This window comes from Pezoporus wallicus, unplaced genomic scaffold, assembly GCF_028554395.1.
Source record: "Pezoporus wallicus isolate ANWC-B61680 ecotype Strahan unplaced genomic scaffold, APGP_CSIRO_Pwel_v1 scaffold_7383, whole genome shotgun sequence".
NCBI lineage: Eukaryota > Metazoa > Chordata > Aves > Psittaciformes > Psittacidae > Pezoporus > Pezoporus wallicus.
This window is the reverse complement of record NW_026636323.1, coordinates 1,349,214-1,478,243: the sequence shown is the minus strand read 5'-3', so window position 1 is coordinate 1,478,243 and position 129,030 is coordinate 1,349,214. Positions and strand designations below refer to the sequence as shown.

The 129,030-nt window shown below is 40.8% G+C and overlaps 3 protein-coding genes and 1 long non-coding RNA gene across 8 annotated transcripts; 2 read left to right on the top strand and 2 right to left on the bottom strand.

Annotated features, from left to right (window-relative positions):
- Nucleotides 1-58,529: 58,529 nt before the first annotated feature.
- LOC130594231 (uncharacterized) lies at nucleotides 58,530-80,340 on the bottom strand. The gene is made up of 3 exons (XR_008971024.1): nucleotides 79,685-80,340; nucleotides 79,273-79,339; nucleotides 58,530-60,228 (listed from the first exon to the last, which is right to left on the bottom strand). It is a non-coding gene; the product is annotated as an uncharacterized LOC130594231 (long non-coding RNA).
- Nucleotides 80,341-83,639: 3,299 nt separating this feature from the next.
- Nucleotides 83,640-91,056, bottom strand: NHLRC3 (NHL repeat containing 3). The gene is made up of 8 exons (XM_057400017.1): nucleotides 91,041-91,056; nucleotides 90,614-90,849; nucleotides 89,337-89,489; nucleotides 88,350-88,497; nucleotides 87,682-87,882; nucleotides 86,394-86,485; nucleotides 84,762-84,874; nucleotides 83,640-84,277 (listed from the first exon to the last, which is right to left on the bottom strand). Exons 1-8 carry the CDS (start codon nucleotides 91,054-91,056, stop codon nucleotides 84,049-84,051), a joined length of 1,188 nt encoding a protein of 395 aa, XP_057256000.1. The 3' UTR covers nucleotides 83,640-84,048.
- On the top strand, nucleotides 90,999-111,335 carry PROSER1 (proline and serine rich 1). 5 transcript variants are annotated; one of them, XM_057399993.1, is made up of 13 exons: nucleotides 90,999-91,118; nucleotides 94,172-94,237; nucleotides 95,004-95,072; nucleotides 95,562-95,656; nucleotides 97,521-97,614; nucleotides 98,120-98,230; nucleotides 98,933-99,016; nucleotides 99,945-100,023; nucleotides 102,093-102,188; nucleotides 102,311-102,355; nucleotides 104,623-106,381; nucleotides 107,043-107,190; nucleotides 111,166-111,335. In XM_057399993.1, the coding sequence occupies exons 1-13, from the start codon at nucleotides 91,074-91,076 to the stop codon at nucleotides 111,205-111,207; spliced, it is 2,733 nt and encodes a 910-aa protein (XP_057255976.1). In that variant the 5' UTR covers nucleotides 90,999-91,073; the 3' UTR covers nucleotides 111,208-111,335. The 5 variants fall into 5 exon arrangements, 4 of the variants coding, with proteins under 4 accessions (XP_057255976.1, XP_057255977.1, XP_057255975.1 ...); XM_057399994.1 differs by having other exon boundaries at nucleotides 111,139-111,281; XM_057399992.1 differs by lacking the exon at nucleotides 111,166-111,335 and adding an exon at nucleotides 108,530-110,216.
- Nucleotides 111,336-114,382: 3,047 nt separating this feature from the next.
- STOML3 (stomatin like 3) lies at nucleotides 114,383-128,614 on the top strand. Its single transcript, XM_057399991.1, has 7 exons — nucleotides 114,383-114,732; nucleotides 123,947-124,050; nucleotides 124,848-124,920; nucleotides 126,032-126,114; nucleotides 126,877-127,080; nucleotides 128,061-128,195; nucleotides 128,344-128,614. Exons 1-7 carry the CDS (start codon nucleotides 114,681-114,683, stop codon nucleotides 128,542-128,544), a joined length of 852 nt encoding a protein of 283 aa, XP_057255974.1. The 5' UTR covers nucleotides 114,383-114,680; the 3' UTR covers nucleotides 128,545-128,614.
- The last annotated feature ends 416 nt before the right edge of the window (nucleotides 128,615-129,030 follow it).

Sequence of the window (129,030 nt, the reverse complement as noted above, 5' to 3'; positions counted from 1 at the left end):
GTCATGAAAAGTAAGAGCATTTTTTTCTTTTGTTTTGTTGTATTCCTAGTCATAGAATCATAGAATCATAGAATAGTTAGGGTTGGAAAGGACCTTAAGATCATCTACTTCCCATGTTCTAAAGGACTTTAACACAAACTTTTACATTTCAGCCAGTTATGACCATTTTCAATAGTTTTCAAGGTAGTGCACGCAATTAACTGCTTGCAGAAAGTCTGTACAATAAGTCTATTTCAAATAAGTGTTTTACACTTGTATATTTTCAGAGAATACTGCTTCGTGCTGTCTTATCTGTGCCAGAAGACCACATAAAAAGCTGTATCATGATCCATTCCTTATTGATTCTGTCCTCTGAGATTATTCCAGATATGAGGCTTGAGTTTCTGCTAACTCAAGATAGGCTGAAAATGTGTGCCTTTTGAAGTTGATGCCAAAGCTCCTGTTGATGTCAGAAGGGACAAGATTTCACCCAAAAGAAATTTGGCATCAGCTTCACTGGGGAAGCATCAACATGGACTGCTCCAATAACATTCTTACTTTGCCAGTGCCAAAACATCCACCCACTCTATATCCAAACAGCAGAAAAGTCCAGACGGTGTCATATCACACTGACATCCAGATCCATTTCAAAAGAGTTTTAGAGCCAAATCTGATCAATATATTTAAAATGTTTGAATACATTTTCTGTAATGCTCCAGTAGGTAGTTCCTAGGATAGATGCCACAGTTAACAGGATATGAATAACAATTATCCTCAGCTGAAGGACCTGGCCAAGTGTTCACTAGGATCCCTCCCTCTATATTTGAGTGACAGTCATCACAAATAAACAGAATTGGAGAGACTAGCATTTGTATCTCAAAAAGAAGGTCTTCCCCTTTTCATTTCATCACATTGCACTATTCAAGTGCATATCCTGTAAGTGTCTGGTTTTCTGAACAAGACAAAGTCTTCTCCTAAAGAAGCTAGGGCCTGGCTGAGCGCCTCCCTGGGCAGAAGCAGAAAGAACTTAAGGAAGTCACTGGCTATCAATAAGCAGCTTTGCATCCTTTGTCTTCTTCAAACAAGGGTTAAAAGTGGACCAAGGGGATTTTAATCAGAATCTAAAGGCTGGAAAATTCTAGACACTGGTTTGGCTTTTCCCCACTGTCCTTGTCTTTGGAGGAAAATGGATATTGACCTGAGTGGAAGGATAAGTCTGGAGAGATTTTAAACCAGTGTTGGTTTTGCTTTGTTGGTTGATGAAATCTAGAAGAAGATTACAATTAAATTAAAATTGATTGGAGTTGAATGTGTGATTCTAAAACATACAAATGAATAGCCTTTCTCTTAAAATCTGTAGTCCTTAATGTAAATCTAGCTGTATCTTTTTTCAATGTTATATAACTTTATAATAAAATAGAAGAAAATGCAAAGATTTTCCTGGAGCTTCCTTTTAACTTGTATAACTGACCATAATGAACTTCATAGACCAGATCTTGCTTTAACTGAGGCAAATCCAGAGCAATTCCATTTACTCTGATAAATTTCTTTCTAGGAAGAGCAGCACCTGACCTTCCAGCACCAGTGTTTAAACTGTGTGCTGTTGAAGCAAATTCAAACTTCATTGAAAATTACAATGTTATTGGAAATTTTCAATATCTTTTATTGTCTATGTGCAAAATAGATCACTGCACTCCCAACAGTTAACAATCTTTGTTTAGTAAGAATGATCTGCACATAGTTAAAGACTTCAATTGCTTTCTGAAAGTAAACTGTAATATTTACTGTTAAGATGTGATGTGTGCTATGGATGTTCATGTTTATACATTAAATCTATTACAGCCGTGTTGCTTTTAATATTTTTTGAACCATCCTCGGCATCTTTTTGTAGCATTCATGCCCAGGGGAGGTTGAGAGTCCCCTGTTGGCTAAAGCAATGCATCTTCCATCCTTGGATCCTGGCCAGAGGTTACGTAGCCTTGTGATTAATATGTTAGCTGCATATTTAGAAGGTAGAAAATTCCCCTTCTGCTGATCCCCTTCTGCTAACTTTTTTCCATCACTTGCTGCTGATTATGGTTTTACATTTTTTCTGTAACAAAAAGGCTCAGACATATCACTACATATTTAATAGAGTCAAACTATTGTAAATAGAAAGATAGGGCTGACATTTTATCACATTATGGAAACAGAGGAGCACTGTTATACACAGAAGAGGCATTTCACTTACAGTTTTGAAGTAAGATTTGCAGAAACAAGCAACAATTTTTTCATGTTTTATCTCTCAGGTTTTTGCTAATGAGCAAAAACTCATTAAAATTCCCACTCCTGTAAAAGCAAACATTGGACACTAAAGAAGAGAGAGTGACAAAATTGTTATTATAGATACTGGCCTAAGAGTTAGGCTTGTTCAGCCTGGAGAAGAGAAAGTTCCAGGGAGACCTTATTGCGATCTTCCAGTACCTAAGGGGGGAGAGGGACTTTTTACAAGGGCATGCAGTGACAAGACAAAGAGGAATGGCTTTAAACTGACCGACTGAGATCAGACATTAGGAAGAACTTCTTCACTATGAGGGTGGTGAGGCACTGGCACTGGTTGCCCAGAGAAGCTGTGGCTGGTCCATCCCTGGCAGTGTTCAAGGCCAGGTTGGGCCTGGCTTGGAGCAGCCTGGTCTAGTGGAAGGAGTTCCTACCTGTGGCAGTGGTGTGGAACTACATGATCTCTAAGGTCCCTTCTAAACCAGACCTTTCTACAATTCTGTGATGATACACTCAGATCTGTAGCTGAGCATGTAGTATACTATTTAATTTTTACCAGTAGCCCCAGTTACCACCAGACCCTGACTTGATCTTGCATTGCAGCTATCTGCAGGTACTCCATTGACTATGAAGGGAACACTGAAGGACTAGAACAAAGATGGACATCTACATTATACTTCTGCAGTCTAGTGAGATAGCTCTAGTATGACCTCTTCACTTTTACACTTGTAGGTCTTTTGCACAGACACTTTTTACTGAATAACAATGCAGACATCAGTGTCGAGCTCTGGCCTTGATTATGAATTCAATATTAGGTTTAAAAGGTCAGGAATGTCTGCACAAGAATATCTGTGCTGTTAATGGATACCACACTCCTTCACCCATCTTCAGCCCTACCAACTCACCCTCCCAAGCAGTGTTGAGTCACATCTCAGGAAACAGTACATAGCAAGGATTGTTCCCAACAGGTGGAGTGGATAGAACTTTCTGTTTTGGAAGAGGAAGAGATTGTAATATGAATGTCAAGGGTGTAATCCCTTTCGTCCCATGACCGTATCTTCCTGCTCTGTTTTATTTGCTAGCATAGATGTAGCCCAGGTGTCCCATCCTGTAAATATAAATGTAGTTGTTTGGTTCAATAACAATTCTTTTCTAGTACAGTGTTTTATTCATTACATTTCATCTGGTTAAATACTTCTTTTCCTAACTTGGATTTTTGTTTTCATATGTAAAATGTTTTGGATTAGGTATAAATTTGCTGACATCTCTGTAGGAGGTGGTAAATTGATGATGTTAAATATCAAGACAATTATTTTTGCTTATGGAACATTGTCTAATGTCTGTTGCAGAAAAGCAGCAACATTTTTCTGTAGGATTATTGTCACTTCTGATAAGCACCGTAATGGTTTATTTTTCAGTATGTCATCTGACTCATTTCTTTCTTCCATTGAGTTTATATAACATGCACAAGAATGATTAATCTATATTCAATTTTTTGAGGGAAAACAGGTGTTTGACTATTCCTTTTCTTACTTGTTTTTTACCTCTATCTTTCTGAAAATTTACTCATTCATAGACTGGAGGTCTTTAGCATCTCGCTTTTTACTGGTTACTATTTATAGGTTTTTTTTTTCCATGTCTTCCAAAAAAATTCAGGATCAGAAAAGCAGATTGAAAGTAAGTAGATTTTCTGTCTATCAGCATCTTAAACCCTAGATCTGGACCACTGTATAATTTTTCCAGAAATCTCAGAAGCTCCTTCCAGGGCCTTGAAGATGAACTGAAAATCTTAAATCCTTGAAATGAATGACAGAGGGTCAGAGAAATACTGAGCTGAAGCCAAATCCTTGTCAAACCATGTGGGTCTGTGCTAAATCTGGGCCACATTAACAATGCTTGATAATTTAGACATGCTCTGAATAGTAAATTTCCCAGCTATTTTAGTCCATCAAACCAGTCCCTGTCTTGAGCAAAAAATCCAGTGTTAGTACTCCACATTTGATACCTCAACTCCCATAAGGATAGTCTCAAGCTCTCACTAATGTGTCTCAGTACAAAACCTGTGCTGTAACTGCAGGGTCTCATTTCTTGGTACACATCTTGACCTGCAGGATAGCTGGGTATCCTCCACATTTCTTTCTCTGACTGTTAGAACAGTTTAATAAAATGCTGCAAGCACTACCTGGAAATAGAATTTAAGTAGGTCAACTTCTCTGAAAAAGCTGTGGAGTTCTGTAGTGCTTGGAAGCAATAATCACTATTCATGAGCCTTGCAGTATCACTCAAAGGCCTTGTTTAGATCAGAGACATCTATTGTGCTAGCTACTCTACAAAGACATAAAAAGCACCTCTCCAAAAGACTTTGCAACCAAAATTTAGAGTAGGCAAAGTAATGGAAGTAGCAGGGGAAAGAGAGAAAAAGCAATAGGGAGCAGCTTGAGACACCACTTAGTAGAATATTTTAAATGTATTGCCTTTATTCACTTTTTGTGATGTAATGTGTGAAACCAAATTGTGCTGATACAATGCACCTTTCATGGAGTGCAGTACCTGGAAAACAAGTATTATTATCTGTGATTTCTTGATCTGGGTGGGTATTGGTCTTTCCTGATGGTGGTTTGTGACTCCCTACCCTTTAAGCATAGCAGCTAATCTCCTTCCCAGGTGAGGCAGGGATCCAAGGCTCTTTCCCTCATGAGGAAAAGGCAGCAGGTAAGGGGAAATGTATCAGTGACTCATTTCTTCCTATGATGTGCCTGACTTGTTGGAACAGGAAGATGAGAAAGACCTATGGACGGGCATCCTTGTTCCTCCTAATGCTTCTGTGCAGTTCATAATAACCTAGATGCACAAAGTCTCCGAACTACTATAATTTGTGACCATCTCCTTAATAGTTAGTACTGTCTTCAGTCAACACAGTGAGGATGGACGTGATGACAATGAATGTGAAACGTTGCTTGAGTTGTGAAAAATGCTTCTCAGAAACAGCCATATAGGCAGCTTATACATTAAAGAAGCTGTGAAAACTTGGAAACAATGCAGAGAATAGTGATAACTTTTGAGGAATAGGGAAATGTCTTATAATGAAAGAAGCAAGGGCATCCCTTTGCTCATTGCATACAACGCCAAGAGGCAACCTACATACTAATATGACAAGAAAATGTTCCAGTTATTATTTTTCTTAACCTGTCAGAGAAAAACATAATAAAAAAACAATGTGAGTCAGTTAATGCCAATCAAATTCAAGTTAGGAGTAAAACCTGGATTTTCAGCAGTAAAATTATTAACTGCTAGGACAAACTAACATGGGAACATCTGCCTTAGACTTCTTAAAAGGCTGTTTTGTTCTAAAGCAAGTCTCAGTAAGACTGTGTGGTAGACTTCACATGGGAGGGGAAGTAGGGGACAATCGTACCTTAATCAGAAAGTTTAGCTGCATCATCTCCTAGATTCCCTCCAACCTCACAGTCTAAGACTCTGGCAAGGTTTTCTGCCACAGGGAAGACAACAGTTGGGTTTGAGAGGAAGCAGTCCAATCTATGCTGAAAGTGTTTTCAAGTGCCCAGGATATTCAGGGTTATGTTATGTACAATGTGTTCTCTTCATCTGCAGTGGCACAAAGGGAGCAGGAAAGAACAGGACAGCAAGTACTTTTGTGAGGGTGATAGCTGTGCTGAAGGAGCAGGTACAATTTCAGTGGTTTTATTTTTGATTTACAAGATGGTGAGGACTTACATTTAAAGAACGTTTCCCTGTGTGCATGAAAACTATAATCTATATAGCAGATATTTGGGGGGTATCAGATGTTTCTATGACACATCTGATCCCATTCTGAGTCCTACCAGTCTAAGACTGGAGACTTGTGTTTTGAAAGGCATAGTTGCCTTTCTGCATTTCGAGTCCCGAGCCCAAGCAAAGCAACAAGTTCAAATCATGTGTGGTACAGCCTGTTTGCTGAACAAAACAACACAAGAAAACCCATAATCATTGCCAAAAGCATTTTCCAGTAATGTTTGCATTGTAGAATGTACCTTCTGCCAATAATACCTAGCATAAGAAAAAAGTGATATAAATGTCTAATAACAGCTATAAAGATGAAGCACTATGCAATAAAGACCAGAACTGTGTTGAGCAAGCCAGCTGAGAACAGCCCACAAAGGAAGCAAGTGAGAGGTCATCTCTTGTCATTCATAAAATTATGCTCTAAATCAGAGACAGAGGGTGGCAGGGAAGTCCATTGCAAGGTGTTTGCAAATGCACTGAGGAGGAGTATCTTAAAATTGTGAGAGATAAAATTGAAGTGATGTTTTGAGGCAAAGGAAAGCGTTTAGAGTTCCTGCAAACTCAGCAATTGACCTGAGTTGTGGCTGGTAGGGAGGGGATGAATATTGTCTTGATTTAAGAATTTTTTTCATGTTTGTTTTCTTGATGGTATTCCCTGAAGTAATGAAATTAGATAGTTCAGCTTTCATAGGAGATGAAATGTTCTTTCCTTCTGTATTGATGGGTGCTTTCCACTAGGATTCATATCAATCTGGGGCACTTACAGCTGAAGTTCTTCTTTTCAGAGCATCTCATATTCTGCACTGCTGCACATGAAGCCCTATAGCACATCTGTGAGGCACCAGATAAGATAGCATTACCCGCATTTCTCTGACATTGGGTGAGACAGATAGAAGTAAAAGCTTTATCATGGCCTCAAGATCAGTAAATATAAGAAAGGGTCTGGGGTATCAGAGCTTCCTGTTGTCAACCATAAAATAAAACCTAACAAATATGACCTAGAAGACCCTTCTACAGGCTGGGAGCAGAACCATACAATGATCCGTGGACAGTATTTTTAATGGTTCACTGTCAGGAAGGATGATCAGGGCTCTGCAGTGAAGCATCTCAGGAGTTGCTCAAAGGTTTCATTGGTGACCTGTATAATGGACTATAAAATAGGACTGTGACATTTTGTAGATGAGCTGAGAAGGGCTGCAAAATTTTTGGAAGATATTAATATCCAAAAAATCCTGACAATTGTGCTTGAAGATATCAAATAAATGGAATGGATGGATTGCAGTAAGGACAAGTATCACTCAAGCAATAAAAGTTGCAAATCCTGGAACAGGAACAGCAGGCAGTTTTTCTTGCAGAATGTTCTGAGGGTTCTAAACAAATGAAGCTGAAGCTGAATCAACAGCAGGATGACTACTACAAAAAAAACAACGACAATCCCAGGTGCTCTGAAGTGGAGAGGGGCCTGGAAGGCAGATGGAAAGGAAGTACAACTGCAACCTAGTTTGTGTCCACACTTGAATTTAATTCAAAATTATTATTGTATTTAGAGTAGAGAAACTACTTACATTTTTCAGGAGATGGGGCTGAAAACACAACCATTAAGTATCATGCTAAGGAAGGACGAGTTTACTTGGGCCTTCTGTGGGTGAAGCATGGGACAGCCATGGACCTGCTGGCAAATGTAAGAGCAGCCTTTGGGGCTGAGATACCCATCTGTGCCACATGCCACCTTGTCATGCTAGCCCCTGGTTTTAATTGTTTTTTTAATACTTAAAAAATTCCGTTTATTTATTTTTCATTCCTCTAGCAAAACATGACTTCCCTAGAAGGACCTTCCCTGGAATTTAGTACTGAAAGGAATTAGATTAAATCTTAATTACTGTTTTAAGACAGATTTTTTTGTATACCAAGAACCAACTCTACAGTAAACTCCCCGTTGCAGAGCATGCAAAGAACTGCACAGTCATTTTAATGGACTCTTTTATCTGACATGCTGCCAGAACAGAGGAGACCTTTGAAGCATCATGTCAAAAGTTTTTTCCAAATTGTATGGAATCAGAATCTCAGTCTACACCAGGCGTAAGTTCCAGCAAGGCTTCAGCCTCCAAGCTGAGCCTCTCTTATTTAAAGCGTGAGAGTTTTGTCTTCTCAAAAACTTCAGCTGAATCTGCTACAGCGTGGTGTAATTAAAACCCTTGTTTGGGAGAAGGGTGAACTAACTTTTGCTAGCTGGCACACAACTAGGATTATGGTTCGGTTCCAAAAGCTACTGTAGGTCCCCCTGAAAACTTTTCTTTTATTGCCTGAGGTACTCACATTCCTTGTACTTATTTCTGACGCATGTACAGTACAGTCATCAAAAATGTGAGAAGCATGTGATAAAACTGGCAAAACCTTGCTTTTCAAGACAGTCACTGGACTTTCTGCCTTCAGCCAAATGAAGAAGAATATGCCACATTAGAATTACTATTGAGGAATTATAATTTACTTAATGGATTTTCTTCATGATTTAAACAGGTTGCAGCCTTGGGTAGTATAAGCAAGACATAGGGTCAAGTGTTAATTCACAAGACGTAAAAGTAGGTTTGTTTTCCTCCATTTCAGCAGCGCTACAACTTGAGCCAAACCTGTTTATGGGGATGTGATGGTGGCAGGAGGCACAGCACTGATATTCAGCTAAGCGAAGCGGATTTCTGCCCATATCTTGACACCACATATGTGAATTGTCAAAAACAGACTTTAAAGGGAACAATTCCCCTGCTTTCACACTTTCTGGTTTCAGTGGATGGAGAAAATTGCTGAAGTTGCCAAGTCTAGTCTGGCAAAGTTAATCAACTTTGCATTGGAGTAAGAAAATCTGACAGCGTGAATTTTCAAAAGCATGAGTGTATATATATAGGAAAGCCTAGGAGAAGTTCTTGCTTTCAAAAAATAAATTTCTGAAGCTTGTTTAGTGGTATTTCTTTTCTATAACATGCTGGATTCTGCTTTCAGGAGCTTTTGTCTTTAACTGTTAATCCCAGGCTACTGGTGCAGGCTATTGTATATGCTATTATACATGAGAGGCAAAATACCCTGAAGCTGAGACAAATTTTAGTGGCACAGGATGGCCCTGCAGGTACGTTTGTGTTTTGCAACTTTTTTAGTCTTTTCGAATCTGTTGTCAGGAAGCTAAAGTTGGTATAAAAGGGATAGAAAAAAGAATTAAGTAGTTTCAAATCTGGGACCAAAAGCAGAGTTTGGGTGTCTGGATGGATTAGTGACCAGAATACAGAATCTTGCATTTTAAAGTAAACATCTTGAAGACAACAAATTATAATTACAGTGAAATAGCTGCATGCATATGACCAGACTTTCTTGTTACTTAATGCGACTTTGCACTTCTGTAACAGCCAGTTGCAGAAATGCAGTAAGTGCAAAAGCAGAGCTGTTATGCCATGTAACTGTGTATAATACTTCCGCAAGGTTGCAAAAGTTTTCTCAATGGGACTCCCAGAATTCTGCAACACAAATCAGACCAGGTACAGTCTGAGTTTGTTTACTTCAATAGAAAAATGAGCATGGAATTTCTCTCAGGTTATTTGAATGGCACCCTCCAAAGATGTATTGAGTAACACAAAGAATATTCTTTCTGATAGTTGCTCATTTTGATAACATATTCATAATTTTGTTAATATATCCATTTTGCTAAAATCACTGTAAAATATGAAGTATTGTCTTGGCAACAGTTTCCTGCTTGCTGAAGATTATTGTAAAGTAACACATTTAGTATTCTCCAAGGTCTAGTAAGAAACTAGTGTTCCTATGCACATAGATCTCTGCACTGTTATCTGGAGAACACTATTGTAATGAAAAACATGAATTCTCTAATACTGATGGAAAAAAAATAAATTCTATGTCTCTGTCATAGGAGAAACTGCTCCTTATAACTTTCTCACTCTGTAAAGGAGCCCTGTGCTGCTGCAGAAGTATAAAAGAAACTCAGGCTAATTAAGAGTCACTGCAAGCCTGTGAGACTTTGGAAGTAAAGCTGTGTTTGACAAACACTTTGAGCATAAATGGCTCCAGCTCAAAAAGCAGCCTTTGGCTTTCACTAGCCCCTTGCTGCTCGTTCCCAGCCCTGCAGCTCTTCTACCCCTGCAACAGCCTGGGTCCGAAGCGGGTGGGAGGAACTGCTCCAAATTAAAATTAACGTGGCAAAAAGGAAAGGAAAAAAAAATGGATTAATTTGTTATGAGGGAGCGTGGGGAGGAGAATGAGGGGCTTGGTAGTTTTGATGAGAGTGCAGCCTTTACTGACAGAGCCCTTAGAAAGTATTTGTGGGCTCTAACTTCAGCTCCTGACAATTTATATTGCCTGTCAGCTGTCTCTTTGGCAGCCATTTCTCTTTGCTTTTTAATATTTGGGGAGATTTAACTTCTACAGAAAAAGCCATTTCCATTTTTCCTGAGAAAAATGCCTTTCCTTTACTATTTTCCTTTAGTATCTTTTTCCTGTAACTTATTGGTAAGTTAGACCAAGACAAGAAACAACACAGTAGCACCAAACTCTATGTCCTTTCCATTCTTGTGCACAAGTATTGATCGTTAAGAACAATCTCTATAGCTTTGTTCATTTTAGAGATATTCCTCTCCATGCAGTTTTTATTTCATTTCCTGTGATCATGTGTTAGCCAAGGCAAACTCACCCCACAGCACAGCAAACATGAACAAAACAAATGTATGAAGCTTATGGCTTTTTTTAAGTTGGGTGCTATTCATCTTGCTGGAACAAACAAACAATCAGAACCCCCCGCTTGGCAAAACACATTTTCAAGCTGAAATACAGTTCTTTCTGTAACATAAAATCTGCAAAGGAGCCATCGGTGTTGTGGAGGAGAGTTTCTATAACAACTAAGTAGACCTACAGGGTTTTCATGGCTGACAAGGACTAAAGGGAAGGAAATTCTGCACAAATTCCTATTTCTCTGCTGCATGGATGCCTTGGCTATACCCTCATTGGTCGTGAAGATCTGCCTCCAGATTGGCTTTTCCTCTGGAGTGTTCCATGTTCACAGTGTTCTGTGCTCCATGAACAGCCCCAATGTGCTCTCTGATGCTTGGGTATGGGCACAGGGCTCGGGCATAGCCAGTCTTGACAGCAGTCTCAAAGACACCCTTCTCAAATATTCTGTTTTGTGCAATGCACTTTTTGAGTAAACAGGACTTCCCCACAGACTGGGAAGAGGATCTCCCAGCTCAACTGACTCAGTGTTTACCTGAAGATTGGGACATGGCCTTTTCCTCACCAATAATTCTCTGAAAAAAGCTTTCCATTATAATCCACTATCTCACTTCTGCCTGTTCTTGGTGAGGAAGGGCTAACATCAAATGTACACACAGGCAATCCCAGGCAGATGCAGTTTCACTGTGTTACTGGATGCAGTTCATCAAAAACTTTTTTTTTTTTCCCTCTGGAGATACTCCCCTGCTTCCCCACAGTGCAGCTGACTCAAAAGAAATCTTGAATTTATCAGCAGAAAAACCTAGCAGCTTCCTCACAGCTAGAGAATCTATCTGCAAATGGAAGTAGTTGAATTGAACCAGCTGCACATCACCTGGAGCATTTTCACTGCAGCAATACGTAGCAGAGGAGAAAATGATCTTTCTTTTATTTCTCTCTTAAAAGTAAAAATAGTCTCTGAGCTGAATTCAGAGATTTGTACCAGTGGCCCTCTGGATGCCTTGTGGTTTTGTTGTGTTCTTTGGTTTTTGCTTGAGTATTTGTTTTGTTGGTTTTGTTTTGTTTTTTTTTTCTGTAAGGCAGTGGTGAACTCCAGAGGCCTCAGAGAAGAAACTTGGGTAGAAAGCACTTACTGTCCATGTACTCATGGACAACAGGCCTCTAGGGTAATCTAGACAACTCTGATTAGGGCTACCGAGGGATCAGTCATAGTATGAATATAGTTTTCCGTGCTCATCTTTTTCAATGATATTTTCCATTTACATAGTGAAAATATGTTCTTTACCCCAAGGCAGAAAGACCACTCCAGCTTCAGTCTGTAGTTAGTTACACCCTGATGGATTCAAACAGAAAAAACAAAGACCAGCAATTCTATCTGTACCCTGCTTCACTGCCAGTGGGATTTCCTTCATTATAGACTTCCCATTGGTGACATTAGGATGTCTAGGAATTAAGAGACATTGACATTGTGAATGTTCCCCTGGAGAGTTATCTGGCATTTTCTTTCTGAGTTAGGATGCTTAGCAAGCCTGAGACAGAGAAACTAGAAGTGCACCCGTTGGTACTGCAGATATTATAAATACAAATGGATAGCCAAAGGTTGTTAATTTTTATGTGCATAAAATGCACACGCAAGAGAAGAATATAAACCAACTATAAAACAAAAGCATGGTTTTCTCTAATGCTGTGCTCATAATATTACACCAAATGCTGTGAAGTTCTCTTCTCCCCCTGTAACCACATGCCTCCCCTCCCCCCCATTATTTATGTATTTGCTTTCTAAATGTTTGTGTATAAATTCAGCTCTTATTACAGCTGTTGGTTGAAAGCACTGGCTGTAACAAGCTCTTGAACAGGCTGGCTCTGCAAAACCTTTCCTCTTGACATCTTTTGGAATGCATTTTTATTCAGGTCTGAGATGTTCTTTCAATTCCAATGGGACTGAATATACATTCTCCTTTCAAAACAAAGTGAACAACAAATCCCTCCAGTTCTCTTGAGAGTGAATTAGTGTCTCATTTCTTTGTGTAAAGGGAGCATCAAAAAATTCTGTGTCATTCTGAATATCTTGAACTTTCCACTGAAATGATTTTTCTAGTGATAATGCTGTTTCAGCAAAATAATAAATTTCCTGTGAAAGTCTGGCTTTCCTTGTTACACCCTTCTGCCTTCTTCATTTTCTTCCAAAAAAAATACATCCCAGATACACTGGGTTTAGTCAAAATTGATTATACTCAAAAATAAAACTCTGTCAAACACTTAAATGTTTTGATGTGAGCAGTTTGAGGTAAAATCACAATGTAAATCTTCTTTTTAACTGAGCTCTGTGTCTGATCTTAGTAGATAGGGCTCTCATAATCTGCCAAGTAGCTTCATACAAGGGAAGAATGAGGATCTCAAGCATTGTAAATGCAATTGCAATGTGTGTCATGACTCCTTGGGTAGATGTACTTCAATGTCACCTTAATTTTAAATAAAAGCTTTTAATTTGGGCACAGCAGAACCTTTCCCTTATAAGCATAAAACAAACAAAAAGACCCCAGCCAAATCCAAAATTTTATCATTTTCAGAGCTGTTTATTCTCTTTCAGCTTTTTTACCTGATTTAAAAGGGAAAAAAGTGTCAGAACTGGTAGAAAAGGAATTCTGAATTTTGTTCAAGCTCTAGTTCAGTGTCTGTTTTAAGGTGTCATTGCTTGCCAACCTCACTGTCCTTATCCTAACAAAATCTACACAGTATTTTGGGAGTTTTGGTGAAGAAAATGCTGTAGGATGTTGACCATGTGAGTATAACATAAAATCCCACTCATATGCTATCTTGGACTGCAGTTGTTTCATACATAAGGAAGAGCACTCATGGGGGAAATGGAAGAAATCTTGAAATTACCCACAGATGACTTTCTGAAAAACAGTTGTTAGCTGCAGTATGAGTTCTAGGGCTCAACAATATTAATCTCATTGTTTTGAGAAGAATGATTCTCCCTACTTTCAGCGTAAAGGAGGTCAAATCTGTGCCACACAGACCTATGCTGTTGGATAAGTTGCAAAGATGGATTTTTTTCTTCCTGTATACCTACGGATGAAATGTCAGTACCTGCCCCAATGAGATATTAGTTACCTGAACAGAATTCCAAGATTTCAAAATTAGAGGGCAGGATGTCTGGTCTGATCTCTGATGCATAGATTAATTACAGTCTGAGGACCACAGCAGAAGAGCACAGCTGGTAAATTATCTTGTTACCAAATGTAAGAACATAATAATGAGGCATGCTGCTACTTGTCATTTGAATTACACAATTGTTAGCTGCATACCCTGCAATATTAAATTTTTACTTAGGCAAAGTACTTTTAATAATCTGGAAGTGAATAATATCTTTAACTCATTTAAAAGAAAATAAGATTTGTACAGTTCTTATCACCTTTGTTTTTACACTTGACTAATGGCTGCAAGTGCTGTGTTTACTGCAAGGAATATGAATTAATATGGATTTAAAAAAAATCAGAATCTTTGACTTGTGTATCAGAATACTCTACTACTTTTTGCACATAACCTTTCCTTAGTCATTTCTCATGTGGATTTCAGCAGAAATTTCGTCTGAATTGCACTGACAGGATTTGATTGAGTTTATCATGATTTGCTTTGTAGTGTCACAGGTAAGTTTTGTTTCTTGGATCATATGTTGAATTTCATAATAATATGAAGGGAATGCAGTCTTGGAAAGCAGCACAGAGGAGAGGTCCAGCTGATCTGCCAGTAGGTGAAAGCGCTCTGGGAATGACTCTCAGCACTTTGCATGACCATAAGCTTTAACATTTATTTAGGATCCCTGCCATTATAAAGTTTACCCATATGAATTATTATTTCCACAGATACCCATGCAGATAAGCCCAGTCACCCTCATTAGCAGTTGCCTATATCAAGAATTATATTCAGAATGTCTATATGGAAGTACCTATTTTGCTCTGTTGCCTATAGATAACATAGATTGTCCAACCCTTAAGCTGCTGAAGCTGAGATAAACTTGGATGTTAATGTGTATGCTACGGTAGGTTGATAAAACCTGGAAGAGAGTATAAAAAAAAGACCAAAGGGCTTCCCGGTGTTAAATGTTTCAGTTAAAAGAAAGAAAAAACCTACAACACAAAACAGACAAAACCCCACCCCAATTAGAACTCAATGTAAAATGTCAGTAGTAAAGAACTGATCACCACCCTTGATAAGTCATTCCATTCCTTACTTACAATTAAAAACTGTACCTCAGCTTCCCCCTCCAGCCATTAGATGTTAGTTTGACAGGCTGAAGCGAACATACCAAAGGTTACATCCCCTAAGAGCCCATATAAACTTTGATTGTATCACTGTTTGCCTTATCTTCAATAGACTATGTAGACAGGAATCCTGCACCCTTTGCCCACAAGTTAAGACTAAAGCCATTCTTTATATTCTGCTTGGAATTCATCTCATTTAATTCAAACTATGTATTAAGTCGCTAGCTCATCTAAATTGGACACTGAGATTTCAAAAGTGAATAGAAAATAGGTGTCAGCATGGGAGAAAAGATTCTTAGGATTTCACTGGTGGTCGAGCTACATGATGGGCTTTAACTAGGTGCCTGATTAAAGCTACGTGAGAACAAATTTGTATGGTTTATCAAAACCACAAAATCATTCCTTAATGGATGACTTTGCATTTATGGGGTGACTTCTCAGTCCTTCCCTTTGGTATTAAGCAACTGAGAAATAGATTATATACTTTTAACAAATTAACACCCAAAGGTGCCTGTGGGTTTAGAGAAAACCTGGAAAAACTCTGCGTCATAAAATTACAAACATCAAAATAATATTAAAAAATAGCTTTAAAATGCAATTTTCTGCTCAGCCATTACCAAAGAATCTCCACTGTAGCACCATGATGTTAAGTATTCCATTTCCAGCTTTGGAGTTATTTGTTTTATTTATTTATTGGATAATTGTGGGATGCTCATAACTAAGTTTATAGATGGATGTAAAACCTTTCTGCTGCAGTTAATTTTCTTTTAATGTTACAAATAATTATAAAAAAAGCCAGACTACTTCATAAATCAGCAAGATCCTCCCTTCTCATTTCTATGGAAAAAGAAACAGTTCAAATGATAATGTCATGCCAGCTAAACTTCCACTGGAAGGTGCATCTTTCATGATGGGATAAAAGTGTCATTTCTGTCACTGACAAAGCTTTTGCTGTGGTCTCTACAAAAGAATCTCTTATCTTATCACCAAGCACAGCTGTAAGCTTTATAAATGTATGCTGCGGCTGCCCAACTCTAGCTCCTATTGTAAAAGCCATCAGTAAGAAAATTGATATGCATATGTCTGTACAGTTTCTTGTCCTTGGGCTAAGTATGGCAGCTTATCAGGAATTTAGTGACACTTAGAGATTACTTGCCAAGCATTTCTTCATAACATGGATGAGGGGAACTCACATGCCTTATATCACAGTTCCTGAATGTTGAGTGTAAGTCTTGTTTAAACACAGTGATGTGGAAAACTTTGGCATTAGAAGGAACATAAATATGAAGCCAGAGCTTAAAGCTCTTATACAGAGATAAAATTGTCTTCCTCTGCTGAAGTTATGCATTTAAATATTGCAATCATTTTGTTTTCCATTAGTTTTGGAGACTAATGTTGTTTGCCCTTTGTGACCCCACTTCTTTGGAGTCTCTGCTGTCCAGAAGACAGTTCTTCAGAGATATGACTTGTACCTCTTGTTTGTGGAAGTACGATGAATGACACCTTTGCAAGAAAACCCAAACCACCCACGCCTTTGCCCAATCCCCTTCTTTGTTTCCTATTCCTCCCCAAGCAACTGAACACCCTTTTATTCCCTCCATGCTGAACCCCAGCATGTCCACATAGGCACAGCTTCTCCTCAGCTTCCTAGGTATAAAAGAACACCTGTTCATAGAACTATATAAATCATAGAATATCTTGAGTTGGAAAGAACCCATAAGTATCATCAGGTCCAACTTCCTGCTTCTCACAGGACTACCTAAAACTAAGTCACATGACTAAGAGCATCATCCTCAGACTCTGACAGGCTTGGTACCATGACCACTTCCCTGGGGAGCCTGCTTCAGTGGCCGGCCACCCTCTCAGTGAAGATCCTTTTCCTAATTCCCAATTTGCACTTTCCCTGATGCAGCTTCATTCCATTTCTTCATGTCCTATTGCTGGTCACCAGAGAGAGGAGATCAGCTGCTGCCCTTGAGGAAATTGTAGGCTGCAATGTGATCACCCCTCAGCCTTCTATTCTCCAAGCTGAACAAATCTAGTGACCTCAGCCCCTCCTCATGATTCTTGCCCTTGAGACCTTTCACTATCTCAGTTGCCCTCCTCCAGACACACTCTAATAGTTTGGTATCCTTATTCTGAGGGCCCCAAAACTGCATATAATGCTTGAGGCACCAGTGCAGTGTACAGAGTGGAACACTAGTTTCCTCAACCAGCTACCTATTCCTGTTGACACACCCCAGGACACAGCAAATCCTTTTGGCTGTCAGGGCACACTGTTGACTCAGATTCAACTTGCCATCAACTCAGATCCCTAGGTCTGTTTCCATGGGGCTGCTCTCCAGCCTCTTATCCCCCAGTTTGTATGTATAACCAAGAATATCCCACCCCAGCTGGAGAATCCAGCACTTGCCCTTGTTAAACTTTGTATCGTTGGTGATTGCCCAGCTCTCTAGTCTATTCAGTTGTCTCTGTAAGGACTGTCTACCCTTGCAGTAGTAGACCTCCTAGTTTAGTATGGTCAGCAAACTTACTTTATGTACATTCGATTCCCAGACCACTTATAAAAACATTAGAGAGCACTGGCCCTAGAATTATTTAGATTCTCTTTGGAAGACAAAACACTCCTCTCCCACTAATGTTTACATCATTTTAAGTCCAATGCACAACAGATCTCCATGATAAACATACAACATACTCAGACTTCAGTAGTGACTTGTGAGGAGGTAGGAATTCCCATATGGAAAATACGCCTTTGCAATCTGAATAGTCTTACCCTGAATATTCAGCTGGCTGCCGACCTAATTTGAATTGTATAACAAAGCTGTCTTTTAGGGAGATTCATCTCTTTTCAGTTTAGCCATGGAAAAATTCTGCATCTGATCTCTGGTAGTAACTTGGGTGTTTTCTCCATGTGATTTAGAGAAATAGGTATTTTCAGAAGGCTGGACATCCCCCTAACTTGAAGACAATTTTGAAGCATGGAATAAGCCTGCCTATGCATTGCTTGTATGTTTGTATGTTATGGAAGAACCTCAGTTACTTATAGCAGGTGGTGCCAAATTCCCAGTGGGGAAAATATTTCCATACTGCCTATCTGTATGTACCTAATGATAAAGCCTAGAAGGCTAGACTGCAATTCTCTGGATGGCAGTGTGGAATACTAGGCTCTTCCGAATTGCCTTCTGGTGAAACCTGTCTTTTCCTCTTGATAATACAGGAAATTACTTATCTAGGCACCTAACATAATATCTTTTGCATCTTAAGTGTCTTGGTTATATGGCAGCCAGGGCACTGCACCGTTTGCCAGACTATACGGATGAAAACTTATTTGGGTGGCAACTAAAGACACAAATGATGCCCAGAGTTTATCTGTGTTTTGTTCTTTGGCTTTAGTCTGCTACAAGACAGGACTGGTTTCTCACACATGCAACAGAGCTCACTATAGAGCCTCTGCTATGGTTAATTAGGTACAAAAGGAAGGAATCCAGCCTGACGTGCTGCATTACAGGGCTAACAGTTTGAAAAATCTTGTAGTTACACCATGTGCCTAGATTGAACCTGGAAAACAGATATTATGGCTCCAGACTGCCATAGTACTCAATAAACCCCCCTAAACATGTTATTTTGAGCAGAAAGCCATTTTGCAGGTACAATAGTCTGAGAGAGAGCAGTTTTCCTGGGAAGCATAGTGTGTCATTTTTTTCTGTTGAGAGTAAAACCTCCACCACTGAGTACCATTAAGGTAAAACTTACATTTTTGCAAGAGAAAGAAACATTCACCAATAACTTTGTCCTCCCTCTCTCAAGACAGCGTTGGGCAGTGAAGTCCTGCAATGTTCTGGTAGGAGCTCCAGGCTTGCAATCTCAGATTGCTCATCGTTCCCTCAACACTACTTGCTGCAATCCACACATCTCAGGTGAACAGAAGATGGCTTTAGAGTACAGACTAATGATTGCATTCAAATGGAGGTAACAATAAATATTAGGATTGTGGTAGAGTGGAGAGGCTTGAAAAAAGTTGCAGTGTTTAAAACTGTTCAAGTTGTCATGTTTACCTTTTATTTCAGCTCACAGTGTCAGGGCATGGAAATACAAAACATGCTGTGAAGTACATCCTTTTTGCCTGTGCCTGTGCATAACTTAGCACTTCTAAAGCAACTGTTATATCTAAAATAAGATCTTTTCAGGTTCCGGGTTCAGAAAGTGGCTATTATTATAAGCACCTGTGAGCTTCAAAAGCCATTAAGGAACAGCTGTATTGCAAGGAATGTAGAAAGCAGATTTCGTACCTCATTAATATTTTCCTGCTTTGTTTTTTTTTCCCATCCTGCAGAGCAACTTTAATCTGTTTCAAACTTATTTCACTTTGCATAACCAATTAAACATTCACTGACATAGGGACATTTTCCTCAACTCGTATGTGTGCCTTAACCTCCAGGTTCTAGAGACAGCTGCTTTCTTACCAAGTAAATATTACTGATTTATTTGCAGAAAGTAGAACTGCTCTAGTTGGAGGGAATGAAATGAACATCAGACATGTATGGCTGTTTCTAAAGAAAAACTATTTAACTGAATAATTTCTGCCTATCCTTCCCTACTCTTTCACACAATGCACTCACAGTTCTGTGTTTAGAAAAAATACCATCCAAAAAAAGAAATTTCTCATAAAAAGGTGAGTTTGTGAAAACAAGGATTGCCATCAAATTCTAATAGGCAGAGTATATGTACTAGCTTGATATAATATTTATTCTGTATTTTATATTAGGTGGAAATGTATTGGTTTAACATAAGAACAGGGAAAAGATAAGAAGCTGTTCCTTAATGACAGAGTTCTCTCTTTAAATTACACCACCACATTTGGATTGAACTACACACCTTCACCTCCAGAATTTGCTTTTAGTTGGAATCTCTGAGTAAGTATACAAGCTGACCATACCAGTATTCTCCAGTTACCTACTATGAAGATTTCTTGCACTATCTGCTGAAACATCATATACAGGCATCGTACACTATCCTGTGTCCTGTTTGAGATGCAGACTGGCTCTACATGGCAATTCTGTGCTACCTACAGGGAGTAAATGAAATAAACAAACTGTTATATGCTAGCACAAAACATCCGTATGGTATCAAATGCCATTTTGACTTGGAATCCTAGTTTTACTACACATATTTTCCAGGCCCACGGGATAAGGGGGAATAATGAAGCAAAGACAGGTACATCAAAACTAAAGAATTTTCAGGCTGGAAATTCCCACACTGGTGATTGTCCTCCCTGCAGTGAGCAGCAATTTGGTGTCCACCTTTGACCAGTTATAAACCAGACTATTTGTTGGTACAGTATGTACACACCTTCTGGTCTCCTGCAGAGGTGTAAGGGGAAGTTTTGCAGTCTATAGTCATGACAAACTTATCCAGAGCCTAGTAAAGTCCCAGAGCAATTAGACATTTCCTTTGCACTTGACTGTACAAGCTAAAAGAGGGAAGCAGTTGACTGCCTTCCAATTGCCTCTTTCCTAATAATTTTAAGAAAGCAATCTTAAAAGCAAAAAAAAAAAAAAAAGGCAGAAAAAGATCACAGTCTAATAAACTCATGCAAAAAGAGAGGAACCAGGCTTGGGTACAGATATCAGGCTCCCTTTGGAGGCAAAGGAACTGGTGGCTTCAGTGACATTAAGGAGATGGGTTGTCCTTGCTTGTCTCAGCCTTTCATTTCACAGATTTTCAAGAAGAGGAAAAGATATCTTCTCTGTTGTGCATTTTAGTATCAGCTGAAGCTATGTTTAAGCACCTACTATAGATACTTACATGGCAATTTAGATAACAAGTGTTTAACAGTGAAACTTCTATTCTCTCTATGGCTTTACTTCAACTGCAAATGTACTAGACACAGCCAAACTCTGTGCAGAATCTCTACTTTGAGAAATTAAGCATGAGAGGGAAGGAAGAAATCTTGACTACTTCTTTCACAACTCATTTGCAGGAATACTGGTACATATGGGAGCACCTCTGTGCTTTCAAGTGGCCTGTCTCAGCCTTTGGATGCACCCTACATGCCTTTCAGAAACATGCAGCTGGCTATGCAATACAGTGGGTCCTTGAAAGTTGCTTTACTGCATGTTCTGCATCATTTTGTAAAATTGTGAGCCTCTGCTCTTACGAAAACCATAAGAAACTAGGGGAAACTAGGCAGCAGGTAAGACTGCCTGCCACTGTTTCAATCATGTGCCCTAGTGTTACAAGGAGCCAATACAATAGCATAGTTAGTACAGAACGGACGTGATCATAAACACTTGGGTTTTTCCTCAGGGATACGTATTAATACATACTGTCCAAAGACTTCTGTCTTCCTACCTTTCTGTGGATAATTTTATGACTGTGGTGTTGCAGAATGACTCACAGAAGTCATGTAAATGTAAACCTGATCAACAGTCTGAACAGTATTTTTTCATGTTTCCCAGGAAGATCCTTGGTTCTTAGAAATGCAGTTTTTCAGAGCTCTTCTACTCAGCTAAGCATACAACTAAATTATACTAAGGTTATTTCATGCCTGAAACACTATCCTGAAACACTACAGCAGCTTTTACAATACTCTTATGGTCTACAATATCAGCACACCTGTGATGCATTTACTTTTTGTCTGACTGCCTACAGCAAAGATGCAGAAAGACTTCTGCACATCTGTGTGCTAAACCAAATACCTGCTATTGCTATTGAATGATCTAACGCACATTATAGAATAGCCCAAGTCCTTTCCGTTAGCACATGTGCATTTTTATACGTATGTATATACACGTAAGCATATATCTATATGTAAAGGAACAAAAAAAGAAATAATCACTTTAGGTTTTCTCTCTTCATTGTAATCTAGCAGCTGCCTATTTTTAAGACAAACTAGAAATTGATCATCTGGCTCTGACAGCATCGGAAATTCATATGTCTCTGAATACGTACACAAGCTCACATACCTATGATAAACACCTAAAGGTTTGGTTTTATTTTTCTCCTTAATACACATTTTCTTGCACCTCTGCCTCCCAGCCAGAGATAGAAACAGAGGTGAGCTTGCTGAAAAATTTAGGAACTATCATCTCCTATTATTTTCACCTATATATGCAAATGACCTCAAGACATTTCCAGACCATTTTGACAATTACATAGACCAGATCAACATAAACATGTGCACTTTAAGGGAAACATCTGCTTCAAAGTTCACCTAAACATTTATTTTTTCAAAGCTTAAGTATTTATGTTTGAAGTTGGGCTATATGGGTAGTATCTTTATGTTTATAGAAGGCTTTGAACACAGGCCACAGTGTTGTGCAGAAAAGGAAAACAGCACACAGGGATGGAGAATACTTCCAGGATTTCTTCCACTCTCATTACCCCTGGCAAGGTGTACAATGCCCAGTGTTGGGTGCCACACACTGTGAAAGTGGGGATCGAAGAGAAGACTGTTGAGGGAGAAACACTGGGAATAACCAAGGGTGAATGAAAAGTAGACCTACAAGCACAGACTGCTGGGCTGAATCAAATTAAACCCAGAGAAGAGAAGACAGAGGAACAGGAATAGCTTGCAGAATCACTATTGCTAATGGAAGTAAAGAGTACTTAACTATCAGCTAGATAAACATATGGATTACATCGCCCTCAGGGGAAGAAAGGATCACGTAACTTCCACCCTGGTGATTTTGTATCCATATTGATGGATAAGTGTCTGTAGATCTGGAGGTATCATCATAGGTTCTCCCACACATGGGTACATAGGATCTTTCCCTTAGGATCTTCCATTTCTTATAGTGCAATCATGTATTCTCCTCTGCCTGGAGCAAAACCTTGGCTAAAGTCCTGTCCCTGTATTTTAGAGTGGAAAGCTGTAGGCTACCAGGGATCCTGCAACAAGTTTGGGCAATATGTAGTAGAAGAGGGAACAGAGTGAATAACTAAACTATTGAAACAATGCCATTTTGATTTTTAAATGCCTTTTAAACTGAGATGAAATTGCCAAGGAATCTAGAATGAATTCTCACAAAAAGAAAACTAACAAAACCCCAAATAAGAAAAAAAAAACCTTCACCCCCTTAACATTTTGAAAATGTTTGAAGACCTGTTTTAGCCATTCCCATGTCTGGTTTTGATAGTCCCATGTTCAAGATCTTTACCTGAAGTGTAATAGTTTTCTGTGCCTAAGGCGGTTTTCCTGCCAAGAACTCATGTTACTCAACATTTTGCTTTACCCATATGGTCATACTGTATCATTTTTTTGGTTTGTTTGTTTTTTGTTGATGTATTTTTTTTTATTTGCTTGTTTTGTTGGGATTTATTTTGAGATCAAATACCTAGGTCTGCAATGCAAGAAGCAGCAGACTCAACAGGAAAGAAATAATGGTTCACCCCACAATAGGGATCTGGGGCATTTTCTGAATACCTAGGATATACTCAAATGTATACTATTTGATATAAAATTAAATTAATAAATTTAAAAGTATTTAAATATAATTATTTAAATTAACTTAAATAATTTAAATATATTTACTATAAGGCTTCAAGTGGAAACAAGGTAACAATGGCAGCTACACAGCCAAATACAATAAGACCAAGGAAAGCTACGGTCATCCACAATGCTAAGTAGCTATCTTGCTTCCTGGGTTCATTTTGTCTCCAATGGTCTCTATAAGATAAATCTGCTTAAAGGGTAACCCTAAACAGTGTGGACTGAAGACAATTGGTGGTACTAAACTTTAGTGATTAGGATCAGTTCTGGCCTTTTTCTCTTCATTACTATGGAGAGCCACTGTGTCCTCCTTACTTGTTCTGTTCATGACAGCTAAATTCCTTTTGAATTTAGTCCTTTGCTTTTCTTTTTAAAAGTTGAAAATGAGCAAAAGCCTGTTTCTAATCAGTGGTTCCAGATTTCAAATGTATCTCCTCAAATTGGTTTGGCCAGTATTTCAGACTGAAGTTTCATATCTCCATGCTTCATATATATCTCCATATATTTATATCTGTACATATATATATTTACACACACTTTTTTGTTTAGCTGTAAAACTCCAAAAATTAAAAAATAAGAAATAATTACTGACTTACACAGTCCTTTCCCTCAAAGACCTTTCATCAAGAACCTGTGACAGTCTGTTTGTGTAAACATAGAGCCCACATCTTCAAAACAACACCTTACTTGTTTTTTCCTCAAAACATTTAAAATGAAGTTTAAATCCATAGCACAGACTTCTTCCACATGTGCTGCTCTGGGCTTCTCTAAACTCACCTCTGACAAGTGGAAGTGGCTTATAGTGCCTGTAGTGTCTGTGCTCCACAGATTGAGATGCCCTACAAGGCCCTGAGCTGACACCACAGTAGTAATCTTTGATGCAGAGAGCTATTTCCATTTCTAGGCTGCCTGTTTAAAGTGTTGGCTAAGCCCTTTGAAGTTAACTCTGGTATCTCCGCATCTCACTGAAGCCATCCCTGCAACCTCCTGCTGTCCTGTGTCTCAGGCTCTCCAACACCTGGAGTGGATAACCCCTTTTGGTTGCCTCAAAACTCTCCCTTTTCACGGTAATTTCAGTTTTAGCTGGCTATGCCTAGCCTTGCAAGGAATAATACTTTCTAGGGTGACTCAGGCTAGCTGGGTGGGTGGATAGCTTCTCCCCTGAAGCAGAGATGGGAAAAAGATGACAAAATCTCCCTCAAACCTATGTGATTAATATCAATGTAATAAATCACTTGTCCTTAGCTGCTTTATTCTGTAAAAAGCCACTTATAGTCTCCTTTTATTTAATCCTTTGTGTTCAGACAGGCAATTCAAAACTGGGCAGAGAAAAAAAAGCCATCTCTAATACCATTCCTGTTGAATAACTTCTACATTTTTGTTGCTGATCATAACAAATGCTGCTATATCATGTATAATAGCAATCTGTTTGACCATCTCTTTTTTGATACCCTGGCTTTCCAGTATACTGATACTGCAAGCAACTGATCAGCTCAGATCTTGACCTATTTTTCACAAGCCTGGAAAGTGTCTGTGAAAGACAGACTCTTCCCCATCTTATTCAGGTCAAGGGTAGGACTTGAAATTGGCACCAGCAGCTTCCAAAGGAAACTGCATGAAGCTCTCTGAAACTGGGAAACATCCCAACAGGGAACTGGAGGGAGGAAAAAAATGAGAGAATAAGGAAGAAGATGGAACATTCTTTAATGATATGCTGGGGAAAAAAAAAAAGAAAAAAAGGAAAAATTCTGCTTCTTAAGATACGGTCCTTTGAGAAAAATGTAAGCACAGCTACATACTCTGTCAGCAAACATCTTCTTTATTAATACACTCTCTGAGATTGCTTTCAAGTGAACTGCTTCCCAGGAGCTAAGCATTGTGTAAAGGCCCCTTGATGTGTGGGGATGTTTTAACAAGTACAGGTGCTCCCAGGGAATCAAGCAGGACTCTCCAGACAACCAGGGCTGCACTCCACTACTGCTGACTACAGAGGCAGGGACCTGGTTGTGCAAGGGACCCCCAGATAGGCTGTGGGTATCCATGGTGAACACAAGCACCCTGAACCCTCACCTCAGTACCCCAGGCACACTGAAACTGAGAGGGTACTTGGGAGCCCTTTGTTTATTGACTCCACTCCTGGACGAAGGATGATGGGTTGATTTAGTGCATCGTTTTGTATGTTTTTCCGATCACAGAGGCTGTTAAATGAAATACAGAGTGGAGCACAGCCCCATGATGCTTTGGCAGATGAGTTAATATGCAGTAACAATGCTCTTGAGAATCTTGGGCACCAAAGAAAGAACAAAAAATCTATGCAACAGAGCATCTTTCAGAGGCTCCTTATGAAAACAGGCCATCTGGCTTCACTGCAGTGCATTTGTTAACTCTCCAGCCTACTACTGTTTCCCTGCTGGGTTGTACATGCTGAATCTGTCACACATCTAGAACAAAATTATAAATAAACAATGGTGTATTCAAATACAACAGAACTTTCCTGCAGTGGGCTTATAGGAACCAAGAAAGGAAGCAGAGCAGCAAATCCTTGTTCTTTTGTGTGAAGGAAAGTAGGTCCCTTGTTCAGTGCTGGAAAGGGGACTCAATTTTGCCTGGAGGAAGATGTCTTTTGCTGAGTTATGCTCCTCAGGTGTTGCAGATGCAGACCTAAAGGCATTATTGCTAGAAACCACTTGGGCTAGTTAGTATCTCAACCACAGTCATGGCCCTGTTTTCCTGTTTCAATGGCATGCGTACTTGCAGTACTCCAGGTTTCAAGAGAAACAGAGGCAATAGGGAAGCAGAGAGGTGAAGTCCAATAACAAGTTAATAGGAAACATGGGTAAGAGAGCCCAAGTTTGCAGTAGAGAACTGGAGCATGGGATTGCACTTGCATCACTTTTTGTGGGGATTCTGTATGCTGTCTCAGACACTGAGCAGTTTTCTCCTTTTCTCTTAAATAATCAGAGAACTTCCCTAGTGCAGAGAGGCTGTTGGATCTGCGAAACCCAGCTGAACTGCAAACCCATGTAAGCCAAGGTGCAAGATAAATATTTAGGACTTCTCATCTCTCAGTCTTTCCCTCATTCTCTGAGCATCAGAAAGAAAGCTGGGGAAAAATTACATGCCAGATCCCTGGCAGCCAGTTTCATCCATGAGCCAAGCCTTATATGCCTGTGAACTGCATGGCAGCAAAGTGATACTTTATAGTGACACCTCCTGGGAAAGACGAAAGAAGCTTTCCATAGGCTTGTGAGCCAAAAGGTCATGTTAACACTGGCTGCAAGCCACCACTGTCTGTAGGCAACAGCTTTCTGTAGATGGAGAAGACAACTGGCCATGCTAACTGAGATACTTGGCTTTTCTTTCTTCCATTCCCTAAGTCTATATTATTCAATGCCTAAAAAAAAAAAAAATTGGGAAAGAGTAGAAAATTGTTGCAAGTTAAATTTGCCAGTGGAGGTGGTGCATTTGCACAGACTACAGTGCTCAAAGGCTGAAAGCTGGGTTGCTAAAAGATTAAAGAGTTATTCTATTTCAGACAATCTTCAAGAAACAAGACTCCACTGGGTCTTGTTTTGCCCAGTTCAACTTTGTGCAGCTTATTTGAAGTCACAGTTTATGAGTGGAATTACTTTGGATTTGTGTTCATGGGAGTTAGAGAGAAGCTGGGCTCATGGGGGTGAATGGATGTGTCCTGAGGCATAATTAGGGTCAGGGGGGTGTGTGTGTATGTGTTTGTGTGTGTACGTGTTTGTGCGTGCACAAACTATACAGCTAGAACCCCCCTCCTGCACACACACAGCTGCACACACAGGCACACACACAGAATGTTGTATTGGTGATTTAAAAATAGAAAATTAACAAGAAGAAAGTTGTAGGAGCTATTGAAAAGTGAAGCTGCTTTTGGAGCAGTCTGCCACCGAAAGTGGTGGCCTGCCACTCTGTCCTGCTGCTGGTTCCAGGTTTCTCCTCACCCTTCCCAGTGCTGGGAGTTGCAGCATCTCACTAGAAGCTGATCACAAGGTTGCAGTGGTCACAGAAGACCCAGGACTGTATAGGCAGTCCTGGGAAAGTCAGAGGACTGAAACTGTTGGTAGCAGGAGGATCTTTGGTTGGCACAAGGCTGCTGTAGGACATCATCATCATTTTGACCACCTTTACACCCAGTTGTTTCAGGATAAAGTCTCCCAGGGTCACTGGAGTTCCAGCACTGACACATTCATCCAAGCTCCCCAGCAAAGCCAAGCTGGGTTAACCACAGCACAACCATGCCCGAGTTTCAGATGAACACTTTTTAATACTAGCTACTATTTTTAATGCTAAATTCAAACTTTGAAACAACACAAACTCCCTTTACAGCTGAAATCTCTAAAGAAGCTGGCAAGAAGCATACATCTCCTCACTGACGATATAAGGAGTCAAATACCTCTTTTAAAGCAATGTAGTTCAGTCATATATTGAGGGTGAAGCAAGGCAGAGCCAGGAAATTAAATTAAAATCAACTAAGTTGGTAGAAGAAGAGGCATCTCTGGGTTTGCTGCAAGGCATCTCCATTGACATGAAACTGTTGGTGCCAGCCATGCATTCACTGCTTGTGCACTCACTGTGGATGTAGGAGACTTGGGGCTGGGGGCATTCACAGCCTGTGGAGATTTCCCAACTTTCACAGGCCACGACAATGTTCAGACCTGCAGGCAATGAGACACACTGATGGGGAGCAAGCTGCTTGTGTCCTGGAAAGAAAGCAGAGTGGGCAAATGGGAGCCTGGGCAGGAGCAGGACTGGCGCACCAGGTCCTGGAGCACAAATACGTTTTTCTTTTGACCAGGTAATGATAAAAAAAAATCTCAATTTTGCTACACTTTATCACATGGAGGAGTCTTGCAAAAGCCAAGAGTGATCACGCTCTTCCAAAATGTGGCTGCCAAATGGCTCACGCTGCACTTGGATACTTCTATAACCATCTTCAGGTACTGGAGAAATGGCAGTGAGCTAGTCATTATGGACCAATGTGCTCACATCCCCAAAAGGAAATTTGAATACAGCCCTTTGAATTGTGGTTTACGTATTGCTTAGGCCAACAAGAAGATTTACCCTTCTGAGCCCTTGAGCACATCCCTGTTAACTGCAGTACCATTTGAGCGCAATGCTGGCCAGAGGCCCAGATCCAGCAAAGCATGCTCAGGGATGTATGTACACGTGTAATCCAACACTCTGGCCACAGCTTTCCAATGCTGCTGGGGGCAGTTCCTGGCAGGAATTAATTCTGCCTTCCTGCGAGGAGCAGGGATGCGAACTTCCCCTGAACCATCACTAGTGCAGCTGCGCGCCTCTCTCCCGCATACCAGACAAGCCAGGCAGCAGCTCCTGACAGGACTGAAAGTTTATGCTTTTACCACACCAGAGGCTCCCCACATGCAGTATGGCTGCTATCTATTGTTCAGATCAGAGTTTGCTCTCTGGTCGGTGGGGAAACAGACTTCAGACACTTGTCTGTATTTGGCATTACTCCAGCAGACATGCAGGGAGTTTTGCTTATGTAGGGACAGATTTGTCCCCAGGTTCCCCTGGGGACAGCTGCACAGCAAGCTCTGGAAACCATGAGCAGTAGGCATTCTTTCGGAGGGAATTACATTTGCCGGATTTAATTTATTAAAATAAGAAACATATTCATCCATTCCCTACTTTGCATTGTTTATAAAATCATAAGTACAGCATGTCCAGAGAGATATGAGCCAACTGCTGCACATGACCCGCTCTGGGATTTAGGCTGCAACAGGAAACTCAGCTTGGAACAAGAATTCTCTCTTAAATGAACTTTTGAAACTGGATCTACATTGTGAAATATTTGGATTTTGAGCAGTGGAAGAATGTGGAACATAAACACTAGGAACTGCTTCCTTTGAACATTAATAAGCTTCAGCAAGCAGGCTGGGTGCTGCTGTGGTACATGGCACACAAGGAGGCTGGTCAGAAAGCCAGTCTTATAGGGGCGCATTCATAATATGCTCATTAGATTGCACTACTTTCCTCCAGATAGCCATTCCTCCTAGTTACTAGCGTGGGTGAAGCATTTGTAAGTGAAAATTGATAACAGAGCCTTTTGCCTCTCAAGTTTCTGTGGCAATCCATTGTTTACTGCCTATGATTTTCCTAGCAAGTGGTATTTGACTGTTCAGAGGGTGGGTTTGTGCCGTCCGCTACATCCTGACTGTTCTGTTCAGAGAAATCTAATTTGATCAGAGATTACTTGGGTGTCCTACTGAGCCACCCCAGGATTTGACTTGCAGGCAAAGGAAAGAGGGCACGGTCTTTATCAGCTCTAATTCAGTAATGGTGCAAAGCTGCAGGGAGTCAGCTCAGACCTCAACAAAATATATTGCTGCTTCAGCAAAGTGAGTAGAACACTGTGCCCTTCTGGAAGCAATCCTGAGCTGGCTTCTCAGCAATAAAGAAAACACCATTTTTTCCCTTTCTCTTTTATTTTCAAAGTATGTCACAAAACTTTTATCTGACTAAATTCTAAATTATTGAAATTATACCTGTCAGCAGTAGCTTGGATCTGTTCAAGCAAAACCTCCAGCAAGAGTAGGACACTGCATAGCTTGAAAGGAGAAACTGAGTTAGAAGTTTTCAGCCAGGCTCAGCGCCAAGCCTGAAACCAGCTTTGAGTTTTAGAGTCATCATAGCACTGCAGTGAAAATCTTTATATAGGGCACTGACCTTCAGGGTGTCTTCCCAAGGACCTACACGTACGTGTGTCTGTGTGGCCACTCCGGCTCACAAGCCTGCTTACTCCATCTACATCATCCCTAAGGATCAATAAGCCATCACTGATGAAGAAGCAGAAATGAGAAGACGAGAGACTACGTATTGGGTCACTCAGCCCTGTCTCTTTTCTGTGGTGGGATTGCAGTGGTACCTGTATTTGCTGAAAGCATGAAAGGTTAGTTTGAGTCAGGCTGCACTTATTCTTTTATTAATGAAGCAGAAATGTCACCAGAATGTACTCTTAAATAATGTCCTCCTGCCTTGTGATTATTTCCTTATGTCCTGTTCCCACTTAATTCCCACTGAAATATTACATTCCAAAATAACAAAAAGCACATAAAAAGTGCCACATAGCAGAAGAGTGGTGATTTCTCCCAGGTCATAGGAACAGTGCTTGAACACTTTCAATTTTTTTTACTTTTCACTTCCTCATTGTCCCTCCCCAGTCCTGTTCAAAACATTGCCAGCAAAGAAGATACTGTGAGATGTTCTGGTCCTGGTCAAGACAATGGTAAAGCTTCTACTGACTTCAGAGAGGCCACAGTTTTACTGTGCTGGTTTCATCAGGATAAAGTTAATTTGTTTTATAGTAGCTAGTATGTATGTATGGGATTATGTTGATTATTCGGAGATGTTTTAGCAGTTGTTGAGCAATGCTTATACAGAGCCAAGGTCTTTTCTGCTTCTCACATCACCCCACCAGCGAGTAGGCTGGGGGTGCACAGGAAGCCGGGAGGGGACAGATGGCCCCAACTGATCAAAGGGCTATTCCAGATCATAAGGTGTCATGCTCAGCACATATATCAACTTGGGGGAAAATTGGCTGGAGGGTCACTGCTCGGGGACCGGCTGGGCATTGGTCAGTTGGTGGTAAGCAACTTTTTTTCATTTGCATCACTTCTTTTTCTTGGGCTTTATTTCTCTTTCTTTTTTTTTTTCTTTTTAATTTTCTTTTCAATTTCAAATTATTATTATCATCATTGCTACCATTAATGCTGTTATTATCATTATTGCATTTTATTTCAATTATTAAACTGTTCTTATCCCAACCCATGAGTTTCCTCACCTTCACTCTTCCAATTCTCTTCCTCCCCAAGTCCTGCTGTGGAGGGCAGTGAGTGAGCAGCTGTGCGGTGATAAGCTGCTGGCTGGGGTTATACCAAAAACATTAGCCCATAGCCTGATTCAAAACACAGAAAGAGGGGAATAATGTGTGCGAAAATAGAAGTTTTGCAAAATTATTTCCAGTTGTGAAATCCTTGCTCTATTCTCCTCCTTTTTAGGTTAAAAGGCCTTACAGCTTTCCAGCACCTGCAAAAGATGTTTCAGTGAAAGGTGTTTTGGACAAGTCCAGCAAGACAAGCTATCACTGTGTGGCTGTAACTCCACACTGGTGAAACTGGCATGTAAACGGGGCAGCACAGATATCACTTGAGATGAACCATCCCAGAGGTGCCCGAGGTTCCATGAGGAACTGAAGCCCCTTCACAACTCATCTGTTGGGTTTGCCACTATGAGCTAAGTAAAAGCTGGGGTCTGAGAAGTGTGTACAAATCTATGACACAGACAGAAGAACCTCTTCACCCACCTTTCCCTAAGAAATCAAGCATCTCTGCTATCCTGCTGACTCCTGGTTTATTCTTAATGAAACAGCTATTTGTCTAAGTTTAAAGCATCATATTAAACAAGCCTGGGAGCACACTGACCACGATTTTTCACTGAATCACTTTGTACAGTCACCTAGGCTTCAAACTTAACAAGGCACTCAATCCACTGTTTTACTTGCATTTGAGCCTTAAGGACTCTGATCCTCACTGCTCATTGTTCTCTAGCAGCCCTCTCCCGGAGATCTTTGCATCCAAGCGTAAAACAAGAGACAAAGAGGTGAGGACACATAAGCAATGAACCCTATAGATGAATCCAATGAGCAACGGCCTCAACACGTTCATAGCCTGTCTGAGACACCCCAGTGCACAGTCTGAAGGAGGCAGTAAGTGGAATTTTGCAGATACATGGGGAGAAATCCTTATCAGCAGAGAAGCAGCATGAAAACACACAGCCACAAAATTAATGGAAGGATGCATAGGTGGGGGAAAGGAAGATTAAGCCTCAAGTCAGTGCAATTCTCTGCATGCCTCAAATTAGGCAGTGGCTGAAGAACTTTGGCAAGGCTTTTTGGCCTATAGTGATACAAACTGGAGTAAAAGGTATCACTGAGATCTCACAACATTTTAGTTTTCAGCTTCTAAGCATACTTTTTCTCATCTCTGTTTTTATACAGAGTTAAGGACTCTCACTGACTTGGATTCTGTTATCTCCACTGGCCATAAGTTTGACTCTGCCAGGCTTAAGCACTCTGCCCTGACCCAGGAAAGCACTTCTCTGTGTTTGTTTTTAAGCAGGCCAGAAGTCCCACTATCTTCATAATTCTCGTACAATATATTCTTTAATGGATCTACTGTTACCACACTTATCGCTATTACTTTTCACCTCTATTTTCCCTTCACTTCCCAGCCTTTTCCCCTAACCCCCTCAGTTTGCTGATAATATATGTATTTTTAAGTATTATGGTTTTTTTACTTCTTCAAGTTTGAGTTAGTACAGACCTTTAATTCACATTGAAAGGGTGTCCAATAATTAGCCAGTATTACAGTATTGTTTAGCTCTTTCTTATTAAGGGAAGATAGATCTCTCTTTCATAAACCTACACCATCATTATGGTTCTCCAGAATGTACTCATTAAGAAGAATTATACAGACAATTAAAGATTCTCATTTAATTTCTCCCTTTTATTCATGGTTAAGAATGTGAATGAACTAAACATAAGTTACTGACATGGTTCTGTATGGATGTTTTGTCTGGCATATTTGCCAGACAGCTTCCCTGTTGCAAAAAAAATACTGAAATTAATTATCTTATTTTCCTCATTAGTTACCACAGATGAATAATTTCTAGGTATTTTACAGATCTGGTATGGATATAGCAACTAAATTTCATACCCAGCATGACAATACTCAGCAGAGATGCTGTTTGGTGAGACGATGTTTACGTTTGTGCATTCAGCCTTGCCTTCAGTGATCTAAAATTAGATCTTCTCTAGACCTTAGTGCCACTGCTGTATAAAACCTGCACTGAAAACAGGAGCTAGTGTCTCTTCAGTGTCTAGCAACTGCCCTTGGGCCAAGCTTTCTTATAAGATGTTGGAGCTCCCTTCCTATCACAGACTAAGCTGCTCATGTACATCCTTCTGTAAGAACGGCCCTGTTTTATCAGACCACCACTTCACCTTGCCTAACATCTAGTCTCCTGAAAGCAATGGCCCAGGAAAAACTAGAAGTACAATGAACTTTTTCAGTGTACCTGCGCAAGACCATGGCTGAGAAACTTAATTTGGTGACAGTCACCAAAAGCAATGGCTTTGCAGGTCATTGCCTCAGTATACAGGTATATTCTTCCGCTATGAATGGGAGTAACAGTGGGATGTTTTGTGCCCAGAAGCCCATGCATGGAAGGCCATTAGCCTGGCTGATGACAGGATGTATGTGGCAAAAAAAGTGGTTGCTGGGGTCCAAATTGTTGAAAAGCTCTGTAGTTTGGCCATATATCAAACACACACACTTTGTGAATTAGGAACAGAGGTAACAGTAACAAATTCCCTAGAAACATTGGTAGCTGTTTTGGTTTTGGTTTGTTGTTGGTTGTGTTGTGTTTTTTTTTGTCGTTTGTTTTGTTTTTTTGTTTGTTTCTTTGTTTGTTTCTTTGTTTTGTTTTCTTTATTTTATATTATTTTATTTTATTTTAAATTACATTCTTCATTTCCTTGCCAGAGCAATGCCAATTTTTTGTTCAATAAAAGTTCAGCTTCTTTTAGGTAGTGCTGCGCAGATGAATGATGGGAACCCTGGAGAGCGGATTTTCTGGCATTATATTTTACAGCAGAGTGCTAACGACCAGATCAGTTTTGAGACTGATATCATTATTCATTTGATCCATACACCATTTCTGCATTCAGATATTTTCCTACCCTCACACTTTTATGAATATTCTGTAAGTAACTCAGAGCTGAACTTGGTCCTTTGTGTCTCCACAGCACAGCATGTCAGAAGTGTAATGTAGATGAGCATCCTTCAGCCTTGCCAATAGTCGCCACCATAGTAGCAAAGTTTAACACGGGCAATTGTAGTAGGCAATACTACTACTTCTATCGTAATAGTATAGGGATGGGCAAAAGCTATTCTGAAGCTACAGATTATTGCAGCCTTCAAGCCAGAAGGTGACAGAGTGAGTTGCAGTTTGTATGTGGAAATGACTCCATCAGTGTAGACAGTAAAAAGCCAGGGGTGGATGCAGGCACAGCAGGGATTAGCAAGAAATTGCTCCCAAGCCTGAAGCAAGCATCCAGGGTTGAGGAGTGTCAGCTGGGGGAAAAACAGATGCCTTTCTCAACCCATTCATTAAATCTACCCATCTAAAATTGCTTATGGACAGTTTTCCAAGGAGCACACAGTGAGAGGTCTGGAATAGATGGCTTTAAGCATTGTGTTAGCTCAGTTGGTGCTTCCTGCCTGGCACTCGGCTGTGCTGGGAAGCAGCATAGGTGACTCAGAGTTTGGGACATGGCTTCTGGTTTCATTTCACACAACCTACAAAAACACATGACTTTTTAACCACATTATTCCTGAGTTATGCTACAGTGAATGTTAATGACCCACAATGAAAAAATTCCCTGCACCAAGAAAAGCAGACCACTATCCACAAATTTCCCATTTTCTCTCTCCTTCCTCTATTAATATAATTAATCACACTGAGGAAGAGCACACATAGCCTTGCTGTGGGGTCCCACATGATACATCACAAAGGCTATAAAAACCTTATAAACACAAAATTACCATCAGCATTTAAAAATAAATAAAAAAATAAATAAATAAACCACTCTGGGAAATAAACCAGAGAAGAAATGAGAAGCTTGCTGTGTGGCTTTAAAATCAGAAAACCTCATTGTCAAACAGTATTAGTATTTGCCAAATGAGGGACTTCAGCAGGGAACAGTAGGGACGTGCAGAAGGGGTTTTGATGATCAGGAGACAAGCAGCCCATGCTGGAGAGAGAAAAAGGCTGTGTCCCGATGCATGCTGAGAGAAGGCATGTTGCAGCCTCACAGTGTCTGGCACAGTTATGGATATCCTCCACCAAATGGTCGGTGGCAATGCAAATGATTCCTGTCCACATTCCATGTGTCAGCCAGGATAGTCCTCAAGGACATGACCAGGTAAGCTGATGCCCAGTGCTCGCATTATTTCTCAGCTTAAAATCACCATGCACTAGTAAACAAACATTTCTGCTAGGCTAGCAATGAATTACAGCACCCAAGCTTCATGAGTTTGAGTGCCTGTTGTTAATGAATAGGTCAGCGAGGAGCAGGCAGCCAGGTTGAACATGCTGTGCCAGCACGGCTGAAATCTGTTTCTCTCCCAGCTCCTACTGTTACAAGGAAAGGCACAGAGGGCACTCACAAGTGAGCTTTTGATGGTGCTGTGCTGCTGCCAAATGATCTCCCTCCACAAGTGCAGAGAAGTAACAAATGCCTTCTCGGGGTTAAAAAAGGTGGTGGGTGGTGTTTGCCTGGAGCAGAGGTACTCACAGGCACTGAACTGGGGATCCTGAAAGAGGATGCTGAGACTGGGGGATTGGCACTGCAGTGAATGGTGGGGGAAGGATTTGTCTGTCTGCAGTCAGCGACATGTTCACTTCCTGGTGATGAGATAGTGGTGCAGCAGGAGACCTGTCTGCCTGCTGAGCTCTGCCACTCTGCACGCAGCACTGATCCGGTGTGGATGCTGCCTGCGTTAGCACTGTAGTGAAACTGGAGTGGACAGTCTGCAAAAAAAGAGCATGGTGCACCACTGAAGTGAGAAAGCATTCAAATATCCACACTTAGGAAAACATTTTGTTTACTGATGGAAATACTTTTCCACTAGGCCTGTCTCACATAATTCAGAGGTTAAAATTGGAATGATCCAGGGCCAGAGATAGGATTTCATGCATAGAAGAGAAAATTGGTTTTATCTAAACTTATTTCCCCAAATAAACCTGATTTTCCTCTAGTCTTGAGTAAAGCAGGAGTAATGCTGGAGCAAACCTATCTGTTGCAAGTGCTAACTCAAGGTGCCAGATGAGAAATATCTAGTAAAATAATCTTTGAAGCATGAAAGTGAACAGCAGCTTAAAAATGTATAGAAATCAACAGGACACCATGTTTGCAATCCTTTCTTTATAATGTCATGTTTCATCATTTGCTCTAATTGAGTTCTGCTGAGAAACAACACTTATGATCATGTCCACTTTCTAATTTCCCCTCTCTAGCAGTCAAGAAAAAAGGATGATTTGGTATCAAGAATAAAATTAAGATTCTGTGGCTATGCAGATATCTGGAAATTACCATGGACTAAGTTACAAATAAATACATACATGTATGATTTACAAGAAGAAGAAAATGTATCAGAATGCAAAATGCAGCATAATTTCTGTTCGTAGCATAACCCTGGAGTGTTATCAAGGTAAATGAGTGTCCTGGGTTCAGCAGTAGCAGTCATTTTTTTCTCCTTCTTAGTAGCTGGTGCAGTGCTGTGTTTTTGACTTTCAGCCTGGGAACAGCGCTAACAACACTGATGTTTTCAGTTGCTGCTCAGTATATTTACTCTGACCAAGGACTTTCTGAGTCTCATGCTCTGCCAGGGAGGAGGGGAACCTGGGAGGAAGCAGGGACAGGACACCTGACCTAAACTAACCAAAGAGGTATTTCATACCTCAGCACGTCATGCCCAGGATGTAAACTGAGAGTTACCCGGAAGGGCCAGATCACTGCTCTGTCAAGGCTGGGTATTGATGGGTGGTATTGTATTCTCTTCCCTTGTTATTTCCCTTATCATTATTATTACTGGTGGTAGCAGCACTGGTTTGTGTTATACCTTAGTTACTGGACTGCTCTTATCTCAGCCCGTGGGAGTTACATTCTTTCTATTCTCCTCCCTGCCCCTGTGGGGGTGGGGGAAGAAAGGTGTGGGGACTGAGCAAGCAGGCTGCGTGGGTTACTGACTGCACTTAAACCACGACAGTTCTTTTTGGCGCCCAACATGGGGCTCGAAGGGTTGAGATAACGACAGTTCTGACCAGAGTGTGTCTAATCCTATTTGTGATAAGCATTCATTGTTTCAGATTAATAGTCACTCATCATAATGCTGACTTATTTGCTCTCGAAGTTGTTTCTCTTGATCTCACAGTTTCAGCATGTTGTACCTTATTTACAGCCGGCATTTGTTGTGTTAGTGTTTATCGGCTGGGGGCCTTGGGCTAAGGTTCTTGTTTTATTGTACTTTATGTCAATGGCTTGTAATATGGGTGGGCTCCAGCAGGGTGAGATGGACATGGCCGTGGACTTGTACCTGGCCATCCCACTGCTCTTCACCGTCCTGGCTCTTGTCCTCGCCTCCATCTTTGTGAGGCTGCGGGGAGCTGAGGGGGAGAGGCCCCAGGAGTGTCCCAGGAGAGCGGCCCCAGGGGGCAAGCGGTGGCAGGAGTGGGGCCAGAGGCCGGCAGGGAGTGGCTGCCAGTGGAGGAGGTCGGGGTGGTCGAGGAGCAGAAGGAGGCGGCTGCCAAGCAGGGGAAGAAGGCAGCGGAGGAGCCGAGCCCAGCCCAGTGGCGGCCGAGAGCATCCCCTGGCAGACGCCTGCCAAGCAATGCCAGCCCAAGCCCCAGAAGGGTGCAGAGAGCAAGATTCCACCTTTGGGAGCCTCAGCTGGGTCCAGCCTTGGGCACCCAGGACAAGTGGAGGATGCAGGAGACCAGGCAGCATTTCCCAGCAAGGCAGAGGAGGAAGAGCTGGACTCAGGAAAAGAGAAGCTGGTGGTGGGAGAGCCGGCAAGCACAGCAGCTACACCAGCCACAGTGACAAGTACAGCAGCATCGTTTGAGAGTTCTGAAGGTTTTGAATGGCCTTTGGGTGTTCTTGAGACCTGCCTGCTGATTGTGATGGGGATCAGCATGTTGGCACACACACAGACTGTGTTTTACCCACAACCATTTTGTCTGATCTCAAAAATTAAACAGGGTTGGGTTTGGTCTTGCCTGAGGTTAGATGACAATGTAGGAGGACCAAGAGGTTTTCCCTAGGGCTGGACAGTCATGAGTGGCAGGGTGTTTGGGACATATGGGCAAGTATCTAGGCCACTGGGCCCCTTGAGTGCTTTGGAAACATTGGAGATGGAAGGCAGCTGTATGGAGTCCCCAACAACAAGTTGCAGAGACTGCTTAAGGGGACAGTGAATTATTTTGAGCCTGGTGGGCCCATGATAGTTCAGGCCATCGGGGCAGAGTTGCAACATAGAGATGGACTCATGATTGAGGGGTGAACTTAGCAATGTACTCCATTGCCCAGGTTATTCACAGGTGTGAACACTGCACACAGTCTCTCCTGCTCTGAAAGACTGTTACAAGAGATGGAGCCTGACATCATGGACCAGATGGACTCAGTAGCTTTATAGGTTCATGCACTAAGATAAGAGTGCACTGAGATAAGAGTGATGGTATATTGAAAATGTGGGATCTGAGCATGATGTGAATGGGATGGAATAAGGGGTGGATACTGTCCTGGGTTCAGGAGTAGGAGTCATTTTTTCTCCTTCTGCGTAGCTGGTGCAGTGCTGTGTTTTTGACTTTCAGCCTGGGAACAGTGCTGATAGCAACGATGTTTTTAGTTGCTGCTCAGTAATGTTTAGTCTGTCCAAGGACTTTCTGAGCCTCATGCTCTGCCAGGGAGGAGGGGAAGCCGGGAGGAAGCAGAGACAGGACACCTGACCCAAACTAGCCAAAGAGGTATTTCATACCACAGCACATCATGCCCAGGATGTAAACTGAGAGTTACCCGGAAGGCCTAGTTCACTGCTCTGTCAGGCTGGGTATCAAAGGGTGGTATTGTATTCTCTTCCCTTGGGGGGAGTGAGTGAGTGGGCTTCATGTGTTACTGACTGCACTTAAATCATGACAATGGGGTACTCTTTTAACATGAAAAGGCAACAAAATGCACCCTATGGTCAGAGTTTTAATTGAAGAAATACAGAAACAGAAGAGAAACCACTGATGAAATAATAGTGCATCCCAAAGGAACCTCTACTGGGGATAAACTGAGTTAACTGTTTGGATAAAATCCAAATAAACTTTATGTTTCATATTTCTTGTTTCTTTCTGCTCAAGAAATAAAAAGAAACCACCAGCCTATGTTTTTACCTTATTAATGGAAATCAATTAGAAACAGTCTAAAAATCAAATAGAAGCCAAGAGAAGTGCAGAGCTGACTAGAGGCTCTGAAGGAAATGTGCTTTGTCTTAACTAGGCTACTAGAGAAAACAAAATATAAAAGCAGTAAGAGCTTCAAAGAAATTCAATGGACCAGGTCCAAATTCCCAGCAACACTCTGGGCTGGAAAAGATTCATTGGACCATCTAATTTATTTAACACTTTCAATTCCTGAAAGTGCATCAGTTATAAAAGAATACAGCATCTATTAAAAACCACATTATATTTCTTTGAAATTAATGAATGGTTGCTGGATTTGAGCTTCTATTTTCCACTTAAAAACCACTTAGTATAACCTGAAGCCAAATAGTTTGGGATACTCCAAGCAGAGGAATGCAAACAAAAGAAATCTTGGGCACTGGAAGATTAAGAGTAATAAAGGCTATTGTAAAAAAGTTGACTCATACAATTTCATCTTTAAATTCTGCTGAAGATTTCTTTGTTTCTTGTAAATGCAAGTTTTGCCCTAGTTTTAAGGACATGATGCTGAAGTTAAGGTATGCTCTGTCTGCATGACTTTACCCAGCAACCTGGAAACCTGTGAGGGGCTCTCATGGCCCCAGCTGGTGGCCATCAGGACAGAGAAAGGGGGAACTTGTACTGTTTGCAGATGAACAGGAGACTTTCCTCTCTACTGCTGCCAAGCCTGTGCTTTTCATCAGCATCCAATCAGAGTCAGAAATTCCTTAAAAGAAAGAAAGAAGCTCTTTGGAGCAGAGTCTTTTTGTGTATCATCCCAGAGCACAAAGGGGCCCCTAGCTCTAATGAGGGCCTCTTAGGTACTGACTCAATAAAGCAAATAGTAATTGTAAAAATAATTTATACTATTATTTTTGTAAGTAGAGATTTTCCCTGTCTTTATCTCCCTCTGAAACTTGCCAAGCTAGAGGTGAAGACAATGGCTTCTTTCTTACTGCTGAAAAGCAGGGAAAAAGTATTTTTTGTTCTTACTGGAGGAGATATCAAAGAACTGGAAAAAAATGTTTATATTCCCATAGGTCTTTGTGTAGCTGTGAGTACCTTGGAGGCAGGACAAGAGCTTGGAGAATATACAGAGATGTAAAATCCAGGCTCAGCTTCAAAAAGCACCAGTCAAAATAACTGTGTCAGAGAATGTTTGGCTGTACAGGTGAAAGCTATAGAGATAAGAAGATACAAGGAAATAAGAAAAGAGAGAGGGAGAAAATGAATGGCTGCTTAGAAGAGGGAAAAAAAAAGCTGAGATATATTTAGTCACCATAAACGTTAAAAATATTCTTCAAGTATTTCTTTAAAGTACTTTGTTTGAAAACTGATACCAAAATAAAAGTTTAAAAAAATGTAATTTCAGTATTTTCCTTCTTTTTAATGAAGCTTAAAACCCAAAATCTGTCTTGGAATTTAAATTTTACTCAGGTTAGAGTAGAAAGCAGGAAAAAATATAGCTGAAAGAGAATTAAATAATGGAGAAAAGAAATAGTGAAATAAATGAAGGGGAGAAATTGTAAATCTGAACATTTTGATAATTGTTATTTCTGAAAAAATGTATTTATCTGAGAGGAAAAAGAAGTGTTTCTACTAAGAACTAACATTATTCTCAATTATTCTGTACGATACCAGGCTCATTTTTCAATGACATCTTGTTATTATTATATATTATGTTCATTACAGGAGAGCCTGGAGGTTCTCAAGATTCTGTCATGATGAGTAAGTACAATATTTAGGAAATATTATCCTCATTTTAAAGAATTGATAAGTTAACTAGGGACAAGATGCAGCAAGAAGGCAAGGAACATGAGAAGATGGAGAGGAGGAATAAGATGAGGGACAACGGGGAGAACATGAGGAGCACAGCTTAAGGGATTCACCGAGTATTTCACCAATGCCTTCTACTTTGACTTGTATACAAACAAATCTGGTGTCTCCCCTAGAATTCACCTTCTCCATGGTCAGTGAGTACAGTGGGACTGAAATGGGAGCTGAGGGGCTGGATGGTAGGTTCTCAGTGTGTAGTGGAGGCATTCCAGTCACAAGACACTGCCAGGAAACAGGTCAACGTTGAAGTGGTCACACACTGGAGAAAAGCAAGAGATCACAGAATCAGAGAATGGTTTGGGATGGAAGGGATCTTAAAGATGACCTATTTTCAATGCCCCTGCCAGAGATGGGGCAGCCAGAACTTCTCTGGGCAACCTTTGCCAGTGTCTCACCACCTTCACACTAAAGAATTTCTTCCTTGAATCTGATTTAAATCTCCTCTATTTCATCTTAAAGCCATTTCCCCTTGCCCTGTCACTCCATGCCCTTGTAAAAGGGCATCTGTTCGCCATCTAAACCAGTGCTTTTTTTTTTTATCCAAGTGCTCACAAACCAAGACCCTCCATTTGTGTCCATTTTCCTTGTATTGACCTGTGAAGTCAGGTCACCTTTTTAGTACAAAACTGCTACTTGTTGATCACCAAGGTTGGGGTCATGCTGCACTTGGTCATAGTAATTAATCCAATCCTCATCCTGGGTGCCATCAAAGGCTGAGGAGTTTTCTTTCTGCAGCCTCAGACCAGCGATTCCCATGCACCACCAGGCACTGCCATGCCTAGTGAATGTCAGGGACATTCATCTCATGCACTGAGAGAGAAGAACGGTAGGAGGTCTCATCACTATTTACCAGGATTGAACCTTTCCTATCTCCCTATAGGGAGAGGACAACAAATGCCAGCTACTTTGGGAGCAATACTGTGTTTCTTGTATGCTAACAGTGAAGAACTACAGCTGTATACAGCAACTCCACTGTTACCTTCTGTTCAGAAACAGCTTTTTTACAAAAGTGAAATTGTATTACTTACTGCTCTGGACTATTTGCAGGAAAATATCTCTTGAGGAACTTTCCACCATGGGTGAAAGATCTCAAAAATGACTCCCCAGCTTCTTTTATTTTTATTAAGCTATGCTAACGCATGATCTTATGACTTTCCCAAGACTTGAGAAAGACAAAATTAGAAAAAAGTATATATAAAAGGATTTAACTTTTTTTTTTAAGTTTTAACAATGACTCAGAGTATGTGTAAAACAGAAAGTTTCATGGCATTTGTTTGAGATTTCCCACGGTTGGTGAAACACTTCCAGTAATAACTGCCTAGAGTATCACTGGCCAGAAACTTTAGCATTAGCAGATTTATGCCTTTTCTATTACCTGCAGCAATAAACTGCTTTAAAAAAATCATTTTGTTCCCTAACTACAAATTGAATTTCAATAAATGTATGTAATATAGCCACAGGAAAGCACAAGGCAGAGTTGTGTGCAGTCTTAAAATTTTACAGGCAGCTCTCATTGCCTCAGAAGTTTGAATCAGACAGTGTCCAACCTTAATCTGTCTGCATTCCCTTGGCTAGGCAAAACAAATTCACTTGCGTTAAAACCTTCTGCAGCAGTCAAATTAAAGGCATAAAAAATAGGGCGCCTTTTGAGGACAAGGGAAAGCACTACAGTAGGCTAGTGACCTTCAAATTCCTTGTCTGGCTACTTATAGGAAAATCTTGGCCTAAATCAGAGCATCTTTGGGGCTGTCATAAATTGGAAGAAGGATCTCTGCAAACCTTGTGCTACACTGACATAGCTGCCATATTTCTGATTTCTTCAGCTTCGTTTCATGAGGTTATACAACCTTGTCTCATGACAATCCATATTTCCTGTATCTTGAGAATTTGCTCTTCCAAATAAAAGCTTTTTCCAGTGGCTTTTTGCTCCCTTTACTCCTACAGTGTAGTATAAAGCAACTGAAGGGAACAAGGATTTAATCACCAATGCTTGAATGCCATTAGATTAGCTATATTGCAGTTATGGCCATTAAACTCCCTACCTCACCTTTGGCAATTCCTCACCTTTGAAAGGTTACTATTTTTCTCATTTTTATGTGTATTCTGGTAGTACCTGAACAACCACATAGCTTTAGCCTGTTTTAAAAAACCACAGAGAGCTGTGTCACAGAGAGCTCTATCAAAATTGCTTTGAAGAGCCAATGAGGGCTCACTTACAAGTGCAGCCCTACTGATGAACTCCCTCTGGCTTCATTTGTGGTCTATGAAAAAGAAGGTTGTGATTGTCCAAAATGCTTAGGAACCAGTAGTTTAGGCACCACACTCCCACTGACATCAGAACAGGCTGCGGTTAGGAACCAAGCACAAGTACAGCCAAGCACAAAGGTCCTGTGAATATGTTCAGCTTTTATTTTGTTAAGACTCGTTATCCTGCTATTAAAATGGAGATCATGGTCCTGCCATGTATCATGCAAAACATATACAAGCAATATCCTCACACTGTGAAGTTTTCTGCACTTCTATGTGTTTCCACTCATAGCCCTTCTGGTGAGCTGTCTGTGCCGGAAGCAGCGCTGAAGTCCACAGGACAAGCAAACTAACCACTTCTCTATAATGGTAAACCACAGTCATTGTGATCACCTTTCCTGCCAAAAGCAAGCACACAAACAGCTGTCTGTGCCTGCAGCCATGTTTGTGGACAAGGCTCATTCATTTCACCATCTGCAACATCACTTCCATCTTGGAAAGAGCAAATTGGCAGTGACTGGCAGCAAAAGGTGCTTATGGACAGCATTTCACCAGCTCCTGGGGAGCAGGAATAGCAATGACACTGTTGTCATCACGGGTTGACATAAAGAGAATCGATACTGAAAGTAACATTTAGCACTTCAGTGCTAGCTTTTTACTGGTGGCCATGAACTCATCAATGTCAGCCTATAGTACTGAGGTAGTCTGACATTCCCGTTTCAGAAAATGCAATGTGGTATCTCAGACTCCACAACTGTAGATAAGTACTGACTTTTCATGGCCGCTATTACATATAGCATTTTCAAAATGATTTATAGACAATAACCCAGTCAGTTCCCCAAATTGGATTTTCAAAGGATTTGATGACAACTTCCCCCTTGATTCACACATACTTCTTGTATTTCTTTGGCAAAAGAAAGGTAAATTTGCTTCAGTTGTGACAAATGAACTTGAGTTTCTCAAATAATAGGAGCTCATGCATTAAACCCCAGAATTCACAGGTCCAGTACCCACTAGCTGAATCTCTCTTGACACGTGGTCTTAAATTTCTTATATGTACAAGGCAAAGATGTTAAGTAACTTCTCAAGCTAGAGTAGGTACCACTACTGAAGAAGTCATAACTCAAGAGCTTCTAGGTGGCAGGATGTCTTCATGATATAATTGAGAAGAAAATAGACCAACCTAGGAATATGAAATAAATGAGACTTGCTTGCTAACATTACCATACGAAGCATCCGGTAGTGACTAAAAACATAAACTGAGATTCACCTTAGAGAAATACATAGTTTAATACAACAAACACGTTTTGAGTAGGAAATATAATGTTGAAAATTACTTAGGATGGGGAGAGAATAATATATTAGGCAAACCCATAGCATGATAGAGTAATGCTAAATATAGAATATCTCAGTAGTATATCAATAGCATATTCTCACCCATGAAAAAGCTCTAATATCATGCAATGGTAGGTTACGAAAACCCTGTTGACAAAGGAAAGTTCTGGCAGGCCAGGTGTGGCATGGGGAATTCCTGTTAATCAGACAAGGTGGCCAAAGCAGCTTATACTGTATGACCCTACTCAAACTTAACAGGGCTGCCATAGTGTAAAATAAATAGAGGGCATGTCCCCCAGAAGAAGCACCATGTGCTGCTCTGAAACCAGAACACCACAGCAAAGCACCTCAAGTAGGTACGAAATGCAGTGTACCTGAACTGGTGACTGGAGAAAAGGTGTGCATTAACCCACAGTATGTTTCCGTCGATGCCCAGGTTGACTGTGTTGTACCTGCTTAGGTGCTATTCCATGCCACAGCCTAAACTCAGCCCTGGTATTTCAGGCAGGCACAGATTTTGGCTAAGAACTGGTGACTCAGTGGTGCTGAGACCAAGTGTAGCTGTCAATAGCCCTCTTCACCTACAACTGACAGCCTAAAGAGCACTTCAGTGCCCTTCCATTGCAGCCATGTGTCAGCCGCCACTGCCTACAGCAACATCACAAGCTCACCTGCAGTGGACTTGGGAGCACTTGCTGGTCACTTACAGAAGTAGAAATGCTCCCTGGCCACCGCATGTCTGTTCTCTGTGGCATGAGGGAGGAGCACAGATGCAGGAGGAGACCTGGGCTTGCTCTTCTTCTGGCAAGGTGGGAGCAGGAAGGACTCTCATCCATTGCAACTGCTGTTGTCCCACGTGCCCTGATCCATCCTTCAAGCACAGCAGCAGCCTGTTGGTGTGCTCAAAGTTGCCAGCGTGACCACAGTTTTTTTGCTGCCTCCAAGAGCTTATTGCCCTGGGGAAATTCTACTGCAGCTGTCTCTAATGCCAGCATGGCAGACAGAAAGGCAAATAAGACTATTTAAAAGCTTTCCATCTAAGGCTAAATTTAAATTCATTGCAATTTAAAAATGAATAATTTAAGTTTCTGTAAGTAACAGTTTGGTCTGATTTTTGAGAGGGGCAAATTAAGTTTTGGAAACCCTTGGTTGTATTCAGGTAGTTTTCACAAGCAGCTATATTTTCAGAAAGGCAAATAAGATCCCAACCAAGTCAGGGCAGGCTTTGCAGTAAAATAAACTACTCTTTGATTATTGCTGATGATGAAAATGCAACTTGGTTTGGTTTTAGCAAGGAGATGGAATCTTTAATACATTCTTACAGTCTGTTGCAATTATTGCTGCTTCTGCCAAGGCCAGGCAATTAAATTTGCAGCCCAACCTTTGCCTTACCAAGCACCATCACATTTTCTAGAGTCTCTGGGGAAATGAGTCTGAAAAGAGGAATTGCAGACTTCTGGCAGTCAATCTTTCATAGAATTGCTCTGCCCAGAGTCCTCCTGATTCTATAAAATTAAAGACATTTATCCCATCCTTGATTTGTTGCCTGTAGAGAGATAAGATCCCTGGCTCAAGCATGTTTCTGAGTTGCAACCAAGTACTACATGAAATTATGATATCATTAAAGAAGAGCTGATAGATATGAGTTACATCAACTTCATTGTTTACTCTGTTCTCGTGAAGTCATTGCAGATTCACGGTCGAGATTTATGCTTAGCTTCCCTCGTATTATCTATTGCAGCCTTAACTATCTGTCAACAGAAATTTCATGACCACAATGGGAAAAAAAAGGCATAGGATAGTAATACATCAGATATCTAGTAGCAGCAACCAACAGTAGCTGTTGTGCAATAACGAATGACTAATCAACTTGGCTGTGTTGTGCATTCCTTAGTGTGTTTCCACCCCCCACTTTCTGACATCATAGACTATAAAACACTTACTTAAGATCATAGTCAAGGAGGTTGTGTTCACACCTTTTCTTATTCTCATTATTGCCAGTGTCATTAGATGAGATTCATTTGATGCCATTACTTGTGCTTGTGACAATTTTTATGACTTGAATATGGTACAGTATCAGAATTTTAATGCTTCATATACTCTCTGAGAGATGATGGCAATAAATGCTACTGCTTTGACCTTCTCTGTGTTTTATCGTTTGATTCACTGGTCATCTCCATTTGTTCATCTTTATTTGTGCCCACATATAGATCGAAGAGCCAGAGAAGAAAAATTACAGGTACCAACAGATAAGAATATTTACAGAATGGAATGTCTCCTATTTGTAAGTATATTAACAGTTTGCAGTCTTCCATCATCTGCATTAAGCATTAGCGTTCTGCCTTTTCTTCGAGACATGGATTGTTGTGAGCAGGCAGGATGGGAATGCACGGGTCCTTCAGCATCATATGAACACTACAAATGAGCCCAGTAACTCTACACACTTGTGACAACACTTGGGCTGGGGAATGGGAAAAAAGGGCTTCTTGTTTGGTACTATTTCCAAGAATGACCTTAAACGAATTTTCTAGGGAGCTACATTTTGGGTAATGTGAATAATAGGTATAGCAGTGACCAGCTAACCACTTCACTGCTGTGCTTTCCTCAAGCTTTCTTTGTGGTTGGCACTGTATTACTGTACTTAGTCAATAGATATAAACAGATCCCCAGAGTAGGGATATCCAGATGAAGAAGAGGTGTTCTATGTACTGCCAAGATTCAGCCACCAAACACAGTGGCCTATCTTAGGAGCCTAGATTGGATTCATGTCCCCACAGCTCCTTGAATACTCAATAAGAGTTTCCTTATGCAGTGGGCAGAAGGAGCTCTTTCAGAGAATGATCTAGAGCACCTTAATTAGACAGCAACTCTGGATTGCTGGTTGGAATAACCCTGTCTCTTTTGGCTGTTGAGGGAGAGCTATCCTTCAATTTAAGCTCTTAAACAGGTGCTCAAAAATAGTTAGCATGGTTGTCTCCCCTCCTCAAAACACTTGACCTGGATGCTCCTGGGTGGTGAAAATGGAGTGCTGTCTAGTGCACAGTTCCTGTAACAGCAACTCATGATTTGGTGGGGTGTTTCTTTCACAGGCTCAGTGACTTGAGGGAGCTCACCTGATTTACAGCGCAGATTGGGGTGTGGTGCTTTGAAACTGAATTGCTTGAGCTTGTTCATAAAGAACAGTGTTCTCAGTAGGAAGTATGAGAAAACCATTTACTCTTTCACCTATTTCCTTTCATAAACATCTACTTTTCAACAAGCAGGTTACGAAATAAGGCCACATGTGTTCCTGTGCTGTGCTGTGTCTTGGTACAGGTGAAGAACTGCAGAAGGGGGTTCATTACTCCAGGAAGCTCCAATGACTTCCAGTACTTTATATGAAGATGCCATGAAAGACCAACTTCTTTTTTTTCACCTGTCACAAGAATTTACTTATCTAGCTTTGGGCAGGAATTTTTACCGGTCTTCAGTACATCTAAAATGTGCCAGCAGTAACAGATGGTCCAATTTAGCGTCATCACCCAAGGCAGAGCTCTTCTGGGAACATGCAGAACTGTGGCCAGAGCAATGGCCTTCTGTGGAGAGGCAAAACCACCTGTGACTGCTGCAGGCTTTGTGCTTGACCGAGTATGGCTGCTGCTCTTAACCCTCTCCTGGGTTATGGTGAAAGGCTGTGGCTGTCAGCTACTGTTGTCAAGCAGTGAATGGACTTGTGCTCAACACCCCATCCTCCCCATTCTGTGGCTGCAGGAGCAGAAATTCCAGCACTGTTGCACCCTGCTCTGCCCCAGTCCCCTTCTTTCTGTCTTCCTCGTCAGGTAGGGGATATGCCTAACCAGTCTCCAGTCCCTGAGCTGTGGGATGGCAATGCTCACTTCTGAGAAGCCTTTGTAAGGTCTGGCCACAGTGTTAGAGAGAGTGTTTAAGGATGGTGCAAAATCTCCTGTATCCAAGCCAAATATATCAGGCTAGACATTTTTCTAGGTTGTTTCTTCTTGCTGTTGTGGGGTTGTTTTTATTTTGTTTTGTTTTTTTTTAAATTCTGTATGTGCACAAGCAACTACAAGAATAGGCGTTGCCCTGTTTTACTGCAATATCTCAAAATCACAATTCTTTACATCTTTACCCAAATTTCTTTCTTTTTTTTTTCTTTTTTTTGCTTAGCAGGAAAGGTGTGAGATTCTTTTTCTTCCTCGTGTTGGAAATGAGATATTAAATGAAATGGCAACTTCTATGGTTGTGTTTCATAAGTATAAATTTATTCATATATCAATGGCAATACTTAATTTCCTATATATCTTAGACTATGTAAAGTGTATTCCAGACATTATTCCACTTCTGAGAAGTAGGTGAGAAGCTCTGAAGACAGATGGGTTTTTTGACTCACTAGTTGGAGGAAAACAAGGATGCTGGAGGAAAACAAGGATGCTAGAGGTCCCCAAAGAAGCACTCCTGCTTCAGCTTGAGGTATGAGACTGGAGTACCTGACAAAAAGGGAATACATCTCAGCTTTAATTTGGGGCTGTGGGTGAAGTCAAATAAGAGGACAGAATCCCTTTCTTGCCTGGGAGGGGTTGAGTTGACTTGGCTGGCAGTCAGTGGTCACTCAGCATGAAAGAAGTAAACTTGAGCAACCTGCAGAAAGCTTATTTGAGAAAGACTGTTTGTAAAAGCCTGAAAAACAAGGTCAGATTCTCTTTGGGCATACACTGGTGTGAATCCAGAGCAGCTCTACTTGAAGCAAGCTGAGTTATGCACTGATGTAAATGAGATCAGACATAACTTGCTGTCAACACAGTCAAATTTTAAGTTGATCAAAGAACAAAATCTTCCCTTGTGTATATTCAGAATTCATTTGCTGACTGTGGGCAGATTTAGATGGAAACATTCTCTTCAAAGAACTTAGTAAGTCCAAGTAACTTCTCAGTGTGAGAAGGAATAAGTCAGATTTTTATAAAGGGAACATTAAATCAGAAAATATATGGGCTATTTTTAAATCATAGAACAGCTCCTTTGCAGCCTGTTGAGTTGTGTATCACTCTAGTGACTACGTTTTTAGTCACCAGTGACGTATCGAATGCATCATGACTACAGCATAGACTATTGTAAAAGCACTGGAATGCTGCACAGGATGGAGGAGAACTCTGTGCCAGCACTGGGTAGAATGGGAGTTGTCAAAACCCATCTTTTTATTCTCCCCTGATCTCATTCAAGTACATCAACTTCCTTTATTTCATATAAAAGGCTGCAGTATTCTCATTAAACATTGGCATTAATATTAGAAATCCAGACTCCTACCACGGCTGACAATGCCAACACAAGCTAATCATTTAATATTTTTGTATTCCTTTACCTCTAGCTTTTCCTTTTGAACTCCAGTGAGTTGTTTTCAGATCCTGGCATTCAGAGATCTTGTTCAAATTCAGGTATCTTTAACCTGCCACAAAAGTACTGAAATGCTATATGGCATTCCTAGTGCTTCCCCACACTGTTTTGCCAGTTCTGTTTGCCAGTTTTGTTCCCCAGTTCTGCTGAGGGGCCTCATCTGTGAAGATCAGGTTATTTTTTTTAATCCAGCTAATGCTGTTTGCTAGGTAAGGGTATAAGTGATTACCACATCTACCATCTGTCTTGAAAGCTAACACTGCCTGTGATGGCTGTCTCAAGATGGCCCAGTTCTTCTATTGGAAGACACCAGCGTATAATGAAGAAACACAGTCATTGCCTAGGCAAGATTTGGATGAAGCAGTAATATTGTAGACCCTATACATTGTGGACAGTATCCAAAAAACATTGCCAAAGGGTAGTTCCAGAACATTACACTCTCCCTATCCCAGCATTCTCATAAATGGTGCCACACTACCAAACCTCTGCAACCTTCCACTTGTTAGCTGAATTTCACCTCACTGGAGCACTTTGAATTACTTGATAAGCTCTTCTGAGGGACATCATGGAATAAGCCAGGAATACGAGATTAGGGAAAGAATTCCTTTATTGTACACATGTCTGTTGTCAAGATAGCAGTAGATATGTGTACAGGTTTCCAGCACAACTCAGTCTTTGAGTATATCCTGCTTATTTTGTCTATTCTCACCTATTCGATGTGTCAGAAGTTTGGGGGTACCTTAAGTTACCTTGTCTCTTCCTTCTGCAATTCCATTTCTGTAGTATGGTTCCCAGAAGCCCTTGCTTAGATACACACATTCGTTTTATATTAGACAGTTATGAGACTAAAGCCCAGGAACAGATGTAAGAACATAAAACAGAAACCAGGACCCTTTTTTCAGCCAAACACCCAAACTATGTAGTTATTCTTGCACTTTTTCTCTCTTAACTTGGGTTAGTGATTCTCAAATACTTCTTGGGACAGTTAGCCCTTAAGGAGACATTTTGGGAGGGCTGGCAGTAAACTAAGTTAGAAACCTGGTGAAATAAATTGTGCTGGTAGTAGGAAAAAAGTTGTAAATTTGAATCTGCTAGAACAAAAATTGGACCTATGTCTGCCATTTCTTGACGAGTGCTCTAGCTCCTACCTAAACCACCCATGAGTTAAGTATAATATCCAAAAAACCTTCTCCCTCAAAATAAGGGAGCTACCTTTGAGGTTTTGGGAAACCTGCATTTGGCACATTATAGAAGATGCCTGGGACTATTTTCAGGACACCATTTTTAAATACTTATTTTATTGGTTGCTCAAAGAAACAGTGAAGAGAGCTATGATCAACTTCTTGTCAGACCGTGATGCCCCTTTTAAACAATTTGGAAAGAAATTAATGCCTAAATTAAGTGTCTGTAACAAATTGCCTGCTTAGCAGGCTGCACAGAAACTACCTACCGTAATATGTCATGGCATACCCTTGGGTCATGCTGCTCCTTGCACCCTGGTTTCCTTTGCATGGAAAGTGGGTCATATAGGGTTTGGAGAAGATAACATATTCCCGGTATTTGCTCCAAAATTGAACTGGGATGTGACTAGGATAAACAGAACCTGGGAGCTAGGAAATTCCCACCCTGTTCTGGAAATTAAGCCTTTGACTATCACATCTATTTATATTCATAGGTTATTTAGGAAAGGAGGCTTTTCTGAGTAGCTAATAAGAATTAATTGCAGACACACTTGCACAGTTAGTTCACTGCAGCTGTTAGTGCCCATATAGCTGCCAGGTCCTAGACAGAAAGGCAATATACAACCTGCAGAAAATAGGGATTTCTACAGGAGATACTGTATTTGCATTTTGCCATTCATTAGCTTTTGTCTTCTTCACTGCCTGAAATGCTGCAATACCAAAATCACACATTCATGACTGATTTGGTTTGTCAGGGAATGTGCTGGAAAGGAGACCGAGTGCCAGTCATGGCAGGTCTAGTAAGTTTGATAGTAATTGGGATGGTTTTTGCTACAGAGGCTGAGAGCATCTTGTGGCTGTTGTGGGCTGTGTCTACAAGGCATGATTAGGTTTTCCACGGTGTGTGGGAGTGAGTGTAATTGTTCGCAGTTGCATGCGTAACAGAGACCAGCCTTGGGCAGCTTAACTTCTTGCTCTGCCTTTCTGCCAGGTTTGGGGTTTTTCACTTCTGGCAGTGCTCCCTGCATTTGAGACAAGAGAATGGGATCAGGACACTTCTCAACTGCCCTCAGGAACAGGAGATGGAAGCTCTGCAGCCTAGGAAGAGGCACTAAGGTCTACTGAATGGCTCCTTCAGTGCAAGACAGTCCTGTCAGGAGATGGGGCAGGATTTGAGTGAGGTACATGTCTCCTGTCCTGGGCTAGTAAAGAAACAGAAAAGCACAGCTGTAGTTATTCTGGAACCCAGGAAGACTATGCCCTTCTGGTTTAGGGGCACCTTCTCATGGATGTGCACAATCTGGAAAGATGAGATGAAGCGTAAAAGCTAGAGCTGAGCTTTCCCCAGCTGCTTAAGCTTCAGCCTCTCCAAGAAGGTCATGTAGCTGTTTCCAGCTTACACTAATCCTTATCAGAATTAGTACCTCATCTGGAAACTTTTCCTTTTAGGACTGACCTGGCAGGCACACTACCAGACCACCATATGGTCCTCACTGCATAATAGTTACCAGCTTTCTCTACTCATTTTATAAAAAATTAACAATTTTATCTCCCTTTATAAAGTCTATCATCAATCTGTTCATTTCAGCTTGCCCAGCCCTTTGTGTCACATCCCTACCCATCCCCATGCAGTCTATCTCACCTGCTCCTCTGTGAGCTTCCTTTTGGGTGAGGAGAAGGATCCCTGCACGAAAGTCATCAGGAAATGTCTTTGAAAACGTATGCAATATATTGGTATTTTTCCATACACAAAAATCAGAGCATGACAGCATGTCCTCACCTGACACTTCAAGAATTCAAAGACTCAGAAATGCTAAAAGGGGCATCTGGAGGTCATCTTGTCCCAGGCCTTGTTAACAGCAAGATTGTTGCTAACACTAGATCAAGTCAGCTGTGACTAGTGATCTGCTTCTCCACATCACTATAGTCTGCATTAAGCCCAAGTTAAAGCTATTTTTTTCTCCTCTGTATCTTCAACTTTTCTCTTAAAACCACCACCACTACCACTCTATATTCTCCAGGCTCCTGCTGCTTCTGTGCTGCTTCTGAAGTTTTCTTTTATCTTGTCCTGCTGCTATTAGCTTTTTTTCTGTTACAGTCAGGACAGTGTTTGAACTAATACACATCTTTCTTCCTTGAAAAACAAAGCATGGTGTTTCCTGCCCTCTTATAGACCACAGGGCACTTTAAGTACGTACCCTGAGAGTATTCACTGAATCTTTAGTGAAAGTCAAAGCTTTTTTGGACAGACACATATAACTTAATGGAAAGGCTTCTCCTCTTGTTCTGCTTACTTTAATGAATAGGTGTAATCAAAGAAAAAAACAGTTGGTATAACTTGCCCAGAAGTTATGTGTACAAAGGCTGTGTACAAAGATTCTTCCCCAGTACCTCTTAAATAGTTTATAGAGAACATAGAGACATGAATAACCTAATAAGCACTACCCAGACTGATCCTGCTTTAGGGAAATCACTGGGAATACAAGCAGCAGATCCCTGTATCATCTCTGAAATTAAATTTAGACAGATCTGCATCTCTGCCTAATTGCTGAATCCATTTTCCCCTCTTTGCTGTGGGACAAGGATTCCTCCCGGACAAGATGAATGCTGCTCAGTGCTGTCTGTATAAGTTACTCCTATGAAATCCAGCTTTTACAGTCATTGGTCTTCTGGCTAAGTACACCTATAATAAGACTGTCAGAGCTGTTTCCCTTTACAGCAGTTTTGCTATGTTACACTGAAGTCTGTGACACCCAGTTGTTTTGTTTTACATTGGAGGGATCCCAAGAATCACCAGTCCCTCTGTATTATCTTAAAACAAGCCTGACTTTTTAACATGGCTTCAAAAGGGATAATTTTCTTGAAAGATGAAATAGGATGCAAAACAAAGGACGATTTCAGGCGGAACATCCTAACTGGTCAGCCTATGAGTTCTTCTGGGATGATTTTTCTCACAAAGTGTTACAGTATCCAGCACGCCTGGCCAAGATGATTGGTCCCACAATGATAGGAGAAGGAAAAATAAACTTCTGATTGATGGGTAGCAGGCTTTCAAACATGAAAATCACTCCACTTAAATAACTAACCTAAGTATGCAATTTGGGTTGAAATAGTGCTGCTGATACGGTAGCTCATTAACCCCATTAGTAAGGAATGGGACTAGACTGTATAGCAGAGCTGAGCTGACATGGTGGCTACTTGTCCCTGAAAAGAGCAGTCAGCTCTCTCATCTCTCTTCTTCTTTCTTCCTTTTTGCCTGCATCATGACTGCTTAAACTGCTCCTTCCCTTATACTGTCCCTACTGCTCCTCTGACTGCATGCTGAGCAAGTTCAGCTCACTGATCTAGTTGAAAACTAATTCAATGGGGAAAAAAAACAAACAAACAAACAAAAACCAAGCAGTTTTCTGGCCATTTTGAAGTTGAAAAGACTCAGTACAAAGTCAGAAGAGAGTGATAGCCACCTCAACAGAAAGGAAGTAGAGCAAAGCTGGAGGGACACATACAGGGAGAGACGCAAGGGGAAGGGGAAAAGGGGAGCAAGACAACCCCTTTAGCTCACAGTGAGATGTTAGATTGGTTCTGCTACTTCATTTAATCATATCACTGGTGGGCAGCTCAGTCACAGTTTTTAATGCCCCAGTAGGCTGTGCACAATGTTACTAAATGCGGTTATTGAATTGCCTAATTCTCATTATAATTTAAAATAAAATTTCTTAACCTGAGCTAACATGCATTTTATTTCACTTTTTCTGCTGTTAATGCTGTGTGTGTCTATACTCAAAACTTATCCATGGCTCTCAGAAAGACATTACTTTGGAGATAGCTGTGAAGACCCAATAGAGCTACTTGAGAATAAGGCCCTAGATCCCACCAGGCCATTGGTGATCTCAGTATCAAAACACCTCAGAGATCTGTCAAGGAAAGGCAGAAGTGAAGATCCAGACAAAGTGGAAGATTGTTTTAATTTTCTTCTTTTAATCTTCAAATTAAGTCTATAGGCATTTTTCTCCAGCCTTCTTGGGATCCTCTTTTGGTAATTATTTGGTAATTATTCTCCCTGGTACCACAACATTAGGTTGTTGACTAAATACTCAGGATATAAGGTTAGTTTTGTGTGCCGCAGTGATATTAGCTGTCCAAGCTAAGTTTGAACTAGTACAGCTACTTAGTCTATATAATCCAGCAGTAACAAAGCTATACTGCTTCTAATACTCTGGTGAATTTATTTAAATAGATGTGGTGTTGCTGATGTCTTATTCTGTATAATGAATACTGCTATCTCATTTTGATCAATAAGTGCTCATTCTGATAAATAAGAATGACAAGAAACACTTTCCTCTCTTGGGTCATGCTTGTGAGGTGGGCTGATGACAACCTTATGAAGTTTAACCATGCCAAGTACAAGGTCCTACACCTGGGTCGGAGCAATCCCAGGCACAGCTACAGGTTGGGCAGAGAAGAGATTCAGAGCAGCCCTGCGAAGAAAGACTTGGGGGTGTTGGTTGATGATAAAATGAACATGAGCCGGCTTCAGTGTGCCCTTGCAGCCCAGAAAGCCAACCGTATCCTGGGCTGCATCAAAAGGAGCGTGACCAGCAGGTCAAAGGAGGTGATCCTGCCCCTCTACTCTGCTCTTGTGAGACCTCACCTGGAGTATTGTGTGCAGTTCTGGTGTCCTCAACATAAAAAGGACATGGAACTGTTGGAACAAGTCCAGAGGAGGGCCACAAGGATGATCAGGGGACTGGAGCACCTCCTGTATGAAGACAGGCTGAGAAAGTTGGGGCTGGAGAAGAGAAGGCTGTGTGGAGACCTCAGAGCAGCCTTCCAGTATCTGAAGGGGGCCTAGAGGGATGCTAGGGAGGGACTCTTCATTAGGGACTGTACTGCCAGGGCAAGGGGTAATGGGTTAAAACTTAAACAGGGGAAGTTTAGATTGGATATAAGGAAGAAATTCTTTCCTGTGAGGGTGGTGAGACATTGGAATGGGTTGCCAAGGGGGGTTGTGAATGCTCCATCCCTGGCAGTGTTCAAGGCCAGGTTGGATGAAGCCTTGGGTGGCATGGTTTAGTGTGAGGTGTCCCTGCCCATGGCAGGGGGGTTGGAACTGGATGATCTTGAGGTCCTTTCCAACTCTAACTATTCTATGATTCTATGACTGGAAGCATTTTTCCAGTATTCTGGCTGTAGAAAGCTAGTATTAACTGCTGGCAAAGACGTCTGAGAAAAATCTGTGTACAAAATTCTCATCTAATACACTCATAGGACTTGTACAAAGCAAAAAACAAAGAAACAAAAAAAAAACCAGAAAAAGAAAAACAGGGTGGAAGATGATCACTTAGTCTTTCACAGCATCAGTCAAATTCCCAGGAAGTTTTCAGTGGCTCCATGCCTGCTGAAGTAATACAAGGACTTGAAACATCATTAAATGATACTCCTGTAAAAGTGTACAAAGTATTTCTTCTTATCTTCTTGCCTAATCTCAAAATATGCATCTGCATAAGTACTTTTAGGTAAAAGGAAATAACAAAGCCAACAATTTTATTTTCTTTTACGTTATTTTGTCTGTTGTGTAATGTAAACAACTATGTGTCACTTATAATACACAGCTGTGTTTATATTAGCAGACAACCCATTTTGTGTTCTCTTACTGAGTTTCTTGCATACAGATATATATGAACTTGGCTTCCAGGGGAACTGAGCCACAAATCTCAAAAACTAAAAGCTGCAAGTGAGATGAAAAATACCAGGAGCAGAGCAGCCACCTGACAGGGCAGAGAGAGCTAATCCTCTTTGATTGAGTTTGGATTTGCTTTCAGGGAGCGTACCAGTAAATGGCTTTGGAAGTCAGAATATTCACCGAGGTGACTGTCCATGAAAGAAAATACTGAAAGAAAGTGAGTTTTCTGATACTGAAATTATACTTTGAACACTTGATACTTGCTGAGATGTTCTTTTAAGCCAGGGAACAGAAATGATACTGCTGCATCTGCATGGACTACTGTGGTGAAGCAACATGTCTCTGGTTTCAAAGATTAAGTCCTTTCAACAAACTCATCTTAAAGAATCCCCAGACCAATAATTAGGAAGATTTGCACCAGATTAATTTTAACTTTAAACTGCTTAAATTAAGCCAAAGAAAACTCTTTTTATAGATACCTTCCAAAGCAAAAAATGCAGGTACTTGTCACTGTTTTTACTTACATTATAGTTGTATGTATATAGATGAGGCAAAAATGTAGGTTGGATACCCGTGGAAGAAAACCTGGATAAACAGACATAGCTGTTTATTTTCTCATGCTCAGAAATTATTTGGACAGAATGTGTCCCTGGAGAGAGCTGTGGTTATCAAACAATGGAGAAGTGCATCATTTTCTGTGAGCAAAACGTTAACAATGAAGCATTTTTGAGCGAAGGAAATCCAGAAGTGTTTCCTACACAAACAGTGAGTAAAAATGTTCAGTTTCCCCCACTGCTTCCCAGTTCCCTTCATAGTGAATGGTCCTGAATGGTTTTTAAACCAGAGTATTTAACCCATATATCTAGAAAAGATATCTGAGTAGATAGGATGAATCTCCTTCTTAAGGTACCTTCCTGTCTCCATCAACAATGGAAGCTTGCACAACCAGCTTAGCTGGTCTTAGTAAACCAACGTCAGTCAAAGTCTCTGGGATTTTTAAGAATCAATAAACATGAAATCCTTGCATTTTTCATCTCACTAAGAAATATGATCTACTTGCTCTGCAAATATTTTCTATTGCCATGACCCTGAAGACAGATCCTAAAGCTTTTGTTTAGTATTTACCATAGCCTTGTTTCAGTGAGATCCTTTAAAAATATAGTCAACAATATACCTAGAAATTGGCTGAAATTTATTTAGAAAAAATAATAATAATAAAAAAAAACCAAATGAAACACCAAAACCAAAACCACCAAACAGTAAAGGAGTCATGGATTTTGTTGATAGGTGTCATTCAGGTTTTCCAAGGCTAGCTGAAAAACATCTGTCAAAACTCAAAATTGTTCATTTTTTTCCCCCTGAGAGAGCAGGCTTTCCCACACGTAATATATATTTTTCTTTGGAAAAGTGAGAGCCTAAGAACGAAAGGTTGGAATGAAGGGTTGGCCAAGAAACCAGTGTTTCAGGGTATGTGTAAGTAGTGTGTCCCAGTGGTGCTGCAGAGCAGATGTTGCATGTCCTTATACTTTCCCATTTCCAGGGTATCCAGGTACACTTTACATTTCCTGAAATGTGCCTGTGGGCATGTAATCCTTCACAGGTTTCCTGAGCCGTTTTCCTCTCCAAAATGAGACACCGTGGGAAATATGACCCAGCACAAAGAAAAAAACCAGAGTGCATATGGCCACTGAACCACAGCTCACATAAATCATCACTGTAGCACATAGCAACATTTTTTTTTCTCTTGGTTGAAATATTTGAGACATTCTTTTCTTTGAAAATTTTTCAATATTTTCACGTGGCACAAAAAGCCATTTTCCCACCACTAGTAACTTTTATCTGTACTGCAGTTTTATTCCAACTTACTTAATCATCTCTAGGTATCAACTTTACTATTTTCCCTGTGCTATAAATGACTTCTCACAGACCTGCCTCCTGAATGACATGAATACCTCAGCATTTTAGCTCTTATGTATGAATCATATTTTATTGGAGAAATACATGAATAAAGAAAATTATGATATTAAGATCTGATTTTGTCCTAACAGCCTGAAAGACAGAAAATAAAGGGAAATTTCACAAAACTTTGGGACGTGATGGAAGAATGTGGGCTCATTATGCACTTCTGGACTTTCTTCAGTGGATTTCTGACCAAGGACAGAATTTCACTATTAGCCTAAGGTAGCTAAGAATTAGTTTTCTTAATGGAAACCAAAAGTTACTTACGTGTGTAATGACCCATTGCTAGAGCTCTTGGACAAGAGAAGTCAAATCCTATGGTGAGTACTTTACTAGTAGGTGAAGCATTTCCTTTTGAAAAGAGAGTTCTCAGATTGCTGGGTGATTAATGACATCTGTGAAAAGTGTTTTTCTAATTAGTAACTAAATTTAGACTATGGTTCCTCAGATCCTCTGCAGCATGCCAGCTGCACAAAAATATCCCTTTAAATGATGGCTTGTTCCATGCTTATTTGTGCTGTGATTATCAAGTAAAAATAAAACTCTTCTGTCAGGTGTTTTTGTTTCATGAAGAACAGCTGATAGCCTTGTGAAATGAAGTATTTTTTTTTTATGGTCCCATAACTAATTCAAACCTTCACTGCAAGATGACTTTGTGGTCACACACATACAGAAAAACACAGATGAATTCTTCTGATGCCCTTGCTTCACCAATTCTGCAATTAAACTACATGCTGTTGAGAAACAGGAACTCACTGAAACTAATAGACCCACCTGCAAGACTCTCAGCACTGTGCTACACAGTCAGCACCTCAGACAGTATCAGGGATCTGAGGGAAAACACATTAAATATGACATATGAAAGTAATACAGTCCATTACAGCAGACAGTGCTGGCTTTGCGGAGGACTTGACAGACAACGAAGTGATCAAAGGTGCTTTGATATGTCTAATTTTGGCTTACATAGCTGAGTTCTTTTATAGCTGACAGAAGTGATGAGAATAGTGGTCTCTTGTGTGTCTTCATAAGGGAGGGATCAACAAATAGCTTAGCTTATGGGAGCGACACAGTGATGCAGCATTTCTTTTTTTCTCTCTTCCTAACTCAAATTAAATGAAAGAATGAATGGTTGCAGATTGGGAAATAAATATAACTGAATATCCTTTTCTTTTCTTTTTTTCTTTTTTCCTACAAATTGTGAGCTAATTAATATTACCTTGCAAATGTTAACCCTTCAGCAGACTAATTGCCAGTATGTCTCTCAGTAGACTATGCAGTTTTGCTATGTACTAGCAGGGAAATGTGCCATTCTGTATTCTCAAAGCACAGGTGTGCTTAACTGGGAAGGGAAGGAATTTTCACATCAATAAGAAATAAATTATGAATGTATTATATTTGCAGTGTTTCTGTGAATCATCCTAACAGAGTTACATTGTTTGCCAAGTACGCAAGGTAGTAATAAATCAAATCTATTCTATGAATGCTTCTTACAAAATATATAATAAAATTATGAGTTAAATTGGACTGAGACACAGATGTTTAAAAGAAACAGGTGAAATTTAAAATCTCAATTAAAAAACAAGCCATTTTCTATTACACAGAGACTTAATGCCTAGTGTTCTACCAATGTTTAATAACTTCAATGTCTATAGCAACTTCCATCACTTGGTGCTAGACATTTGCAAATTAAACAGCAGATTTGAAACCTTATTACTCACCATGGGAATGATCATTGTAAGGCAATGGAGTATGGAAGCCACATCAGTCCAGCTTCCCTGAGAGTTTTTTGGAAAAGTCCTTGAAATAATTTGATATATTTCAATGCTAACCATATTTTTTTTCCATAGTTTTTAGTGTGCTTTTCATATGATGCAGGAGACAACTAATGATGCTATTAATAACTGTTACTGTTTAGATGAATAGTGCCATGACTGCACAAAGTAATCAAACCCCTGGATCTATCAACAGGACCCTGAAGACATCCCAGGGGCAGGGGCAGGGACAGTGGGAGAGATAAAACAAGGCATGACTCAGGGAACAAATGAAGGGTCTCTTTACTGCAGCCCACGCAGTTCACATCCCAGGCTCTGTGAGCATCCCTCTGCCAAAATACTTCCCTGAGGAAACTGAGGTTGTGAGAGAGTCCTGGAAAGGCAGAAAACCAGATATAAAAATTTTACAGTTATTTCTTGGCTCTACTCCTGTGTCCTAGCTCCTTCCCTGAATTAACTAAGACAGGCTGCTTTTAGCAGATGAATAGCTGGGACCTGGGTTGGTGGAGACCCAGACTGCTGACTGTTAAGTGGCACAGCTCATTCTGTGAAAGTATATTTACCCAGACAGCTGTTTTCCATGAAGTTTCTCTTCTTTCATGAAGAGCCAAAGGGGAAACTTTTCGTCTTTTCTTTTGTATCTTCTCTCTTTGGAAAGACGAAGGATGGGAGAGGGTAAGATACTGCTTTTCAGGTACTTTTTTGTCTTTTTCCTTAAGACACGGCTGAATTGAGGAGTCAATCTCAGCTGAATACCTACTGGAACAAGTTTCTGAGTCAGAAACACTATTTTGAATGACTGTACCTCCATCTAACACAGTACTTTACTTTACTTTTACACCTTACTTTAGACCTTCAATGTGCTTTTACTGCTTGATTCTTACACTTTCTCTCTCAAACCTCCCTCCTGCCTGCAAGTTTTCTAGCACAATTTAGGTGAAAGATTGCATTCAGTCAGCCCGTACAGTACTCTGCCTTCATTCCATCTCTCCAGAAAATCTTTATCTCTTCTTTTGTCCTTGTCTCCTCTCTCAGTATCATCACCATTGCAATTTCTCCCTGGGATGTTGCCAGTCTTCATCTCCTCACATCCTAGAAATTGCAGCTGTTCACAGTCTACACCTCAGTCCTCCTTCACTCTTGAGCAATAAAGAGCTTTCTGAGGCTGTAGCTCTTCTGTCAGGAGAGCAACATGTATAGTTTTCTGTGATTGAAATCAATGTAACAGGCTTTTGTGGGTCTCTGGTCAGAGGACTGGGGATTGTGGATCACTGAGGTGTAGCTTCACTTTCTAGTGTTGTTACTCATTTGACTTCAGCAATGGCCACGCATGGAAAACTGCAATCCATCACATCCATTAACCTGGAAAATATCTGTTTTATATTCAGAAGGAAAGATTGATTGCAAAAATGTATAGAGATATGGCTGAATACACTCAGATCTCACACACACCCACCTTTTCTTGTTAGATACATGTTTCCTTGTCTCCACATACCCGAAAGGGAGCTCAGTTAGACTTCTTGCCTTGTGCAGTTGGAAAGAGGAAAGGAAGGTGCATCTTCCTGGAATCAGAGAGAGGGTCATGGGCCCTTTTTGCCCCTTGCCCTACCTCAGCAGTCACCACTGGCTGGATCACCAACCCTTCTGTCCCCTCCTTGCTTTTCCAAACCACTACAGGAGCCACCAGGGCTACACACCTTGCAGCTGCCCCCACCACTGAGTGCCTGCTGGCCAGCCAGTGTCCTTTCTCCAGAAAGGCATTTCTAACTGGGACCTGCTGACTGCAACAAGTGTTTTGCACCAGAAGTTAGGATCCCAGTAAGAAAGGCATTCAGATTCTGTAAAGTATCATTAAAATACCACTTACTAGAGCTAACAGTATAAAGAAAGAGGATAGATATAAGTAGTTCAACTTATATCCCTTTATATAAGGGATATATATATAAGGGTTATAAATAGTTCATCTTATATCCCTTTAGATACTGGGAACCCCAAGTTGTATAGCACTGAACAGGCCGCCCATCCACGTGCAGCATGCCATGCAGACCACATTGGTAGGAAGGATTAGTCCATTCTGGTCATTTGAGCTTTTACAGGATTTTCTTTAAACAACTCCATTCATATTTTCTACTGTCAGAGAGGATTTTCGTATGAGAACCTGTTGCTGCACTGAGATAAGGGCAAAGCCATGCAGGTGTGTAATTGCTGGTACAAAGCGAGAGCTACCTTCAGGCTCCTCCAGCACCATCACCCACCTGTGTCTGCCCTGCACGGAGGGAGATGTGGAGCACAACACAGGCCTGCAGGTGATGCTGTATGCACAGCACTGACCTGAGCCTCCCCAGATTCGCTGTTACATGGATCATCAACCCCCGATGTGCATGATCTTCCAGTCAGGATCACTGCAGGAGTCCATAAAAGTAGTTTGGGATCTCCATCAGTCTGGCTGCATTTTGAAAGGGCCTCATGTTAAGAACAGTTGCTCTCTGTAGAGAGGGATTTAGGATATTAATATGGAGCGTGTTGCTCATGCGGATGAGGTAATAGTCTGTAAGAATCACAGAATCACAGAATCCTAAGGGTTGGAAGGGACCTCAAAAGATCATCTAGTCCAACCCTCCTGCAAGAGCAGGGTAACCTAGAATACATCACACAGGAACTTGTCCAGGCGGGCCTTGAATATCTCCAACATAGGAGACTCCACAACCCCCCGGGCAACCTGTTCCAGTGCTCTGTCACTCTCACAGTAAAGAAGTTTTTCCTGATGTTCACATGGAACCTCCTATGCTCCAGTTTACACCCATTGCCCCTTGTCCTATCACTGGACATCACTGAAAAAAACCTAGCTCCATCATCCCGACACTCATCCTTTACATATTTGTAAACATTGATGAGGTCACCCCTCAGTCTCCTCTTCTCCAAGCTAAAGAGACCCAGCTCCCTCAGCCTCTCCTCATAAGGGAGATGTTCCATTCCCTTAATCATCTTCGTTGCCCTGCGCTGGACTCTTTCAAGCAATTCCCTGTCCTCCTTGAACTGAGGGGCCCAGAACTGGACACAATAATCCAGATGTGGCCTCACCAAGGCAGAGTATAGGGGAAGGAGGACCTCTCTCGACCGACTAACCACCCACCTTCTAATACACCCCAGGATGCCATTGGCCTTCTTGGCCACAAGGGCACAGTGTTGGCCAAGGACCCCCAGGTCCCTTTCCCCTTCACTACTGTCCAGCAGGTCAGCCCCCAACCTGTACTGGTACATGGGGTTGTTCTTCCCCACATGCAAGACTCTACACTTGCCCTTGTTGAATTTCATCAAGTTCCTCTCTGCCCAACTCTCCAGCCTGTCCAGGTCTCGCTGGATGGCAGCACAGCCCTCTGGTGTGTCAGCCACTCCTCCCAGTTTAATATCATCAGCAAACTTGCTGATAGTACACTCAGTTCCCTCATCCAGGTCGTTGATGAAAATATTAAACAGCACTGGTCCCAGCACTGACCCCTGAGGGACTCCACTAGTCACAGACCTCCAGCCAGATTCTGCCCCATTGACCACAACTCTCTGCCTTCTTCCTTCCAACCAGTTCTTGATCCACCTCACTACCTGATCATCAAGCCCACACTTCCTTAGCTTATCTATGAGGATGCTGTGGGAGACAGTATCAAATGCCTTACTGAAATCAAGAAAAAACACATTACTGCTCTACCATCATCCATCCACCTAGTTACTTGCTCATAGAAGGCTATAAGGGTGCTCAAACATGACTTCCCCTTCGTAAAGCCATGTTGGCTGCTCTTAATGACCTCCTCATCCTTGATATGTCTAGAGATGGTGTCAAGAATAAGTTGTTCCATCACCTTTCCAGGGATGGAGGTGAGGCTGACCGGTCTATAATTACCCGGGTCCTCCTTCTTGCCCTTCTTATAGACCGGCGTGACATTTGCCATCCTCCAATCCTCAGGCACCTCACCTGTTTCCCACGACTTACCAAAGATGATGGAGAGTGGCTCAGCAATGACCTCCGCCAGCTCCCTCAGCACCCGCGGGTGTATTCCATCCAGACCCATCGATTTATAGATGTCCAGATTACTTAACTGATCCCTAACCCAATCCTCATCCACCAAAGCAAACTCCTCCTTTATCCTGACTTCTTCTGGGGCTATAGGAATCTGGGTCCCCCAGAGAGAGTCTGCAAGAGTAAAGACAGAGGCAAAGAAGGCATTCAGCACCTCTGCCTTCTTTATATCCTCTGTCTCCAGGGCACCCACCTCATTCGGCAGTGGGCCTATACTGCTTCTTGTGTTAGTTTTATTCCCTATGTATTTGAAGAAGCCCTTTCTATTGTCCTTGACCCGACTTGCCAGATTAAGTTCCAAGGAGGCCTTAGCTGTCCTAATTGCTTCCCTACATCCTCTAACAGCTGTCCTATATTCCTCCCAAGTGGCCAGCCCCTCCTTCCATAATCCATAGATTCTCTTTTTCCATATGAGTTTGCCCAGCAGTTCCTTGTTTAACCATGCTGGTCTCCTGGCTCCCCTACTTGACTTCCTACTCATTGGGACACTCTGATCCTGAGCTTGGAAGAAGTGGTTCTAGAATACCTACTGGAAAAAGTTCTAGAAGATCCTACACTGACATTTTGACAGCATAGATGGATGGATGAATCAAATTTTTATTATTTAAGAGAAATGAATTGCACAGAGATAGTCTGAATGAAAACCAGTCAGCAAGTTTTAGTGTTCAAAACGATAGTTGGAGCTCAGCTGGAATATGATCGATACCTGTTTTGAAGGAGTCTTTGGCCTACCAGGCTGCATCCAGCTTCAAAATGAAAGAACCACTGAGATTTATCTGTCATGCATGATATCTTCTCCCAGAAGTTCTTAGTTACAACACGACCTTTGATAACGAGATTGTTATAGTCTGACTACTAATTCTATTAAAATCTGTTATTCCACTATTTTTCCACTAAACTCCAGAACAATGCTGAAGCTTATTGAAATTCTCCAATGGCTACTAAAAATTGTCTTCATTTATCAACAGCAAAAACATCTCTGTCTTTTAATTTTCTTCATTGATATTCCTCATTTTAGTGTCCTTGCCATTTCACTAGGTTTTTTTTGTAAAATTTAATTTCTCTGATGAATTGAGCTGTAGCAAAGAGTCACTTGTGTAGTGTTTGGGCTAATTTAAGACTCCACTGAGATGGTCAGGGGTCAACTCCCAGACCTCGCTGCAAAGAAGACCTTTCTAATATCTACTTTTATTTTTCCCACCTCCTCATATCCCACAGGACCTTGGGATGCTAGCCCTGACTTATAGAAAGCTCTTCTGCAAACATAGCAAGCTAATGTCTTTACAAAACAGGAGAAATGGACAAGAAAAGCTAAGCAAAACTTTTCATGGAAGTTAATAAATTATACTTCATATAGCTACATTCAAAGCCATTGCTTTCTGAGGACAGCAATGTGACCTCTTACATCATCAGTGTTGTGCTCTAAGAAGGATCTTTGACTGTTCTACCCTTGAAGTAAACATGGCAGAAATTGTCACTCCCCTTGTTGGCTAGAAGGACCATCTGGCACTACATTAGAACAGTTTTCTTTTAAATTCAACAGCATGATAATTATAGGATGACTAGTGAATGGTTAAACTGCCAGATGCTATGAAAATATATCACTTTTTATGTGATTAGGCAAACATTTAATTAAACCTGCAGCTGCTGTGTCTATTTTACCTATGAACATATCTAAACCATATTCACCTGTGGGAAAGATGGAGCAGTTGTTGTCTTTCAAGATGAAAAGCAGCTTAAATGCAACTTTGCTGAAACGTACAGCATGTATACATGTGATTTAATTAGGTATGCTGGTAATTTCACCAAAACTAGTTACAGACTCTTCCACTTTGGTTCTCTGGATTGTGCTTGCTGATCCCTAAATAATCTTTTAGTGCTCTTGCTGAGTTATTTCAGAGGTTTCAGCAAAGCCACATTAGAAATGGCAATATACAGCCACAGTTAACAGGATGTCTAACAGATGAACCTAATATTGATTCTGATTTTGAAATCTCTTATTTTGAATACATAGAAACAGTCTACAGCCTTTTACTTCTCCCCATTCTAAGGAGTCTTTCATTCAGAAAATACTGAAGAGTGTAAGCAACCTTCCAAGATTACACAGTATTGTTCACAGGGTGTTTAGCATTCCTGTGAGGCTGCTTCTTTAGCAAAACAATGAACAACAGACCTCCACAGTTCTCCCCATTTGTTATGTGGCCTTGATGCTTTTCAAAGAGAGTATAACTCCTTTATATTTGAAAGTGCTTGTATTTGGCTCTACTTGGTATTGTAAGATCTAGAGATCAGATCTGGAAAAAATGGGATTTAGGGATCTAGCCAAAGTCAAGCCTTCATTCAGTCAAGTTTCCATTATCCCTCTCTTTTTAGTGCTTAGGAATCAAGTTTCAGAAAGGTGATTTATTCCCAATTAGTTCTGGGCCCATAGTCTGCCTGGGCTCTTCTTAGAATCCATCCCAAGGCACAGCCATTGAAGTGACCTAAGATGCAGGTGGCAGCAAGCCCAGATTCAGCCACAGAGCTTGAAATCCATGAGTCAAGAGCTACTTTGGATGGGCAGCATCCTTGGCAGGACATGATCTGTTGCTCTCTGTTGATTGCAGAAGGTGCTTCGTGCAACTGAAACTCCCTGAATGGTGCTGAGTTTTTGCAGATAGTCCTTGGCATAGTTTTAGCCCATGCCCAAAAGCACTTTTCTAGATGATTCATGAGCACAAGAGTTATTACACATCAAAGAGCAGTGCCAATAGGCAGACTGGACATAGCCACACATTTTGGAGTGTAAAGGATTTTAATAGTAGGAGCATAGGTCATTTTGTGATAGTTGACCCTTTTGTCACAGCTCTGTCAACAGTAGAAAGAAATAGGATACTGGGAAGTTATTTAGGAGGTACTGAGGACATGGGGTTTAAGGGACAAAGCAGGAGTTTAGAGCTTCTACAGAGGAAGTAATAGTTTAAATAATTCCACTGGGTTTTAAGTTTGCTTTATTTATAACTTTGTTCTTCCTTTGCTAGCATCCTCTTTAGCCAGTTTTCACCATATGTGTCTCATCAGGCGCATACAGCCTTCTGTCCTGAGCACAAAAACTGACAATATGATCCACATGATGAGTACCTCAGGGTTAGATGCTGCTAACACACCTCATGCAACTTAACAGCTGAAATCCAGGCAGAACATTTGGGAGTATGTGCTGGTTTGCCCTTGGCTGCATACCAGGTGTCCACCAAGCCACTCTATCACTCCCCTCCTCAGCTGTGCAGGGGAGAGAAAATATAATGAAAAGTTAGCAGGGTAGAGTCATGCAAACCTGATACAGAGTATAAAATATTGGTGTTGCAGCAGGTGTGTTCAGTGCTTCAGCGCCTGCTTGGAGTTCATGGTGTTTGCCTGGAAAAGCAGCGAGAATGTACCTGTCGTCATCCCTTGCAATGTTACTTGTTCTCCATATTCATTAATTTGCATTTGCAGTGCCATCTCCTCTTACACTGTCAGTTCTGTGTGCGTGCTAAGGTCCTCTCTAGACTGGGCCTGAAATACCAAGAAATGGCATCTTATAAGAAACACTAGGACCTAGAAACTGGGAAAAACACAGCACTTCCAATGTGTTACATTTGATGGGTCTGGAAATTGTTCCTCTTCTTGTTTGGAAGACATCAAATTTGCTGATTTTCCAAGCACACTGCAAAAGACATTTATGTGATAAGGTTTACAGAGGAGGTAGAGACATGCATTCCAGCTGACAGTGGAAGCAGATAGCTGGCTGGCTGAACTGCTGAGGTTTAACTTAATGGTATTTTTGCATAATTTATTACGGCAGGTCCATAAAGCCCTAGAAACTGATCGTGATAATTTTAAACTTAAATAAATAAATAAATGATGGATCGTTGAACAAACTGGCACTCAATTTTAGGAGATGAACCTGAGGCACATCAAAGGCAAGCTCCAGTGCCAGAATCAACTGCAGTTTTACAACTATGCTAAGCTATGCAATTATCTTAAACCACAACAATCCTATTGGATTTGCAGGGAGAAATTTAGCATCAATCTCCTTACAGAAAACAAACAAACAAAATCATCACTGCATTTTCATATTAGCACAGCACAAGGCAGTGGCAGAAGTGAATTATCGTCTATGTTCAGAAGAGCCGCTGCAGCGATGGTTGCCTCACAGATAAATCAGAATGTGTAATTGTTGATCTGAGGAGCTTGTGTCGACATAGTGCAATGACCTGTAGAGATTGTGACCAGTAAGAAGAAACTTTGGTTGTCTAAAGCAGTGCTGATTAAGTCATTTATTGCTAGACACATTTTTCTACTCATTCACCCACCTCTAGGGAAAAAGGACTGCAAGATGTAACTCTAAAACAGATAAGGGATGTGGATGGAAGAAGACTGTTCCCAGGGCTAGAAGACAGGAGACAACAACAATGTCAGGAAAAAACAACAAAAGAGGTAGATGGCAAAAGTACTAGGAGATTAAAAAAAAAAAAGGAAAATTGTAACATTCCTTTTAAACCAGTAGGGAGAGACAGCAGACAGCAACGTAATAGAGATTAATGATGGCAAATCAATAAATAAATAAATAATGAGATAGATTGCTATTACCCACCACTCAACAGCATTGATCATTGTCAGAGACAGCAAAATTTCTCTGGAGTTTCCTTCTCTCTTAACTGGGCTGGAATCCAGGGGAGAACAGAATCAGAGGCAGCTTTCACTTGAAAAACAATTTATTTATTAGTGAGGCAGAAAATCCAATTAAAAAGAGAGGAATTTCCACGATTGTGCTGCAGTATTATTTTTCAAGTATTCTGCCAAAAAAAAAAAAAGTAGGGTGTTTTGTGTAAGATGAAACCATAATTTTGGATGGGACCTTGAGGTAGGGCATCCATTTTGCTCCCCAGGAAAAGTCCCAGGAGGCACTTTGTTTTGAAAGACATAAGATTTCTTCCCTGCCAGATGTATCTATATATATAATTTTCTTTTTTTTTGTTTTTGGATTAAGCTAACAGCATTTAATGGGAATGTCTGCTTCCTGGCAGTGAGTGTGTGCAATGCTGGATGTGACATGTGTCACTCACTTTCTGCTCATTTGTGCCAGAAACTGCACATCCCAGGTCAGAACCAGCTCACAGGCAGAGGCACGATGCCGTCCTGCCCCTAGCTACCTCTGACAGGAGGGGCTCACAGGGAAAGTAGCTAACAGATCTATTAGACCCTCACCTGCACAAGGTGGTGCGATGAGAGATCTCATCTGAAAGCTCTTGCCGTGGAGAGGCTTTCTATGTTGCGACATGCAACAGACAACTACTTGAAAGGAGGATGGAGCAAGGAGGTGGCTGGTCTCTTCTCAGTAACAAGTGACGGGACAAGATGCAATGGCCTCAAGCTACACCAGGGGATGTTTAGATTGGATATTAGGAAAAATATCTTCACAGAGAGGGTGATCTGGCATTGGAACAGGCTGCCCAAGGAGTGGTGGAATTACCGTCCCTGGAAGTGTTCAAAACCATGTAAATGAGGTCCCCAGTGATACGGTTTAGTGGTGGACTTGGTAGAACTGGGGTAACAGTTGGAATTGATGATCTTACAGGTCTTTTCCAACCTAGCTGATTTTGTGATTATTCAGCTGAGTTAAAGGATGGGTCTGTTTTGCAATGTGAATGGACCAAACTTTCTCAACTTGAGCACCTTGCAGGGCCACAGCATGGCAGAACCCCTACAAATGTAGACCTACATGATCTGTTGGCCTCTCTTGTTTTGATTTGTACTTTCCTTTGCACCAGACATGCTGCCAGTTACTGCATCTGGGCTGCAGGGTGGGAAATTCCAGCCAGAGGAGACATATCTTCTATAAATTCCTTAATTCAGTCATAATGAACTCATATGACCGTCTCACAAGACATTTTAACTGGAACAAGCCCAGCAAGAATAGTCATGTAGAGATGATGAGGTTTTAACTCTGCAGTGCCATGATCTTTTAGCTGATGGGAAAGAGCCCAGAAAAAAAATTCTTGGGAATTGATTTCCCTTTTTAATGTTGCTAATATCAGATGTTGATAATAAAGATTAACCTACATATCTCTAAATAAAAATGGCATACCCCTGCTGTGGTTCGCTTGCAGGAAAACTGCTCCAAATACCTTTCTAGACTAAAAGAGAAATACAATATGCAAAATAATTATTGTAATCCATCAATTTCACAGAAACAAAGCAGAACAACAAACAATTATGATCGTAAATTGAATCATAAAATGGCAGTATGCCAAACTATATCAGCTGGTTCTTTTTACTTGCCTGTTGGCAAAACAAAGAGGATTAGGGGAATGATTCATCTGTTGATTGGAAAATCTATTTTAAAGTTGCAAGGAAATTCAAACAACAACATTTAATAAGCAATAACTCACTGTGCAAAAGCTCTGTTCACTTACAGCTTCAGGCCCCAGACTGTAAACTGGAGATGCTCTGGAGCAGCACAACCAACCTAGCTCCGATGTCAGTCCCTCATCACCAGGTTGTACCTGCCTGTGATTGCTATGCTTCTAGTAAATGGGCTCATAATGGCAACAAGGAAAAAAAGGGTGGTATATTTGCATAGTGAGTCCAAAGGGGGGGCATGAATATGATCAGAGGGCTGGAGCACCTCTCCTAAAAAGACAAGCTGAGAGAGTTGGGCTCATTCAGCCTGGAGAAGAGAAAGCTCCAGGGAGACCCTTAGAGCAGCTTCCAGTACCTAAGGGGGTCTACAAGAAATGTGGAGAGGGACTTTTTACAAGGACATGTAGGGATAGGACAAGAGTAATGGCTTTTAACTGAAAGAGGGGAGATTTAGATTAGATATAACGCAGTTCTTTACCGTGAAGATGGTGAGGCACTGGAACAGGTTTCCAGAGAAGCTGTGGATGCTCCATCCCTGGTAGTGTTCAAGGCCAGGTTCAACAGGGCTTTGAGCAGCCTGGTCTCGTGACAGGTGTCTCTGCCCATGGCAGGGGGTTGGAACTGGATTATCTTTAAGGTCCCTTCCAACCTCATGATTTTGTGATGCAATCCTATTTCTGCTGTAGCTGTTAGTGTTAATTTTATCCCTGGCTGCAAGTGCTGATAGGGGCTCCAAACCCTGTAGCAGTTCTGGGCAAAGTAATTCGTGCTGGGGAGCTCCTGGCAAACTGCCTGTCCATCATCTCATCTCTACCCTGGGCTCATTAAGCCCAAGCTGCTGCTTTGTCTTCATTTCACAAAACCCTGATGCACCAGAAATCTCAGCAAAACTTAAACTTCACTCCACTCAGCAGTCTGGTGAAGATCTAGGTAACAGGTTTGTATACATGCTGTGTGGTTGTGCTTGCACTATGCATAATCGCACTGTGTTGCTCTTTGGCAAGTGCCATCTGGTTTTCATTTTCTTTCACAGTATAATTCATCACCTCCACCCCCACAGATTTACACTGCAACTGCCTTTCTGCTTTCAAGACAATTTCAGCTACACTGAGTGTGTTTTGATTTATTTTAACTGAATCCAGCAGACACTACCATCAAATTGTTCTCCTTTAAATTAAAAGGGATTTGCAAATTTTAGCAAGATAGAACTACTCATAAAATCTTAACCGATAAAGTACTAAGATGCTAAGAAGACAAAAGAACCAACTATAAAGTATCTCTGCTCACCAGAATCTAGGAAAATACTCTGGAGAAACATCTTAAGCACATTAAAACCCATTAAAGCTATATAAGCAATAAGAATAATAGTCATTAGAAGATGTATAGAGAGGAAAACAACTATTACAGCTCAGTAGAAGAAATTACTTGTTTAATACTTCTTGTTGTGGCTCAAATTACTACTTCTCTTTACAAAAGACTGGAATCTTCTTTCATTAAAAGCTATTTTTTGAAACTGACATTGTAAGAAGGGACACTGGTTTGTTCTGCATGTGTATCTGTGTACAGCCAAGGTGAGAAAAAGGAACTTTAAAGCTAAGAAGGAGCAAAAGATAGAGTTGATTAGAGAAGTAACAAAAGCGAGTAACTGATAAACCAGGAAGAATGTTTTATTGTAGGTTCGTGAGACTTCAAGTGAACAGTGTTCTCCCCTTTACTTAAGCACATGCACTGGAAACATCATCAAACATAGCTATAACTGTAAAAAGAGAATAAGATCCAAAGAAGAAGCCTAGGTCTGGCGACAGGATTGTTTTCTTTCTCTGTAACACCAACCCCCCACTTTGCACTTTAATTTTACAAGCTCCTCAGCTATGCCTGAGGGTTCACTTTGCACAATTGTTATTTTCATTGAGTGATATTTTGTGCCAAGGTACTGTGAATTGTGAAAGGATTTACCAGGTTCCAGGGACAATCTCAGAAACATTACTTTACAGGCACATACACACATTAAAAACCTTATTAAGTCTGCTAACTCAAGCACACAAAAGCCTAGGAACTGTCAGAATTAATGCTGCTTGTGTTACCCTAAATCTGTCCTTTCCCCACATGCATGATGGCTACAATCTTCAATAACATGATCCCCAACTTAATTTCTCCCCATGGCTCCTGTCTTATCCAGTGTCCTCTGCTGGATGCTCCTCCTTCAGCTCCTCACTCCTTGAACATCTCCAGGCTCACTGCACAGCCAAACATCCACGTATTTTCCACAGGAATAACAAGTGGAAATTACCTCATGCAGACAACATGCCCTTTGCTGAATTTAAAGCCATATTTAGTAGGAAGGCATTAGAGCTTCTCCATGCTTTATAATTCTTCTAAATAAATGGAAAACAACATACTTTCTTAGAAGTCATTGATTTCAGCAGAAGATAAAGCAAATCCATTGGATGGATGATTTCAACCTGCAGAGTCCAACTTTGGAGGCCAAAAGCAAGCAAAACCAGCACCTAATAAAGGCAAATGTTGAAAAGTTTCAGCTTGGTGACACAATTGACTTTACCTATCATACAGCTGGTATTTTGACAAGCCCACCTTTGTCCCTGGAAGTTTCTTCAGCAGCCTTATTGAAGAAGAGGAACAGGACACCAGAGTCTTGGGTCTGAAGACTGCTGCCCAAGTAAGATTTTTGCAAAAACACTGGGAGAAGTTCTTCAGGGTCAGTGCTATTCCCTCTCCCCATCTATCCCCTTAGGGTGGTCCATGGGTGAGTGGGGCTGCTCCACAGCAAAAGCCACCCGTGTTGGGCACTTGGTGAACTCCAGGCTGTGCAGAGGCACCTGTGCAGGTGGAGGAGCAGCAGTCAGCTTCCCCTTTTCCTTCATTCGTTTCCTTTGTGGAGTGACTGGAGAAAAAAAGTAAGGGGCCAACACAAGGCTCCAGGTAAAAAACTAAGGCCAGGTAATTAAGCCAACTGTAGCAGCTAAACAGTCTTAGCCCATAACAAGAATGAAGCAACCCAATCCCACAGTTTCTGGTTTACCAGTGTTGCTTCAATTTTACCCTTCATCCTGCCCCCATTGGGTCTGATTCTCTTTATAAAAGGCTAATATATTCTCCACTGAACTTAAAAAAACAGCAGCATTTGCATTTTGAACACCCAGCCGCTCAGGATTCATCCCATTTGTTATTACACTTCAGAGGATATACCCAGTTTTGCCACTCACCCTGCTGAGGAGGCATGGGCTAGTGAGGGATGAGCAGTGGGATTACTGGCTGCTTGGCCTGCTGGTGTTTATTTAAATATCACCAATTACCATTCCTGATTTGAAACCTGATCTACACTTCAGATTTGAAATCACTATCCCAGGGATAGCTCTATCCTGGTGTTAGCTCTTCAAATATATGCACCGGTAATCACATTTAATTTGACTAGGCTTGCATAAAGCTTTGTCTAAGAAAAAGGATATGTTTCCAGCCTGTCTCATTGACTCATACTTTCATTAAATGCCACTGTGGACTACATAATTCTGAATGCTTTATATACTTGGAATCATTTTTAACCAAATTGTAGCGAAAACCAAATTCTTCCACAGGCTAATGTGTATATTTCTAATAAAACTTTTCGGAAGCTGCTTGGAATTTCCTCTCTCTTAATTTTTCCACTGTTTCTATTATTTGTCACGTGCTTATGTCAAGCTCTCTTGGCAAGGCACAAGCTTTTATCTCATGTATTGTATAGTGCCAAGCACTGTTTTTTCCTTTTGAAATAATTATGGGATTTGAGATTTTTAGATCAAGCTGCAAATCTTTCTTCTTTGATGAAGATTTTGGGTCAAGCAGCTATTATTCCTTTCCTAGCCCAGATGAAATTTCCCCCTAGCAGAACAGTGAGAACTGAGGATGTCATAAAATCCATTAAAACTCATACAGTGGAATTAACACAGCGAGTCAGATTGGTGCAGTGGCATTGCTTGGGACACCTGAACTGATCTAAAGGATCCCTCCCACCAAAACAGACCTCCTTTTGAAAGCATTAATGCTTCAGATTGGCTTATATGTCTTTCTGAATTCTATATTGCTTTTCTTTTACCCCAACACATTTCCCTGGCTATAGCTTCCAGGGCAAGGGCTGTCTCTGTTGCATGCATATGCACTCCAAACACAGCAGGGAACTGCTGCTGATGTTGGGTGGTTTAGGCAGTTTCATTATAGAAGCATTTGTTACCAGTCTTCTCTCCCAGCATGCTTGTGATCACACTTGATCAATTAAAACTAAATTAAAATAACATACATACATATGAATGTTAGATTCTATATACTGCATCTGCCACATACACCTCTCCTGATATATTTATCTCTATAGATGCATATATTGCATCTCCTAAACACAATCTTAAATTTGTTATATGACTTCTGTTTCTTAAGCGAGTTGGGATTTGCAGTGGGAGGTGATATCCTTTATTATACCTAGAGAGATAGTTGTTTAAAAGAATTATATGGTCTTGCATACCCAGAAGCTGGTCTCCCATTTTAATCTGCCACAACTGGGCTAAGAAGTACTATTTTTTTCCTTGCAAATGTTGCTGTGCTTGCGTCTGCAGATCACTAAGGGTTCTACAACAGTGTGTGATTGCTTCCTCTGTTGGAAGAGCAAGGTGATGCTCAGAGAGCTGCCATCATGACTGAAGGGCCCTTGGGTTCTGTGCAGAACAGGAAGGGCACTGGGAGCAACAACATGATGCATCAGACTTTACACGACTGCTCTGCAGAGCTGCATGGGTCTCAGCACCTGGCAGCCTTCCAAGGACAGGCTGGTGGCTGGCTTTGCTGTAGAGGTGGCCTCTCCAAGACTGCCAGCAAGTCTGCCGTTGCAGATAAGCTGTGTCTTTCTTTGAAACACTTGGGTAACAAAAGAGAATTTAACGTAAGCCACTCCAGTATTGTCAGGGTTTTCCAACTTGCAATCCATCCTTCTCTCCTGTGCACTGCTGTGTAGGGACCTGTGTGCAGGGATAAAGACTTGTGCATTGCTAAAAAATGTATGGGGATAGAAATAACAGTAACCAGAAGGCAGTAGGCCAGAAGGAAGGTGAGTCCATGCTGGAGGCAGTGTATGGCAGTTCTCTGCAGCTGAGTTCTGGAAGTAGATCCACATGGATGGGCTAGGGCCAGGGCTAGCTGGCCATGCGTACTGGAAGCACTGGCCACATAATCTGGCCACTTCCAGCATATTGGTGGCTGCAGTGTGTGCACAGAGACTGCCAGGTCTGTAGACATTGCATGAATCACTTGGACCCCCCAAGGGGCTTCCTCATCACTGATGCACCAGGGTGACCCTCTGCTCCTGGGAGAGCTGTGGAGGACCTCCCAAATGGTGCTCTAACAGTGCAGCCATGTGCCTGAGTGCTTGGAGCAGGGAGGTAGAGGCGTTATGAAATCTGCTGTTAATAACAACAGCCTGACTCTATTAATAGCAACAGCTAAATAAATAAAAGGTGTTTGAAAATTATTGGCTGTGACCTGTTTCCTCCTGACTCAATGGTCTATGAGAAGAAGAAAACTTACTACAAAGATATTGGGCTTAATGAATATGTGCTGCTCCATGCATCCCTGTAAGAATAGAGGTCAGCATTTTCAAATTAATTGAAAGGTGACACCTTGAAAGTTATCCCAGAAATTTTTAATTCTTCCAGCTCATTATCTCGCTCACAGGTGATCCAAACTTTCTTTCTCCTGATTGTGCCTGGTAGCATTATCCACCACAAAGCCCCACTAAGGCAACACCCTGGAGGCATATTATGGCAACCCTTAGTTATAGAATAATCTCCCACTCATATAACAATTTTCTACGGTTTTCATTCCTAAAAGCTCTGAAATTAGACTAGGCATTAAGTAGGATGTGGCAAGCCTTGTTGCAGTGTGGAATATGCTAGGTGGAATCACTCTCCTGTCCTCCCCCTAACCTCCAGGTCTCCTCCTTAATTGATTAAAGACACATTTCCTCTAGAGGATTTATACACGTGTTGAAGCACATGCCAGTAATATGAAATCTTCTTTCCTTTCTCTTTTGCAGCATCCCTCTAGAGATGGATATGGGTATTTGCCTGCAGAGCCTATGAATGCTGCAGCTGGGATGTACAAGGAGGGCCCCATTTAGGAGCTAACAGTCATTTTCTGCCTGCTGGTTCCAGCTACACCTATGCACGTAAGAATGAACCAGCACAACCATCAGAATCATGTCTTGGCTGGAAATTATTAAAACATTTGAAAGAGCACCTTTATTTTAATTCCAAGATTTTTCAAGTGCTCCGATCTTTGCACAAAAGTTAGCCTACACTTGTGCTCCCTCATGTTTCTGTCAGAGCAAGGGTGATGATGTGTTACAGAAAAATGTAACATTTCTTGCAATTTTGTTAACTGATGCAGAGAGCATAGCGCTTTTCATCTTTGGGACAATGGCAGCCAAGGCATGCCCCCTGAGGAGAACATCAAAGCTGACTAGACTGAAGTAAGGGCAACTCTGGCCTCCTTTGCTAAAACTTTTTGGTTTTGGTAAGACCAATGAACTAGGCTTTGTAACTCTACGTTGTCTTTAAAAGGTATCTTCAATACTAAAACCTTAGGATAGTTGCAAACTCTTAACCTTGCTTTCAAGCTAACTTCTCCTCTATAATAGATCCCACATCTCTGCCCATCTTTATTCTCCACCCCACCTCTGCATGCCAGCAGACAGTACGCCCTCACTGAGTCCCGAAGCCAAACTAGTTCAGAGAAGCAGCTATAAGGAAAAGGCATGTTGATGCAGATGCCTTGAATGATGAAACAGTGATGTTACTGAACTCGGTAGCTGGATATAGTCAAGGATTTTTAACAGACTCTTCTCCCCCTTTACTATTTCTAGTTCCACTGTAGCCTTTGTGAGACTAGAAGGGGGGAAGGAAGAGCCAGGATTGCAAGCAGTATTCAAAATTAGCATGCACCAGGAGTTCACATACATTACAATGCTGTCTGTTGTGATTATTTCATCCTTTCCCAGTACCACCCATTATTCTCTTTGTTTCCTGACTGCTGCTGAGCTTGGAAGCTGATATTTTCAGATTTTATGAGTCTGGATAACTTCCTATATGGCAATGTATATCAAAGTGTTTATATAAAATTAGACTTCTTTTTACTAATTGTACCTAATTTTATATTTATCAATGTTATATTCCTTTTGCCATTTTATTGCCCAGGCATTCCACCTCATTATAACCTTCTTAAATCTTTGCAAAGGGTAGGTCGGTACTATCAGTAAATTCTGTCCTTAACTTTCCAAGTCCATTTCCAGGTAATTTATCAATATATTGAGTAGCACAGAACTAGTTGTTAGTATACTTCATTTACCAATCTTTTAATTAGGCTTCCATAATTATTCCTTTTTTCTTATGCCACACAATTTCTTTATGGACACTTGGCAAGAGATGTTGCTGAAAGCCTTTTGAAAATTTAAGCAAACTTTATTAGCCAGGGGATCCTGACATACATGCTCAGAGATTCTCCCAAAGACTTGTAATAGATTTCATGGTTGTGTATCCAATACATCTACTTTTTCATTATGGTTTATGTCAATTGGCAAGATACAACCATTAATTCTGTTGGATCTCTACAGAATCCTCTCACACAGGTGTGGGTTTTGGTTTGTTTTTTGTTTGTTTTTTTATTTGTTTTCTTTTTTTAAGCCATATTTGCTATTTTTTCTTCTTTCTGGTACTAAAGCAGTTCTAAGTATAAATTAGTATTTCAGAAATCTTCTGAAAATAATGAATGACCTTAATGAAATTAACAACTGCTAGCAACTTATCAGTTTGTTTCAATAACTCATTTTCTGACACTTCAATTTCAGCCAGATCTTCTGATTAAGACCCTGTCAAAAAAATGTTAACAGCATCGAAAATTTGCTAAGGACTTCAACAGCAACCACAGACTAAAAATGTGATATTTTTTGTAGTTTATTCTTCCAGAAGGGAACCTTGACTACCTAGTCACCCAAATTCTTTGACAACTGTCAGACAGTACTGTACTGAAAGCTAGTAGAAGAAACAAGTTCAGACACATCAAATCAAAGGGAAATAGTATTAGTCCTGTATAGCAGATAGGTTTAGTGCTGGCAGTTCCAGTATCCAGACTTCCTATCACAGTAAATACTCTTTTGGATTTGCTTGTTTTTAATAAAAAGTGCTATGAAAACATTTCAAAATTAAAGTCTCACCAGTTTTCCACTGCAAGTCAAGTTTTCCGATCTATAGTTTAAACAAGATGCAGAGCAAGAGATGACTCAGTCATCATCTGTAGATGACTCCATGGGGGATAAGAAGAAAAAAAATAAATCCATAGTCAGTCTCTAAGCTACGTGAAAACAGAAAACATGAGGCTGAAGACAAATGAATCCAGACTAAATGTAAAGTCTTCCCTTTATAATGATATTTATCGACTACCAGGAAGGATTAAAAAATATAGACCTTAGTTATTCAAGAGATTTCTTAAGTCTTAATTTGTTTGTAAAAGATCCCATCATAGCTCAGACAGAATTAATAGGCTTATTCCCAATGTAAGTGGGTAAAGTTTTTACTTCTGTTTTGCAGATCCAGTTACACAATTATATTTGGTTTCCTCAGCCTCAAAACATAATTTTATGATAAAGCTTATTCACTATCTCATTTCTATCAATTTTGCTTTGGCTTTAATGCAGTAACAACATCCTGTGTGCATATATTAATATGCTCGTACTTCAAAATTGCACATAAGCAACATGACTTTGATGCTTTATGAACACTGAAAGACTCAAATATTTTGAATCACTTACCTGAAGAAAATTCCACATTCAAAATATTTTTATGGCAACTGCTGGCAAATTTTTGCAGATGCAATTCCAAAGTAGAATAAACTAATAATACAAAATTGGAGCTAGATTTTTAGAAAAACGCCAAGAAAGGAAGGGTAGGATAAAATTGGTGAATGAGACCCAGTAAGTTTAGCTCTAATCTCACTCAGGATCACCTCTGTAGGAAAATACATTGGCATTGCTCTCTTGGTATAATTATGCTAATACAGTTATACTATTAAAAATTGTTATGTTTCCAAAGCAAGATATCAGGAGTAATTCCATTGGAATCGATAACACAAAGACTAGAAGAACCAATTCACCACACCCAGTTGTCTCTGGACACTGATTTACTGATTTTTTTTTTTCCTAGTAAAAACAATGGAAATAAATAAAAGATGGGCATATATCCAGTAGTAATAAACCAAAATGCCTACAATACAATTACCTGCTTATGTTTAGTTTGAAAACAGAAAGGAAGTCTGGAATAATTCATTCTCTTTGTTGACTTACTCCAACTGTACAGAAATTACCAGCTGTTCACATTTGCCAGTATATTGCTACACCGAGTACGCCAAGCACTGGCAGGGGTTTGGTGCCCTCTTATGTTTCGTACAAGGAACTTCAGTGACAGCAAACACTTCTTGGGGATAGATCACTTGCAAAGGCTTCTCAGGTTACATATTGTTAAGAAAGTATCCACTAAGATAACTACTTCATGCTCCAAAAAGGTTAATAACCGCTTTAAGGCAGTGAATGTACAGTAACAAGCAGACCTACAAATATACCTCTGCACTGTATACTGTACTATGTTATTTTTCTTCTTGTGCAAGTATTTCTAACCCATAGAGAAGTCACTTTTGATCTCCTAAAAACTAAACAGACTGCTCAATAAATCTTTTCTGGAAATAAAACGTTATTCTGTATTAAGAAGTGTTTTGTTAGTATGTTTTTAATTTCCCTGTTAGTGTCAAAAGGATGTACAGTTCAAGTATTTCTTTATACTTGGCATTATATAACTCATCACGCTATTTTACTAATTGCTCAGAGAAAAACACCTGTATGAAATTTATCTGCCTATTTTGATACATAAGTTAGCAGAAGAGATGGGCCACAGAAAGAGTAATGTATAAAGATAACATGGAATTTTAGATTACATTTGAATGTTGGTATCAAAAACTACTACATACCTTACTAAAGTGCTGATGACCCAGTATTTAAAAAAAAAAATAATCCACTGCAATGGAAAATGTTGCTATTAGTACAGAAATAAAGCACCCAAGCCTTTCATAATGGGAAATTCTCAATTTATTTTATCAAATTATCCTATTATGCAATTTTTCAGAAACCAGTTTCAAGATGATACGTAAGAAAACCTTTAGAGAATTAGCAAGTTACTGCACAAATCAATCATTTTCTGGTCATAGACACAGAGGTAAAAGAAGTCTAAGCATCTCATGCCAGTTAATAATGAGCATCCCTTATCACAGATACCCAAATGCATATAGGCAAGGCACATTTTGGCCTTGGGCACTTCAGTAAAGCCAGCCAGAACTGGATGTAATGCTCCCCTTTTCTAGGGGCTGCAAAAACCCTTGTAAAAATACACTTTTTTTGGGAGCAGTTCCATGCAGCAAACTTGTATGGATAACTTATTCGTCAACATCCAAAAGTATACTACTCCTTTACTGAACACAGAAGCATGCTCCCAGAGAGCTTCGAGCTCTGTTTCTAATGGATGTGATGAAGGAAAAATAAATAAGGAGAGGATGTGGTGAGGAAGGATGGATGTGCCTGGATCCCTTACACCACCTGGAGATGTTAAAATACAGTTAATGATATCACAGCAGTATTTTCAAAACTAAATCCACCTTGTGTAGGTGAGAAATAACTACATTGCACACAAAGCAGAAATCCCTGAGCTAGTTAGAAAATTCACACAACACACTGCAAAGCAATGTGGATTTATGCATCTAGGTCTAGAGGAAGTACTGCCACTTTTTCAGCTAATAAATATTGCTTTCTAGCTCCCATTCAACACCATGTGAATGATGGAACATAATTTGCTAGTGTAGAACCCTGGAGTTCTGGTTCTCAGACCTGGACAGGGGCAGCCAGATAAAATCTGCGTTTGGTATTGTGGATGCAACCAACAACAAAGAATTCCCACTTAGTGCACTAATCTCCAAGAGTACTGAAATCAGGCCATCAGGCTCCATAGCTGAGTTTCCACAGAAAATATGAATCTGACTTTTCTGGACAGATTTTCCATCTGCTGACCCACAGATATGTGATCTTAAGTTGAAATGTGCCAAATTAAGAAGCACTTGCTTTTGATAATGTTCACGAAAGTTGGTATTTTCCATCAGAATCATTTATTTTCCATACTCCATTTCTAAGGAAGCAGAAAAGGAATCAGCCTCTCTTAGCTGGCTTTTAGCATTAAAATAGTCCACACCGTACAATAAATGTGTGTGGAAACAGCAAAAAACCCTCCCAAATACTTTGAAGAGCTAGCAGATAAATATGGAATGTGGGTCTATAGCTTTACAGAGGTAATCAGTTATTCATCATCTCATTTCTGCCATGCTATTTTCCCCATCCCATTTTCCTATACCCAGTTCCCTCTGGTCTATAGAGGGAACTAACTTAAAACCTTGTAGCAACATGTAAAGAGAACAGAACCACTCTGGACTGGGAATGGAGAGAGCATTTTTTAGGACAGAGCTTAGAGATATCTGCTAGGATATAGTGTAAGAAACTTAACTGTAGACATTAATGGGGTTGATAAAGTTCTGGATATAAACCAGTTGAAAATCCCCAAATCAAAACAGATGTGCCACTCTTAACTGACAGAGCTTCCATGAAATTGGGGGTTATATCATGTGTCAACTGAATGCTGATTAAAGTTCTCCCAGTAAATTACAATTTGTTTATCTTGAGGAATTTAAATGAGTTGAACTTCAGTATGGTCCACTATGAAATCTCACAGAACAGAAACCCCATGCTGATATAAATCAAATCAGGTTAAGAATTGATTTAGTTAAGAAGCAGTACTTGGCTGCTGTGCACATAGTTTTAATTTAGTTTGAAGTGCCTCGTATCAATTTAACTTAAGCTTATTACAGACTTTACCACTTTAGCTAGAGGTGAAAGTTTATGCCATTAACCACTTAAGGCAGATGCCAGTATCAGCACTGACATCACTATCCAGCAGCATCTTATTCAACATCATAATGCATCCCTATACTCAGTGTTGGGCAGTATCAGCACAATGACTTAAAACCAAACAAATAAACAAATGAAACAAAAAAAAAGGTGAAGAAATATTAAACTGAGGTGCTTACCTCCCAGGAAAACATTTATACACTTCTTTCAAACAGTTCTGACCTTCATTTAACAACAAACACAGGCAGGCTATGTAGAGGAGCCCCAGGATGACCCTACACATTTAAGAACAGCCACTGTGTTTGTAAAGTTTTATATAATAAAATAAAGATGCTTATCAAAGTCATCTTACAATTGGCAGCAACAAAAGCAAAAGCAAAAGCATTGCTAAAATGAGTAACAGCTCAAGACCAAGTATTTCTCCAGGACTGAAGAACAGTTAGGACAGATTCTTATCTCTGGAGTTCCAGAAGTACAGTACTCTGTGCTTGTCTGAGGAAACACAAGCTATAAAAAACTCAAGGACATGTGGTTATAGGTCTTACGTATCACACAAATTATGCCATGGCAGTTGTGGGAAACCATCAGCTTAAGGGTATATATCTTTGTACTTGCTGGGCTCCAATCTCTGCAACATAGACCGCTCCACTCTTCATGTCTACATCCACAAGGTGTGGTTTGGTTTCATCTGCCAGCTGGATTGTTTGGATCATAACACAGTCCCCAATAGAGCCAACCGGTGGTGCTGCCAAGATTGCTAACCTGTTGATATTCAGCTGAGCAACAATTAGGTATTTGTAATCAGCAGTAAATCTGTGAAAGACAGAAATGTATTTTGAACCATAAACTCCACATGACATCTCATGTTAACACAGCCATGCAATTTTAAACAAACAAAACCTCCTGAACAGTCAACTTTTTAAAGGCTACAAGAGACTAAATGCAATGAAACATTGAGAATTAACTTGCAAGCCTTGCTACTTTACATTGCTGTTCCTTGAGACACATTATACTACAATAAGCCTATATAAGACAATCCCTCTTCCTGTAAAAGCTGCAACAGTAAGCTCAACACCACACTACAACTTTAAAATGAAGTTCCCAGTCCTGCACTCAAATACATGGGTTCATGGATTTCCCTGTCAAGATACTGCTGTGCAGTACCTTATGGCCCAGTACTCTACTAGTTAAACTGGTTATTCCTTGGCATCTGGCATTAAATATTAACATTCTAATTCATTAAGAATACAGCTTGTTTATGTAATTGCATATGTCCAAAAGAACTGTCCAACAATACCTGACAGAATAGGGTCCATCTTCTGCAAAACAGCTGCTCCAAGACCCAAGCCATTCCCCTGTGACTTTGTCAAAAACCTGGATTCTTTTGTTGTCTCTGTCTGCAACCCATACCTGTTAACAAAAAAAATAATGGCTGTTCACAAACAGAACAAAATGCATTACTTTCTTACATGAGCAAAGTATCCTGCAGTAAAAAAGAGGTACGCCTTGGAAGAATGTAGTTTTAAATAGGGAGAAACATAAGTAAATCTGACTTCCAGATATAAAGCAAAACCACCACATAGTTAATACACACAAATTACTTTATACTACTTTAACAGAGAAATCAATGCCTTCTCTTCATTTTTGTGGCTGTGATATGGATATGTTTAGTAGGATTCCTACTCCACAGCGAGGACATATTAACTATTTCATTCTCAAGATACTGATCTGTCACTTGCTAACAATTTGTTTTTCAAAAGTAGTCTCATGTCAACGACCCAGGCTTACGATGACTGCATCTGCAAACACTCTTGATATGTCTAATACTACTCTAAATATCAACCAACTTAAACACCAAGAGCATTTTCAGCATGTTTTGTCTTACCAGTTCTGTAGAGCTTGTCTCTGTCCCATCCTATGCTGAGTTCACAAACAATTCAAGCTAGCAATACTACTAGACAGTTCAGTGAAAGCATCTCTTGTACTACAACCATTGAAGTTTTAGCTGTTGACAGCCCACCAGTCTGATAAATAAAATTCATTACAAGGGAGCAATAATTAAGTTCATCTGAGATCTTTCATCACAATGTTAAAGAGACACATTACTGCAGCATTCCCTTAGATTTCTTAGGGATTAACAACTATTTTTAACAGGGGCAGATCAAGACTATGCTGGCAATAAAATCAGAGAGCATCACAACTGCTGTCTTTGAACATATATACTCAGAGTTACCCTTTCATGTAAAGCAACCATGTGCCTCCCCTTCTCCCTCCCACCCTGCCAGTTTTGGCACAGAAGTGATTTTTATATATGCTTCTTATTCTGGTTCAGACAGCATCAGCAGAATTAGCTCAAACCAATTATTTTAAGATGTTTTAGTCAATCAATTTTCCTCAAAACAGATTAAGGAGTGACTACAAGAGCAGCAGAGCAAAAGCCATGGCAAGATTAACATCTGGCAAAAGTTGACTCTTGAATGGCTTGAGCTGCATATAGAAATGGTCTGATATCCACAACCTAGCTAGAGCCTTACTATCATCCTAAGCTTATTTAGAATTTCCAAATATGAAATTAAATCCCCTGAAAAAATGTAAGTGCTTGGGTAGATATTTATTACTGAACATAATTCTCCTGTACTCTCACAATAACAACCTGTTAGAAACTGGAGGAAGAATAGCCTGTTGTTGCATGGACATTGACAATATAACCACTGGTCAGAAGCCCTGTGTTAACCTTGGAGCCAGCTACTTCAGTAAGACCTGCAGTATGAAACTTCAGCTCATGCCCACCATCATACTGAAAACTGTAATTACCATAAAATGAACCAGATCACAACAGCTCAACTAAAAAAGAAACATAGTTTGTTTTGCTCAAATACATGTAAACAATTCTGTTGGAAGATGAAAAAATTCTCTCTTTATTCTTTACCCGTCCAACAGGATCCACTGTTACACTGTGAGGAATCTTGAACTGACCAATGCCAGTCCCATTTGCTCCAGCCATCCATATCTCTCTGTAATCTAAACAGTGAGAACCATGAAAAATCAAATTAAAAGATAAAACACAGTAAGAAAACAATAAATAAGCCATCTTGAAGTCATTCCCTGGCAAAGCTACCTTGATTAATTTGTAAAAGGTGACATTTCTAAACTCAGACTTTTTAAACACAGTACTCCTGACACATTAACCCAAGCAATACTGGAACTACTACAGTGACTACGGGATTATTATTCATGGTTTCAGAATTATGGTTACAGAAATGTAGCTACTATTATAAAAGAGCCATAGTCCAAGGCTCTGTTAAATACCATATTAAAGGGGAAAAATAAATAGTTGGATGATTATGATATTAATTTGCTTACTAAATTGATTTTTTACTATTTGCTACCTAACAGTTTTGAGTCAGTTTTGCATTTTCACAGTTTACCAATCTGCAAAATAGATATTACAAAACTAACTTTTATGATAGTACAAAGGAAAAACTAGCTCCTCCACGTTTTTCCAACCACAGACAAGTGCAGACTCCTCACTCACTGCCCTAACCAACACTGGTCATCTAACTGGGGAATGTGAGCAGGCTAATTAGAACCACAGAATAATTTAAGTATAAAAGCTCTCCAGACCTCATCCAGGCAAATCTCCTTTTCAAAGCAGGAATAGCCTTGATAACAAATCCAAGATCATCCAGTCCAACCTGCTTCTCAAAGCAGAAGTAACCTTGATAGCAAATCCAACTCTGTAGTTTGATCAGGTTACTCGTCAAGTTTTGAGCACCTCCAAGAATGGAGACTGCACATCATCTCTGGACAAACTATTCACTGTCTGCTCAGCCTCATTGTGAGCCTGTCCCTCAAAAAAATCAAGCTGGAATTGACCCCTCTTTATCGTTTGCTTGGCGTTCCTTATTCTTCCCTATGCACCTCCAAGAAATGTGTGGCTTTCTCTTCTCTCCCATTATAGACCTGAAGACAGCAATATAAATGCTCCTTAGCCTTCTCTCTTGAAGACTGAACACTCATTTTATCAGCCTTTTGTTGTTAATGAATAGATTTCTCCTGAAGTGACAAGCAACAAAACAGGATCTGATTCAACAAAGTCTTCAAAGTAATGTTAAATGACAGCTCTACCAGGTCCTCACTTAAAAATATTATCAAGCCCTGTTATTTAAAATTCAATTGTCAGTGGTCAGCTACTGTAGAATTTTACTTTTCCATACCGTTGGATAGTTTGAGCAATCTGTTATTCATTCCTCCATCTCCATCCACAATATAAATATCTCCACTTTCTTCTACAAAGATGTCTGCTGGTTGATCAAATTGTAGGGGAATCAAACTTGAACCAGCATTACCTGGCGTGCCCAAGATCTGCATAAGTTTACCTGAAGGGCTATACTGCTTCACAGTGTGCCCATATTTCCCTGAATTTAAAAAAAAACAAAACAAAACACAAAACCAATACAACTGATTACAAAGATTAAGAAAGATACTCACAAGTGATATTAATAAATCAAATAGACAAAATTCCATAGTGAGAATATGACTGTGGGTTAGTAAACCCATTAGCTACAATATTCATCCACTGTTTTAGGGTCACCAGACCTAGGACAGACAATAAGTCTAGCCAGAACATTTATTTTTCCCCTGATACTTCTCCTGGCAGGAGTGGGGGTAGTGCTTACTAACTTCAGAAGCTATAAGCAGACACACAGCACAAATCCTAAACCTTCAGAGTGTTTTGTGCAGCACCTAAGAAGTTTGTTCATGGCAAGAAAAGCACCAATCTGCCTCAGAATTGTTTGAAGGACTTAAATGAGATGTTTAAAGTAGTATCTGCAGCATTAGCATTACGTGGAGAAGGAAATGCTAATGCTACCACCATGCATACCTGTTCCAACATCTGTGATCCATACTGAACTATCCGTTGCAGTGTTCAATACAAAGATACCATGGGGCATTTCAACTGTATCATTCCAGGAGTAAAGGAAATAGCCTTCCTCTGAGAATACAAGTACCTTTGGCACATTGTCTCCCCTCTGAAGACATAAAAAAGACAAAAAAAAGGTCTAATAAGAAAACATATTAATTAAGTAATCATATGTTTTGAAATTCCTCTTTGTAAGTTTTTTACAACGCTTCATGAATTGTAAGAAACTCCTCAGACTGTCTGCTAGATCTCACTTTTTCCATCTGGAAAAGGAAAGAGGAAGAAGGGTCTAAGTTTAGCATGCAAATCCTTCCACTCATTCTAGAGTTTCAACTTGAATCAAAAGTCCAGTTTTCTGAGCAGCCAAGCTCCTGCAGCTATACTGGTCTTCATTTAGAATTGTGTTTTTACGGCCTTGTTAAAAAATATGACAAGCATAACACAGGCATGAAAAACTGTAACCGCACTTATTAGTAGCACAGCACTCAAGTACTCATACTGTGCTTTATAATTAAATCCCACCACCTGCCATCTGTGACCTAGAGATACCAACACATAGAACTGGGTACAGCAAATAACTGAATGGCAGTTACTGTAACTGGCTAAAGAGCTGTGTGGGTTTGATTTCATGGGACAAAGGCTGAAAGAGTGGAAGATTCAGCTGCTCCAGAATCACATTTTACTTTGCAGTTAAGAAGCTACTGTGACTCAGTCAAGTTAAGTCATGCATTCACACCACAGAAATTTAATGCTTATAAAAGCACAAACAAGTGTGGTGCCAGAACTGCTTTAAAAATGAATAGAGCAGAAACATTTCTTATATTTTCACTAATTTTGACAAAATGACTACTCACAGACACACGCATATATATCCTAATCTAAACCGGTAACTTTAAAGGCAAAAATACACTTGAACAACAAATAGAGGAATATAATATTCTCACTCACTTGTCCCACATAGACCAAACCATGAAGAGAGTCAACAGCAACACAAAATGTTTGGCCAGTGAAGTATTCTGGAATTTTAGGCCAGCCTATGTCCAACTTGTATATCTGCTGCTGTCCCTTCCAAAGAGAGACATAATCAAATGCTTGTAAAACCTGAAAATACAAAATAAATATCGAGTTGTTGATAAATTCAATGACAGTGGGACCAGAATAACCAGCAGTAGAAAGCAAGTGTGTACTGAAGCATCATAAATTGATTTGTTCAATTTTAATTAAGAAAATAGATTATTTCAACAAATTGGAAATTAGCTAAAGAAATCCTTTGGGTTTGGGAGCTCTGGAATTAGAAGGCAGAAAGCACAGCCTGAAATTTCTTACATTGATGTTGCTAATACTATCTGTAAATCATTCTCCAAAACAAAGAAAATAGTAGAGACAGTTCCAAACACAACAGAATCAGTAACAACTTCAAAAGGATATGAGAGTAAGAAAATCAGAATAAAAGGAATATGTGGGTCAGAAAGGAAAACCACATCTTGGAAATGGGGAAGCTTAAGATACCAGGAAAAGTAAAACTTGGGTCAATATATATAAAGGGTAATGGGAAACTATAATCTTCTCACTTGTTGTTATACTATTTTCCAGCAGAAGAATGGAAGCTAAGCACAGCTGCAAGCAGGGCACTGAAGCCGACTAATCGGGACGGAACTAACAAGTGGTGACCCTGCAGGCCCAGGGACATTTAACTTTTCTGTTAAATGTCTTGCTAGACGCAGGGCTAAGTTCGCCACACAGAGCCACGAACAGCTTCAGAAGGACCAGACTACCCCGAAAGAAAACCGAGAGTACTTAAGCACAATCAGACAGTAGGAAGTGCAAAGTTACTTGCCCAGATATCATTAAGTTCGCCTTCATTTAAGCAGACCCTATTGCTTGGAAGCCCCTATAAATGCATCATCCCGTGTATGCATTTATCTCGGAAGGACTGTATAAGTCATAGAACGATAGGGTTGGAAAACACCTTAAGATCATCCAGTTCCAATCCCCTGCCAGGGACAGGGACAGCTCACAGTAGACCATGTCGCCCAAGGCCCGTAAAAACACATAACCAACCCTACGCTTAGCGCTACGTGAGCCAGAACCGCAGCCCCGTCCCCGCCGCCCCCAAGCGTACTCCTCCAGACCCTCCCCCGGTATTCGCCATCGGGCGAGAAGCCGTCACGGCACACCCCGCGCCTCGCTCGCTCGCTCGCCCGCCCGCTGAGCCCGCAGCCCACCTCTGAGCCCCAGAGCTGGCCGCTAGAATCTGAAGGGCGGCGGCGCGGCGAGCTATGGTGTGTGGGGGCGTCGCGTGCTGACGGTAGCGGCGCGGCGGGTCCGTTCTGGGGGGCCGCGGTTACTGCCCCTTCATGACTCTGACCGGCCCGGGAGAACGGCTTCGGGACACCAGGCGAGCACTGGTGTCCGCGGGTGGCGACGAGCAGCAAAGGCGAGTCTGCCTTTGTCTCTAGCACTGGGTCCAGCAGTGCAGAAGCATCAGCGCTAAATTCCCAGAGGCTGGAAAGGTCCCAGGCTGCGTTTCCTACCCTGCTGCTTTTTATTATTGTTATATATATATATGTTTGCGTTGTGTTTTTTTTTCTCTGTGGCTGAAGACTCTTTAAGCTTTGGACTCGATTTTTTTTTTTTTTTTCCCCCGTCTACGTTTAAGTATTTGCATTGAATGAACTGATCAAGATGGACAAGAAATCATTTGAAACCGTGCTGGATGAAATTAGAAAGGTAACTTTCGGCTTGCATGTTAAGTTAACCGTTTGAAGGTAGAGTGTGCCTCTGGATAAGCACGCCAGGTCAGGTGTTTGTGTTCTTTAATAATTGCTTCAGGATTCAATAAAGACTAAGTTTCATCTCGGTATGAAGAGCTGTAACCCTGTGCTGCTTTTGTATCCTGGTGTTTGTGTGTCAGGTGTAGCAGTGTAAAGCTGCTATGAAAATGTGTTCTTTTTGAAATGTTTTGGTTTTTCTTAGAAAATGAAGGTTGAAAGTCCAGGCTGCTACCACTGAGTTAACATGTGCTTGGAGAATGCTCATTTAAAGCAAGCACTTGAATAAGTTTATCACGTTTACACTAGATGAGTAAGAAAAGCAAAAATAGCCAAGTATTGTATTTGGGGTAGGGGCTGCAATTGCTTGGCCTGACTGGAGATGGGGACTTACAGTGTGAGTTGTCCACCTTCTGTAGGATGGTTTGAGATACAACACACAAATGTGACATGACAGTTTCAGTTTCAAAGCTGCACTTTGCTGTTCTTGATCAAAGCCACATTTCCCACAGCTCAGGAGTGTCTGTGCACCTTCCTCCAGGTTACAAAATCCCAGGTTTTGCTGCATGCTCTGGACTGTGCTTGCATATTTCTTAAAAACTCGCTGAGCAAAATACTGGCTAATTGTGGGAAGCAGGGTTACAAACCTTGGCTTCCTGGTGTCTTGCAGGCCACTCATTTCTGCAGAGAGGCTTGCATTTAACAGGAAAGCTAGAGGTTAGTGGTTGGGGTAGTTCCTCAAATACTGGAAGTGGAAGAGGAGTTAAAAGAACATCAGCACCTGTGAGATTAATGGTTCCTGTCTTGAATGCAAGTACAAACATGAGATAACATCTTTTGCTGTAGCACAGAGGTGGTTCAGGTGTCACAGTGGAACAGTTATGTATCCTGATAGAGCTACCTTGGTATGAAAATAAAGGGCTTGTTTTGGAGAAGATTGCCTTATGGCAGAAAAGGAATACTTAGCATTTTTGTGATAGGTGGTTTTTGTTACAATGGGCTGTCTGGGAGAGGGCATTTTCTTTATTTGGACATGGGTGTTACAGAGTTGGGTTTCAGTTCAGCTTCTCTTCAGCATTAGATGCAGTGATGGCTACAGTTATAGTAGTATTTTGGAGCGTGCTGAATTATAAACCACTGTTCATAAAAGCCCCAGGGATGAGTCTTTGTTATCACAACTGCACTAACTAGCATTTTTGTATAAGGTCGTGGTCATAAATTCTCCTTTATAAAACAGGTCTTTTCTGTGCTGTGTAACCAGCTAAAAACGTGACTGCTTAAGAGATTTCACGGTGTGTACTTCCATAGTACCATAGAATGATTTGGGTTTGAAGGGATCTTAAAGATCACCTAGTCTAACACCCCTCCCTCCCCCCGCCATGGGCAGGGACACCTTTTACTAGACCAAGTTGCTATGGCCCTGTCCAGCCCGAACAATGGTTTGAACGCAAACACTTCCAGTGATGAGGCAGCCACAGCTTCTTTGGGCAGCCTGTTCCAGTGCCTCACTCCCCTCACAGTGACTAAGAGTTTTAGTAGAAAGTCGGCAGGGAAAAATCAAGAAACAACTTGTGCATGAGTACTGTGCTGTTGCAGTGCTCATTTTCCAAATGCTTATTTTGTGTCTTTGTTTGCTAGGTCTTTATTTCTAGCTCTGTGGTATAACCTTCTTTATTATGTGATTCACAAGTCAGTTGTGTCAGTGTATTGCATGAACAGTCCTACAGTTAGCAGGAACAATTATTTAAATGCCTTAAAGTGTAGTTTAGTGCCACCTTTCTCCATATATATATTTACAATTATTAAGAGAATCAGTGTGTTTGTTGTTTTTGGGGGGCTTTTTGTTTGTTTATCCATAAATATACATATCAGTGCTTTCTGTTTGTGTACTTATTATAAAACCATTCAGTTCTTGATTTAAGGCGGAAGAGTGACATTTGTTTTGGTAAAGAAATTGCTATATGACATATTAGGCTTTTTTCTTTCTTCTTTTTTTTTCCCCAAAATATGTGAAGAGAAGGAAGGGAGAGAAGAAAAAAATAGTATAAAGCAAGAAATTCAGTGTGTCTGGTAGTGTTGGTCTCTTAATGAGGTACGGAAGAGAAAGGGGTTGTCTCAAACAGGATGCAAGTGGTTTTCTGTGCACCTGTGGTGGTTTTCTGTGCACCTGTGCTGCTCACACTCAGGTTGCAGTGGTGGAGAACTTCACACCTGTCAGTCTGGAACAACAAAAGAAAGATTGGGGTAGATTTTAGAGCTATTGGGAAGAAGATGGTGTGTGGGTGAAGCTGGAGGTGATTTCAGAATGAGCATGAGAGCTACCAACAGATGGGGGCCTGGGAAACTGGGGAAGAAAGGTGTTTGCAGTAGGTTGGGGAAGAATGCAGCTGCCTTGTACCTGTATCGGTGAGCTGGGTATGAGAAGAGGGAGGAAGCTCTTGACTACTAGAGGGCCCACATGATTATTAAGAAAACTGGCCACGAAGTCAAAAAATGGCGGCCAGTACTGCATTAAACTACTCTGCTTCCTTTGTTTTGTATGATTTTGTACTAAAGTTTGAACTATGGGAAGGTAATGATAAGACAACATCAACTTCTGCAGCAAGCTTTGTTGCATGCTTAATTCATGGAGGTAGGATGCTTTGCTAGTTATCTTACAGGGAGCATACAGAGATACTGTATGAATAATAATCTGTATTATCTTGTTCAATGTAAAGTTGATGTAAACCTTTGAGGAAGAGTGATGATGATGTTCCCTCAGTATAGTTTTAAACAAAAAAAATAAAAGCAAAATTTTTTTTTTACAGAATAATTATATCTCTGCTTTTCATTGTTCTTTCAATTATCTAAAGAGTATACTGTTACTTGATATTATTGCAGTGTAATTGATATAATATCACTTTATATGGCCAGGCTTTTCTTAGATTAATAGATTGGTCTAGCAGATGATTGTTCTATAATTATAATTTTTGACGGACTAATTGTGCATCTTTTTTCTTCTGTATCTTCTAGGCTGTACTGACTGAGTATAAATTAAAAGCTATTGAATATGTTCATGGATACTTTTCTAGTGAACAGGTAAAAGCCAGCACTGTCATGGGTTTAGTGGGAGCTATTGGTTTTGTGTATTCAGAAATATAGAAAGACAGGGTCTCCACTCACACTGAGGCTGATTATATTAACTTTTTTATTTATTAACTGAGAAGATTTAATTCTTCATTATTATATCAGCATTAAACTGCTAAAAATAGTTCCAAGTTGTTTCGTTATCATATTACTATGTTCTTGTTCTTGCTGTGTGGGGAAAACTGGATACATTTATCATAATGGAATTTGGGATTATCTTGCATGTATTTTCTAAACTGACACATAGTAATAAGTAGCCAATTTATTTTGATACAGTTTTTTTCCTTGTTTCTTTTTTTTGTTTTGCTGTTTGTTTTGCTCATTTTTTGCGTGTGTGTGTATGTTTGGTGAAGATGCTGTTTAAGATACTGGAAGTTTAGAAGCTTCTTCAGAAATATTATTATTATTACTAGTATTCTAATACCCTGGCAATTGCTGTGCATATATACAAATATATAGAGAAGAGTAAGTATCTATTTTAAATATTACTGTATAAAAGGTATCTCTTGTAACATAGTATTTTTAGGTGCCTACTTATAAAGGCACCTTATAAATAAAACCAACTTCAGATGCTGGTAGGCACTGATAATCAAACATCATAGAAAGATGTTTTTTAGCAGTATACGACTATACCCCCAAAATGGAAATATCCTATTGATGCTGTTAGCATAATTTTTTACTATATATAAAAGATTAATTGAAGATGTCTCTGTTGCAGGTTGTTGAGTTACTGAGATACTTTTCCTGGGCTGAACCACAACTTAAGGCAATAAAAGCTTTACAACATGTAAGTTTTTGTGACAAATCTTGTGGAATAATTTGCCCATTTAATCTCATTTTAGCTTTGTGATTTCTACTTTTGCAACTGCTGGCTCAGTCTGCCCTTATGTTCAAAGTTTCCTTTTCATCTCTTTCTTTTTCAGTGGTGTCAAAATACGAAACTTCATACTTTTAACCAGGGAATCTTTGCTGACCAAAATCTTTAACCAGGGAATCTTTACTTTCCTGTGTTTTACAAGAATAGATGTAGCCCTTTGTAACTGTTGTTAACTTCCTAATTTCTTCACTTTTGGCAAGTGCCTTTTGGAGTTTTGAAGTTGGCATACAAAGTCATCTTATCAATAGGAAGGAGATGTTTACTGAATAACTGTTTACTTAAAAATATTATAAATATTAATGTATATTATAAAGCTGTTACTGAGTTGCATTCTGAGTTTAAAATAATTGTACTGCCTTATTTTATATACACCTTTTTTTTTTCTTGCTTACTTGTCAGAAAATAGTGGCAGTTCCGGCATCAAAAATGGTTAATATTCTCAACTGCTTCACATTCAGTAAAGATAAACTTATTGCCCTTGAAATCTTAGCTTCGTAAGTATCTCTCATGCTGTATTTCCTTAGCTTGTATTGCTTTTACTGGTGTTTGAGTATATAAAACTTAAGATATTTCTAGAAGGAAACACTGGGGTGTCAGGTAAGGTAAAGCACAAATCCGTTATTGACAGGGCTGTAAAAAGACTTGGAAGTAGACATTGTGGAAAAATGCATAGTTCATCTAAGTCTTGAGCATGCTGCTATGTGGGCTTCTGCCTGCTGGAAAACTGCTATTTTGCTAATGTTTTACAGTGGCTTCAGGTCTTGTAGAGAATGAAAGAGGGCCTTAAGCTTATTTCTGCTCACTGAAATGTAAGAGGCTTGAGACCAGAGTATTCTGGGAATTGACCGCTGCACATTTGAAAAGCCCTCTAAATATTAACTATGTAAAAATGAGTTAAGTGAATCATTCTCTTAAATTGAAAAAAATAACTTACAGATATATAGAAGCTGTATAGATATCCTGTATTTATATTTACACAGGATGTTGGGTTATTTTGCTGAACACAGCTGCTTTAAATTATCTACCTTTTACATATGTTTATATTGGAACTCTTCCTGCTTTAAGGGGTTTATTATATGAAGTGCTGTTCTGTTTGAGATTGGGGAGATTTGGGTTTGTTTGTTTTTTTTTTTGCATTAAGTATTCTGCCTTGCCTATGAATGCTATATATTACAGTCAGCTTGAACATTTTGGGATACATAAGTTCATTACATAGATACCATAAAGCAAATAAGAAAGAGCATGTAGACATAATCTTGCTTCTGGAGTTGATCTCTTAGAAGCTGTATGAATGCTCCTACTCTCTTCAGACCAAAACAAAACAGAATAGCCTAAAGGAAGTTCAGTGGTTCATTAAACTAACCTGTTTTGCTTCTTGAAATGAGATTGGAACCCATAGACTCCTTTAGTTGCTATACCTCAGATGGTGTGAGCAGAAAGTGCGGTAATTTCTTTAACTGTTGAATTTCTACAGTGTAAGAGCATAATAAGGGAGTCATGTTAGGGAATTCCTAATCCAAATCTGTGCTACTTTCTTTGCTAATCAAAACTAGAGAACAAAGCTCATCATTCATTCACATTTTAATACTATTCTTTGAGGTGGTTTTCATCTCTTTGTTCAACATCCCGCTGATTCCAATTATTCTAATATCCTCCTTTGAGAAGTCTCCCTTTTTGGACCTGTATTGTGTTTCCAGTAGTTTGGATGGGGCATGTAATGTTTGACAGCAGTAAAGGTTTTGAGGTCAGGGTTTTGAAAAAGGCAGGTAGAATCAGGCACTTGCACATTTAGTTGTTCTCTTTAGTGTGTCTAGTGTTATTCTGGGAGAGAAGCAAGGAGAAACGAAGGGTACTTATTTCAACTATGTATGTGAAGGGTTTCACTAAGCAGAATATGGAGGGAATTGCCAGTATTTTATTCTTTTTCATTCTACAGTAAATAAGATGAAAATTTGTTTCGCTACTAGTCTAGCAAAAAACAGTGGCAAATGAAGTAGATGCTGGTTTTCTCCTGTCCTGGTAGTTGTGTGCTAGTAGCAATTAAAGTTTTCCAACAAACTGTTGTGATGCAAAATTCACTTTGTCAACAGTATTTTTTTGCCATAAAGTTTAGCCATTGTCGTCCAATGTTCCATATTGACACTCTGTTCTAATACCATGCCTTACTTACAGGGATGAAGTCCATATTTAAGACTGGGATTTTTACTTTAATATTAATAGTAAAATTATGATCTTAACTAATTATGTTTTTTTAATATACGTTAGTACTGGCTGAATAAGTGTTGATTGCTTTTCAGTAGTCCATTATTTTTGTTAAATGTAGGAGGTGGCAATAATTGTCAGTGTTTTCATTTATAGCAACATTGTTGATGCTCAGAATTATCGCCTTATTGAAGATCTGTTCAGAATTAATATGTCAGAGAAGAAAAGATGCAGAAGAATTCTTGAACAGGTAGTCATGATACTCTAGTATCCTTGATTCTCTCAAATATGGTATTGTTTCCATCCATGTAGTCATTGTGAGGTCAGGACTTTCCATGAGGACTGCTGGCAGCTACTGATGGAAGACCAGCTGGAAGGAGCAGCTGCAAAAAGACAATTGGAGCTATCTCATACATGTGCAAAAAAAAAGAGTTTCTTTTAAGCATTAGGATCATATGGAAAAAGGGGCACACAACTACAACCAGTGCTGAAGGAAAAAGTTCCACGTTAGTTTTAGAGAACACCAAGTACTTAACTACAAGTCTAGTAGAATCAGAGATAGTCCGAGTACATTTGCTCACAGCAAAGGGGACTTTAGCAGAACCTTACACTATTTGGGAAGAAGATTTGAGACAAAGCTTTGAATTGTTCCATGTTGGTTGTTTCATGCAGTCTTAATGTCATGAAATAGTAATTCCTTTCTTTAAAGTATTGAATGTGACAGGAAATAATGTCCTTTCTTGATTATTTTGCAGGCTTCAAAAACAGGTTGTAAGGCTCCTCATGCTATGATATCATCCTGTGGCATGATTCCAGGCAACCCTTATCCCAAGGGCAAACCAAGCCGCATAAATGGAATTTTCCCAGTAAGCATGATCCTCTGTTTTTGCTTTATGATTCGTTACAGTACAACCAAAACCAGGATTAATGTACATGGAAGGAGGAGTGGAATCAAAAGCAATGTTGTTGGGTATTTTTATTACCACATTCCACATTTATAGGAACTTGTGTTATTTTTATTTATCCATTCTTTCTCTGCTGCTTTAAGTAAAGGTTATGGCATGAATAAGACATCCTTCATACAAAGAAAACATTGTAAACTGTAGCAGTATTTAGCAGAATCAGGAGAAGTGTAAAGAGCCTTACTCTGGTAGGTTGCTAAGATGACCTAATATGGTCACTTACAGTACTGCTGCTAGTCTTAGTGTAGTTCTTAAACAACCATGTTAAGTATTTCCTGTGAACCCTTAAGGGACTGCAAAATGCTAGTTATCATGTCCACAAGTCAAAATGCAGAATTCTAAGTATGTCAGAAACATGGACTGCTTAATATGCATCTCTTCATAAAAGCTCAGTGTTATAAACCAAGCTATTGGAATGCTCTTGCTTGTCATTTTACAACTCTAGAACACAGTTTCTTTTCCATAACAAACATAATTAAGTATCAGTTTCAGAATATTCAGAAACTCAATTGTAGTTTAGAAAAAAAAAATCAAATATGGCAGAAGTCCTGTAGCAAGATTTACTTCTGAATTAATACTCAATTGTTTAATTTTCTTTTGTTTCAGGGAACCCCTATCAAAAAGGACACAGAAGAGTATATTAACGAAGGAAAGGGAATAGCAGCCCGTATACTTGGACCATCCAAACCAGTATGTCTAATAAATGAATGAATTAATTAAACTTTAAGGGGGTGGGGGGGCGAATGTAACCACCAGTTATTTCATTTAGGCTTTGATATAAAATGCTGTTATGTGGCAAGACTGTAGAGCAGCAATTTAAACACGGCTAATCTTAGCTAATAAATATCTATAACCTAGTATTTTTATTTTTATCCTGAAAAGCAGCTCTAGTTTATGTCAGTGAATTCTCTAATGGATACAGTGTGTGTGCATTTGAAAGCAGAATTTAAATTACAGTAGAATTTAAATTACAGTAGAAGAGAAAACTAAAAGCATTTTTAGTAGTCCATCATGAGCTAGTGGTAGTTTTAGATACAAATATATGCAACTTTTTATTACTATCGCTAAGGGTTTCCCCCATAAGCATTAAAAAATGCCTGCATCTTGGAAACCTGAATTACAGCAGTACCTTAGGGGGTTCTTGTTTCTTAACAAGACAGCTGATCTGTATTTCAAAATCTTTAAGCATGTGGGAAAAACTTTCAGTGAACTTGTTTTCACTTTTATTGTTGGTGGTTTCCCACTAAGCTGTATTATTTTAAAGGAACAGGTGTCATAAGTCTTGGTTAATTTTAAATGTGCTAAATCTTTAAAAGTGAGAAGTCAGTCCAAGACTTCAGCTTGTGAAGATTACAAGGCAGGAAAAAGTTCCCTTGGTGTTCATTACTATGTTAAAACCTAAAGGCATATTTGTTTCATTCTTTTCATTAAGAGTGAAATATTTGCAGTTACTATGGATATTATGAAGAAATTTGATATAAAATCTTTTTCCAGTGAAGAAAAGATGCCACTACTGCTTGTGGTAGTATCTGTTAGCTTTTTGTCTGAGAAACATTAGGTAATGCTTTCACTATTGCCTCTTCCTTTTTTTTTTTATTTTTTTTTTTTGTTTATGTAGGCTCCATCAACCTACAATCCTCACAAACCAGTTCCATACCCCATCCCACCATGTCGGCCACATGCAACTATTGCACCAAGTAAGGCTTCTATGTGTTTTAGCTTGATGCTGTTGTTTCATCTACTTGCCTTTTAAGTAATGTGTCAAATGTCAGTTTCTCTGACTGTGATCATACCTGAAATTAGCTCCCTAAATGTACTCTGTGTACTGGTTTCTACTTCTTTCTGTCATGACTGCAGATTTTATAGAAAGAGGAATATGTAACATCTTTTCCAACATCCACATAAGGAAAATTCAGAATCCTGTTTGTATGACAAAATATGTCTTTTATGGGAGGCATTGTGCATGTTAGACAAGACTAGGACTGTGTCTTTGTAATGTTTCACCAAGATTTGAACTTTAGCTTGACAAGTCTTGTTGCTGTTGTACCAAACTGAGGATGTGGTCAGACACAGCTCTGAATTGGGTGGAAATAAGTAGGAGCTTGTTGAAGGACAGTAATCTGCTCCTCGGTTAAGGAGGAATTTCTTTCTCAGTTGCCTTCAGCATTACATTCTCTCCATCACAATGGAGAGAAAAGTTTCCTAAAAGAGACGTTCAGGTATGCAAATTTAAGTCTCCGAAGGGACTTAGTAATTGCCTTTTCTTGTGTTTGATCTGGCTATTCCTAGCCCTGTGCCTTAGGCAAGATTGAGTCTTTCTTCATAAACTCTTCTCCCTTTCCCCTGTGCATCAGTTTTTTTTATTCCAGGTATTTTTGACAGTGAGCAAGGCAGTGGTCAGTTCTGTGGAAGAAAATATTGGGAGTACTTGCATAGTCAGACTTTGGTCTTTTTAACCAGCTGCTGAAAGCTTTTCCTAATCTTGCAATTCAGTACTGCAAAACAAGGAGTGCTTTGGTTAGGAAGTTTGCTTTTCACTGATGTTAGATTTCAGGGAGTTTTTAAGGTATTTGATAAGAAAGTGTGCTACAGCTCTTGGCATGCATGTTGAAGGGTGAGTCATCTAACCAACTTGATGTCTGCAAGTCTCTATAGTCAATTTGGAAAACTGGGTACTACTGGTGTCTAAAGTAAGTCTGATTACTTGTGTCCTACAGGAAAGTGTACAGGAAATTGCAGACTAGCTCAAATTTATGTTAAATAAATCCTATCCAAAGTAAGTTAGGCACAAAATTTGGCATGTGACTAGATGTAAGTATTACCACATTTTAGGACATGAAATGGCTTTTGAAGTTTGGGTCTTACCAGACTGCAACATGTTTAAAAAAAAACAACCCTTGAGACCACAGAACTCATAACTGATATATTTATGTATATAATAAATGTGTTTAATGAGATTGCAGAATCTGACCTGAAACTGTTGAATGTGATTGTTTTCAAGCAATGGTCAGAATGATGTTTTGTTTTCTGACTCCTACTGTATTGGTTTAACATTTCCTTCCTGGGTGACACAGTGATTGTTAGTTTACTGGTTTTCAGCCAAGAGTTGTCAGGCAAGAAATCCTATCATTAACTTGAACTATTATGAAAGTGTGAAATCAGAAGCACTTAAAGTATTGCTCAGGTACTACCTTTGCTCCATGAAACATAAATTCAAGTACAATAAGTATTTTACATTAAAATGACTTGCTAGTCCACTTGAATTTCTTAGCATTTAAAGAAATATTGAAGAATGATAGACTAAGTATTTGAGATGGGACATTTTTCTCTGAAATTTCTGAGTTTAGTGTTGGAGGACCAGACATGGTGTATGTTTGGCTCTTTTGTTTGTCAAGGTGTTAATGTTAAAGGATGAGTTGCAACAGCCTTTAAGTCAGAAACAGAAAAAGAGCAAATATGCTGCAGACACACTGAATCACTCCTCCCTTTGAGTTTTTCAAGCAAAAAGGAATTGAAAGCAATTGAAACCTGACTTTTTCAGTCTTTTTGAAGAGAACTGCCCTTATTAAAATTTGGATCATAATGCGGGTTGTTCAGACAGACATGGGCAAAAGTCAGCGTCCAGCATGTGATGCTGGTATGGCTTTTTGGTGAAGGAATGTCTTACAATATTGAAAATGTCTTTTTAAAGGGAAAGACACTTACTGGTTCATTTAGATATGGATCCTTCTGATGACTGAGATGTGAATTGCATTTGATATTTTAGGTGCTTACAACAATGCTGGATTAGTTCCAATGGCTAATGTCATAGCTTCAGGCTTACCAGCTCCTCAGCCATACACTGCTAATCAGGTGGTATCAGGTAAAGTATACATACCTTTAACAGTGTTGATGGTATTTTTTTCTAATTCATTGTTGTGAATGGATCATTCGCTGCTGGAGTTCTGTTTGCTTTTAAATAACAAACTGTTGTTCTCTGTTTAGAAAATGAGGACCTTTCTAGCCAGGCAAAACCTTCCCAAAATCAAGGTAAATTGCAAATCCACATGGGGATTTTTATGTTGATTTTACCTTTGTCATTCGTTCAGAAAATGTAAACAGCTTGTTTGTTTGGTGGGATTTCCATAAGCCTCTGAGTATTTAATTACTGTTGGAATAGGATCCTTTGAGGGTGGAGAAATAAAATAATCTTGGGCATTTGGCACTTCAAAGCATTGAAGCATTAAAATTAAGCTTTCTGTGTTACCTCATTAAAGTTTTATATTCTTCATCATATAGCATGTGAGAAATCATGTAAAAAAACTAAATCAAAATAAGCTTTACAATGTAATGCACTGAAACACTTCATTAATATCTTCACAATTGTTAAAACTCGGGACATTATTTGAAAACTCATTCATGTTTTCATCTCATATATTAGTTTCAGTGGCAAGTTAGGAATATGAGAAGGACAGATTCTTTATTTATAGTTTGTTGAAATACATGTGTAGAATGTCTTATCCTGGACTGTTCAACTAAGTCCACCTGCACTTCTGTCTTACCCTTTAAAATCCAATAGTTTTTGTGGAGGAGAGACTTGGGTTTTTTTGGTTGTTGTGTTTTTGGGGGTTTGTTTTTTTGGTGGTTTTGTTTTTTTGTCTCTTATTTGTGTGGTTCTTTGTATGCTTTGTACACTTAGTGCAAATCATAATAAATCCTGTTATGAACTGTATTTAAAGGCTTTGATAATACTTTGTTAGATTTGACAAATAGAAACTGAGTATCTGCTATTGAGTCAGGAATATTAACAAATACCTAAAATGGATTAAATGGCTAAGTTTATCTCCTGTAAATCCTTATAGGCAAATACATGTATGTTTTGTCTTTTCTTCTCTATGCCCAGGGAGCGTCCTACTGAAATGTTGCCACTTCAAAGGATCACTTTATTAATACGTACCCCTTTAAGTGTACATGTGTTTACAGGATAGTTTGTACAGCTAAATGAATATAGTGTAAGGAATAAAATTATCACTTAGGAAGAGAAATTCAGTAACAGCTCTGAGTTTTATTGCATATGTATTTCTCTGGTGATTATCTTAACTGTGATCTTTAGGAGAGTCTTCAGCTTGGAAACAGGATGAGGAAAGAACAGAATCCAGAGCTGATCATTTGGTTTAGGGTTTTGGAAAGTAATGTGTAAAAGGAAGTAGTTTGCAAACTTACTAGGTTTAGATTTTCAAGATACATAGAACAGGAGTTTGTCATGAGCTTAAAGATTCCATTTTTGGGTTTGGGTGTGCAGATGTAGAATTTGCCAAGAAAGAAATGTAAGCTGTTACAGAGTTGAGGGTGATGAGTTTGGTTGCATCAGTGATTTGCTTACAGTTGAGCAGATTATTCTAAAAGTAAAATAAAGCATGAGGGTTGTTTGAGATGAATTATTAGTTTACACACTCATATTCCACAGGAAAATAGAGAGAGGCATATCTAGGCTCTTGACAGTGTTCGTAAGTGCAGCTTCTTTCCATTAACCTCCATATCCCCATTTGCAGAGTGTCTGCCTGTTTTTCTCCAGCTTGACTGATGCCTCTAACTTACTTTTTGTAGGGTTGATATAAGCTGATATTCCTAGTGGCAGGTGCTTGCCTTGATTGCAGACACCTGACTAAGGACTTACAGAAATATTTTGTGATAAAGTGCCAATGTTAGTTTAATATTGTAGCGTGATACATGAATTTAAAAGTGTACCTTCTTAGAGTCTAAATCTGAAGGAAACACAGTGAAGAGAATGACCTGATTTTTGAAGGAAAGAAAAATACCAGCACCTGAAATCAGCTTTCTTCAGTTGTTGACTAAAGTTCTCTGAAATAACGATACATTGAATTAACTGTTTCTGAAGGAAATTCTGACCTTCAGTGAGAGTGGATGCAGAGGAGCCCAGGTGATTTGATACTCATGGAATATTAGATCTGTTTTGGGTACTGCTAGATGTTAGGAACCAGAGGGAGGGTGTTTACCTGTGTCACTTAGACACTCTTACAAGTGTCTTAACTGTCTTGCATGAGGTCATGAAGAGGTAGTAGATGTCACAAAGTGTTTTAAAGAGGAGTGGTAGCCTATGTGCTGTACAACTTGTGTGATGTGTTTGTACGTACCTTTTTGTTGTGTTTTCATAGGCTCCCTGTTCATTGTTTATATGCAGACATTGTTAGCTATTGCCTGTGTATCATATTTTGAAATGTTATATAATATGTTTGTGTTGATTTCAAGTATTTCTGACAGCTTCAAGTATTCTTAACAGTTTTGTTTCTTTGCAGCTTTTTCTGCACAAGCGAATCAGCTCTTTACTCCTCATGGTTCTAACCCTTCAACACCTGCTGCTACTCCAGTCCCTACCCCGTCACCTGTCAAGGCAATAAGCCATCCATTAGCACCTGCAACTCCACTCATCTCTGGGATGAACATGTCTACCCCTGTCCTTCCTGTTTTCCCAGGACAGGTCTCCTCTTCCATCCATACATCTCAGCCATCCACTCCAACCCCTACTGTCATCAAATCCCTTTCATTGCCTGGTGTTCCTGTCACATCTGTTCACAATGCAACCTCTACCCCTATTCCTGCAGTTTTTTCTGGGCTGGCTTCTATACCTGCTGCTACACCAGCTCCACAAGGTTCTTCCACACCGTGCACTACACCTGCACCTAGTGAAGCTTTCGCATCTGCTACTGCACCATTTGCTGGCCTCCCGTTTTCTGCAACCTCTTCAATTGCTTCCACTAATAATCCTGCTTCATTGTCATCAGTTTTTGCTGGCCTCCCTTTGTCCTTGCCACCCAATGCCCAAGGGATTTCTAGTCCTCTTCCATCCACAATTGCTAATTCTCCTGCCACTACCATTCCTGGTTCGCTTAGCTTGCCTAACCCAATTTTGTCTGTCTTAAAGGGATTTCTGACATCAAATGACACTTCATTAATTAATTCATCTGCTTTACCTTCTGCTGTGACAAGTGAACTTGCTTCTTTATCTGCTCTTGCTAATCAAAGCTCTGACCCTCCCACTTCCTCTGTCAAATGTTACACCCCATCAGCCACCCCCACCTCACAGCGTTCTTCCACACCCGGGCTGGCCATTTTTCCAGGTCTTCCATCCCCATCTGTAACCAATTCCAGTTCCACTCCTCCAGCATTGTCTGCACCGTCACCTTTAACCACTTCACCATCGATTATGCCAGTCAGCTGTGGCTCATCAGCCTCCTTCTTGCATGGTGCAAGCCCTGCTAATCCTGATCAGCAGCTCTCAGCAGCCCCAGCTGCCACAAGTATCCCAGTTATGGTCAAAACGGAGCCCATGAGTCCTACCCTCTCGGCCTTCAAAGGTCCTTCTCATTCGGCCAGCCCTTCTCATGGCACTATAGGACTGTCAGCACTTGGGCGTGCATACACCTCAGCAGCTTCAGTGCCAGTCAGTTTACCCAGTTCCCTGAATCCAGCGCTATCAGGTCTCTCTTCTTTGAGTGCTCCTCTAAACAATTCTAGTTCTCTGTCTTCCATTTCCCTTGCCTCACATGGCTCCTCTGCTCCCATTGCCCCTGTGTTCAATGGACTTCCTCCTTTTACATCTCTAACCAGTAACTTTGCTTTTACTGGTAATCCAGCACTTACGCCACCTGTCACTCTCCCAGGGTCTTTGTTAGCTACTCCGTCTACAACTGCTTCAGCTGTGTCTGCCTCTCATGCGAGTTCCACTGCTGCTGTACTCTCAGAACTCGCCGCCTCGGCAACAGTCTCTGCTCCACCCTTCTCGCTTAACTTGTCCAGTGCTGTCCCTTCCCTTTTTTCTGTTGCCCAGGGACCTCTGGGATCATCAAACCCATCCTTTCCTGGTTTTCCTGTCTCTAACACACCCTCTGTCACTCCTGCTCTCCCTTCTTTCCCTGGCCTCCAGGCATCTTCTGCAGTAGCAGCAGTTGCACCATTGCCGGCAGCTGCCACAGCCCCATCTCCGGCTCCGGTCCTGCCAGGGTTTGCCTCGGCCTTTAGCTCAAACTTCAACTCTGCACTTGTTGCACAGGCTGGGTATGTTTCTGTTTCTGAAGGAGGTCATAACCATTTCGTTTTCTCTTGAGCACAACACCGATTTTTACCTTAGACATAGACATTATTTTCACTTGTAGTAACTAATTACAGTTAATTTTTAAACTGAGTTCACCAATAGTTTTGCACCTGTCTTATAAACTGAGAGCGTAATTACAAAATAGGCTGTCCTCAGTAGTCCCTGTTGCAACAGACTAATCCACTGAGGTGCTGAGTGATCTCATTCCTCAGATAAGGATACTTGGCACCTCCTAGGTTTTTACAAGAGTGGATTCCACGTGGGCATCCATTGACATATTCAGGTAATAGCAGACAATATCTTAGATGTTCCTATGTTTTAAGGAGTTATTCAGCATTAACTTTTGTCTGAAGATTTTTTGTGTGCAAATTGTAGGCACAGTCAAGGTACATAAATTTTTGAGTTCCCTTCTTAGGTGTGCTCTAGACAATCTTGGTTTGTGTGTGCATGAATAATTTGTAGGTGGGTAGAGACTGGGCTTCTGTTTGGAAATTCTGGCCTTCATGAGGTTTAGAAAAGGATGCGCTTTTGACTGATACAGACACAAGCTTATAGAGAGAGAAACCTAAGATAAAACATGATACAGATGTTCCTAATAATAGCCGCATCTTGACATTCTTTCAGCTTGACTTCTGGACTGCAGACAGCAGGAAATGCAGTTTTTCCTGGTCTTTTATCTCTCCCTGGCATCCCTGGCTTTCCCCAAAGTGCCGCACAATCTTCCTTACAGGAATTGCAGCATAGTGCGGCTGCACAGTCAGCACTACTACAGGTAATGTGCCCATTTATTAATGCTGTTTTACTTCCAGTAATCATTTGAGCATGTACTTAAACTAATCCTAAGAAGTTAACGCTTAAGTCAGTAGATGATTAAAACCCCTGGCGTGTTTGAGAGCTGATACAAGGGTGATGATAAAGAACAACTCGTATTAACTTCTTACTCAAAGTTGATGTACAGTGCTTCTGGATGTTATGAGCGGGATTAAACCCATTTTGAAAACTCTTTGTAAAATGGGGAGGAGTAAAAGAAAAGACATGCAAGTGAAATTGTTGCAGGTTTGTATTAAGTCTAATGAGCTGACCATGTAGTTGCAAAATTTGTGCTCGGTTCCAGTCTGACATCTTAATACTTAAAGATTCGTGTGGAAAACCACTTTGTTGTGAATTACATGCCTCCCTACACATGCGGTCAGGTTGTCATGAATTTGTGTCTACTGTGGTTGTGCTTCTCTTGATAGTTCCCACAAATACAATTGTAATAATCATGAGGTAGCTTTAAGTGATGTGTAGTTTCATCATTTCTTGTCCATGTAAGAACTTGTTTCACTCTCCAACCTACAAAGCTTAACTGAAACTATCATTGGAGTTTGTAGTTAGATGTTTACTTTGCCTTTTGTAAAAAATGGCCCCTGTATGGATTAAGGAGTCTGGTAGGAAATTTGTCCTCTACAGAATACTAAAAGAGGCAGTTGAGTGTCTTGAATTAATGTTTTCTCTCTTCTGTGATCCATTGATTTTTTAATTTTTTTTTTTATGGAGCATGTGTCTAAGTACTGTTCAGTATGCAGAGTATTGTCAGATATCTTTTGAGTATCAGGGGAAATAGATTGGAAAAAAATTCTTTGCCTAGACCACACTGCTTTTGTAACTCAGGAATTTATTTGTTCTGTAGAAATCTGTGTATCCAGATTGCATTGAAGAAACATCAGTTTTCTTGTTCAGAAGTTCCGGTCACTAAAATTAACAGCTATTCAAGCAGTGAAGATAAAATTCAGAGCTGGTGAAATACCACAGCTCCTGATTAAGCTATGCCTTCCAGATCATCTGGTGCGCACTTCAGTGGAACATAAATGCCATTAATGCTTTCTTCATGTTTTCTCTTAATCCAGTTGCTTTCCTCATTCTGTGGTATTTCAGCGCAATTGTTGCTCTAAAGCTTAACATCTGCATATAGGTGCATTGCTCATCTCTGCTCTTTGCATACTTGAGATTATACTCTGGTTTGGCTTGACTAGGACTGGTATTGTGCCTGAAATTTTGCTTAATGTAGATTTTTGTTTATTTCTTTGTTTTTATCAATGCTGTTTCCTAACTTCTTCTCTTCCTTGAAGGCACATTCTGCTTCTGCTCTGGAGAACTATCCAACTCAGCCTGAAGGGTTTGCTAACTATCCATCAGCACCAGGAACACCATTTTCATTGCAGACAAGTCTGCCCCAGAGTGGATGGCAATAAGATAACCAGACATTTTAAAGACTGCAGTGGTTGCTTGACAGAGCCTGATCCTATTCACTCTGAAAGTTGTCTCAACGTTAGCGGGAGCATGGTCTGAACTGGGGAAAGAGGGAGGGAAGACACAAGGGTAAAATGATTCCAGGAGGCTATGTCAGATGTCAAACTTAATTTTTGATTGCATTCAATTGATTCAGGGTCTGATCCTGTGAATTGCTGAGCATCCTTGGCTCTTCTTGTAGCTTATGAGATGAATGTTTGGTGTCGTACCGGATCAGAAATATTCAAAGAGGTGCTTATGTAAATAGAGCAAGTGGCTGTCAAGCTGAACGGGAGAAGAAGTATACTTAATAGTGTGCGTAAGCACCTATCCTGTTATGTTTTGTATGGTATATGTGGTTAATACAGAATGAGATCTAGAGTGGAACTAGGTTCTTAAAGATGTAGATGATCTTTCATCTAGATGCACACTTCTTGTGTGTGCATAGATCAAGGTCAGTTTATGGTTCTTTGGATTTTTTAATTTGTATGTGTGAGGATCTCCTGTTAGCATCACCAGTATGTTATAAAGAGAGGCTACATCAGGGGAGTGTGGAGATTTTCTTATGCTTCGAAATACTGTCATAGGCTTGCTGCTGAATTGAATACTCTTTTGTCTGAATCTGAATAGGAGAGCTAGGAAATAATGCTGTACTGCATTTGGGTAGAAGTGTATTCTGTTTTACTGGAGTATTGTTTAGCTAGCTGAGAATGTGTCTTTCCAAAGTACATGAAAACATTTTTATTTGCCTCTAAAATAAATGTTCCATAACGTTCTCTCTCCTCCCACACCTCTCTATGAATGAAATAATTGTACTGCGGATAGGCCACCTATCCAGCACTTTTGACTGCAGACTTTTGTGAATGTTTACAGACATGGTTCAAGTTCTTCTCTCCCTTATACTCATAAACGAACTGGTTCTCTATGCTTTTTGACTAAAACCTACAACTTGATGGTGCTTAATTTATCCTGTGAATATAAGCGAGAGCAGAATTTGGACCATGGATTTTTTTAGTATTTTTCCTTGGAAAACTTATGTGGTTTTAAAGGCATATAGCTAAATTAACTGTATTGGTTAGGAAGGGTTATGATGCAGCATATAGAAAGGTCTTGCTTTGTTAGTGAAATTCAGTTGTGCACTCTTCTAATAATGTTAGCACCTATGGCAGCTTGTAACACATCATTGAATATCATCTATTTAAGATAAACTCTTGTTCATGTTCTAGAGCCAATAGAAATGAATGATATTCAATCCTGTGGTTAAATTAAAATGTAGAGGATACTATACTATAGAAAAGCTCTGCACCTAGAGTTTTACTTTTTTAAAGTTTAATTCTGCTGGGAGTTGTTGCTAATGTATTTTCTTTCCAGATGTGAACAAACTTTTCTAGAACATTAATGGAAATTCCTGTATTGGTTTTTAACACATTTTTTTTAAATAAACGTTTACAGTCATGGCAAAAAGGCTTTGCTCGCTATTTACGTATTTGCCTAAAAGACAAATGAATAAACTTGGTTTTACTAAGACACTTCCTAATGTTTGTTCTCCCTTATGCTGTTTCTTTCTGATACAGGATTGTATATCGAATTGTAAAATTGTTTCCTGAAGACTGGCAATAGAAACATATCCTATGACAAAAATGATCATACCCTATGATCAAAAAAAAAACTAGATAGTGTCCTCGATACTTTGTCAGTGATTTGGTATTTTTTCATTTTAATAATCAAATTTACATATTACTTTAAAGGTAAAAATGTATTGCACTTTGACATTATTTTCTGAAGCCGATTTAATTCTAGTGATTCTCCACACTGAACTTTTAAAAATCAGTGCCTTATATCTTGACTTAAGAAATCTGTGGAAAAAAAATCTCTACCATCTTTCATTATGTTTCCCTTTTCATTCTTTTCATGGCTTCTTCTTTCCAGATTTGTAGATAAATTGGAGAAGGAGAAAATAAAAGTTTGTATATGTTCTGAAGGGCAAATTGGGTTTTGTCCCATAGATGTGAATGTAGTAATTCAAAGTCATTAAGCATTTTGTAACCTTACTGAGGTGCTGAGTTTGATCTCCAATTAGTTCAAACTAATTAGTTCAAACCAGGAATCAGGTTTCCCCATCAAGTAATTAAAGTTTGAACTAATTCACATCACTTTGTAGTCAAAAGCAAGTACCAGATACCAGCTGTTATGCAGTGCTTTATCAAAAACTAAGCATTTTCTACATGTCTTTCTGAAAATCAAACATCTACTGATTGGTCATGGGGTGTGGGTTGTTTTTTTCTGTCTGAACATTAGACAGCTCAAAGATACTCTGGTTCTTAGTGAATCACAATGAGCAGGATTTTGTAAACTGAACTTTCCAGTGGTTAGGATTAAGGTAAGTTTCAATTTCTTAAGCATTTCTCCTGATGTAAAGTTGTATTTTATTAATTTTTTTTCTCTTCAGGAGTAAGGTCTGTGTTCTGCATTGCAGCAAACTCCTGCGACCCAGCCTTGGGATTTACGAAGGGGATGATTTGTCCTGATCTCTTTCATGCTTACTTGAGCACCATTTTTAAAAAGCCAAGGAAAAGTCTGCTCCTACAACAAACCGTGATGGGTCTTACACTAGGCCTGTGCTGGGAAGGGGTAGTTGCTGTGTGACGTTGATTCTAGACTATGATGTGTCATTGTTAAAGTTGTTATTACTGATATATTTCAGCTGCGTTGACAGGCGGCAAAGATAAGGTGGAGTGAAATGTTCTTTGAAATAAAATCTTTGGAACAACTAAGAACGTACTGGGTTTGCGTCTACATACAAGTTTCAATATATCTTTCAAGTATTTTAATTGCAGCTGTTGTAGGACAGAAACAGAGCAATCTTCTGTCTAATTATTCCTCTGATTTGCAAGTGAGTGTTGTGAGTTTGGCTGGGCCTGGAAGAAAACTTGCTATGGTGTGGATGTTCTTACCTTGCAAATTGTCTTCCTTTCTGGATTGAGACAGGAGCAATCCTTTTGTTTCCCATTTACTTACGCTCTAGCGAAGTGTAGCCTAATGGGTGTCTTCTGGTATCTCCCCATCTTCAGCTATTGAAAGCTGATACCATTCCCACAAGGAGGAGGAGCAATGTGTATATTATTAATTTTTAAGGAGGAGCAATAGGGTGGTATTGTTAGTTTACTCTGTGTCCTTTCTAAATTTTGATCTGGGGAAAGGAATGATGAGCCTGAAGCAAATAGGCCAGTATCTGTTCTAGGGGCAGAATTCAGGGCCAGGAAAGGACCAGGCTGAAAAATCTTTAGGAAATGGCTAAAGCATAGTGTATGGGAAGGAAAGTGGTACTGGCCTAAAAGGGTCAGAAAAAGACAAACTGAAACCTACAACTTTGTTATATGCAAATTCCATGTGAGGACTGCCTTATGAGTTTTTTGATACCTTTGGGTTTGACACTGTTTAGGAATGGCTGTGTGTAAGAATCCTCATTCTGGTTTTAACAAACTTTGAAGTGGGGGGTGCTTGGTCTGTAGGATGAGTCTGCCACTGGGTGATAAGTGGGAGCAACTGCCTACTTTAGAGAAATGGAAATCTAAACGATCCTCTAGTCTGAAGGACTGGTGCCATTTGCAAATGTAGCAGTTGGTGCAGAGAAGTGCTGGAGAATGGCCTTCTTACAGGCAGGCACCTAATCACCGTGCAGACTGAGCCTTCAGTCTGCTTTCAGAATAGAAATTGAAGGCTTTAGCTGCATCAGCATGCTGCAGAAATAGCTGAACTGCTGGTGACTCGAGCCACATTCATCTGATGTTACTTCTAAATGAGCCCTGCTGAAGTGGCATTAGACTCAAACTGGTTTTCTCTGTGGTACTGCTCTGTAACACTGGGCTGTGCCAGGCTCTTCAGCACAAGTGAACTTGCAGCCTGTAAACTCTTTTGCCCCAGAGTGCTCATGTATATTCTTCTCTGAGTGTTTTGTGGTGAGTTATCCACATGCCCCAGTGTAACCCCAAGGAGAAAGGATTAAGATGGCCCTACCTTTGACTTTTTGAATTTTTGAAACACAGAACTAAGGTGCAGCTTAAGTTAACACAGAGAAACTAATACAGCAATGTTCCTGAATGTAAAAGAAAAACACCATCTGCTTTAGTCACCTCTCAAGGGCTGTATTTACAGGTACATCAGGGAATTCTCAGTAAACAACAAGGAGCAATTATTTCTGTTAGATTGTAACATGTTTTGTTCATCTATCTGACAATATAAGTACCTGTGTAGATTGTTCTATTCAAATGGCTTGGAAAAAAAATATTTTCAATAAAACCGAGTTTCTCTAAAATACAAATGTTGGGGTAGTTTTGCATATGATGCTTTTGCTTCTGCAATAATAAAAGCCATTTTTCTAAAGCATATCTTTCTTTGCCCTTACTGCCCTCATAGTAGGCATCTGCTCTGAACAGGTTTGATCATGCAGCTCAGCCTGAGAAGCCCAATACTGAAGATAATGCTACAAATGCCTTCAAATGGATATTGTCACATATTTGGAATGGTATTGCAATAAGCATGGCAATCCCAGTGTTGCAAGATGCTTGTTCTTACGGTTTTCATGATGATTTAAAGCATGCATTCAGTGGTGTAGCATTCTCTCTTACGAAGCTGAGAAAGGATTCTCGGGGGAGCAATTGGCTTTGTATGACCCATCTGGGACGAATGTCAATACGGTCAAGGTTGAAGACTTAAGTGAAATGAAGCTAGAGCCTGATCTTCAAACATAATTTAGATAATGGATGCCCACAGAAAACGGCTGTATTATTAATTCAGCTATACATCAAACTCATAAATTACATATTAAAAGCTGACTCTCCTTTTTTTCTCAGTAAGCAACAGATTTGTGTCCTTTGAGAAAGCTGCTGCCTGTTGTTGCAGCCTTTGGAAATGGCTTAGTCTGAAATGCTGTGGTTGGTTTGTCAATATTAAAAAGTGTTTTGTGGAAAATATTCTTATTTGGGGAAAATTTTTAAGACTTTGGGGCTAAAATGCTTTACTGTGGTTTTTAGATCTAGCACAATGGGGTTCAACCTGTGGTGATAGACAGTATCAAGAAATGTGTGACGAGCTATTCTATGTGGCATGGGGACCTCAACTGGAGGATTAATTACATTGCTAGTATTTGAGGTCTGAACAGTAGTTGAACCCTATTTTGTTAAGAGGTGTACAGCAGAGGAGCAGTACTCACTCTGTACACTCTGGCTTTACAGAATCATAGATTGACTAGGTTGGAAAAGACTTTTTAGATCGTGAAGTCTAACAATTAACCCAGCACTACCAAGTCTACTACTAAACCATGTCCCTAGAGTGCCTCGTCCACACATCTTTTAAGTACCTCCAGAGATGAAGGAGAGACTTGACCCCTTCCCTTGGTGGCCTGTTCTAATGGTTGACAACCCTTTTGGTGAAGAAACTTTTCCTGATAGCCAATCTAAACCTCCTCTGGTGCAACTTGGGGCCATTTCCTTTTGTCCTATCACTTGTTGCTTGGGAGAAGAGTGCTTTCAGGTAGTTGTAGAGAGTGAATCATAGAATCACAGAATTCTAATGTCTCTCCTCAGCCTCCTTTTCTCCAGGCTAAACAACTGCAGTTTCCTCAGCCAGTCCTCATAGGAAATTTCCTCTTTATTTTCTCTTTGTGTTTTGTCTTGCTCTCTGGTGACAGGTATCACTGATTCATAGAAATAATTTCCAACTTGCATTTTGTGGGGTCTAAAACCAGCTGGGACAAGAAGACAGCCACAGAAGACCACGGAGTTACATCAGGGACAGCCCTTAACCTCAAGACTGTTTTTGTAAACACCCTCTCCTCACCAGGGTAACTCACTCCCAGAGGACTCTCATACAAGTGGGGATTTTTCCTTCTTTCACCCTGCTTCTCACCTCAGCACTTCACATGAGCAATGTGAGTCTTTGAGGTATGCTGCTGTCTCATCTGTGAGGGGATCAGAGCTTCCCTCAAATGTGATGGATCCCCAGAAAGGGAAACCCAAGGAAAACAAAACAGAGCATCTAATTGGTAAGCCTCACTTTTGTGTGTGTTTTTTCTCTATTAAAAAGGAGCAAAACTATCAAAAAGTTAATTTGATCCCAGGCATTCCTCATGTCTCTGACATAGGTTGTAGAGGAAAATTCAGGATCTGCCTTTGTGGGTGAAGCTAAATTGCCTCATTCTGCTGTGCCAGCATGCACCAGCATCTCCTTTAGGCAAAATAACCCCAGGGACTAAAACGGCTGATTCAGCTGTTGATACACTTCTGTATGTAGGGATGGGGTGGAAAGGGGAAAATATAAGTTAGAGAAAGGTATAAGAATTTTTCAGCCCCCAAAAAAGATGTTTGGATTTGTGTGATGGAACACCTGATGCTCTCTTCAAGCAACAGAACTGATGCCAAATCTAGTTATTGCTGGCAATGCGTGCTGTTTTCACTGTACTGCCTGGCCATAAGTATGGATAGTGTGATGGGACAAGCATGAGTCTCAGCAGGACTGATTTGGGTGCTTGTAGGAAGCAGGAGGTTGCTTAGTGGTTAAAAGAGGCTGAGTCTACTCCATCTCTTCATTGCTCTGGAGACCTGGGAGGTATTTGCCCAGCGTTCTTTATATTCTTCACAAGACAACTTCGACATGAGCTTTTAATTTGCTCTTCAGATTTGACACACATATTGTGATTTTCTATATCAAGTGTGTTGATGACGTACTGTGTTGAGCATTTCAAGAAAAAGGGAACTGAATCTTACAAGTGCCCTTATTCTACACTATTGTGTTTTCCTAGGGTCTTTCATTTGTCTTGTGGCTAAATGGTTTGAAACTTCAGGGTAATTGGAGAACATTTATGGTGGGCTTTTTTTAACTCGGTCTTGAACACAAACATATTTATGTGTGAGTGTCGTGGTTTAAACCCAGTCAGGTAACTTGTTCACTCACTCCCAGTGAGTGGTGCCGAGCTGACAACAATCGAGGTCCGTGTCCATCTCCCCCCCCCCCCGCACCGGGGCTCTCCCCTTCCCCGCTCCCGGAGGAACGGGGAGGAGGATCGAAAGAGTGCAACTCCCACGGGTTGAGACAAGAACAGTCCAGCAACAAATCACCACCGCTACTATCAGCTAAAACAATGATAAGGGAAAATAACAAGGGAAGAGAATACGATACCACCGGCCAAGAAAGCGAGTTCCACCCGGAAGCCCCTGTCCTTCCGGGTAACTCCCAGTTACCCCCCCACCCCGGGCATGACGTGCTGTGGTATGGAATACCTCCCCGGCCAGCCCGGGTCAGGCGCCCCGTCTCTGCTTCCTCACAGCTTCCCCTCCTCCCTGGCAGAGCATGAGCCTCACAGAGTCCTTGGTCAGGGTAAACATCACTTAGCAACAACCGACAACATCGGCTTCACCAACGCTGTTCTCAAACTAGAAGTCAAAACACAGCACTGCACCAGTTAACACAAAGGAAAAACATGACTGCTACTGCTGAACCCAGGACATTATCCACCCCTTATTCCATACCATTCACGTCGTGCTCAGATCCCACATTTTCAATACACCATCGCTCTCCCACATATATACATTCATATACATACAGACCAAGAGGAAAAAATCATTTTCTTAGTGCATGGACCAATCCCTATAACGCTGCCGAGTCCATTCGGTCCATGATGTTCAAAGTTCATTCTCTGTTGGGATGATGGCTGGAGGGAAGTCAGGGCCAGTCGCTGGTGACCTGGAGACATCTAGTTGATGGGCTATAAAAGCATTACACAGCAGGCAACAGCATACAATTGAGTTCACTGGCTGTTTTCCCCTAAAATCAAATCCCCTTGAGGTATACATCGGACTTCCCCATCTTCCCGCATTACCCACCAAGTATATCCAGGTCCCTGAGCAAAAGCAATCCCACGAGTGGGTTTGCCTTTACCTGAAGCAGGAATAACCCAGACTGTCTTCCCCAGCAAATTCTTCATATGCACCACGGGAACTTTGTCCCCCTCTACAATATGTAAAAGTTCTGACTGGGCTGGGCCGGCCCTGTTGGCAGATCCTCTGGTGTTGACCAACCAGGTGGCCTTTGGTAAATGTGTATCCCAATGCTTGAAAGTTCCCCCACCCATTGCTCTCAGTGTAGTTTTTAACAGCCCATTGTACCGTTCGATTTTCCCAGAGGCTGGTGCATGGTAGGGGATGTGATATACCCACTCAATGCCATGCTCTTTGGCCCAAATATCTATAAGGTTATTTCGGAAATGAGTCCCATTGTCTGACTCAATTCTCTCTGGGGTGCCGTGTCGCCACAAAATCTGTTTCTCAAGGCCCAGGATAGTGTTCCGGGCAGTGGCATGGGGCACAGTGTATGTTTCCAGCCACCCGGTGGTTGCTTCCACCATGGTAAGCACATGGCGCTTGCCTTGGCGGGTTGGTGGCAGTGTGATATAGTCAATCTGCCAGGCCTCCCCATATTTATACTTCAACCATCGTCCTCCATACCAAAGAGGCTTTAACCGCTTGGCTTGTTTAATTGCAGCACATGTTTCACACTCATGAATAACCTGGGCAATAGTGTCCATTGTTAAGTCCACCCCTCGGTCACGGGCCCATCTATATGTTGCATCTCTGCCCTGATGGCCTGAAGTGTCATGGGCCCACCGGGCCAAAAATAATTCACCTTTATGTTGCCAATCTAAGTCCATCTGAGCCACTTCAATCTTAGCCGCTTTATCCACTTGTTGGTTGTTCTGGTGTTCCTCAGTGGCCCGACTCTTGGGTACATGGGCATCTACATGACGTACCTTCACCACCAGGTTCTGCACCCGGGCAGCAATATCTTTCCACAGTGCAGCAGCCCAGATGGGTTTACCTCTGCGTTGCCAGTTGCTCTGCTTCCATTGCTTCAACCACCCCCACAGGGCATTTGCCACCATCCATGAGTCAGTATAGAGATAAAGTACTGGCCACTTTTCTCGTTCAGCAATGTCCAGGGCCAGCTGGATGGCTTTCACCTCGGCAAACTGACTCGATTCACCCTCTCCTTCAGCAGTTTCTGCAACTTGTCGTCCAGGACTCCATACAGCTGCCTTCCATCTCCGATGCTTTCCCACAATACGGCAAGAGCCATCAGTAAACAAGGCATACTGCTTTTCACTTTCTGACAGTTTATTATATGGTGGGGCCTCTTCAGCACGCACCACCTCCTCCTCTGGTGACATTCCGAAATCTTTGCCCTCTGGCCAGTCCATGATGACTTCTAGAATGCCTGGACGACTGGGATTTCCTATTCGAGTTTGTTGTGTAATTAGTGCAGCCCATTTACTCCATGTAGCATCAGTTGCATGATGTGTAGAGGAGACCCTGCCTTTGAACATCCAGCCCAGCATGGGCAGCCGGGGTGCCAGGAGGAGCTGTGCTTCAGTGCCAATCACTTCCGAAGCAGCTCGAACCCCTTCATAGGCTGCCAGTATCTCTTTCTCAGTTGGGGTATAGCTGGCCTCAGATCCTTTATATCCCCGACTCCAAAAGCCGAGGGGTCGACCTCGAGTCTCCCCTGGAGCTTTCTGCCAGAGGCTCCAGGTAGGACCGCTCTCCCCAGCTGCAGTGTACAGTACATTTTTTACATCTGGCCCGGTCCGGACTGGTCCAAGGGCTACTGCATGAACTATCTCGCATTTAATTTGCTCAAAGGCTTGTTGCTGCTCAGGGCCCCATTTAAAATCATTCTTCTTCCGGGTCACATGATAGTGAGGGCTTACAATCGAACTGTAATTCGGGATGTGCATTCTCCAGAACCCCACTGCACCCAAGAAAGCTTGCGTTTCTTTCTTATTAGTTGGTGGAGACATTGCTGTTATCTTGTTGGTCACATCTGTGGGGATCTGTCTACGTCCATCTTGCCATTTTATTCCCAAAAATTGAATCTCCTGTGCAGGTCCCTTGACCTTACTCTGTTTTATGGCAAAACCGGCTTTCAGCAGGATTTGGATTATTTTCCTCCCTTTCTCAAAGACTTCTTCCGCTGTATCACCCCACACAATAATGTCATCAATGTATTGCAGGTGTTCTGGAACTTGCCCCTGTTCCAGTGCAGTCTGGATCAGTCCATGGCAAATGGTGGGGCTGTGTTTCCACCCCTGGGGCAGTCGGTTCCAAGTGAACTGGACACCCCTCCAAGTAAAAGCAAACTGTGGCCTGCACTCTGCTGCCAAAGGAATTGAGAAAAATGCACTGGCAGTATCAGTCGTGGCATACCACTTGGCTGCCTTTGACTCTAGTTCATACTGAAGTTCTAGCATGTCTGGTACGGCAGCACTCAATGGTGGTGTGACTTCATTCAGGCCACGATAGTCTACTGTTAGTCTCCATTCTCCATTAGACTTTCGCACTGGCCATATGGGGCTATTGAAGGGTGAGCGGGTCCTGCTGATCACCCCCTGACTCTCCAGTCTACGGATCAGCTGATGGATGGGAATCAGGGAGTCTCGGTTGGTGCGATATTGCCGCCGGTGCACTGTTGTGGTCGCGATTGGCACGTGTTGTTCTTCAACTTTCAGCAACCCCACAGCAGAGGGATCTTCTGAGAGACCAGGCAAGGTGGACAGCTGCTCAATTTCCTCAGTCTCCAAAGCAGCAATACCAAAAGCCCACCGGTACCCTTTTGGGTCTTTGAAGTACCCTCTCTTGAGGTAGTCTATGCCGAGGATGCATGGAGCCTCTGGACCAGTCACAATAGGGTGCTTTTGCCATTCCCTCCCAGTCAGGCTGATTTCAGCCTCCAGCACAGTCAACTCTTGGGATCCTCCTGTTACTCCAGAAATATAGATGGGTTCCACCCCTTGACAGCTTGATGGCATCAGGGTACACTGTGCACCAGTATCTACTAGAGCCTTATACTTCTGTGGGACTGATGTGCCAGGCCATCTGATCCACACAGTCCAGTAAACCTGATTGTCCCCTACCTCCACCTGGCTGGAGGCAGGGCCCCTCTAATGGTCGTCACAGCATTGGACACTTAAGTCATGTTGAAAGGGATTATTCTTCATTATCACAGGAGCTGGAGTAAAATCAGCTCTTCCACTCCATCTGGGAAACTGCTCACCAGAGACTGAAGCCGTAGATCTCATGGGACGATCAGTCTTGGCCCTTGCTCCCCTCTTCAGTTCACTCACCCATTCCTCCAAAGCTGAAGTAGGTTTTCCATCCCACTTTGTCATGTCTTCTCCGTGATCCAGCAGGTAAAACCATAGGGTACCCCGTGTATCTCCTCTCTCGAACAATAGGACGCCTTTTGTTAATAGCTGAGACGTGTGTTGGTACACGTGAGGAGCTTGATAACTCAGATAGATCGTCCCTCAATTTTTCAAGGTCCTGGGACAGTTTTTTCACAGCTGAGATGATGGAAGGGTGAGATTGTCTTCGAACTCTCGGAGTTTATGAACCATTTCATCCACTGTTAGTGGTACTATGTCATTCCAGGTCACTGTTGCCAGTGAATGGGCATATGATGACGGTGCATTCCGTGTAAGTTTTCGCCACATGGGTCGTGTACATTCAACTTCATCTGGATCTATAGGTGTATCCCCGTTATTCGGCTTGATGTGATAGATCATCTCTACGATGGCCGATTCCCTCAAAGACTGGATGCCTTTGTCTATAGTAGTCCACTTGGCCGAACGACTCGTAACATCGTCCTTGTATGGAAACCTTTCTTTCACAGCTGCCAAGAGCCTCCTCCAAAGGCTGAGGGACTTTTTCTCTCTTGCAATTGCTTTGTCTATTCCCCCTTCTCTAGCAAGTGATCCCAGCTGCTTGGCTTCTGTACCTTCTAGTTCGTGACCATCGGCCCCATTGTCCCAGCATCGGAGTAACCAGGTGATGATGTGCTCCCCTGGTTGACGGGTAAAATCTTTTCGCATATTCCGCAGCTCGGTTGAGGTCCGAGGTCGAGAAGTTACCTCTTCTTCTTCTTCTTCGTCATGTGATGATGACTCCTGATCAGATTCTGGACCAGGTGGTGAATTCATTGGTTCTTCATCTCGCTTCACCCTTTTTGCCTCCTTTTTGCTTGTTCTCTTGCGTACAGGGGCAACTGATATTGGTACGAATTGGTCCTCTGGTTTGGCTGCAGTGATTATCACTGTGGTTTGAGTAGCGACTGTACTTGTTGCTGGGGGTGGTGTAGCTACCGTGCTTGGAGCTGGGGTAACCGCGCTGTCTGTTGCAGTTGAAGTTTGAGCAGCTGCTGTACTTGCCACTGGGGTAGCTGCGCAGTTCATTGCAGCCAAAGTTTGAGTAGTGACTGTTGCTTTGCCCTCAAATCCGCCGACATTCTTTTCCTTTTGAAGGTGCTGGATAGTGTTGAACAAGGCCCTGTAAGCATAGGCCAAGCCCCAGCACGTTGCCGTGATTTGTTCATCTCTGGTATGGCCAGAATGACCACACACCTCATTTAAGTGTTTTACTAATTCTTCTGGATTTTGCAGTTGTTTGGTAGTGAAATTCCAAAGTACTGGAGGGGCCCACTGACCTAGATACTTGCCCATACTATCCCACACACCCTGCCACTCATGGCTGTCCAGCCTCAGGGAAAATCTCTCGGTCCTCCTACATCGTCTTTTGACCCCAGACAAGACCCAAACCTGAATCTGCTTAACTCTTGAAATCAGTAGTGGGCAAAACACACTCTGTATGCATGTTAGCATGGTGATTCCCATCACCATCAGCAAACAAGTCTCAACAGCATTAAAAGGCCATTCAAAAAATTCAAAACTCTCAAATGTAAATGGTCTGGGGGACGACTAGGAGGGTAAAAGGATGTCTCCTTCACAGGTTGAGCACCTGAGAAGGAGAAAAAAGATGTGTAATTGCTAAGCACCTCCATCATATACCTCCCAAAGTATAAAGGTGGTGACCACACTGGGAACATAAGCCAGATCAGTTTCATGATCAATGATTCTATTGTATTACAAGTCATTACCATAAAGTACAATGGGATAAAAACCTTAGCCCAAGCCCCACACTTGAAAAACACTAATACAGCAAATACCGGATGGACGTAAGATACGATATACTGAAACTGTGAGATCAAGAGGAAAAACCTTGAGAGCCAATAAATCAGCATTGTGACGAGTGACTATCAATCCAGTCAGATCTGTTCTTATCTCAACCCCTCGTGCCCCACGTTGTGCGCCAAAAAGAACTGTCATGGTTTAAACCCAGTCAGGTAACTTGTTCACTCACTCCCAGTGAGTGGTGCCGAGCTGACAACAATCGAGGTCCGTGTCCGTCTCCCCCCCCCCCCCGCACCGGGGCTCTCCCCTTCCCTGCTCCCGGGGGAACGGGGAGGAGGATCGAGAGAGTGCAACTCCTACGGGTTGAGACAAGAACAGTCCAGCAACAAATCACCACCGCTACTATCAGCTAAAACAATGATAAGGGAAAATAACAAGGGAAGAGAATACGATACCACCGGCCAAGAAAGCGAGTTCCACCCGGAAGCCCCTGTCCTTCCGGGTAACTCCCAGTTACCCCCCACCCCGGGCATGACGTGCTGTGGTATGGAATACCTCCCTGGCTAGCCCGGGTCAGGCGCCCCGTCTCTGCTTCCTCACAGCCTCCCCTCCTCCCTGGCAGAGCATGAGCTTCACAGAGTCCTTGGTCAGGGTAAACATCACTTAGCAACAACTGAAAACATCGGCTTCACCAACACTGTTCTCAAGCTAGAAGTCAAAACACAGCACTGCACCAGTTAACACAAAGGAAAAACATGACTGCTACTGCTGAACCCAGGACAGTGAGTCATTAAATCTGCAGCAGGGCTTTCAAAATTAGAATGGTTAAAACCACAAGCAGCAAAGGGCTTGGTGGTAACACCCAGGTTTGCAGTGAACATTACCAGCAGGCGCAGACCAGCTATGCACAGAGGTATCTATAGAGGAAGGAGCTACAGGAGGGCTGCCTTGTGTCTCGTCCTCCAGGGCTGCTGGGGGTTTTCTCACAAACCTGCCAGTCCTGCTCTGCTGGTCTGTTAGCTTGTGCTTTACAGATCAGGCAGCCTCACCATGCTTCACTGTGGTGACAAGATTTTTTCTCACAAGGTATAAAATGAATTGTTTTCTATTTACCAGTTTCTATCTGCATATTAATTTTATTTGATGTCAGAAATTCGCAGCGCTACCCTATGCCTATGAAGTAACATAACCAAAGCACGTTGCATCTTTCCATTTCATCAGCATGGGGGAGGTTTTCTGAGGAGACCTCTGAGCCTTTGTCCCTTTCTCCCTGTGTTGGGAAAGGAGCTGTGGCATTCGGCTTCCTATCTCTTGGTGCTCACACCTGCAAAAATCCTCTTCTGGCCCAAACCTGGCAGCCAGGCAGCCCTTGGGGCTGGCCCAACCTACATCCGTGCTGCTTCTGCTTTTCTTATGACTCTCCTGATCCAAGGCATTTCTGCATTTAGCAGTACTGAATTGACCTTACAGCACTTTGTTGTGGTAGCAGGACTGTCCTGTTTCCTCCTTGCCCTCTTTTGTGCCTCTTCTTTGAGGACCTCAGCAGCTCCAGCTGCTCTTCTCTTCAAACAGCAGCTGCTCCTTATAACCCTTTCTTTACAAAGAGCCTCCTAAAGTTAAACACTCACCAGTGCCTTCCCTTCAGGCACGAAAATAATGAAATTATTTTGATTTTGATTTGAGTGAGATTTCATTATAATGAAGTTTTGGGACGAGACAGGCTGAATCCAGTGCAAGAACTACTCAAAATGCATGAGCATGCATTTTGACAGGTACTGATTTTGAAGCTTGTGGTCCAGTGAATAAACTGGTCCATCAGTATTCCTCAAAATGCCCATCTAAAGGCAGCAGGAGTTCCCCTCATTTTCCTTATTACCTGTTTCATACTAATTAAATCTTTTTTATCCAGCCATGGCAAACCAACACAGATTCATATCCATGGATATTCCACCTGATAATTTATTTCTCCTTCCCAGCCCCCTAACAGTGCCTTTCATTTGAATTCTTTCTTACCTGGTGCAAAATATACTTTCTGAGCCTTTTATTCTTTTGCGCAGAAGGGCCATGAAGTTGGGTGTTTGGTTAGGCCTTTCATAGCTTTCTGTGGGCAATGAAAGGGAAGAAGAGGGAGTGAGTTTCTGTGGATTTTGCAATCCCTCGTGATTGCACTGGGCTATATCTACAGCCTTCAGGTAACTCTCTTCAGAATTTGCCTTCATTGCTGCTCTTATTTTTTTCATAGCTGACAGACAGGAAGGAATTGGTGTCTGTGGGTGGATCCTGCTTTCCTTTTCATTCCTCCTGGTGCTAATTACCTTTCCTATTTCCATCTGGGCATGTGTGAAGGTAAGCTAGTGGGATTTGAGGCAGAAAAAGAACACAATTATTACTGCTGTTACTCATGTTAATTGATTTATTGCTTTTGTTTGTCACATTCACTTTTTGGAAATCATAACGGTTTCTAGTGAAGATGTGGACTAGGACTGGGATCCATGTTCTTCCACTGACTTTCTATATCACCGCAATTTACTCATTTGATTTCTTCCAATCTCAACTTTCCTCATTAGTTAAACTTTCTTGCTTTACAGCACTGGGGGAATAAATCTAAAAACTTTTCTGAAGAACTCATATTTGGTGCTGCTAGTGAGTAACATGAGTACATGGGCACATGGGTCCCTGCATTGAGCAGTTCTATAACCTAAAGCCACAAAATGCCCCTTCAAGACATGAGTAATTTAAATCAGTTTTTAGGGATGAGTTTCCAGGATGATTTCCCTGAACACCAGGCCTTGAGGAGTCCTGATACACTGACTGAAGCAGTTAGCTGGGTTATCTGAGGTGAGGTATACGCCTCTGAGTGTAGTACTGATATTGAGAGAGTTATGAGTAGCCTCACCATACGAGTGGCAATTCTTTTGTATTTTGTCTGTTTTGTAACCTGTTTGAGAGCAGGGTCTGAGTTTTTCCAGCAAACCAAGAGGTGAGAAGATGTAAGATGCAGAGTGTTTTGCAGTTTTGTTGGTTCCAATATTATCTCTGCTTTTTTTCACATATAGTATGGATGCCAAAGAGTAAAAAAAAATCAGACCAGAAAGTGGGAATAGAATTAGTTGCAAAATTCTAAACTTAAAATATTTTCCTAGGTTATCAGAGAATATGAACGTGCTGTTGTATTTCGTCTGGGACGTATACTGTCTAAGAAAGCAAAGGGACCAGGTGAATACATGCAATTTTATTCTCTTAAGATGCACTGGTTTTATGTTATTACGATGCACTCTGACCACATCAAGAATTGCAGAGGTCCATGAAGCACAGCAGAAGGTTGAGGACTTTGATATCAGGTACAGCTTTGCTGTTGAGTAGGTTGGACAACAAATGGTAGGTTCAGCTCATGCTACAGACACTGATGGTGGACCGGGGAGGGCTACATGCAGTCTTCAGGCCTGGTAAGGACTTTTTTGAGCGACTGGGCTGCTTACTCTTACTCACTTCCAACACTTCTTGCTGCTGCCAGCAATTTAGCTGTCTTCTGCTCTGAAAATAGTAAATGTGTAAGGAAAAGGACACTCTGCATCTCTACAGAGTTTGGTGCAGTCACTTAGGATCAGGTTATATATCACAAATACAAACCAAACCCAGCAACACAAAGTATTTGTGTTGGTGTAGTTACGACCTTTTTGCAATGAAACGGGGCAAACTGGAAGCTGAAATAAGGTGAAAAAGTCCTTTTCAGATTCTTTCTTTCCTCTTGAATAACAACCATGTGGTCCAAAGTGCAGCTAGGGCAGGTGCAGAACTCTTCTTGATGACTCTGGGCACCTAGTCAAAGTGCTGAGATGAGAAGAATAGCAATGTCAAGCCTCCCTCTCCTGAAAGGTGAGTGGAGACTCCTTCACAGGATGTGTCAGAATGTGGGACAATGTTCCTCATGTTGCAACCTACAGGCGGTGCAGGAATCTGGGCCTGGGGTATATCTTTCCTTGAGACACATATGGCTTATGATTTATAAAGGGGAAACCAAACAAAGACGTGGAAGGAGTTTTTGTCAAAAGTCTGGTGGCAGATTTGAGACCAGAGCTGCACTCTCCCCATTTCAAGTCCAGGGCCCTAGGTCATTAAGCTCCAATAAATTAACATTATTTGCAGATACCTGCATTTCCCTCAGTTATTTGAAAATGGAACGTCCTGTTGCGGAAAGGACAGTTGTAGTAATAAGGTGGGCACATTCCCCACCCTGTGGATATTTCCGTCTGTTTGCTTGCTGCAGGATACCTGGTTCTAGAGTTAGCTTTCAGTGGCATTTCATGTAATTATTTTTGTTTTTCAGGTATAATCCTCATACTTCCATGTACAGATACATTCGTCAAGGTTGATCTTAGAACAGTTGCCTGTAACATTCCTCCGCAAGAGGTAACTATTCTCTAGCAGCTGTCTAAGACAGACATAAAAGGCAGAGGTGATTCATGGCATGATCAAAAGTAATGCAGGTGTTTTATAGTCGTACACCTGTAAACTACCACAGAATTTAGCTTATTTGCTGTATTTTCTGACTTTCAAACTGCTTACAAAATTTCTTGAAGGCAAAACATGTCGAGGAGGGAACAGATAGTGGAGCATCATGAGAGCTCTGCTGAGGCAAACTGGCTGCTGAAGCACAGAGGACTTGTCTGGCAAAAGGTGACACAACTCCTCTGTGAATGATTAAATATTTTTCAGATTTCTTTGTTGCAAATTTCAAAGTGCAAAATTTCTTGTACTTTGCTTTTAATTTTTGCTTTAATTTGCTGGAGTTTCTTGGAAATACTTTGTTTAGAGGAAGTAGCACAGATTTTCCAAACTGTGCGTAATTTATAAAATCATGAATGGCCCTTTCTACAAGAAAGGAGGAGTATAACCATGGTCATATAACCACCATTGCAGAAGAAAATGATTCAAGTTATGAGATTTACTCACTATCGGAAGAGTTATTTGAAGGGTATGTACTTTGGTGATGCTGGATAGCTTCCTTAAAATTATTTCTCGGAGGAATGACAAAGAAACAAAAATAAATTCTTGGTTTCCTTGCATTATCAGGGTCTTTTTTTCACTAAGGAGAAAAAAAAACATTTCCCTTCCTTGGCAAAAGATGTGTCATTGGATCCTTCTCTAATTCTGTACATTTGTCGAATGCAGATTCTCACAAAAGATGCTGTTACTACCCAAGTCGATGGGGTGCTGTACTACAGGATCCACAGTGCTGTCAGAGCTGTTGCTAATGTCACTGATGTCCATTCAGCTACCTTCCTCTTGGCACAGGCAACCCTGAGAAACGTTCTGGCTATGCAGACCTTGGCTCAGCTCCTGGGAGGCCGTGAGGAAATTGCACGCAGTACCCAGGTAAATCCAGCTCTCAAAATTCACTGACAAGCATGGAGGTGTGTTCTGGGGAGTAGCAAATCAGAACTAATCTCTCTTTCTTTTCAACAATGATAACAAAATTTTCCATTATGTTTCTTTCAGTTATACATCTGCTTGTCTGGAGTCAGAAAGAAAGGTATTTCCCCAGGTTCTTGTAGAAGAGTTATTTCCTATCAAAAAGCAACAAAAATCTGCAATTATCCAGTGACCTGAATAAGTTAGTTTAGCCTTTGCACAGAGGCTGCTGTAAGTAGTGAGAAAGTCTGCTGTTCGTGGGAAACTCTGTCTTGATCAGACCTTTGATTGAGGTTTAATCAAGACAAAGCTTTATCTCCTGTCATAACAACATATAGTACAGAACTGAGTTGGCTTATGCTTTAAAATGCCATCTGTTTTGCTATTTTATTTGGCAGCCAGGGAGGAAGCAGAGAAATCCAACACCTGCTTTACTCTTTTTCAGTCAGAGATGAGGCATAGTCAAATCAAAGAGAGACTGTACACCTCTCCAGCCAAGAGAGCAGTGGTAGGCAGAGCCAGGGTCATGGTGGTGACATGGGTGCAGTAGTGCATAGCAGCCTGAGCACAGAAGAGCATGCCAGTGCTACAGGGCTGTGCTGTGTCTTTCACTCATAGTGTGCCGTTACGTGCTTTCACTGTGTTGTGCTAGTTTAGGAAGTTTGCAAATTACTTTGCAAAAGGGAGAAGTTTGACCAGACCTAAAGAAAGGATGGGGATCATAATTTAGGAGGCAGTAGAGAAGCCACACAGGAGTTGATCAGCAAGAGTTTCATAGGTTGTGGTACCCACTGTACTTACACCCATTGGACGGTAGGGCTCCATCTTTCTGTTATGCAGGTTTGCATGCTGACTTTCCTTCTGTCCTAGAAGCAGGGTACATGGCATGGTTTTCTTTCTGCCCTCACTGTGCCTTTTGTGATGGGTTGTGTGTTTGTCCCAAGGCTATCCTCAACAGAGCTACAGAGCAGTGGGGAATCAAAGTGGCCTGTGTGGAGATCAAAGATGTCAGGATTCCTGTGGCCATGCAGAGGGCCATGGCGGCCGAAGCAGAGGCTGCTCGAGAGACAAGAGCTAAGGTGAGATCCATGGCAGTGTCTACCCCCAAGCTCTTGTATCCTTGTCCCAGTCCTCCAAGTGCCTTTTTTTTTTCTCCTCATTGTAAAGGTGAGGTTTCCCCACAATGGGCAGCGTCACAGAGCCATTTCCACTTCTCTTACTTTACAGATTGTGGCAGCAGCAGGAGAAATGAATGCTTCTAAAGCTCTCAAGCAGGCCTCCATGGTGCTGGCTGAGTCTCCGGCAGGTCTCCAGCTGCGCTACCTGCAAACATTAACAACCTTGACAGCAAAAAATAATTCCACCATTGTTTTCCCTCTCCCTATAAATATGCTTGTGAGTTTGGGGCAGAAAAGTAAAGGGGGTTAGAGACTGTTCTATGCTAGCTTCTTGAACAGAGAGATTTAAATGGTTTCCCAGGACTCCAAGGGTTCCAGACTTACAGTAGAAGCATGCTTCTATCCTCTGTATCAAAAATAAGAGTTAAAATAGTTAAATAATCACACATAGCTCCAACATTTTATGACTGCATTTGCAAAGCTCAGGTGCTAACCAGTTTCAGCGGAGTCATCTCTAAGTGAAATGGAAGAAAACATGTGAAATATAAAATATGTAAAATGCATGTTAGACCTAGTATGAAATTTTAATGATGCCTTCACCACATTTTACAGAGTCTGGAGTATAGAAATTATTTGGTAGTTTGTCTGCTAAGTAAGAACCTCTGAGCTTTTGATGTACTCCACACAAAGGAGGTCAGACAGTGGTATTTAACTCATATTCTGTGGAGTGAAAAGAAAGATTTAGGCCCCTAACCTTAGAGGTGTTCTTTCATAACTACTGGAAGAATTCCTGGAT

Coding starts and splice junctions, on each gene's coding strand:
- NHLRC3 (XM_057400017.1), bottom strand. Junction 89,490..90,613: donor GCCAGCTCTGGGGCTCAGAG/GTGGGCTGCGGG, acceptor TTGTATTTTCAG/GTTTTACAAGCATTTGATTA. Junction 84,875..86,393: donor CAGTGGATCCTGTTGGACGG/GTAAAGAATAAA, acceptor TTTTGTTAACAG/GTATGGGTTGCAGACAGAGA.
- STOML3 (XM_057399991.1), top strand. CDS start 114,681: ATGGATCCCCAGAAAGGGAAACCCAAGGAAAACAAAACAGAGCATCTA. Junction 126,115..126,876: donor GTAACATTCCTCCGCAAGAG/GTAACTATTCTC, acceptor TGTCGAATGCAG/ATTCTCACAAAAGATGCTGT. Junction 128,196..128,343: donor CTCGAGAGACAAGAGCTAAG/GTGAGATCCATG, acceptor CTTACTTTACAG/ATTGTGGCAGCAGCAGGAGA.
- PROSER1 (XM_057399992.1), top strand. CDS start 91,074: ATGGACAAGAAATCATTTGAAACCGTGCTGGATGAAATTAGAAAG. Junction 98,231..98,932: donor GCATAAATGGAATTTTCCCA/GTAAGCATGATC, acceptor CTTTTGTTTCAG/GGAACCCCTATCAAAAAGGA. Junction 106,382..107,042: donor GCACTTGTTGCACAGGCTGG/GTATGTTTCTGT, acceptor ACATTCTTTCAG/CTTGACTTCTGGACTGCAGA.